Source organism: Melitaea cinxia, chromosome 10, assembly GCF_905220565.1.
Source record: "Melitaea cinxia chromosome 10, ilMelCinx1.1, whole genome shotgun sequence".
Lineage (NCBI taxonomy): Eukaryota > Metazoa > Arthropoda > Insecta > Lepidoptera > Nymphalidae > Melitaea > Melitaea cinxia.
In genome coordinates, this window is record NC_059403.1 from 13,544,772 (window position 1) to 13,688,950 (window position 144,179).

Below are 144,179 nucleotides of genomic sequence, written 5' to 3' on the forward strand. Positions count from 1 at the left end.
AGAGTAATGCGGTCACGCTGTATGGTATTAAGTGTCAGTTATCGTCTCCACGGAGCTTAGGTTCTGTATAATACATTTTTATGTTTGTGCGCTCCCCTTGTTGTAATAACAACATGAAGTGAGGTATACTCGGATTGAATACGGCATTATAATGAAATGATTCATATTTAAGTGAGTCCTCCCCTTCGTCGCTATAATTTGATGGTGTCAGAGTTTCGAGGCAATATCTCTTATAAAAGTGATGCTATTTTGTTTAAACTTTACAAATCTTTTTATTTAGTTCCTTGAGATGTTTGACTAAGATCTGTCTAAAAAGGTCTCTTTGATGTTTATGGTGATTCTGATATTACTAGAATATTAGGAATCAAAGAGACAGAGAGAAAATATTTAATTTTTTATTTATATTTTAATTTCATCAGTACTCTCGTTGAAGATATCAATATAATTTATCATAGAAGAATTTACTCGAAGGCATAAAAAATCTCGTATAAAAAATTTTACTCTTAAATTTATTAAAAAAGAAAAAACACGTAGAAAGTTATATTTTACAAGTCTTTAACCCACAGCCATGAATTCATTAAAACATTGCATCTCGTTTTGTTCCCAGAGTCACATCTAATCCGGGATGTAGAGATAGCGTTGATAACGCGATTAAAGCCAGTTATAGAGGATCTCCTTAATGTGTATGTAATAGTTAGACACGTGTCAGGCGCGTGTCAGCCGCCGCCGTCAGCTTGTTTGTCCTCGACTTACCGGGATTAGCACTTTAGCTGAGCTTTGGCGATGCGCCCTGCCTTGTTGTTATTCGGTTTTAATTACTGATTGATCCGATAGATACCGTTAGTTATAAATTAGACAAAGGGATTTGCTTAAGATACAATTGTGTCGGTGTCTTGTTTTTGTGTGACCGATAGAGTTATGGGTATTTTGCTATACCCCATTAATCACATCGTTGGTACTTTTTAATGTAGAGAGATATTACGATTTTTCTATATATTAGTTTTCTTTATTGAGTTATTCCATACATTATTTTAAATAAATTTGGATGAAAATTAGATATAGGTATATACAACATTTTATAGATAGGCAGTAGTTACTAAAGATAAATAATAAATATAAAGGTCTGTCATCCACTAGGATTTTCCTCCTATGAGAGGCGTACGAAAACATACACACGACACTAGTGTTCGAGTGCGTTTCCACTGACACGGAGCCGGGCAGGGTGGAATGGACAAGAGAAGTAGAAAGTGGCAAGTGTTTACCATAGGAACACGATACTTGAGTGCAGTATTATTTTACTGTGATCTTTTGCAAGGTTGAGATACCTCCTCAGTCAGCCTACTCCAGATTTCAAGGAAGATATATTCTGCTGTGTCCCTACCTCGATAGTCGATATAATGATACAAGATCTTTTTTTCGTTTTTTTTTTGAAGCGGCTGAAAAAACCAAGCAGACAAATATGGGGGTCTAGGCTCCGAATATGATTTTGTCCCATTCGGTGTCGAGACCCTTGGTCAGTGGGGTCCTAGCGCTATTAGAATTTAAGGAAATAGCAAAACGGTTATTCGACGTCACAGGAGACTGAAGAGCTGGCAGCTACTTCGGACAAAGAATTAGTCTAGCTATTCAAAGGGGGAACGCTGCCAGTATTTGTAGTTTTATATGTATAAATATTTGTAGCTGCTTTTACATTACAATGGCTCTCAAAGACCTTTTATCCTCCGTGTACAAGTTATGGTAGATAACAGGTACACTTCTACTATTACCATTTAGTCAACTTGTATGCAGATTATATGAATACAACAAAATTTACAACATTTTACAATTTTGCAGTAGATAGAGGGAGGAACTAGTACGTACTACTAGTACGTACGTGTATGTTATACAGAATCCAGATAGGAGTAAGTTGCAAAAAGGGTATTGATGAAAAAGGTGCACGCAATAGGATCAAAGGTAGACAGACGGATTGGACACAATTTTGATGGCTCTGACAAAACGAAATAGAGCGGACAATTCATGCGGAACAGCACCAAAAAATGTAGCTCCCATGCTAAGATGATCTGTTGCATAAGTTTTTTTAATATTTCGTTTAGCAGTGTTTTTTTTAATAAATAAATGACGTTATAAAACTAGACGAGAGCGATTTAAAATCAAGTATTTGATCTTATAGCGATTTAAAAATAATTTGAAGTAATTGATCTTATGTTATACTTTTTTGAAGTAAAACTTCTTTAGGCACGCTTGACTTGGGGGGACTAAGCTAGTAAATATGTGAAGAGACCGTTACGAAAAGTGTGATCGGGCGAGGCGAACGGAAGTTGAGAGGGGGATATAAGTTAAATGGAAAAAGTAAAGAAGTTTTACTTCAATCGTGTGGTCTAGAGCACAATCGTTTTTTTAATGTTTATGTAATAGCATTGCTTAAAACATAAATAATTATAAGACCACAACTGATAACACTTAGGTATATAACATACTATAGATTATTAGATGTACACTGACATTGTATTCCAATGACACAAGTTTCTAAACTTAAAAAAAGCGTTGTCTATAATATGGAAATAGGAGAGGACCACAGAAGACTAATCAGTAGTCGTAACTCTGTATCAGTAACCGGGCCATCTAGTATATATTTCATTAATAAAATAAGCGGTTCTGTATCACACCGTTCTCGGAAAACCAAAACTAGTATCGTAAGTGTGAAACAGTAAATATCGGTGTAAACGGGGCTCAGCGAATCCTGGCTGTTCAATCTTGTTTTATGTGTTGTATGCGAACTGAATACCTCGTACGAAGCGAACATGTTTAGGGGAGAGGGTAGGAAATACATCCGACTATTCTTTTGTTTTTACGGATTGAGAGCAACATTGTTAGGTGTAGGTGTTATTTGCTTCATTTTTAAATGAAATGAAATGAAATGAATGAAATTGATGAATACGCTAATTTTAAATTTAATTTGCTATAATAATATAATTACAACTTTGTGAAATAAAAGCTCTTTACGCACGCTTGACTTGGGGAGTAAGCTAGTGAATGCGTGACAAGCGCGTTACGAAAAGTCTGATTGGGCGAGGCGAACGGAAGTTGAGAGGGAGATATAAGTTTGTGAAGATAGAAATAGGGTTAGTTACGTTTCGTAAGTTTTACTTCAGTCGTGTGGTCAAAAGTACACTCGTTTTTTTTAACGATGATAAATTTTTTTCTAGATAAAATAATTTATTAGTACAAATATAATCAGTCATCATCAGTCATCATAATTATATTCAGCCTATCACAGTCTACGCCAAAAATGGCATGAACTCATGTGTTTTGCCCATAGTATAATATATATAAGATCAGGATAGCCTGATGTAAAATATAATTAAGTGTGGTAAGGCATACTGGATCAGGACCCGGTCCAGTCCAGATCAGGATAGCTTGAAAGAAATTACGCAAACTGAACCTGAATCGCGCTATTAATGTTTTTAAGCGCACTTAGTATATATATCTATATATATATATATATATACAGTTATCAGGACAGTTTAGCAGGGAGTCCATTTCTACACAGTGGAGTAGTCGTAAGTAATAGGAAATAGTTAATTAGTAGTTAATTATTAGAAGATAATAAATAAAAATAATTAATATTTAAAGTAAAAACATAAATAAATAATACATTGGAAAAAATAAACGGAAATAAATATCATAATAATTATGTTAAGTAACACATAATATCAATTCGCTTTTTTTTTGTTAAACATTTTTTTCAAGAATATATATTCGTGTTTTTTAAAAGGACCAGACTGAACCGGCTGATCAGGATAAGATGAGATTTCCTGATCGGGTCCAGATCAGGAAATCTCATCTCATCCTGATCAGGTCCAGACAAATCATCTGCGTTATACTTGATTATATTTTACATCAGGCTATCCTTGTCTGGACCAGACCTGGTTCTGATAGAGCTTGCCGGATCTGGCATGCCTCATTCTATACCTTTTTTTTCCAGTCGGTAATTACTTATCCATAAAACAATATATAATTTATGTGGAGTAATTGTGTGATTTTTTTCTAAAAAGGGATGCAAACATCCTAATCTTAGCGTATTAACATATATCTATAAATGATGATATTAGTATAATTTCAAAAAGTTCATCCAAAGTAAGATCAAATATTATTCTTGAAAATAATTTCTTAAAACGAATTATAAACTAAACTGGAAATATCAATAGCTTTGACAATGAAAAAAAAAAACATATTTTTCTAAGACCGTTAAAAAAAATTACCTTTACAAATAGCACACTTTTGGGACATAATTTAACAGAATAATAGGTGTACTTACACGTATATCATAATAAAAATAAAGAGAATGGGCGATACAATATCGGGGCGAGCCCGGGGCGATGAAAAATAAATAAAAATTGTACGGCGGAAGTGAGCGGGAAAAGTTATGACGCTATTTTCTGATGGTATGGGGAAATGCTATTATATTTTTATTCTATGTGTACAAATTAATTTAAGATTGAATAAATTTCACTGCAATTTGAATTTTTATAATTAATATGTCGTATAATGAAAGTAGTCGTCACATTAACTTCTCATTTACACGATTGTGTGATACCGAGTCGTTAGTGCCTTAGGTCCATGGAAGCTACAGCTGCACTTCGTGAAGCAAGACATGAGAGTCAGTGGTTTTACCCGTAATGAAACAAAACACTGTGCAGAGTGGAGAATATTTAATCGAAGGTGGGTCCTGGAAATAGCCTTAATGGCAGGCAGAAGAAGAAGTATTAAGGAATTATTCCGTTGAGCGTCTCATAAGTTTTATTGTCTATTTTTAACAAAATTAAGAATTATTGTATTTGAAATTTTACATTTAAGCGTTGTCCCGTTAAAAATTTGCAAGATAAGCACGGATGTTTCTATTAATATGTAGAACACAGGAAATGGTACCTGTATGAAAAACTGTAATGTACTTACTTGTATAATGATTTCATCAAATTTTCGTTCTTTTTTCAATATATAAACAAAAACTATATAATATCAAAAGTCCAAAGTCTTTTTAATAATGATGATGATGGTATTCCATTAAAAAAGGCTGAAAATTTTATCTTTTTGTACTGCATCATGAGATTTTAGGACGAGAAATTTACGAGGGCTAATGACACTGGCCGAACGAGGCGCGAATCGGTAGGGGCGGCGATATTTCATCATTTTCGCGCTTTTTAACTCAATAAATTATTTTTTCCTGTCTCGACCAAGCTTGTCTAAGGAAACTTTTTGAATTCAAATTACAGTTTGGAAAAGTTATCGAACTAATAAAAGTTTTCTTATTTCACTTGAAACATCATCACAAACGTCTGAACAGTAATACTTAATAAATTTTGATAACAGAATACGAGTAACCTGCTGTAAAATTTAACCCTTGACTTATAACGAGGATGTCAAAACGACCCTATTATAGCAGGGAGCGGTAAGCATTTTGGCAGATGTGACAATTACAACAAAAGTCGGTTTCGATTGCGGCTGAATAGAGGGAGATAATGTTTAAATCATTCACGATTCTTTTTACCCATCACTTTTATCAACAGAGTGCGATGGTATTTTAGTGAATTTAAGAAGGTTTTAAATGCTTGGTTTTTAATGCTAATAATTGATTATTATTTTTACTTATTTACTGTTATATTAAAAGTATCTTCTAGAGTATCTCATAACGAGTACCTACGGTGCAACTGCGTCATTGCAATGGGACAAATGTTGCCGAAATAAAGATATCTGATAAGAATAATTGAAACATGTGTCAGTTGTTGTGACAATAGAGTATTGTTTACTATTAACGATGACAAAACTGTTCTCTGCTTGATAAGGGAACTGTTAACTCGACACTTCACACCCTATAGCAATAATAGTGAGTGAACCACATAAAATAGTTGTAATCTTAAAGATACGGGGACGTAATTGGGATGTTGAAAGCGTTAACTCGATGAAGAAAAAAACGTGGGTTCAATTGGTGTTGTATATCGTGTAAGATCTTTTTTTCTAGAGTTTTTAACGATTGACGCTAAGAGTAAATGAATTACTTGCCGATTTTTATTAGCAGAATAAGCGGATCAGGGGTAGTTAGTGCTAATACAAATAATATTCTGTGTCAAATGACAGTTCAGAACTGTTTTGGAAGTTTGGATTTGTTTTTGATGATATAATAACTAATAATAGATTTTTATTGAAATTATTTAACTGTATTTTATTGTTATTTCTTTTTTGGTGGACAAAGGCGTTACACGGTTAAATGCAAGCAATGAAGCGAAACGTCAGTGTTGATGAAATTTTAAGATAGGACGCATGGTTTCAAATTATATTGAGACTCAATTTCCTGTGCTCAGTACAATAAACAACGATATATTAATATGATAGCGATCTATAATCACAAAATAACGTCCTGACTTACTGACCGACTGATATATCATCAGAAACGGCACAAGGCTTACAATATACCTACATAATATAAGGCTATTGAAATTTGGCAAGTAAGCTTCGTTTACAATAAATATAATTATTAAATAATAACACATTTTAGAATTAATAAAGAATGAAATAAAATATAAACGTTTTCGTAACTACCCATTATTTAAACCTTAGAATTAAATATTTTATTTTTGTATTTTTAAGTGAAATAATTACGATTTTTTTAGGATTTTTATTCTCGTAAGACCTTTCACTCTCTCCACTCTATTACGGGAAATCTACCATTTACAATATTAGACGTAGGTTGTTTTTTTTTATTAAGGATCGATTAAAGTAATAATAAAGTAAATAAAAAAAAGACTGGGTGAAATTTTTTTTCGCGCAGTGTCTAAATTTGTATTTAACCTTCTTTATACTTAAATTAAAAAAAAAAAACTTTTTATTTGTAAACTAGCTGCACACGCGACTTCGTCTGCGTGGAATTTAACAAAATAGTAATTGTTTAGTTCGTAGAGTTATAAAAATAATAATAACAATAAAAGTAACCTAAGTAAATAAAAATGTTAATTTGGTATATGGACCGTGTATACATCCATATGCATTTAGTAAAAAGCGGTTATTTTAATATTACAAACAGATATTCCAATTTTATTTATTTGTATAGATAACGATTGTAATCTTCAGTATTCAATTGCAGAGTCATCCGACAGCAGGTCGGTTTGTCTCACGAGACACACTCCCCGATGCCCCATAAGCGTTAACTAGCGCATCTGCGCGTATCTGGCGACTATGGTTTGGACACTAACATGAAACTTGAAGAGATTAAATATGAAGTGGCATAACTTTTAATTTTCATTTTATATCATTCAATTTTTACAAAAATATGAATAGAACGTCTTTTTAAACTGCATGGCGCCATACCGCGTACCGCCATACTTATTTGTGACTAGCTGTGCCCGCGACTTCGCCCGCGTGGAATTTAACAAAAAAGTTATTGTTCGATTCTCAGAGCTATAAAATAAATAAATAGCACCTATTTTTAACGTATAATCATATAAGGGATTTATTTAATTACAAAACAAATTTATTTATTAACTATATAAATAAATATCAATTACGGAAGTGTTTGTACAGTTGTAGATACATATATTTCAGTGTACTAACGACTGCAAAATGGATAATATTATTCTTTTCCTGTTGTATTCGTTATTACTAGGATCAGATCTATATAAAACTAATATGGCATATCAAGAGTAGAAATTTTTTCGTCTTCCTTAGAAGGACCGGACCAGACATGCCTGATCAGGACTAGATAAGGCATGTAACGCAGATGATTGGTCTGGACCTGATCAGGATGAGATGAGATTTCCTGACCGGGTCCAGATCAGGAAATCTCATCTCATCCTGATCAGCCGGTTCGGTCCAGTCCTTTTAAAAAACGCGAATGTATATTCTTGAAAAGATTGTTTAACAAAAAAAAAAGCGAATTGATATTATAAATATGTTACTTGACATAACTATTATGATATTTATTTCCGTTTATTTTTTCCAATGTATTATTTATTTATGTTTTTACTTTAAATTTTAATTGTTTTTATTTATTTTTATGTTATTAATTAATTATTATTATTAATTAAATTTTATTTATTAACTTGTAATAGTTAACTACTAATTAACTATTTCCTATTACTTACGACTGCTCCGCTGTGTAGAAATGGACTCCCTGCTAGACTGTCCTGATAACTGTATAAATACTAATTGCGCTTAAAAACATTAATAGCGCGATTCAGGCTCAGTTCACGTAATTTCTTTCAGGCTATCCTGATCTGGACCGGACCGGGTCCTGATCCAGTATGCCTTACCATACTTGATTATATTTTATATCAGGCTATCCTGATCTGGACCGGACCGGGTCCTGATCCAGTATGCCTTACCATACTTGATTATATTTTACATCAGGCTATCCTGATCTGGACCGGACCGGGTCCTGATCCAGTATGCCTTACCATACTTGATTATATTTTACATCAGGCTATCCTTGTCTGGACCAGACCTGGTCCTAATAAAGCTTGCCGGATCTGGCATGCCTCATTCTATCTGGTTGAGCCTGACCTTTTTTCTAGTCGGGATATTAAACTATAATATGGCAGTAGGTACGAATTTGACCGTATCAGCTAAATAGTAGATAGGTACATAAACCAACTCAAAAAATTTCTAACTTACAAAGATAAGTGCGAGCACGTAAGACTATAGAGACAAAATTACATAAGTTATTTAAATAATAAATAATATTATATATTTTCTTATACGTGAAATATAATTATTTACACGTAAACTTTCGTTCGAAGATATCAAATTAGTTTCCCTATAATTGTCAGTATTTAAGGCGACACAAATAATTACTAAGGAGCGAGCAACATTCCATTTATTTGCCGTAACAACTTCCAACGTACTTATTCTGTAACACTACTTCCAAGTTATTATTATATTTATATAGCACGTATTTTAATTATTGTATGTAGGGGTAAATATGTAACGATTATTTTATTCAAGGAACTAAACTTTTTTTACAAGTTTAGATAATAATGTTTCACCTTTGAGTTACGGCATGCAACAAAGTCAAAGAACCATGTCTATATTTCGCACTGCGTTAATCGCTTGTGTTTATGAATGTACATAAACAAAGCGAATGCACATAATATGGCCTACATAAATATTACAAAAAATTGCGTTAAATATAAAAAAAGTGTAAGTGTACTTATGAATACACGTAAGAAGTTATATTTCATTGGCTAGCTAAGTTCATGTTGCTAACTTCATCTTCGTTGACTATCTAACTTCAGGGTGTCGGTTTTTTGTAAAGGTGTGCGCACATCGTAAAAATTTACTCTCATCATTCTTTTCTGACGCGTCAAAAAAAAGTATAAATATTAAAATATAAAAAGTGTATAGCGAGTGTCAGCTCCTACACGCGATTGGTCACTCTCAGCGTCACACAGCATCAGTCTCACTAAGCGTCAGCAAGAATTGTTTCACCCGACATATCGCGGGCCTTACATCGTTTCTCAAGAAGTAAACTAGAGTTTAAAAAATCTTGTTATACATTAGCCCAACAAAAAATAATATACAAACATTCAAAAAAAAAAACTGCAGCAACAGAATAGTGAAATGGGGAAGTTTAAACAAAGAGAGCACGTCGAAAATAATTAGGTATTCGAGAGCATCCAGAATACTTCCCTCGAACGAAGCCACATCCCCAACCTCCCCTTTTCCCTCCCGTAGTGGGGGGAAGCTATTAAGCCAAGCCAAAACTAATTTAAATTAAATCCTAGTGAATTACCCGAGGAGGAAATTGTCGAGCGTACCCTCGATGCTCTCAGAGATGTATGCTTGTAAGAAAAAGTGGTAAAAATACAATATTTATTACCTTTTTAGTAAATTAAGTATTATACTTTATGTGTTTAGAAGTGCAATATCTATAGTGGCCTCTTGGATTATATATAAAATTATGCCAATACGTATGTATTTGGGATTTAAAAGGCAAAATGTAATATAATTTTTTTTCTTTCTTTCAAATCTTCCGGTCTTCGTAGTTAGGTTTTAGCTCAAGCACTAAGCTCATATCAACATAATAAGAGATTCAAACAAGATATTAAATTTATTTAACTCCCAAAATCAACACAAATAAATCTTGTGTATCAAATCTAAATTAAGACGAATTGGGTAGCTATTAAGACACTATTCTTTGAGGAAACTGTTGCAACATTAACTATGTATGTCAAAAAATCGAAGGTTGTAAAGGATTTATCTATCCGAGTATCCCGACTATATTGCTTGCGGGCGGCGTGGTCCGGGCTCGGGGCGCGTTATATGTACCATTTGAATATTATCTAAGTCTTCACCCCGGCCTCCCCGGGTTTAGACGAGCGAGCCTCAAGCTTAATTAATGCAAATTTCAGTGCTAACAAGATTATGAATCCGACCGCTTTTTGAGCGTACACTTAAGCAGCGTGTTACTTAAATGGCTGTATCTGCATATTAAGGGTGAAAAACTTGAATAATTTTGTACCTCCGCGTATTTTCATACGAGTTATGGTCTATTACGAAAAAAGTTGTTTGAGCCAAAGACATACGAAGGGTGTGCGTGATTTTAATACGAACATCATGAATTATACTTAAAGATGTAAATTTTACACTGAATACCTATGTATTATGTATATATAAATATGTTTCAACTTATGTTTTTAAATTTTATAGTACAGTTGTGTTACTCGTCATAAAAAAGCGTCTCCGTACAAATCTATACAAAATAAATATAATTGGAGTGTCTGTTTGTAAAATGACATTTTTTACAATTTTTGTCTGTCTGTCTGTCTGTTTGTTCCGACTAATCTCTGAAAGGGCTGGACCGATTTTAGCGGGACTTTTACTGGTAGATAGCAGATATAATAAGGAGTAGCATAGGCTCCTTTTATTTTAGAAATATTTTTATTTTGTAGCTCTGCGAGCCGAACAATATTTTTTTTATTCCACGCGGACGAAGTCGCGGGCACAGCTAGTTATAAATATTATGAAACGTCGGCGTCGTTTTATAACATACGCCGACGACTCCATAAGACCCGACTACTAGATACATAACATCAATGTAATTATCATTGTAGTACAACGTCACTAATCGAATATCTTGTTCATATATTACGTAACCATAGTCCTAAGTTATCACCATACCTATAGTATAGTAGTAGTAATAAATATATTATCGTAAACACTGTTTGTTTATTGTAATATCTACGTATCTACGTATGGTTTTTTATATACCGTCAAAATTTTCAAAGAAACCCAAATATAGTAAAGTAAACGTAAATTATATTCATGTTTTTTGTCAACCAGTCAGTGACGGTTCACAATTTTTTCGTTATGCCAAATGGATAAATTCGCGATGTCCAAGTGTTACAATAATGTGTGTATAAAGTATTTAAAATCGATTACTGGCTAGACGCGATTATCAAAAAGTTAGTTTAACCCTTCGATTCCCAGGAAGTCTGGGCGTGACGGAACACCGTCGCATCAATCATTGCAATTTTAATTTTAAATCAATTGTAGCCGCGTGCCCGCCATCCATCTTTCTTTATCAATAAAAAACATTAGCAGTGAACCGGTTAACATTGTGACGCGCGGAAATGAGAATCGTGATGTACAGTCCGAATCAATAACTTCAACTCGTTTGCGCTTTACTATTGAGTAGATTGAGAGGTCATACGCCTCGCTTTGTTAGAAAACTTACATAAATTGAAAGGAGTTTGAGACGTTTTTGCATTATTAATAAATAAGTTCATACTAGTTCTTTTCCTTAAAATGAAAAGGCTTTTGCCCAGCAGTGAAACGCTTTCAAGTTTTTATGGCACTGTCTCTATATCTTATTGTTTTTGGGATCTCCACGCTTTAATTTTTTTAGATCATTCTGTGAGAATACGAATGGGACTCTTAAATTTTATCCTGATAGTGTGCGTTTTTGCACACTTGCTTGGACAAAAAATTTAAATGTAAATTCGAACAACTATATTTGAAACATTTTTACATCTATACTAATAAATAAAATTGGAGTGTCTGTTTGTAATAATAACATAACCGCTTTTTACTAAATGCACGTATACACGGTATATACACCAAAATAACATTTTTTACAATTTTTGTTTGTCAGTCTGTCTGTGTGTTTGTTCCGGCTAATCTCCGAAACGGCTGGACCGAATTTGACTGGACTTCGACTGGCAGATAGCTGATGTAATAATAAGTAACTTAGACTACTTTTATTTTAGAAATTTATTTATTTTATAACTCTGCGAACTGAACAATGACTTTTCTGTTAAGCTCCACGTGGACGAAGTCGCGGGCACAGCTAGTAGGTAAATAACAAACAGTATCAATATTTTCGCACTGACTGTACCTATTACGATTTTTTGCTGAAACGATACTAATTGAAAACGTTTTTTTAACTCGTTCTATTTTAATAAAATGGTCACGATTGTAATTGTCGATGTAACGAATGATCTTTTTGTACGAAACGTGATGTGTTGAGATTTGATCGTAGTGTTGAGCGTTTAGGCGTATAAATGAAGATTACTTATTCATCAATTTTTGCTTTAAGTAATATTTATTAGTAATAAAATAAGCAGAATAGATATTTAAATCTCCGACGACTCAAAATCAGAAATCTCTTTGATCTGTTTAGAGAACTAGGTAAATAAGATGGTGATAATTATTAGAATAATTAGTAAGATGTACTTCCTCAGTCAGGCTACTTCGGATTTTGAGCAAAATATTGTCTACTACCTGAGCCTGCGTGCTGTGTGGTTACGGCAGTAAAGAATATAGCCATCCCCTCTCTTTTCGTGAGTGTCGTAAGAGGCAACCAAGAGATAGCACAGTTCCATTATCACCTTGGAACTTAAAAAGCCGACCGATGGCGGGATAACCATACAACTTCTGGCTTTGAAATACACAAGCCGAAGACGGGCAGCAGCGTCTTTGGTGCGATAAAGCCAGCCCTGTGGTCACCAACCCGCCTGCCCAGCATCGTGACTATGGGCAACACACACGAGTTCACGCCATTTTTGGCGAATTTATGGAGACCAATGTCGAACAGTGGACTACGATAGGCTGAAGTAAGTGAGTGACCTGAGCCTACCATGAGGTAGGCGTAGCTATGAAGCTGCTCCTCTAGGCTACTCAGGTAATAATAGTATTTAACTTTGCATTGTGATATGAGTAAACTCACCACCACTCCTCTATAATAATATAATTTTTATCACCACAAACCCAGAATTATTGCCATGTCTATCTATCGTGATACATTTATTAAGTTATTTTTGGTATTTTCTGGTTCCATCACTTGAAATTATACCTTAAAGTGAATCCAATTGCTCTTGGAACTTCATAACCATCAATCACGCGTTACAAACTGGGACATTTTCTGACGGCTAGTCACATCGTATTAAAATAAGAATAAATGTATTCTCAGTTTATTTTAGACTAAATGGCGCTCGCAGTTTTACTTGTTGAGCTGCAATGGTTTTTATTTTGTTGATATTTTATTTACATAATTTTATCTATTTTTTTTTTCAATGGTACAAGAAGTTCCCAATGAATAACATAATTTTTTTTTAAAGTTTGAGTCAGATTGAGTATTTGGATAACAAGTTAAGGAAAAAAAAATTATGTATAACTACACAAAATCACTACAAAACATAAATCATTTTTTTCATCTAAAATCTAGTTAAAAAAGATTATTACGTAAAATAAAGAGATTGTTCATCTTTAACTTTGATTAACGCTGATCTTCATAATACCTACATATAAATATTAATAACTATTTATTATTACCTAAAATAAAGAATAAAGTCAACATAATACACACATCTTTTCTTTCAGATCTCTCATTATTTAACATCAACATTCCTCAAATTAAAACGAACATCTCACTCTCGAGCGGCTGAAGTATGAGAGAATGATACATCAATAAAACAACTAAATCGCCCATTCAAGGCAGACAATAAACGCTTCGTGTCTCGACGTAAGCCGCGGCGTAATGAGGAGTAACGGCGAACGTGCATGGGCTACCTAATGTGCTAGTTGAGATGGAAATACATTAACAGGCTAGTAAGAAAGAGATAGATGTTAAACAAACTGAATTAGAGATGGATGGTATGTTTGTTAAGACATTTGTATGTTTGTTGTGATTTAAGAGAGATCGTACTCTGATTGGAGAAAACGTAGGGTACCTACTTAGATTGGTGGTACTTTCACGCAGCTTCAGTTATACGCTGCCGTAAATAAACATCGATATATAATTACTAAAGATAGTGTTTAAAAATTTATTCTGAAAAATAAAAATTCCTTACAATATTAAGTAGATATATATAATTTTTTATAACTAGCTGCCAGGACAGACTGCATTCTGTCAAAAGTTAATAGAATTTTTTTTAATAAAACCTTCCGTGAGCCTTAACGAACATAAAAAAATAAATAAAAAAATTAGCCGAATCGGTCGAGCCATTATCGAGTTATGCGCTTAGCAGCATTCATTTTTATTTATATACATAGCTTGAGTAGGTATTTGTAAAGATTAAGACAGTTTTCACAATTGGAAGTAAGTACAGTATAAGTACAGTTATAATATACAGGTATTATAATTTAACAAAGTCGCTTACCGCTGCTTGTCCCTATGTATGCTAACATCTTTAAAACTACGCAACTGATTTTAATGTGGTTTTTTAAATAGATAAAGTGATCCAAGAGGAAGGTTTATATGTACAATACATGCATAATATGGTAGAAGAACACTAATAATTTTTAAGGTTTCTAACGTATCTTTTGTTGTTGATAGTATCAGCATTGCACCCGTGCGAAGCCGAGGAGAGCTAGTTTCATATAAATGAAACCAAGAGATTTATTAACGTGGATAAAAAAATAAGTCCATTTAATTTTGTGTTATAGTCGCTGAATTTTCAAACAGAACGTGGTTTTAAAAATTCATCTCGTGTTCAACGGTAAAAGAAAACTTTGTATAAAACTGGTGTGTGAAATAAAGTTTGTGTCTGAGAATAGTGCAAATGACACGAATCTATACAGAAAATAATTAGAAATTAATATTTCTAAAATCAATTTAAGCATTTTAAAATAAAATAATTTACATGCGCAAGTTGTATACCTACAAACATAACCTACAATATGCAACCTACATTCATAAATATATATAGATATATGCAGATTAACAGTGAAACAGCGTAGCTGGTAAAGCTGCGTTCATTTTGTATTTAGGAAATAGGTGTTTGAAAAGATATCAGAATATATACGAAGAGCTACAGCATAGAAAAAGTTTGTAAAAACTTCTGGCATAAAATGACGTGACTAACAAAAGGAAACAAAATAATTCAGAAATTGTATAAAGAAAAACTCCGCGCGTGACGCCGTAATCGTTTGCCACTTCATTATAATATTTCCATCTACAATGTAAATTGTTTCGTAACTGTGTTTATTATAATTCGTCGAAAACAATAAATTTTATTTTTTGCTATTTACATTGTAACAATACGCAGGCATTAATAATAATTAACGAACTTACACAAGAAATATGTTTCCCGGTTGGTTTTTTCGTTATAAATTAAGTTTAATGAACACATTCGTTATCTAAATCTATATATTTTGCATGAAACATACAAAAAAATATACGCTTCTTAATTACGATCATAATTTATAAAGATGTATCAATATATCTTTAACAGATACATAAGACTGTAAGAACATTTAATTTTGTCTAGAAAGCTACTTAGTATTAATCAACAAGGCAGAATGCTTAATAGTACCCACCTAATAAAGTAAAAGTAAGAAAATTTGTCATTTAATTAATAAAATTGTAATTCTTCTTACGAAAGTAAACAGAAAACTTTCTTTATCACTCTTATAGTAATAGTTATTTTGTACTACCACCTTGGAACTTAAAAAGCCGACCGATGGCGGGATAACCATTCAACTGCTGACTTTGAAATACACGCCGAAGACGGACAGTAGCGTCTTCGGTGCGACAAAGCCAGCCCTGTGGTCACCAACCCGCTTGTCAAGCGTGGTGACTATGGGCAAAACACATGAGTTCACGCCATTTTTGACGCGAACTTGTGGAGGCCTATATCCAGCAGTGGACTACGATAGGCTGAAGTGATGAAACATAAATAAAACTATTTAGGTATATTAATTGATACTATTGCATCATATAGGTGGGTATATACCTAAATATAAATAAAAATTTTATGAATAATTGAACTAAGAGAATACTTGGGATAGGAAAGGGGTTGATGTTGTTACTTACAAACTGTCGAAGAATATATATAAGCGACATTTTGATTTTCTGTAAAAGAGTTACGTACCTACGAGTATACCATTACCTGTCTCCATATAATTGGTCAGTAGGCCACTTCGCCGTTTTATTTTTTTTCAATTTCCAAAAAAGTAGTTTATATAATTCTCCGATATTTAATTTACTTTTTTACCGTAATGTCTAACATTCATTGGGCGGTGTAGATATGAAATATAGGAATAAATGTAAGAAAAGAAAGATGCCTACCTGATATGTAGAGGCATGAATGCGGCTTATGTGCAGTCACACACAAAGATTAGCCGATGACGTCTAAACATGTTTATACGTATAACTAGTCACCTATATTATGTACTAAAAATAATCAAACAACATTAATTTGAACAAACTCAAAAATATTCCACTACACACCGAAATATACATACCTACATAGTTTGACATTAAATGTACAGAGTAAGTTACTCGATTTACCATAGTCTGTAAATTACTTTCGCCGATTCGGTTAATATTTAGAACAATTGTTTTTATTATTAGATGTACTTTTTTTAGATGTACGGTAAACTGTATGCAAAAGTGTGAATGAAAGCAGAATAAATGCAGTTGAGATGAGAGCGTTAAGAAGTATGATAGGAGTTAAACTGAGTGTCAGGATAAGAAATAGTGAGATAAGGAAACGTTGTGGTCTGAAAGAAGATGTAGTGACAAAAATTGAGGAAGGCTAGATGGTGAATATGCTCAGATGGTTTGGCCATGTCGAGAGAATGAGTGAAGAACGATTGACGAAAAAAATGTATAAAGCGAGTGTGGATGGAAGGGTTGGAAGGGGTAGACCTAGGCGGATGTTCCGAGACCAAATAAGGGACGTCTTGAAAAAAGGCCAGGTCAAGAGTACCCTAAACCGAAGAGCGTGTATGAAGGGAATAATGAAAGTGGACGCAGCGACAGAAGTATGTAAGGATCGTAGCAAGTGAAAAGAAGTGGTCTCTGCCTACCCCTATGGGAAAGAGGCGTGATTATATGTATGTACTACAGTTCGTCTGTGGTAACAATATATTCCTGCCACGTGTAAAACAGACGAGGTCAGTAGGTTGAAGAAGATATGTTACGTAAAATGTTGAAGATATGTAAATACAAGTTGATTAGTAGAACTAGTGATTTTATATTTCATATTATTAATTATTATTTTACTAATTAATACGAATAAAACAAAAACAAAAATATTACAATTTAAGCGTTAATAATTCTAGTGTCGCGTACGTACTGTAATTAATTGAAAATTCATAAATAATAACTTTCTATCACGCCTGACTAAGTACCTGGTCGTAAGTAACTCGAAATGTGTATAGTCATGAAAAGTTAAATAATATAAAGAAAAATACAATGGAAAAATAATAACGCTTTGTGAAACATTTTAAATTCAATTGTAAATTCGTTTTTTGTATTGAAAACACTTCATATTAGGTGTAGATAAGTATTTTTTTAAGTGTGGGATAATGTATATATATATATATATATATATATATATATATATATATATATATATATACATATATATATATATAATACAATGCATTTAAAAGCAAAAATATTTTTTTTTTTTATAAATTATTCGTCACTATAAAGATACATTGGTTCATACGAAATGTGTTAGGAGGTATTCTAACAGTAGTTGAATTTAACTACGTTAGTTGAAGTTTTGTAACTAAATAGTCGAACGTTCCAGCAAATATTATTGGTTCATAAGGTATATACGTTTATATAAATCAACGTATGCACAGTACAATCAGAAACGTACAGGGATCGAACTAAACATCGCTAACGCGTCACCTGAACGCGCATCATAGTATTGAGCTTTTTATCTTAATGGCAAACCTGTCAATTGCCAATTCATTTTATTTGGTCCCCCAAATTCCCCATGACATTACCAATCGACTATTTGACTTGACTATTGATAAAGTGATAAAAAAGGATTTGACTATTGATAAAGTGATAAAATCACTGTATTGCTTTGTCATATCAAATATTGTTCGTAATTGAGCCCTCGATAAACATTATTTTTTTGTTATATCTAGGTATGAATTAATACGTGAATTAAAAAGTTTGTACCCCTTTTTACGAAAATTGCACGTACGGAGGAGTATGAAATTTCGCACACTCATAGTTTACCTATATAAAGGAGGAGTGCAGATTGCAAATATTTTTTTTAAAACTATGCATAAAAATACATTAATACACACTAAGTATTTGACTCATACACACACATGTGTATACTCTTTTGTTTAATGTTCAAACTTATAATTTAAATTAATTATGGTCGAATTTCGATCACTAAGTGACCACTAGTTTTAATAAAATTACGCTGTCCTAGAAATATACCTATTATGTAATTACTGTGCCCGCGACTTCATCCGCGTGGAATTTACCAAAAAAAGTTACTGTTCAGTTCGTAGAGTTAGATAATAAATAAATTTATAAAACAAAAGTAGCCTAAGTTACTCCTTACTACATCAGCGATCTGCCAGTGCAAGTCCCGTCAAAATCGGTTCAGCCGTTTTAGGGATTAGCCGGAACAAATAGACAGACAGACAGATAGAGAAAAATTGTAAAAAACGTTATTTTGGTATATGTATCGTGTATACATCCTTATGCATTTAGTAAGAAACGGTTATTATAATATTACAAAGAGACTCCAATTTTATTTATTTGTATAGATAGGTAAATAAATGGCAGACCTGTCAGGTACCTGTTTTAGAGTCAGGTTTCTTGGTGTTTTAAATATATGTACCTATATATGTATATACTTATGTGGTAGTCTTTCGGTATTAAATTTATATTAATTTTATTATTAATATATATAAATAAATTTATATTAATGAATATTATTCAAAGAACGAATTTAGAATTAATGAGAGGTGTTTATGTGTGCCAAATTAGGTACATAAGAGAGTTCGGAAAAAATATAATTTTGGCAATGTACTTTATTTTTTGTAGATTAGTTCATAATTTATTTAAATTTCTTATTTCTGTAATGCCTATTTCAATCACATTTGTTATGTAGATACATGTAACGTATAAAAATATTAGACACGTAGGCAATACATATTTTAATCTAATTTTTGTCATTATAATGTTAAACAAGAAAGAAAAAAAAATAAAGAAACAATAACCGAAACAATACACAGAAAGTTCGAACAGTAATCTTAAAAGAATATCTAAGCTCGTTCTAATTAAAGAGTAATTAAATTCGCGGAGAGAAAAAGAGAGCGCGACATTTAACTGATACTAATAAGATCGTCAAACAATTACGGTTCATCCGAAGCGGAGCGAGAGGGAGATATACACCCCTCTCGCCCGACCGCACTCTCTATTTAACTTTTAATTTATACTCATTCCTTTATATCTTTTATTGCTTCGCCCATCGCAACTCCTAATGCGCCCGAGGTGCTCCTCACACTAATTAAATTCATGCAACACTAAGCTTTTTGAACACCCCTGTAAGGGGCCGCCCACTGCCCCCTCCCCGGGCGGGCGGCCAATGGGCGCGCCGGGCGGCGTGTGACAAAGGGAAGAGGGGCGTGGAAGCGGTACAGTCAGTGTGAGATTTCTGATAGAGCTGTCACGTCGTGTCCGGGCGGGTCGTTACGCTGTCTTGACATATTTTATTATTATTTATGTCAATTAGGTTATTACTTTTTTGTTTAATGGAATAAGGAATCGCTTGTGAAATTGATTGCCTTTCGGTCGCTTATGATTCATCACTGTCAGGAATATATTTTGTAAGGTGTTAATTTCGTATGATTGATTGTTGTGGGTCATTAAAGTCCGGCGCAATCTAGTTTTACGCAACACTTCTATTGTGCCGCTTAATAATCTCGACTCTATCTTCTATTTTTAAGTTATCTGTTGATTAGCCTGTCAAATTAGCGATGGATGAATTCCTTGATATTACTTTACTAATTAGATACTTATGAGGTCTGTTAAATGCACTTTCTATAGTACGAGTTCAACATTTTATAAAAACTTTTTATCTAAGTATAAAAGAGAAATATATTACACAAATGTACAAATTCTTTAAATAACTGAAAATAATACAACGTTATAAATTGCTAAAGTTTTGTTGATAAATGATAAAATATTTGTAATAAATTTGATAAAAGAATAACAAATTGTTTAACATAAATACTATAACACAGGAATAATATAATAGGTATCTATATAAATTAACTCAAAGCTCATGTAACATTAACAAGGAAGATGTTGAACCCACTACAAGTTCTCTCGCTTGTAAAACATAAATTTAGACATTGAATAATATTAGCTATTATTTGAACTGTTGTAACTGTAAGAGAATACGAGTTTACGAAACGTTTGGCGGCAACAATCTATAACATAACGTCTTGCCGATTATCTATATGTCTCACTGTAGCGGCGCGCCATGCGGCTAAAAAAGATTATGACGGCCCCGCAGCCCGTATAAACGTACGACGGCCTTATAAATCCACTGAATAATAACTAAGCGAGCGATAAACGACTCTACAACTAACGGCACTGAACTCACATCGGCTCGATCGAGATCGCTTCCTTCGATATCGTTAATTCCACGTATGGCAAGCCTTAATTTATGGCCCTCTATTCGATACCCATCTGTAACCGACGGACATAAGGTTTAATATTGTTTAGCCGCATCGTACGTTGTACTGTCGGAGGAATAAATCTATAATATGAAAGAGGCGGGGAATTAATTTGTACACAGGTGGGGGTAGGGGGGCCGACGCTCCGCCCTGCGCCGGGCGCGCCATCTCAGTGCCGGGCTGAGCGAGCCGCGCGAGCACACCGTCTGACCGCGATGAGTGCGATCGAGTAGCGACAGTGTTTGACTTGCTGGAATTGTGGTGTAATGACTAAGAATGCTCGCGGTTGGTGTCAGTAGTCGATAGTCAAGATATCGAGTGTCGAGAGTATGGTGCTGGAAGGCGGGTTGCCGGCGCCGCTGCAGTTGTATGCGGCGGCGGCGGCGGGACTGGCTCCGAGGCCGGCCTGGCCGCCGTTCCTGCCGTTCTTTGGGGTTCCGCCACCCTTCCTGGCGCGACCGCGGTTACCGCACCCAATGCCATCTCGCGCGCCCCATGGGCCGCCCAGCGAGGATTCCAATGAGGACGGCGGCAGCAGTAAAGGTAAGGTCAACTTTTTGGTGTTAACAATATAACAACTCATAACAGTAACAAAGCCTACCACAATTATAAAAAAAATACGGGTATTAAATATACAAACAAAAAAAAAGTGGAGGTCTTTAAAGAAGATTTTTAAAAAATTTCAGGTAATTTTGTTTTAGAATACCATGAACAATATAAATAACTTTACATATAGTTTAATTATTATAGAGATTGTGATGAATTTTACCAATGTTAACAATATAACGATGATTTTTTTAAAGATATATTTGTATTAGTTCTTTTACCTTCTTATAAGTTTTATATAATTTATTATAATAACAATGACAATATTCCCAATAAGACCAATGATAAATTGTCGTTGCATGTAGAGTCGCTGTCTGTTGTATATCAACATCAATCAATGCAAATTAAAAAAGTTAAATTTATGGAATGTTTTTTTTTTGTAAATATTTTGCTTTAGATACATAAGAAACTTACTAGATACTTCATATTTAGTATATAGATATCCTATACTCGGTTTCAAAGTACATAGTTACTAAGAATAGTGTAAATCACATGTTTTGCCAAAAAAAAAAAAAAAAACTGTTTAAACCCAGAAATTAAGTGAAAAAAGAAATTTGGATAGATTTAATTGACAAAAAATTAAATATAATAAGCTTAAACTTGGCAAACAACTGCTTTACTAATTTTAATTCTTAAGAAAAACAAAAACTAGATACAATTAAAAATTATTATTTAATACTTCACACATTTATGAACACAAAGTATCAAGTAAGAACTAAGAAATTACTAAATACTTTTTACTTTAAATACTAAGAAACTTACTAGATACTTTAATATAATAATTTTTATTTATTTTTTTTAATTCAAAGGTTTGTCATCTTTATGTAGACAAACGCATATAACAATAAGAAATAAGTATAAAATAATTTGTGTGTGAAAAAACGAAAAAATAGTCAAGTAAATACGCATTATTAGATATAACTTGACAATGACCTTTTTCCATTATAAAAAATAATCGAAATCGACCCAGCCAGTCAAAAGTTCTAAGGAATTCACAAAAAAGAAAAATACCTACAATCAAATTGAGAACCTCCTTCATTCTAGAAGTTCGATACTGTAGTAAATAGCTTCAAATTAACAAATATATATTATTTTTAACGATTGTTACAAAGTTACAAAATTCATAAAATTAAACACTACAGAAAAAAATAGGTTATATATTATTATAGATTAGATAAACATAAAAATAACATAATAAGCTACCTATTTATTTGTTTACCTTTTACACCTTTTTGTACGCTTTATACCTGCACAATTATTTTTAAAGATAATAAGCTCAATGTTCCCGCCGGAAAGCTTAAACTAACGAATGTAGTATTAAGTATGTAAATAACAATTGAAAGCTTAAACACGATAATTGTATACCTAAATATTAATATAGTAGTGTGAGGTAGGAATTTAAATAAACTTCTTGCTCAAGTTATAACATTGACAGGTAAGAAATACTTTTGAAGTAATGAACGGCTTTTAGATTTTATGCAAGTTATTTCTTTTTTAGTTAATTTAATATTAAAAAAATATGCCTAAGTCAAGTTTAGTTAACAAAATCAATCAATTTGTCAAATAAAATCTTGGCTTCTCTTGCGATTTTGGTTGCTTGAAATTTTCTGATTTTTAAAACATTACCTATATTAGATTTATGATAGATACATTCCAATTTTGAAAGAGTAATTGAATAAATTCTGATTTTTAAATCATAATATGATATGAATGACAGTTTAACAATAAAAATATATAGATATGTATACCTAAGTTTTTTGTGTTAATAAGTCAGAATACTTTTACCAACTTATTATGTGTGTAGTACTATGTTCTGTCTCTTTCTTCCAAAGATTTTATGCGCTTTAAACTAACATTTTATAAACGTAACCTGTAAGTGTCAAGTTGATTTAGGAACTCTTGAGGTGTGTTGTTAAAAGACGTTTATGACAGTAACTTTGGTATACTATTATTGTTGGTTTATAACTACATTTATTCAAAAATAAATAAAGTTAAAATAAGCTTTATATTTGATAAATATGCGACATTCTACAATCAAAACTAATTATTAATTGTCTACCTATATTAATCACTACATAGTATAAAACAAAGTCGCTTTCTCTGTCCCTGCACATGTATGTACGCTTAAATCTTTAAAACTACGCAACAGATTTTGATGCGGTTCTTTTTAATAGATAGATTGATTCAAGAGGAAGGTTTATATGTATAATAACATCCATTAAATAGTGGAGAAATACTGTTATTTTTGAGTTTTCTAATGTGATGTCGTAAATAATAATTTTTTTTTCGCTTAAATAGCAAACGCAGGCTGAACCCTACGAGATTTATCAAAATAATGTACTAAGTATTGTACACATTGAAAAGGTCTACAGAAAACTCCGCGATGGTATATATCTATCTCTTATGGATATCCCACAATAACATTTTTTTGTCATTTACTTTTTACAACAAATAATGGCTAATTTTCGAAGCGATTTTAACCAATACAGCATTAATCCTTATCCAATTAAATTCCTTAAATGTATTTTTTATTTAATATAGATCTATATGGCCCTTTACAGCATATGATTTAAATGATTATTTTCGAAGATATTACAGATTTAAAATCGCGGTACGTAACGTCTGCGGCGGTTCCGGCCGGCTTTTACTCTTAAGTTAACGCGTGCGGGCCACGGGCAGTAATGAATAAATCAAAACTACTGGATCGATTTTAATCATTTTTTCAGTGAATGACATAGGCTATAATTATATTTTATACCCGTGCGAAGCCGGAGCGGGTCGCTAGTGTAACCTATATATTAATGTAACCTATATATTTATGTAACCTACATATTAATGTAACCTATATTAATGTAACATACATTTTAAAAAAGTCGTAGTTTAAAGTCGCTCAACGTGCAATGGAACGGGATATGCTTGGGGTTTCCCTCACAGATAGGATTAGAAATGAGACTATCCGCGAAAGCACGAAAGTAACCGACATAGCCCACAGAATTAGCAAGTTGAAGTGGCAGTGGGCTGGTCACCTGTGTCGCAGGACCGATGGCCGTTGGAGCCGTTGTCCTGGAGTGGAGACTGCGTCTTGGAAAACGCAATGTGGGACGTCCTTCGGCCCGCTGGACCGACGATCTACGTAAGATTGCGGCTGTGGCTGGATGAGGATTGCGGTAAACCGGGATGTCTGGCTCGAACTTGGGGAGGTCTATGTCCAGCAGTGGACTGCGACTGATACTGATACATAAAAAATATGTTTTAATTTTTATAATTGAGTAAAATAGCATTTTAGTTATTTTTAACAGTCAATTTTATATTATAAACGCAATGCAATTTTTATCAATTTTTATATTTACCTTATTGTAAGATATATTCAAAGATTTCAAAAGTAGAGCCCACTCTATATTATTTGCATGTCGAGTAATAACCATAAAATACGTACCTAAAGTTCAATCTCTACATGGCCTTCGCAAAATAATGTGGTGTTGTGAAATGTATAGAATACACAGAAATGTATTTACATTTTTATTTGACCACTTTATAAAATTTACTGTCGTCACGATATCGACGTAAGGCAGCTAAACACGCTTATAAAACGATAAAAATGATTTTCAATCTGTTAAGATATATTGTTCTAACTGGCTTTCCACTGCGGATCGCACTTGTGGACTATACGATTTTGACCGTTTTGTTTGTTATAATACAGCATTCGTCACTCGGTGATCTGCCAGCTACGCTAGCTTTCTACCGTTAAATGATTTTTTGAAAATCGATCCATTAGTTTTGCGTTTGCCCATTACAAACAAACAAAAATCAATTTTTTTTCTGTATAATATTAGTGTAGATTACTTCAGTGCTTATAAAAAATTGGCGTAGTTATAACTATAGATACACTTATTATGATAATAATTAAAACAGCACTAATTTTTGCTTCGAAGCAAAAAAGTTTTTATAAGAATTTCAAACAATAAGACCTTTTCTTGTAAATGATAACAAAAAAATCAATCAATTACACGCAATTATACCTGCTTTGTATTGTCACTGTAAATCGAATTGCGATGAAGCATATTGGTATGAACTGAGGTCACGCAAGGTTTGGCAATTTTTGAACCACTGTGAGTCATTCGACTGTAAGTCTCAATGCTACGGTATATTGTATGATTGTTTATTATATGATTTGAATTATTTTAGTGTAAAATGATTTAAAAAGTGAAAAATAACATAATTTAAGAAAATTATTTTGTGAAATAATTACAATAATATATATTAGACAGAAATTAAACGTAAAAATATTTGTACGCGCATAATTCCTTACGACTGCAATAAAGTGAAAATTTATTTTCTTTATTTACAAGACAAGGTTTGAATGAATGAAATTTAAAAAATATCGGTATATTCGCGAAAAAAATAAGGTTATTACGAAATTCGCCGGGTCATCTATTTATTTTTATACAGAATAATAAAGTAAAAATTATCTTAACCACAAAATACGTCTTATTTCGTAGTAGACTACGGTATTCAGTTTTTTGAAAAATCAAATTTTTAAATTCAGAAGGTAGCGTGACTCATGTTGTATTTAGTGATAGTACTTGTTTTCATGTCAAAAATTTGAACTTCTTTGTTTACTACTCGTATTGTCAAAGTGAAATAGTTTAAATGTTGAAGGGTATAGAATATTAAATATTTTTAAAAAGCTTATACTCATAGATTAATCTTTGATAACAAGCTTATTGAATGAATATTAATAATAAAAATATAAATAAATATATATTCTTATTGTTAATATTCATTTCTGAAATTCATCGAATCCTTGAACTCATAATTTATTTTAATTCATAGTTACTACTCACAAAACATAAAATGCAGTGGTACTTCTAGCTAATAACAAAGATATATGAATAATTCCAATAACAAGTGGAAACTGGGAACAGAAATCATTATCAATTGCGGTTACATACTAGCCTATTCCTATCAATAGTTTGCGGTGTGCTTATCAATTAATTGTTTTTCTATTGTTGAGCTTTTATCAGTTTCGCTGTCATTTCCTTTGAGAAAATAGATATAAATAATCTACATAATATAATAATGATATTAAAACAACATAGTTATTTCCACCTTCTTTAAAATAACCGGCCCGTCGGTTAAATTAGGCGTGAACAATCCTTTGTGTTCATTCTATGTAGGTTTTGGGTTCGATTCCCGCTCCGACGCTTTTTTTAAATACAACTAGGTCGGCAAACAACTGTACGGCTCACCTGATGGTAAGCGATTACCGTAGCTTATAGACGCCTGCAACACCAGAACCATTGCAAGCGCGTTGCCGGAGTAACCCCCAATCCCCTACAGGAGCTCTGGTCACCTTACTCACCACAGGAATACAACACTACTTGAAAGCAGTATTATTTACCCGTGATCTTCTGTAAGGTCGAGGTACTTCCCCAGTTGGGCTGCTCCAGATTTTGAGCAGGTGATTTCCTGCTGTGCCCTACCTCAGTTAATTAGTTCTGTTAATTCTGAGTTCTACATATTTATTTGTATACTAGCTGTGCTTGCGACTTCGTCCGCGTGGAATAGTTACTACGTGTTCAACGTGATTCTTTAAATTGGCATAACTTTTTTATTTATGAACCGATTGACATGAAACTAATACTAAAGGCTGTGAGGTTTACCACAATATATTAGTGAAAACCACATCTAAATCGGATGGGGCGTTTCTTAGAATAGCGTGCACAAACGCACAGACAAATAAACAAAAATTTTCCCAATAATATTTTTTCTCATATATCTTCCATGTACAGACAGCGATCCGTTACATTTTTATTTTATGTATTGATGTGTGTATTATTGATGTGTACATTTATTACTAAAATATGTGTAGCATCCGAATTTTACCTAAAATACAGTCAGATATATTAAGCTATTAAATTGAAAATTCTGATGAAAATATTAACTTGTATAATAATACCTAGTTACCTATGTCATATTATTAAAATTTTCAATACTTCTTAAAAATTATTTTGTGATAATAGTTAGATATATAAGTAGTAAATAGTGATTTTTTTAATATAAACATTACCTTATAAAAACAGATAAAAAAATAAAAAAATTACAAAAAAGCATTAAACAAAAAACTTAATTTAATCGAATACTTAAATAAAAATTAGCAATACACGTATGTAATAGTAATTATTTATATACTATATTCTTTATTGCTACTATAAAAACAGATAAAAAATAAAAATATTAAAAAAATGACAAAAAAGCATTAAACAAAAAACTTAATTTAATTGAATACTTAAATAAAAATTAGTAATACACGTATGTAATAGTAATTATTTAAATACTATATTCTTGATTGCTACTGATTAAGACTATCAGCTAGTAAATCTACATCAAACCTATAAAAAAACATGCTAAAATTGTTTTTCTAACAAACCGATCTGGCATGTGGATGGCGAAAACAAATTGAGTGAAAACTGATTAAAATTAAATTTATTAAATTTGTCTTATACTTACCAACATTCGAAAACTTTTTCTGACAGTTTTCTTCTCAAATCGAGGTCACAATCTTCTGTCAAGTGTGTGTTAGTTTGATTTTTTGAATACATGACCTGATCTAATGACCTGTTGATTTTGTATGTTAAATTAAAGATTATTAAATTATGTTTAAAGATACGTATATATAATTAATATATGTTCGCTTTAATTTGATAGAAACAGACTCAATGTTTAAAAGCGAACTTGTAATAATAAAAGGCCAGATAAGAATAATGCCTACTACAAAACATAAAAGTTGGAACCAAATTGTTTTTAAGATAAAAACGGTGCCTGTAACAAGATACCTAATTTAGATTTTATTAATTAATGGACGTTTTATTAAAAATATCACTAAATTTTGTGATTAAAATTACAATATATTTGAAACCTGCTTGAACAAAGAAATTTCTGATTTGATCGGATTAAATCACGTTTAACTTATTCGTTAGGAGAGAGCATAAAAATAATAAGTAAATACTCTTTAGAATTTCTCTCGTGAAAAGTCACGTAAAATATTTAACATTTCGCCATTTTTGTTGTATTATATATAAAATGAAGTTAGCTTTTTATTTAAGTATTTTTAACAAAAGATTATATAATAAATGAACAACTCATTCTGTAACAAAAAAAAAAAGAAAAAAAATACGAGTAATTGTTTTAAATTTAATTCAATGTTATTTAGGAGTAATGCATGAGAGCTTTCATATTGTTATTTTCTGTGAAATTTAATAAAGCTTATTTATTTTATACTTTATTGCACACCACAAGTATATTACAAAAAAGAGCATGAAGATAGTTACAGACAGTGAAGTACAATGGGTAACTTATGGCTAATTATCCATTTCTTCCAAACAACCCAGATAACCCAGAAAAAAATTACTGTTAAACTAAGATGTTTTTGTGAGGTTTAGTTAAGAAAAAAAAATTAGATTAAAAAGTATATGTACGAGTATATTTTAAACAAATTATACATTTTGATGCTTTCTTGTCTTGTCAACTGCCGGACGCAAACTGTTGAAGTATTCTTTACAATTTTTGATATTTTTCCATTTTTTGTTCGTTTCTTATTTTTTTTTTTTTACAATAATTAATCGTTTAAGCCGTTCTCGAGTTTAATTTAGCGCTTAGCAACACAATTAGCGATTCATTTTTTTTTAATAAGTAACAATATTGTTTAACAGTTATTACAGTTTACAGTTTTGTAAACTAATATATGAAAATTTAATCATAATAAAAATTAAAACCATCAACATCGTCTGGTTTTGTATAATTTTAATTAGTAATAAACGAAAATAACATCTAATGTTAGTATAAATAAAAATTACATTCAATACAGACCCGTGTGGGTTGACTTTGATGTACACAATTTGTTTCAGCTGATGAACATATAATGTCACACAGTGATAAACAAGAAATATTTTATACAAATACTTCGCTTTATAGGCAAGTGTCCATAATAATATGCTGAAGACGTAATACTTTATAAAGATACGTTTATGCAACACACGCTCAAGTGAAAAAGAGACTCGGTGTAAACGCTGTATGTTTCATGATTTCAGTGTGTGATGTAGAGAATTAAATTCAACACCAGCGGTTTAAATATAAATATATAAATATCTTATAACATACTCACACGGTCGTCTGTTTCTATGATAAGCAACTTAATGCTTAGGTTACAGGTAACAGCTGACTGTTATAACTATAAAATAAATAATAAATATATAAATATTTAAATACAAATATTACACCTAGACTCAGGCGGGAATCGAACTCGCAACCCTGCGCCAACGGGCTAGTCAAACGGTTTGCGGAATCGATTCCCGTTCGGAATGGATGTTTGTGTTTTTACAAAATATTTCTTTCCGGTTTGGACGTCTGTCCTTGTGGGTCTCCCCATCGTGCCTCGGAGAGCACGTTAAGCTGTCAGTCCCGGTTTTTATTATATACAACTGACAGCGCTCATAGTATGGATATATTATCCTGGAATCCGCAGTGAAGCAGCTTGGTAGATTAAGCTCTAATCCTTCTCATACATGGAGAAAGAGGCCTATGCCTAGCAGTCTGATTTTACAGGCAGGCAGGCTACTCATGAATTAGTCTATGGTATTTTCCATTGCTCAAACATCATAAATGAAGAAATAGGTATTTTTTTAATCGGTCCATGACCTCTTCAGCTTAATTATTCTAAATATTAGAGTTTAAAATAGAGAAGTATTTTTTTTTGTTGTAGAAAAAACAAACAACGAAAAATAATTGTACCTTTGGATATGTCCGTCTAGAATATTCCTAAATACTTAAATATATATGGAGAAGCTGGTTCGTCTATTGTGTTTCCAATGCAATTTAATAAATTAATTTAACTTATTGTTATAACATCCTTACATATTTTATTCGAACCTATAAAACTAATATCAAGCCAAATGAAACTACCTAAATGAATGTTATTTAAAAATAATATTTGCTTCAACGTAAAAATAATATTCAAAAATGATTAATGAATTGCGTCACATCCGCAGCATTCTAATTAACAACTCAATTAACAGAACACCTTGGACACCTTGGACGGACACCAGGGGTCAAGTGCGTGCCCTGCTGTGTCACATTTTAGTAACCATTAAACTAGAATGTAGGTAACAGACCTTTATAAAATAAAAAAAAAACTTTTACGTTAAGAGTAAAAAAACAAGTTTGTTAATTACAATAAAAATATCAATAACGAAATCATTTTCGAATACCTAATTACAAAATTTTATTTTATATTTATTATTATTTGACAAAAAAACCTTATTGGTGTTTATTTAAAATCAGTCTAAAAACGTTAATTATTCGACAGTTTTTTTTTATTATTTACGACGAAGTTATGTGATCTGTATATCCATATTTTTTGTTATAATAATGAATACAATCAAACTATGTTCGTTGTCAAATTTTCATAGCCATAATTTTTCAAAATTATATATGATTAATTACAAATTGCAAATTATGCTTTTAACAAACTAACAAGGTAAACGTTGTGTGGGCGGGACTGTATTAAATAATTAATTATTATGACAGTGCATTTTACACGAATGCGTATTTTTTAAAATTGCATTAAAGTTGTTTGTTTTATCTGTATATTTTTATTTGAAATACACAATCACAATGTTAGTTACCACACTCCTCCGAAACGGCTGGACCGATTTTTATGAAATTTTGTATGCATATCGGGTAGGTCTAAGAATCGGTCAATATTTATTTTTCATACCCCTAAGTTATAAAGGGGGCGGTTAGGGGGGGTTAATAACATATATGGCTAAACAACGTTTTCGGGGTCAGCTAGTATTTATATAAGAAGAATTAGCTTACGTTTATTATAATTAATATTATCTTAAGGTTCTTTTACGAAATGGATTATTAAATACAAAATTTTATCAATGTAGACTATAAGTACATGCTTCTTTGCCACTTAGAAACATTGGAAGCCGTTATAGCGAAAAACAGGAAAACAGATTTTTGTATTAATATTTTTATATACAATAATTCTAGTTCTAGTTACAGCCAGTTTATAATGTGTGTAACGTAGGTATGTAAGGTAAACTTAATACTTGTGAACTTTCGTAGAATCTCTGTACCATTGTCTGGAATAATAATAAACAAATTCAAAATAACAATAGTGTTAAGGTCCATGTGAGTAGCAAACGTCGATTAAAATATGTGCAAATTCTTAAAGTATTATAAAAATGTTAAATTAATTAAATAGTAATAATGAAAATATATTATATGCTAAAATTTACTACGCATTGTTTTTCATTATATTTACTGTTGCAACGCATATAGCCCGTAGCTGTTAGTCAGTCAAAAAGAAAAAAAACATACAATTATACGGTTAGTATGCTCGAGTGAAATATATATTCATAATCAACAGACGAGGCCGTGTGATTCACGATTTGACGTAATTATTTCACTAAAGCTCTGAACACATATCGCACCCTTAATAAAACAAAGATGTAACTCAAAAATCGCAAATTGTGGGAATTGGCGTTTGAAGTTTAGCACTTTTTCCGCATTGTGTTTGATTAAAAATTACCAATTATTTGTAATGCTCTTAATGACTTTTACTATTGATATCAGTAGTTTAAAGTACAGAGATTAATAGAATAATAGAAAAACAACTGTGTTACAGTCTATAATAGCTGTAAAATGGAGATGAAAAAAAAGTTCCGACTTAAATCTCTTTATGCCAAAAATTACTTAATATTTTAGGTAGTATTTCAAAAAAATTCTCTTTAGTATTAAAACATAACAAAAAGTTTTAAAAATAAATCACAATGTTTCGTTTTATGATTATTTAATTGTAATTATGACGTTGTATGTATTAATGCATCATTTTTTTATAAAACGAAAACTGAAATTTATCACCTTTTTTTTAAATTAAACAAATTTTTATTAATCATCTCATATTTATATATCTCTTTATGGCTACAAATATCGTTTTTTAAACAAAACAAAAACTATACACTATTATAAGAATTAGGTACAATTAGTCTCTAGTAAATATCTCCTAAAAACACAGACACAGATAATTACTAACCACAAATAATCTAATATATAAAATTCTCGTGTCGCGGTGTTTGTAGTTAAACTCCTCCGAAACGGCTAGACCGATTCACACGAAATTTCGTGTGCATATCGGGTAGGTCTGAGAATCAAACAACATCTATTTTTCATACCCCTAAGTTAAAGGGGGGGGGATTAAGGGGTTTAATAACATATATGGCAAAACAAAGTTTGCGGGGTCAGCTAGTAAATAGTATAAAAATCAGCAGTCTCTTCTTTCTTATAATGTCTATCATCTTGTTTTTGCTCATTGTTTGAATTATCATATGATACCTACACATAGATCACACTGACCTGTTTTTGGTTGGTGAAACCCTAAGTTAAATACCGTCGGAATCAATATTTTCTGCACATTTGAATCGTCTCGCCATAAGACTCGACGAATTCCAACCACCAGAGCAGGTTGGGTTTCGAAATGGCTACAACACCGTAGACCACATCCATACTGTTCGACAGATTATTCAAAAGACAGAGACATATAATCAGCCGCTGTGTATGGAATTTGTGGACTGCGAGAAAGCCTTCAACTGTGTCGAGACCTGGGCTGTCCTGGACTCTCTGCAGAGATGTCATATCGACTGGTGATATATCGTGGTACTGATGAGATGTATGTACGACGCAACGACGATGACCGTTCATGTCCAGGACCAGAGAACAATACCTATTTCCCTGCTGCGTGGGGTAAGACAGCAGGATGTAATATCACCGAAACTGTTTACCACTGCGCTGCAGGATATCTTTAAGATCTTGAACAAGGCATCAATGTCAACGGTGAATACATCTCTCACCTTCGTTCGCCGACGATATCGTCATCTTTACGGACACGTTAGATGAGTTAGGCCAAATGCTAGCCGGTCTAAACGAGTCCTCCCGACGTGTCGTTCTCTGTATGAACTTGGACAAAACGAAAGTTATGTCTAACAACCAAGTCATACCGAAACAGGTATCGGTCGATGGTACCCTTCTCTAAGTTGTTCAGGATTATATTTACTTAGGCCACACTATCCAACTAGGCCGCAACAACTTTTAGAAGGAGGCCGATAGGAGGATTCGGTGGGGCTGGGCGGCATTTGGCAGGCTTCGTCGAGTCTTCACTTCGAAGATTCCGCAATGCTTGAAGACAAAAGTCTTCGAGCAATACGTCCTGCCTGTGTTAACATACCGAGCCGAGACATGGACACTGACGAAGGGACTGGTCCACAAATATAAAGTCCCTCAATGTGCAATGGAACTGGCCATGCTTGGGGTTTCCCTCAAAGATAGGATTAGAAACGAGACTACCGCGAGAGAACGAAAGTAACCGATATAGCCCACAGAATTAGCAAGTTGAAGTGGCAGTGGGCTGGTCATCTGTGGCGCAGGACCGGTGGCTGTTGGAGCAGACGCGTCCTGGAGTAGAGATCGCGTCTTGGCAAACACAGTGTGTGACGCCCTCTGGCCCGTTGGACCGACGATCTACCTAAGATTGCCGGTGTAAGTTGGATGAGGATTGCGGAAAACCGGGATGTCTAGCGCGAACTTGGGGAGGCCTATGTCAGTCAGAGTCAGAAGAACTTTGATTTTCAAACATAAAATTTCTTCTGTTGACAGGCTTATTAAACAACGTATTAAAATCTACAGTGCATCGTCGTCACTCAGGTCGACGTCACTTAGATCTGTGTATTATACTGGAGAAATATTGTAACTGGCCACACTATTGTAATTTCGTCGCTCTCTCAGCTGAATTTGCTCATATTTTGCTCAGTATTTTGTGGTGAATTGGTGTAAGACGTCTTTTCTTCACAATCCGTTGTAACGTTTTGTGAGGCAGGGTTTTGGGTAGGCATTGAACTATTGGAGCTTGAAAAACTGGATGTAGATGAGCTAGAAGAGCTTGACGATGATGAGCTAGATGAATCGGAACTAGATGAAGATGATCTTGAAGACGAACTAGAGGACTGTAAATGGCTAGTATTATTTAGGTGTCATTTTTCTCGTCAACTCATAAGTGACAGTAAAATATTGAGTCGGTGTCATCATTTTCGTCAGCTCTGCAGTTACATTTTTGGGCTCTGGAGATATATGTATTTTGTTGATTTTCCTCTTCAACCTGCATAACTTCTTTAGTCTAAAATAACAATAATTCATAACACTGTAGTATATTTTAAGGATGAATAATAATCATAATTATTTAACGTCAAAATAGCAGCATTGTTGCTGTACTGTGTGGCTACGGTACTAAAGAATATAGCCACCCCCTCTCTTCCCGTGGGTGTCGTAAGGACACCTTGGAACTTAAAAAGCCGACCGGTGGCGGGATAACCATCCAACTGCTGGCTTTTAAATACACAGGCAGAAGACGGGCAGCAGCGTCTTCGGTGCGACAAAGCCAGTACTGCGGTCACCAACCCGCCTGCCCAGCGTGGTGACTATGGGCAAAACACATGAGTTCACGTTATTTTTGGCGTAAACTTGTGGAGGCCTATGTCCAGCAGTGGACTGTATAGGCTGTAATGATGATGATGAGCAGCATTGTTGAATGACAATGATCTATTCAGTCGTTTTGCCATAAAAGAGTAACAATCATCCATCCATACGTCATCCTCATAAACTTTCACATTTATTACAGTAATCAGATGAAAAAAAATTTATAACTTATTACACTATTATTATATTACTTAAAAAGCCGACCGGTGGCGGGATAACCATCCAATTGCTGGCTTTGAAATACACAGGCCGAAGACGGGCAGCAGCGTCTTCGGAGCGACAAAGTCAGCCCTGCGGTCACCAACCCGCCTGCCCAGCGTGGTGACTATGGGCAAAACACATAAGTTCACGCTATTTTTGGCGAAAGCTTGTGAAGGCCTATGTCCAGCTGTGGACTGTATAGGTTGTAATGATACACTATTATGTTTATCTTATAACTTTTACGCTCGATACGCTGTAACTCTTCATTGTGGTGTTCAGTTTCTGAATGTGGTATTAAACTTAAAAAAAATTGTGAGCTCTAAGACCATTTTCAAAACCTATACAAATAAGCACAACAGTTACAAGTTATTCTTAACTTTTACACGAAAAGGGAATTAATGTTGAAAGTTTTTACTTATCTTTCGTCATTCTAAATAATAAAAAGAAGTAAACAAAAGTGACTTTTATAAATAGCCTTATTTATTACAATAAAGTGATACTTAACCAATTACTCCAACAACTAAGGCATATATTTCAATATAAAACTGAAGTGTTAGGCGTTAACTTTGTAAAATTTGTCAATTTTTAAAACAAAACCGAAGTAAATCCAAATGTTACACATCATTATCAAATGCGTTTTCTGAGAGAATGAAGTATAACAAAAATCATCTTTTTATTTTAAATCCCTTTTAATCCAATATCGAATTATTTGATGTTACTCAAAAGGCAGCACTTCAATCTCCGCTCACTGCCGGTGCATCTCTGAATCACGCCACTTTATAAGAACTGACTTGTCAGTTCCAGTTGATAGAAAAGAGAGCAACAGTCGCGTATCTCTCTGTATCTTATAGTTAAAACGCCGGAGTCGAAGTCTAACTATTCATTACGCGACGAAGACGGGTTTTATTGTAAAATCTCCAAATCCACAAATTTTGAGTTACATCTTTGTTTTATTAAAGGTGCGATTATGATTTATATCTAATTCAAAAGAGAATCTTCAAAAGAGGTCAACTCCAAATTTAAAATATTTTGAATAAATTTAAACTGAGTATTGGAACCAATTAAATTCTTATTCAATTGGTTAAGTTTGTCTCTATCTTAAAAAAAATAGTGTGTAAGTATTTTAACTGGCAACTCTTTACGGGGTTTAAATAATTTGAGTTAACGGTTTCATGAAAGTCTATCAGTTGCCGCTAGTTTTCATTTTGCCGAAACTAGAAACCCGTGTGTTCAGCATCAACCATGTTGATTTAACCGGTACGATCCGATTAAAAAACACAATCCCAGTAAATAACGTCCGTCACCCGACCTACTTATCCTATCCATAAGTTATCGCTTTAATATTATTAGGGCATTTCCGAAATATATTATTATTAGCTCGGGTCACGTTTGAATAAATTCTGTATTAATAAAACGCCGGCAAGGTGCGAAGAGGCTAACGAGCGTAATCCGAATGTAAGTTATTAGTTGTCCAGAGCGGCCGCCCGCTGCGCGCGAGTCGCTCCACGATGTTAGCCAGATTTTTATCGAACCTTTTGTCGGCACTAGCGCTGAGGTGTTACTCACGAAATTAGGATGTTAAATGTTATGCGGATGACGCATGACCACCCCGCTTTGTTACTTGACAACAATTCATTTTTTATCGTTACATAATAGAAATATAAATGTTTTTTTACGATATGATTAATGCAGCTGTATGGTTATAGAGCCTCCTTGATTGTTAACATTTGTGGGGATGTAAACACTTGCGTGGATAAAAAACTATTAATATTATTCAAATATTTTTTATGTTAAGATTTACTAATGCTGAGTGTAGTGAAGCGAATATTTACAGCAAATAAAGCTGTTATATAAGTATCAAATAAATCAAAATGATGTAATTAAATGTTTTATTGATTAATTCTCGTGTTTACAAAACGATGCGTCGCCTTCTTAATGATATTGTACATCAATTACTTATCATATTAAATTAACACATACAGGACACTAGAATAATTTTATAAAAGTGAAAGGTAAGGTAATATGGACTTTATATTAAGCATGATAAGACGTATAATTGTTCATCTATTTTCTTAACAGCTTTAAGTTATAGTGTTAATGACCTCTCACTTTATAACTATGTCCTAACGAGTAATTTGCTTATAGTATGCGTTATACGGTCTTAGAATACATTTAAAATAGTTGCATATAACTGTATAACATATGCAAGATAATTATGCATGCAAGCATTTAAGGAATAAACGGTTACTAAAAATGTGTATGAATTATGAATATTCCATTCTATTTATGTGCATCTTAAACTTTTTCTTTTGACGTATGATTAAATTAAGGAAATATTTATATTTATAATCCGCCAACCCGCATTGGAGCAGCGTGGTCCTTCTCCTACATGGGGTAAGAGGCCTATGCGCCCAGTAGTGGGATATTACAGGCCGAAGCGAAGATATTCATATTTTTATATTTATCACGTAAATTTCTGTGTTAATTTACTTCTACACAAAAAAAAATTAGAACCTTTTTGTTTTCGGTAATCTGCCACAACTTTAAATAAACCTTAAATAGGTAGTTACGTCGAAACTTGTATAAAATGGTTGACAATAAATAAAAGTTTAAAAAAATCTAAAAACACTATTTTATAAATAAACCAAACTAGTAAAAATAATCTAATTAAAGGGATCAAATTAGTGTATTGTCATCGGTCCTCGATAAGTCTACTGAATTTAAATTAAATCTGAGCGTTTTAAACGGGTCAAAATGAAGTCCAAAAGAGTCAGTTACAAACATACAAACATACAGGTAAAGCTAATAAAAAGCGTGTAAAAAGTAACAAGACAGTTAAACAGATTGAGCCTACTGATATAGGTACTTTAGCATTTCAAACTTTTTCACAAGTAAAAAAAAATTAAACTGTAACCATGAAGTACTTATTTATAAAAAAATTAAAAAAGTAATTGATAAGAAATTTTTATTGTCTATAGATTGACGTACTCTGTTAAACAATTGTATAGAACCTACTAAGAGATTTTAATAAGAGTCTTTAAATTTCAAACTCTTTCACAGTTAAACAAAAATTGAAACTGTTACGATGAAGTATTTATAAAAAATTAAAAAAGTAATTGATTAGATATTATTTTTAATAGCCGATTGACAGACTTAAAATTATATCGAGCCTACTGAGAACGAACTGTCATTTGGAGCAGGCCGAATCAATTTCGTTGTTCGTCAGGCGAGCAGTCAACAGAACAAAAAGTTTGCCCAATCAAGCTATCACTTTAAACTTTATAATTGTTGCCTTTCGAAATACGCACCTAATATTACAACTGACATTCTAATAGGAACTTCACGGTAAGAAACTTTTTTGGTTGTAGCGATGTGTAATTTTTTAAATTATCTCTAGTTTGAAAATAATTAAATTTGACATAGTTAAAATAAGGGGTGCCACTGTAAATATTTTAAAATAAAATTTTCATAGTTATAAAAAGTAATATAAAAGAAATTAAAGTGAATTTCTACTATAAACATGTACCTATAATTTTTCCCGTGTACTATTAAAATTAACAAACTAAATTTAATTTGTGAATTAATATGTTAAAATACTGAAAATTTTATATATGAAGAGCTAATAAAAAGTATTTAATTAATATACACTAATATACATACATCCCTGTTCACATCTTGAGTTTGAACTATATTTTTGTGATAAAACATATTAATTTTGTTTATTATAACTCGAATTTATTTATTAAATTGTAACGTATACTATCACAGAAAAACGAAGTTTCATAACGTGTAGTTGTTGTTTCTATCTATAGATTCTTAGCCCTAGAACGTCGTTGTAATTTCGTGCAAAGTAAACAAATCTTCCCCCTACGTAACAAGGAAACGAACTCCTCTCGAAGTAACAAAGCTAAATGGTCTAATAAACAGAAATCACAACTAGTCAAAAGCACATCAATAAAGGACCACCATGGGGGAGCGGGCTTGAACGGAACAACGCATAAATCTACACACTCTCCCTCTCGTTATAATGCAATACTATTTATTTGTAAATGTTTACAAACATTTGAAATTTAAATATCGTTTTATTTTTACCTTAGACCACAAAATTGCACTTAATGAAGGTTGTATATGTTAAAAACTTGTCAAAAAATAAGCAAGAATTAAACATATTTTTTAAAATTACTAAAAATTAAAAAATCGTTTCTTATACGGAAAATCTTTTAGAATATTGTCTTCCTTTTAATTTAATCATTTGTGTTCAGCGGTCGAAGGTACCTAATATATATTTTGAGAAAATTTTAAGTGTCTATGGTCGTGTACAGCCCTGTGATACATATACGTACGGACAGCAGATACTTAGTTATAGAGGGCAGAGAAAGTTTTTACGAAATAAAAAAAAAATGTTGTACTAAATATAAGCTTTAATCTAATTTTATATTTGTAAATATGTAATGTTACTTCTACAGTTTATGTTAGTCTAAAAATCACAAGACTCCATAAAAACCAAAATAAACATAAAACAAATAAATACTTTTACTTTTTAGACAATTCAGTTGATAACTATTTAACTATTTAGTAGTCGTTGTCTACAATTTATTACAAAAATATATTGATCAAATCTTGCAAATTATGCAAAAATGTATAATTTAATATATTTTTTTATTTATTACCTAATTATAATGAAAAATAATTAAGCTAATGTTTAATACCTCTTTTTAAAAAAGGCGATACTTCAAGAAAAATATTCAGCCCATTTGACCCCTAAAATGGTAGAATATCCAAAAATTTCTTCTTATTTGGTATATTAAATAGTGCTTCCAAACACACTGAAGAACTTCTTCTCATCTCTAGCTTGGTTTATGTTATTATGTATAAGAATAAATAATATACTTATAAATTCATTTCAGTATAAGTTGTTCTTATAATTAAATCATCATAAACCTTCTGAATTAAATATCCATATGTTTAAAGTAAAATGAAAAGTAAATTACTTTTCAAGTACGCTATCGCTTTACACCGTGTCCGAGCTATAAAAACAACGTCATTACCAAAAGCGACAAAAGGCCAAAAATGTTCGTAATATGGTCTAATAAGGCCTATTAGTCAAGTCGTCGGCGAGGCAAGGTGCGCGAAATGTAACCGAGGCCGGGCGGGGGCTAATTTCAAGGGCCATTTCCTCAAACACCCTGAATGGGGGAGTGACCTACGCTCCTAAAATAAAACCCGAAGACTTTTATTACACAGCTGTTGTGGAAAATTAATAGGGATATGCTTAGGTCTGTCTAATGTTATGTCAAAACGTTTGAAAGTAATTTTATAGACTGTGTCGGATGAGGTTATTTTTTATACACAAATAAGTTAGGTAATGTCCGCGACATTGTCTGCGTTGCTTGTTATAATTATGCATTTGTAAAACGAATACAGTACGGTTTTAACCCTAAGCTATATTTCAACATTTATCTATGATAATGACTTTTTTTACGACTATTGTGCCAAACCCACCTGATAGTAAGCGTAACCTATGGACGCCTGCAACACCAGAAGCATCGCAAATGCGTTGCCGAGCCTATCTCCAACCCTCCCCAGGAGCTCTGGCTAGCTTATTCATCACTGGAACACAGCACAACTTGAGAGCAGTGCTATTTTGCTATGATGATGTGTGTAAAAGAAGAGGTACTTTGCCAAATTTTAAGCAGAATTTCTCCTGCTGTGCCTTAACTCAGAAAACTTCATACAATTTCACGTAGTAAGCATTCGCCATATCAAAACAAATATACATAGTTAGGTACAGATGCGTAGACATGCAGATAGAAATTCTAAAAAATTTATATTAATGTTTTTTTTTTTTACACGTTAATGAAAATAAAAAGGGTTGCTTACAAATAACGGCAATAAACTTATTTCATTGATCACAACAAAGCGCTGCAAAAATAATTACTTAATTACTTCATTGTCAGATATTGCTAATAAAAAGTACAATTTTATTGCTTTTCATTTGTAGCATTCAACAATCTTTCAAATGAAGGTACAATAAAAGATGTTTCAATAACTTTTTATATCAACGCTGAGAAGAATTTTCATTCTAACTCTTTCGAGTTTACGATAAAGCGCTATTCGTATTAGCGTATAAATTGAAAATTTGTATCTACATCTTGCATGCCGCGCGTCGAATCTATGGTCGCGTGGCTCAAAACACACATTTGTCTAATTCGATACGCTTTTTTTACTATTTACACTGTGCCGTTTCTCGTTCACCCTCATGATTGGTCGCGGGAGACGCGTCGCCAATATGTCCTGTACTTTAGCGGTTTAGTATCGAAATTGGGCTCCAGGGCTTTAACAGTGAACTAACGGAAGGATAGTTTATAACCATTAAATTATATTGACGTCTTCGAACTATGCTTTAGTATGCGTATTATAAATGCTAGGTGTTCTAGAAAGTTTGATTAAAAACTTAAATAGGTTTAATATGTTTGTGTATATTAAAATAAAAAAAATATGTTTGCACACAAAGGAATTAATTTTGTATAAAGTTTTATTTATTAATTAATTTTTAATATCTAGAAAACCTTTAATATTTTAAATGTTTTTTCATCGTAAAGCTAAAAATTATATAGGTATGGTATAAGTCTATACATAAATTCACAAATTGTTTAGTCTTTTTTAAACAATTATATTTTAACTCCAAAGTATGTAGAATAATCATCCTCAGTTTTATTTTAAAATCAGTAAAGAGTCTTTATGGCAATTTAGATCTGACATAAAAAAATGATTGCTAAACGAAATGAAAACAAAAAAATCACAGTTGTTACGTAATAATCACACTATATGCTAATTAAAAAAAGTAATGCTGATCCGTGGGACACAAATATAAAAATGTCACCCACAGTTTTTGTTTAAGGAAAAAAAAACAAATACTAATTTTACGCTCCTGTATGTTCCGTTAATTTAAAATATATATTACGAGAAATAATTGTTATCGTATTGTTTTTTTGTTCGTTCTCGAGGGAGAAAAACCGTCACCCTCCTGATTTTTCTTCTTTTTTTCTACAAATGCAACACTAATGCGATTGTGAGTTCATCTAAATTATAAACGGTGTATAATAAATAATTAAAAGAGTGCTAAAATGCCAGTCATTTATTATTATTTTTTTATATTATAAAGTATAAACATCATGACTGATTTTTGAAAAATCTGTTTTTTAAGAATCTTTTATTTACTCTTTAACAGGTTTTTATTAGTATAACTTTTTATTCTTAACTTTCCATCGAAATTTAAAAGGGGCTTAGAATTCTTAACAGCCGAATATGGAACTTAAAATTATACCAGATTAGTAAAGCAAACATCGAATCAAGCAAACATGACTGCATAATCCATTTGATCTCCTAATGTTTCGCTAACTCTGAGAATGCGGCAAGGGTCTGAGAGACCACGCACCATAACTAACCCTATTAAAAACTGGCTCTAACCCTCCTATATTAATGTAGCATAAAATTAACCCGTACGTCACGCCCGATGCATGCACTGTTTAAGTATGTTGGGGTCTGAATTAGGGGCTTGGTCACTCTTTTGACTAAAACGTACCATAAACAAGGTGAAATAAACTTTAGAGCTTAATTAGGTATCCTAAAAATTAAATTACTTTTCAAAGTTACAAAAATCCAGTTTAAACTAGCTAAGTCAAAAATTGTTGAAGTTATTGTATAGTACTTATATTGAACTTATAATCCTCCTTTTTTTTTAATTACGTAAAGAATTAAATTTACTTACCTATTAACAAATCTGAGCTTCTATTGAATATAAAATACATAGAAAAATGTACGTCAATATCCAATCATAAGTATAAACTAATGCATAGGACACTTAAAAGTAAATAATGTTATTATAATAATAATGAATGTTCAAATATTTCGTTCACACCGAGCAACAAGTACAACTATCGGCGTCATATTATAAAGTCAATATTTCGTAACATAATGTCTCCAGCAACACCGATATCGAGCGATATCTTTGAATTTAATTATTTAACGTGTCCCAAAGGGCATGCGATAATAAGTGTAATAAATCTGTAACTACTGGTGTCAAGATAATGTGGCCCTTGAGCAAGCCGACAGGGTACAGTGCACCGAGCACGGATGGTTGTAGGGTTTTTATTAATATATATTATTGGCTTGTAAAGTTATAATAATTTCAATTAAAAACTTTAAAAGTTACAGTTTAAATATAGTTTTACAATATTAAATTATTTATTTCATAATTTTTTAACGATTGTCTATAAATGTATGCGTTGATATTTTAAAAGTTTTATTTCATCTTTATATAAATTGAGGAAATTGAATAACGATAAAAAAGTGTATAAAACTGAGGTAGCCCGATCGTCTGAGTAAAATCCGTTGCATTTACAATAAAATTTTCATATTTAGTGTGTTATTCAAAGACGTACTAAAGCCTAAATTAACTAAAAGCCACCATTTATTATTATGTATTATGGAGGATTTATATATAAAGAAAGCATATACCAAGCTGGTAATATTTTAAAATCGTAGCATTATATCTCTCTACCATTCGAACGTTGGCATAGCTCAAAGTGTTTGATAGACGAGTCCCCGGTGACCAATGTTGGGGTATCAACAATAAATCAAGTGAACGCCACTTCTTTCCTTACTTTGTTTATTTACAAAACGTTACTGTCGTTACAAATCAAAAAAAAATTGAGATTTCAGGAAAATAAATTTAAAGTTTTTATTAAAAATAATTTATTAGGTAAAATACAAGAGTATATACATATATGTATATTAATGATAAAGATGTGTTGTGGATTTAGTGACGCTGTATTTTATTAATATTATAATAAAACACATTTTTTTTTAAAGATTATCTGCTTAGTTTCTTGCCAATTTTTCTCTGCAGAAATAATATTTAGAATCGGTGATAGTTTCACTTTTAACTGTAATAATTAAAACGAACATAATTTTAATTTGTAAAATAACAATTTAAAGGTGCTTTTGAAGCCAAATTGAATTGAAAAGTGATTTTTGATTTTCATTTTTAATCAAGGCTAGTATAGTTAAAACTGTTTCAAATAATATGAAATCTAACAGAATTTAGGTGAAAAGTCTTTCAATTAAGGGTTTCATATCTAAATACTAGCTGTGCCCCGCGTTTTCACCCGTGTTAATTTGAGGAAAAAAATTGACTATCGAACACAAATATAATTTTCAATTTGAACCAGTAGTTTATGAGAGAAGCGCTTTTTGACAAACAAACAAACATCATTTTCAGCATTAATTATTACTATAGATAAGAACTTTAAATTACTTTTATAACGTCGAACTCTCAGTTAAATATATGTTTAATAATTTTATTATAATTAATAACATTAAGTATGGAACTATCAATAATATATTATCCCACCAAAAACATTTTCATGTAAAATGTTGCCAAGACGAGATCATATGGCTCGCACTGTCAAAAAGTTATCAGATCTCATGTAGAGCCAAGCTTCTAACTCTACACGCCCTAACTCTACAAGCCCTAACTTCACAAACTCTACACCTTAGTCAAAACATGTGGCTTGGCCGTTTCGTTACTACCGGCCGATGTTGTAGATGACAACTGCTGGTGAGGTGAACTACTGCTGCTGGTGATACTGCCCCCTGCCTCTTCATTTTGGCCCCGTCGCGGGACAGCATGGCTGGTAAGTTGGTAACGGCCAAGCCACATGTTTTGACTAAGGTGTACAGTTTGTGAAGTTAGGGCTTGTAGAGTTAGGGCGTGTAGAGTTAGAAGCTTGGCTCTACATGAGATCTGATAACTTTTTGACAGTGCGAGCCATATGATCTCGTCTTGGCAACATTTTACATGAAAATGTTTTTGGTGGGATTTCACTTATTTTTGTAAGTTGCTTATGACAATATTATAGATGCATTTTACCTCCGACACATTTTATACCATAAATATCATCCAATTTTCACCATATTCGGTTTAAGCACGCTGTTTTTGATTTTATGTCTAACTGATATGCAAACGGTGATCTCCGCCAAAACTTAAAAACCCAAATTACAAAATGTAAATTTTCGACATAAACTAATAACCGATTTCTATTTTTATGTATTTTATTATTGTTATTTATAACAAGGAGTAACAAGGAGTCCCTATATCAATTTTCAGACCTCTAGCATCAAAATTTGCGGAAGTTTCATACAAACTTCCATCCCCTAGTTTAAGGGGTTGGGGGGGTAAAAGTTCCAAGTTTTAGAATTTTTTTGTTGTTTGTGTACTAATACTAGCTTACGTAGCAAATTTCAGCTTTCTGGGACTTTAGGAAGTACTCTAAGAATTTTGATGATCATCAGTGAGTGACGAAATCGGGGTTTTTTAGATATCAATAAAATCTAAAGTATAAGAGGTATGCAATTGAAACTTTATACGTTTAATAAGTTTACTATTGACATCATATCCCCAGAATTTTGTTTATCTGGTATAATCCAAACCCAAGTTATGAAGGGTCAAAAAAACGACGAAGCACTTCGAGAAAAGATAGGTAGTGCTTTTCGTTTTTTTTTTTTTTTTGGCTCGTCTTGGCGGAAGCACTACCGTGCCCCCAGATACAAAATAATAATAAAACTGTTTTAAGTTTAACATGATATAATACAAAATATATGGTATTTACATTTAGACTTCAAAACGTAGTTTTAAATTTTCTTAGAGTAGGTATGTCGCAAATCATTCCTCAGGGAATATTAACTTGACCATTTCTAAGGTAGTTCTTAGGTAAGCGTTCTCATTGCTTGTTACAATATTATTGATACTAAATGCAGCTTAGTCGGTAGTATTATTTGAGTTAGAGAAGCAGAGGTCCAATCAGAGCGTATCTCATTTCCACCTTAGTGCATTAAACATGGCTTGGAAGCGTTATCGACGAGTCTCTAGAGGGCAGTAGTGGAGTCGACAACAGATTATACTTGTTTATAGACTCTGCACATGGACTGAAATATTAGATTGTTAGATTATCAATTCTTAGTATCATTTTTAAATTTAGTATCATTTTCTATTGATTGATGCTTCAAGCATATTTTTGATAGTAATCTACGACTAAGACAAAATCAAGTCTATTATTCAAAATAAAGAAAATAAGCGTAGAATTACGTAAAGTATTTCAAAAAATTCACAAAGTTTATCTTTGAACTTTATCAATGACGCCTTAATTGTTTTTAAGAAGATGCCCTTGAAAAGTAAAAATTAAGACAAATTTGTTTGAAATAAAATAAACAGTATCAAGTTTAAAACCAAAATAAATAGAAATAAGATTTTTAATTATTTGTCAAGCAAATATCTGAATACTCAACGAATAAGGAAAGACTATGACACTTATATTTATAATATATATTTTTAAATTTTAAGCTTTCACGAAAATTAAAAATCTTTCATTTGAGAATTGGCTTTGTTTTTAATTTTAAAGAATCATATGATCAGTATATAAAAATTAAATAAATCAGTAATTTTTAAACAATATTTTCATTTATGTTATCATCTATAATATCTATAATATATATAAAAGCGAAAGGTCACTCATCACGAAATCTCCGAAACTATAACACCTACAAACTTGAAATTTGGCAAGTAGGCTCCTTATAGGACGTAGACATCCGCTAAGAACGGATTTTACGAAACTCGACCCCTAAGGGGGTAAAACGGGGGTTGGAAGTTTGTATGAAAGTCCTATGTTTTTGAAGTCAGAGACTTGAAATTTAAAATTTGTGCTCTAAAGATAGTGAGGAGGTGTTCAAATAATGTATATTTAGAAATCAACTCCCTTTTGGGTTAAAACGGGGGATGGTAGGTTGACTCACTCATCACGAAATCTCCGAAACTATAACACCTACAAACTTGAAATTTGGCAGGAAGGCTCCTTATAGGGCGCAGACATCCACTAAGAACGGATTTTACGAAATTCGACCCCTAAGGGGGGTAAAACGGGGGTTGGAAGTTTGTGTGAAAGTCCCATGTTTTTGAAGTAAGAGACTTGAAATTAAAAATTTATGCTCTATAGATGGTGAAAAGGTGTCCAAATAATGCATCTTTAGAAAGCAACTCCCTTTTGGGGTTAAAACGAGGGATGGTAGATTGACTCACCGATCGCGAAATATCCGGAACTATAACAGCTACAAATTTGAAATTTGGCATGTAGGTTTCTTATAGAGCGTAGACATCCGCTAAGAACTAATTTTACGAAACTCGACCCTTAAGGGGATAAAACGGGGGTTGGAAGTTTGTATGAAAGTCCTATGTTTTTGAAGTAAGAGACTTGAAATTTAAAATGTACGCTCTTTAGATGGTGCGAAGGTGTCCAAATAATGTATCTTTAGAAATCAACTCCTTTTTGGGGTTAAAACGGGGGATGGTAGGTTGACACCCTCATCACAAAATCTCCGAAACTATAACAGCTACAAACTTTAAATTTGGCAGGTAGGTTCCTTATAGAGCGTAAACATCCGTTAAGAGCTGATTTTACGAAACTCGCCCCTTAAGAGGATAAAACGGGGTTCGGAAGTTTGTATGAAAGTCCTATGTTTTTGAAGTAAGAGACTTGAAATTTAAAATGTATGCTCTATAGATGGTGAGGAGGGGTCCAAATAATGCATCGTAATCTATATACATAAAAAAAGCAAGGTCACTGACTCACTCATCACAAGAACTCAAAAACCGCTGGATGGTCCATTCATCCAAGATGGACAAAGATTAAATTTGAAATTAGATTATAGTTAGTAGACGTCCGCTAAGAACGGATTTTGCGATATTCCACCGCTAAGGGGCTTTGATTGGGGTTGATAGTTTGTATGAAACATATACAGCAGCTATAAGTTCGCCTGATAGGTTATTTATACTGCATCCTGAAAATAAATCTAAAAATGTGGTATATAGAGAGGTTTTATAAAAATAACTATTAAATTATACTAAATTGAGCATTTTAAAAAGTTACTCAGTGTGATATAAGCATTTCAAGTGACTGAAATAAAAAAATTGCATTAAGCATCTTAATAGCAATACATATCTTCATAACCACGCGGACGTAGTCGCGGGCAACAGTTAGTGTATTATAAAACAAAGTCCCCAAAAATGTATGTGATCGATTCCCTCAAAATCTACTAGACGGGTTTTCATGCGGTTTCACCAATGGAGAGAGAGCTTCAAGAGGAAGGTTTACGAAACGGCTAAGCCGATTTTGATGATAGTTTCACTGGAAGTTTGCCGGGAAAACTTTGTGACACACTGATTTCAACGCGGGCGAAGCCGCGGGCACAGCTAGTTTTTATAAATTACAATAAAGTAATTTATTTAATATTGTATGCACATTTTATTGTAACTTATCATCGTATTAAAAATATTAACGACATTAAAAAAAAAAACAACAGCAAAATCAGTAAAATATAGTTCAAAGTGAGGTTATGTTAGAACGAAAACTTTTTATAAGTATTTAACATTAGATAAAGAAGTTAGAAGCAAGTTTAGAAGAGAAACGTACAGTTCCACCCTAACAGACCAGCGACCGCAAATAAACAGATTGGAAACAACATGGTGAGTTATGGCTCCCAGGAGGCGAAGAAGATAATGTACTGCGTGACTACTGCTGTGTAGCTTATCACTGCATTGTATTGAGTAATTCTTATGTGTTACATTATAAATGAATAACACTGTCTTGTTGTATGAAGAAATTAGTTTGTGACCCGAAGATGTCAATTTTAAGCTCATTAATGTAGTTAATAATAAAGTAAAGTAAAATCAAATAAATAATCAACAACTATAATCAACAAACAATGGATGACGGCTGTTACACTGGCGGTTGCGGGTTCGATCCCCGCAAATGGCAAACATTTGTATTGGCCATACAGATTTTTACCGTGGTCTGGGCGTTTGTACTTGAGTCTTGTGTATTTCAGGACCCCCGATACAGGAGATAATCCTACTGGTGGCCGTTGAGTGTGAAGCGTTTATTTAAAATATTAGAATAAAAAAAATATTTGTATATATATATATATATATATATATATATATATATTATATTAATTTAGTGAAAATTCAAAATTCGGGAACTATTGTGTTATATGTTCATACTCATACGTCTGCTCTGTCTCGGTATTATTAAATACTCTGGTTTCATTTATAGTCTAGTAAAATGACTTTTTGCGACACAAACTGTGTAGTAAACATCGCCCATTATTAAACATTCTGTAAAACTATCTTTTGAATATGTACAGTAAAGTATAATTAAATAAATAATCAAGCTGTTTTTCTATTGAGATTCGAGAGTCAAAAACAAAATATAGCATTTTATGAAAAACGTGATTATTTAATTTTTAATAAGGTAAATACACACACGGCTCTTTAGTAGCGGTCTTCGCTATTCGCTATCAATGTGTGGATGTAATATTAAAATTTTATTACACCTTATTTTAACGGTCCCGCTTAATACAGGCGTAATATATAGTAGTGCTATTTATCATTTTTCAATCTCGCCGTCCGAGCTGCGAGCGACGCGTCGAAATATTACACGTCAGGATTTACGCGAAAATCCCTTCGATCGGAGTTTTTTGTTTGATGTAATAAACAAGATCTGGTATTTTGATGTGTATAGAGAGACTTTATTTATATATTATAGTATTTTATATTGTGTATACTCTTTAAAATAAATATACTTAGCCATTTATAATTCGTCTAATGATTACAATGTATAAAAATAATACATTTTCAAACATGGAAATCGCTTCTATTCTAGCGATATTTTTTTAAGTAATCTTACGTAAGTACTATTAGTTATATTTTTTATCTATGTATTTTTCTTCAAACATTTATTTACGAGAAAGTTCAATGATGTTGAGGTCAGCTGTAACAAAGTACAAAAGGTGTGTTAAAGCTTGCAATAAATACTCTGCTGCTGCTGCGGCAGCAAATTCTTTTCTGATAAATGTTTAAGTAGACTGTTCATATTTTCACACTAACATATACCACCTTAAAAGTTGAAATCCAGAAAACAAAGTTTATTCGATACAAAACAAAACGTTTAGAAGCAAAAGTTAAACTTATACATATAAGTTATTGACAAACAACTTTTTTTTATTCATAGATTGAAATCATTTGTAAACAACATAATTGTGTTTGCTCGCAAACGAAAAAAAAACCGAATTCAATTAAATCGACAAGTAATACAACGTAGATCGACGAAAAAATAGTCAAGCAACTACGCGTTATCAAAGATTACTCAAAAAGTAGTTATCAGATCTCGATAAAATTTATATGTAACCACATGATAAACATCAGCTTTCGATTAAATTAAAAATTATCAAAATCGGTACACCCAGTAAAAAGTTATTGCGGATTTTCGAGAGTTTCCCTCGATTTCTCTGGGATCCCATCATCAGATCCTAGTTTCCTTATCACGGTACTAAACTAGGGATATCCCTTTTCTAACAAAAAAAGAATTATTAAAATCGGTACATCCAGTAGAAAGTTATGCGGTATAATACAACGTAGGTCGACGAAAAAAGCGTCAAGTAAAAACGCATTATTATTTATAACTCGAAAAGTAGTTATTAGATCTCAAATAAATTTAAATGGGACCAATTGGCACACACCATCTTTCGATTAAAACAAAATTTGTCGAAATCGGTTTACCCGGTCAAAAGTTATGATGTAACATACATAAATAAAATAAAAAAAATAAAAAAATACAGTCGAATTGAGAACCTCCTCCTTTTTTGGAAGTCGGTTAAAAACACTGATAATCTTAATAAGCAGCATCTTTACCTTTACCACCTTTTTTCAAAATGTTTTCAAGTCACCATTTATATTAAACTATACTCATGAAGACCACTAGTACAAATAAATTGGACATGTATATGCTTGCTGTGATTAATGTATTATGTTTAAATTACATCCAAAATCAACTCTAGTTGTTAGTAACTAGACTAAGTTGCCGTCACTTCTCGAGCCAGCAGTAGTGTAAAACTCAAAGTTGTAAATTGATTGGAGATCCCGACTAGAAAAAAGGTCAGGTTCAACTAGATCATGTATCTGCACCGGATAAGGATAGAATGAGGCATGCCAGATCCGTCAAGCTCTATCAGGACCAGGTCTGGTCCAGACAAGGATAGCCTGATGTAAAATGTAATCAAGTATGGTAAGGCATACTGGATCAGGACCTGGTCCGGTCCAGATAAGGACAGCCTGTTGTAAAATATAACCAAGTATGGTAAGGCATACTGGATCAGGATCCGATCCGGTTCAGATCAGGATAGCCTGATGTAAAATATTATCAAGTATGGTAAGGCATACTGGATAAGGACCCGGCCCGGTCCAGATCAAGATAGCCTGAAAGAAATTACGCGAACTGAGCCTGAATCGCGCTATCAATGTTTTTAAGCGCACTTAGCATACCTATATACAGTTATCAGGACAGTCTAGCAGGGAGTCCATTTCGACACAGTGGAGCAGTCGTAAGTAGTAAGAAGTAGTTAATTAGTAGTTAATTATTAGTAGTTAATTATTAGTAGTTAATTATTAGAAGTTAATAAATAAAATTTAATTAATAACAATAATTAATTAATAATATAAAAATAAATAAAAATAATTGATATTTAAAGTAAAAACACAAATAAATAATACATTGGCAAAAATACACGGAAATAAATAATGTTAAGTAACAGCTTTTTTTTATTAAACAATTTTTTCAAGAATATACATTCATGTTTTTTAAAAGGACCGGACCGAACTGACTGATCAGGATGATATGAGATTTCCTGATCTGGACCCGATCAGGAAATCTCATATCATCCTGATCAGGTCCAGACATATCTTCTGCGTTACATACCTTATCCAGTCCAGATCAGGCATGCCAGTCTCGGTCCTTCTAAGGATGACGGAAAAATTTCTACTCGGGATCACGCATGACTTGCCGTCGTAGACTACTTCCTAGTTAGACTCTCTTAAACATATTTTGAATCTATTTTATTTTTTACATTGCGTAATAATAATTACTAATTTAACTGACTATATCATTTTTCTATCTATTAGTTTACCAAAATAAGGTGTAGTACATTAAGATTAAGTATAATACCATGTTCTTTCTTGCAAATCTAACAATAAAAAATAAGTATGTAATATAAACAGGATATTTCGATGCGATTCTTAATTCCGCACCGGTTTATCCGACCATTTGTCACACAAACGTTGCTAATATTTTGCACATTGTAAATAACACTAAAATTGTCATAGTTCGTACTACCTACTTTAGATACAAATACTAAATATAATAACACAAGAAATGTACTTTTTCGGTGACAACTCGACCTAAAATTATTCTGTTTTTGATTCCAAACTTCATCATTGACCAGTTTAGCCAGTTATTTTGCGGTATTTAAAACGAATTAATTTAATTGATTTTTTATTATTTATTTATTTTTTATTAATTTAATTATTTAACTTGTAGAGACCTATGTCCGGCAGTGGACTGCAGTAGGCTGTAGTGATGACCTTAATTGATAACTTTAAGAAACGTACAAAAGTACTTATTAATCGCTATCCTATTTTAGAACCTAATAAATTGTACAGTTGTTTCTATGATTACAAATTTTACGATATTATATGTTCACAATAACTTTAAACATTCAGAAAATATCGTTACATGATTTCATTTATAAACTACAGTTAGCGTTGTTCGCCAAACATCGATTTTTAGTTTCCCGCCTCGTCTGATGTCTTCATTCCAAGACACAGGGACGAAATGAGTTAAATAAAAAAAAACTATTAAATTTTTTCATTAAAAATATGCATACGAGTACAATTTTATGAGTACCGTTTATTTTTCGCTCAAGTTAAATAGTCCTATTTATATTATAAGCAGTTAAAACAGCTATTTCGTCAATAAAAATAAAGTTAACAGTATGTACACTTCGTCCCTGTTGAACGTGTCAGTCAGTGAAGTACATATTTAGGTTTAAAAATTATTACTTTATTATTGGTGGTGATTTCAGAAATTAATTTCCCGGGATCGAGACAAAATTATAGGCGGACACGGCTTCACTTGCTCCGGGCGGTCGAAATTTTCACATGATATTAATATATTTTTTTTGCAGTTAAATCAATTTTGTGTTTTACAAACATTTTTGGAGGCGAAAGATAAACTTACAGTAAATATTGAATACATTGAGTCGATGAAATAAGAAAGCGCTTTTATATTTTTAATTACATTTTTCAAGTTTTTAGTAGCTGGCTACATTTAACAAAAAGTAAAAAATCAATAATTGCATATCTTTAAGATTAAAAAATACGCAATGCACCAATTTTATTCCCAATTTTACCTACATCTCAATAAATTGTACCTACTTCAAATGGTAGTAAATATAGATATCAGAACCTTAAAAAAATATATGAATAACAAAACCTAACATAAAAAAGCAACTTATTATATAGAGCAGTTTGTATTTCGAAGTTCATCTATATCTACAACCTATCGAATATAAAATCGATATCAGAAAAGCGTCCCAAGACTGAGTTTACAAATATCGATATAAAATAAATATAATGTCTTTATGATCGGAAATCTGTAACGAGACAACCCGCAATCGATACCCAATTATCCAATTACTTGAACCCACAGCGCACCTAACCACACAATTACGACACTCGAGAAAAATTGGATCGATTTAATTCGATTCTTGAAAACGAGAACTACCGCTTCAATTATTAGTGTGAATATTATCGATGTTAATAACGTGCAAGGGTTGCTTTCACTTGAAACATTGTTCCAATAAAAATAAAGTAAAAAAAAATGTTTACAAACTATAAATCATATTCTTGGGTTTGTATGCCGTTGAATAAATTGTTGCCAGTTACGATTTTAAATATACCCGTTTTTATTTTATATATTTTTTTTAAGGAAACGGTTTGTGATGACTGTTAGTATTAAATGAAAACTAGAGCGTAGAGATTACTTATTTTTTGAATATTGTAGGTACTTTTTATGTTATTTATAAACAACAATTGTTTTATACTGAGAATAATTTATCCTTAGAAACGTGTGTTTTTAAATACAATAAATGTATTACAATATATTAACTAGACGTGTTTTTTGTACATATTTTTATATGTACGTAAAATACAAGATTTTGTTACAATAATTTTTATTATTGTAATAAAATCTTTCAATGTACGGAAACAAGCTATTACAATTTTGATTATTATAATTTTGCTGTATATATTTATATATGTTCATCTAACAGTAATTGATTACTTATTAAGATTTAAATAAAAACTGATTCAAATGAAAACGATGACCACACTACGAAACTTTTAAAATGACGAGCTCTGTTATCATTCAAAATCAAGATAAGTCTTGTTTGTTATATGTGATCGATAATAATCTGTCGTTACCATCCCACAATTATATAGATATGATATTCTGAAAACAACATGCGTCGACATGTACATGTGACATGTAGGTACTATAATTTAACTAAAGCATTTACCATAATTTTAAACTGAAAATTTCAAAACATTTAAATTTTATAACATCATCTTTGCTTGTCCAACAATTTCATTGTACAGTACATCATTATAAGGAAAATGCATGTTGCGCGATCGCCGTCAGTAATTGATTCCTGGTACCTTAGCATTAAAGCCGTTAACATTATAAGCTTGATTCGATTTCGCGAGATGTCTTTATCAGTGTAGGTTATATTAGGTGGTTGTTTTAATCATTTATTAATCGTTGTTTGATATTTGTAACTATATGTTTCTTTATAATCTCACAAATCAAAGACTAGCTCGTATTATGCTCTAAAATGTGTCTTTATTATTATTTATAAGTATTTGAAGCAAATACTTCAAAAATAAATTTGTACATTGGACTTAAGTTTGTATTTAATTTCAATCGAATTTCAATTAATTTTAGAGTTTTTCATTGGTTGCAAAAGCAAAGCTTATAAAGCGTCCACTCCATATTTTCTTTACTTAAAAATCGCTTAAAACTATGGGCAGTTTGAGTAAGTTAGTCAGTCTGAACTACTGTTTTCAACTTTATTTTAATGAGCTTTGAGAAACAACTGTATCATTATTACATAGTATAAAACAAAGTCGCTTTCCGACCTTTAAAACTATGCAACCGATTTTGATGCGGTTTTCTTTTGTAAATAAAGTGATTCCAGAGTAGGGTTTATATTTATAATGCATACATAATATAGTAGAGGAACAACGATAGTTTTTGCAATAGTGCGAAGCCGGGGCGGTTCACTAGTATTAAATAATTATAATAATTGTACCGATAATGATGACTAGATTGATTAGAGAAACAGTTTCTTTTGATAAAAAGCCAAAAAATAATTATAAGTTAAATGAAAAAAAAATCGTCAATTTATACAACTAATTATAAAAAGTAATTCCAATAACATTAGCAGAAATTAAAATTAATTACGTCTTTAACAATGCTCAAAATCAATATAAATAAGATCAAAATATAAGATATTCAATAGAAATGATAATATTTTTGCGTATCGAATCGAAGTCATCTTTATTCAATAAAAGCGGAGCTCTACAGTTCATATTTCTATTAAGTGGACAGAGAGGGGAAAATTACATTCTCTGCATTGTTATAAATTTATTGCTTCTATTTGCTTGATAACATCTTTACGAGCTCTTTTTGATGTTATTATATTTCTACTACGGAATAAATAAATATATATTCTTAATACTATTCGTCACTTAAAGAAAATTCTGGAGACAGTAACTTGATATTAAAACTAAATTAGTACTCGTATCTTATATATGTATAAGTAGTATTATTAAATATATAATTTGTTTCAAATGATGAGAAACTGTTCAGTTAAACATAAAAAAATTCAAGTTAGAGAACAATAATAATAACGAATCAAATACAGGTCCAACAATTCATATCTCTCCAATTATTTACGCAGAAACAGCAAACAAAGTAGAATTATTAACTGTACGAATTTATTAACCGCGTTATACAACCCTCAAATAGATACTTAGTGAGTCCCCCCCATCCCTCCTCCCCAGTGACATTAAAACATTGAGGCAGACTAAATTAAAGCGCGCCAAAACAGTTCTCTCCGGGCCCAAGGCGGTCGTTTGTTTTAATACAATAAGCGTAGTCATCTCTTTCACTCCGCTCATTAGAAAGCTATCGCTTACCCTCTCACACTCACGTAAATTAGTTTTTCTCTTAAGGCGACTACATAACTCATCGATTTAGTTGCCAACTAACGTTTGTACGACTTATTGTTTTTGCTCTAATTTTCTTCTTAATTTTCGAGCGTGTATTTATACAGTAATTACTAAAACATTTCCATAAACCAATGATACTCGAAACTCAAAATGGCTTCATAAATTAAAAGGCACAAAATAACGACGTGTTCAGCGCAACAGAAGCGTGTTCCTCTTAATCACTTCTAATTTATTTAGATTTAAAGACAGGGCGAGTAATTTACGTTCGTCCCTTTCCAACCCCGGCTGCGAGCGCTATAGCCGTTCCTCTCCCGGGACCATTTTTAATTAAAATCACCGAGAGAAAATTAGAAATTATATTCTATTTTCAGAAACTTGTTTTGACGTTTTGTTGGAGATTATCTCTTTTTTATGAGCCCCCGGTCGCGGCTTTATTTTAACGGTCGAAGGATTGTCTAAATGGTCAATGCTGAAGCCGGTGTCTTTTATGATTGTCTTACTCGTTTCAATTCGGCGCTGCGATGATTGGAAATATTTTGGCTTTAGTTATGCGTTTGGCCTTATCGCTGTTAAATGTTTAACGGAATTGCTTTATGGGAGAAGTACATTTTACACCATGTTATCTTGTATAACAAAGAATTTGCACGTTAATTTGCACGCTATATGTAATATTGACTATCACAGAGTTATAAATAATATTTTTGATAGCAGACAGAAAGTTATATGTAACGATTGCCAAACTAACTCCGAATGTTAGACCGACAGGCAAGTTATATTTGCATTATATGTGTGTATTAAGTGTTGCTAGCTTGTTCCTTTGAATTTTTTGAGTAAGAGATCTAAATTAAAGGTCAAAATATCAGCATTTTATGTTTTTTTATTTCGTTGAAGGTAAAAATTAGTTTACCAGTAAATTAATCCCATTTTTAAAGGGTAACATTGTCGCAAAGGTTGTTTATTTGTTTCTGTTACTTTTACATTTACGTTACATTCTTAATTTTGTAACTATTAAAAAAAAAAAAACGAAATTTTGGTGTTCCCTTAAAATCGTTTAAATGCTTTGAAAATGTTGGTGTTCCGATAAAATTTCGTTTTCTGCAAAATCAATGTAACAAAGTGAAATAATGGTAAAATGAAATTCAGGGCTATTCTTTCTGCAGGTGGCGTCGGTGATGACGATGGTGACAGCGGGAAACGGAGACGATCGAGGACGAACTTTAACTCCTGGCAGCTAGAGGAGTTGGAGCGGGCGTTCCTGGCTTCCCACTACCCGGACGTGTTTATGAGAGAGGCGCTGGCGATGCGCCTGGATCTCAAGGAGAGCAGAGTAGCGGTAAGGATACTTCTTACATTTCGTTCAAATAAAAGTAAATAGTTTTTTTTTCTTATGTTTGTTGAGTAGCATTGCTTTAGAGTCAATCTATATCTACCTATTATTTAGTTTAAAAACTACCTCTTCTCGATTCGAATGATAATTTATTTATCCTTTTTAGTTTCGTTATCCGAAAGTCTCATGAAAAATCAGTCGTCTCAGACCATTTTGTTCATAATATGCATTGTTGTTACAAACATCACAAACAGAATATTAATTTTTTTGTCGGTCTGCGGTAATTGTGAGCGATTTGTAATCGTTTATTACGTTTACGTTAGTCATAAGATAATCGCTATTTCATGGAAGTTTCGCGCCAAAAGTTTTTTACCCGTTAATAACATACCTATAAAATTATATTAGACTTAGTTTAAGAATCGAATATATTTTATGGTGGAAGATAATTGTCGTGGTTACTATAACGCAAAGACAAACACTAGCGGAGCACAAATGCACATATTGCTGAAGGTTGATTGGTTGAGAGCATTTTTGATGAGGGACCGTTTCTCAAATTCTCAATGTCTTTGTCACGGATATCAACTGTTTTTGGGTTAAGTCTAGAGTACTTACCGGCTTAGTTATAGTCGGTTGTCCACGAGCCAACAGTGGTCCGCGAACCATTGATTTAGAACCACTCGTCAGTCATCGCTCGTGAGTCAATCGTTCTGTTTATTTTATTTTATGAAAACTAATTAGTGTATTACAATGTATAAAAATAGTCAAGCCTCTTTCGAATTATGAAGGATCGAGGTCAATATCTAATTGCCTTTTTGGATTTGATGTTAGATGCTTAATTGTTTTAAAACTTCAAATGCAAAAAAAAATCACGAACACAGACTAGCCAAGCACAAATACTTGTAAAACATGACTAACTAAAGTAAATGACGCTTGTAATTATTCTACGGTGCTATATCGCCGCCACAGTCTATAAACACTTTAAATAACCAGTAGTTACAGTTAACGCGTGGTTATTAAATATTTTTAGTCTGTGACTAAAGCGGCGACAGACGGCCGTTATGCTCAACGTCTTAATTTGCTTCACACCTAATGTTAGAGTTTACGATTTTTGGCTTATTTAGACTTTAAGTCCATTGAAAATGTTAGTATGTTGTTATAGCTATTATTTTGAGTACTTTTTTAAAACCTAATTTTTTATACTTTTATGTTTTAGTTCAAAAGAAAAACCATAGAGTATTAATAAAATTATATATATTTTTAATATGCCAATATAAACATATATTAAGTTTTACAGGAACAAATCTATATACGAAAATTGCGCGGACGTAAGCGTATGAAATTTCGCACACTTATAGTTTATATAGATAAGAAGTGCAGAATGCTTATATATTTTTAAAATTATGCATAAAAAGTACATTAAATCAATAAAAAAACACTACACACACTTCCATGTATTTGACACACACACGCATATTATACTGTTTTTTTGATTGTCAAAGTATGTAGTCAAATTGAATAATTAAAAAAAAGGTTATTTATTTTCATAATTTTTGGTTCTTTTTAATTTAATTTTTTATTTATCTTCGAATTTTGAACGCTGGGCGACCACTAGTAAACGATAATAGGTATTCAGAGAATCATTTGTACAAAATTAAATGTTGCTAGTGATGGTGAGATACAGCGTTTCTCAAAACATTTTTCAATGTAAATCTTATTTTTATAGCTATAAACTGGTATACATCCTTGCCAAAGATTCGCTCCCTCTTTATTATTCATACTCAAATTTTGCGGATCATTGAACGGGTCAGTTAAATCTTAGAACGGTATGCCATTTTAATTCAAATTTTTCGTAAAAGAATAACGATATACCTATAATAAGACAAATAAATAGATAATAGAAAAATATTTGCGCAGTTTTTCCTAATATTATTCGACTTTAGTACAAGTACTCTTACTGCTTGGCTTTTTTCACTCGTAGTTATATAATTTATTTTCAAACAATATCATCATCATCATCATTACAGCCTATACAGTCCACTGCTGGACATAGGCCTCCACAAGTTTAGGCCAAAAATAACGTGAACTCATGTGTTTTGCCCATAGTCACCACAAACAAAATTCTAACAATATATTTAATTTATTTTCTAAGCATATTTAAAATGACTTTTACAATTAAAAATTTCGTATGAGCGTAGTGCCGTAGGTATGTATATAAAAAAACAAAAAAAAAATGACACTTATCTTTCAAATCAGACCAAGGAAATTTTGAGATTATCACATTCAAACAAGCAACTAAACACTTCACATGAATGAAATTATCATCTACAGGGTTAAAAAAAGAGTCTGCTTTAGACCACACGACTGAAATAAAACTTCTTTAATTGCCCCTACAGTAATATACAAAACGTAACTCTCTCTTTTTCTTTACTAACTTATATCTCCCTCTTAACCTCTCAACTTCCATTCGCCTCGCCCGATCACACTTTTTGTAACGCTCTTGTCACGCATTCACCAGTTTACTCCTCAAGAGAAACGTGCGTAAAAAAGTTTTACTTCTATAAGTAAATAAATGATTATAATTATTCGCGTTAATATATTACAACAATGTAATCAGTCTATAACAAACTAAGGGCGTGCTAATATTTTACTTAAAAAACGCCGTTAGAATTACTAATTTTAATTTCTAATCTAATACTTTAATTACTCATGTCTTAAAAATATAAGAAAAGTTAGTGAAAAGTTAGACTAAAAGTATTAAACATTTTCGCCCAGTTGTCGAAATTGGACCAGCGAGACGTAAGAAAATATAGATTTTTTTTAAAAGTATTTTTGATCTCTAGAGAGCGCTATATTAGATTTAAGGGCAATAATAGGTATATCTAAAATCAGCTAGTTAAGTCCTTTAGTATGATATTAGTATCACCTTAGTATGAGCCACTCGATATGATTATAATTTTTTTTTAATTATTGCGTTATGACGTCCAAACACACCATTTTGAATTTTTTAATGTATCGAGTGCCACTCGGGCCATCAAGACAAATCTAACGACATCTCAAATGTTAAAATCCTTCAAGCTGTTTTTGTTTTTAAATAAGTTGATCCACTTTAATTGCTTTATTCCGAAAATTATGAAAAGATGAGACAATATTTTATGTGAAGTCGAGATGATACACTCCGGCCAGTTTATGAGCAGAGAGATATTCTTGAGTCAATATATAATATAGAATGAGACGAGTTTTGATTTTTGTTGCCACGGTAGAGACTTTTAATGAAGTGTTTAAGGGCTGCAGGGGGGTAGTGACTTCGCGATAGGATACGTTTGTCTTCCCCAACAGCCTAGACGACACGAATAATGAAATAGTGAAAAGCATAGAAATCTACACCCAAACATATGTACACTAAAAACATTACCCTTCTTCTGCAGTCGGGTAAAAAGACTCTCCATATAAAATCATAAGTCACTAATAGACTCAATTCCTTATTATTATTTCTTTACTTTAATATTGTGCTGTGTGGCTACGGCACCAAAGAATATAGCCTCTCTTCCCGTGAGTCCACTACCACCTTGGAACTTTTTTTTTTTTTTTTTGATATCGCAGGGTAACCCATTTACGGGTGATATCCAGGATGCCCGGGTAGGCATTCCTAGACCGTATGTCGGCTTAGCACTTGGGGGTGCACTACCGACCAAAACCCCTGCGGGAGCCTTCAGCCGCTTTAATTGGAGGGTCCCGGAACTGCAGGCAACAGGATCCCTCAAGCGACAGGCTGGCCTCGGCGAAAAGACCAGACTTCTCCTCCATGGGACTGTCCGGCTCACCTCTGAACAATCCCGACGACGCCATGTCTAGCAGGACCGGGTTCCCATCCCGGCCCGACATGGGCACAGGGGCGTTACTGGAGACGCATTAAGTAGCGCCTCCTACGCACCCCCGTTCGTCGCCTGCGGACGGAGGCCTCGTCGGCGGCCCCCTCTCTCATCCGCTCGTCGTTCTCCTTCTGGGACATTACTGTCTCGCAGAAGGAGACCATCGCCTTCCAGGACTCGTCGTCACCGAGCATCGCGGTGATAACGCTCGGTAGTGACAAGTCCCCTCCGAGGACTGTCGTCAGATCGCGACGTAGCGCCGCCCATCTCGGGCACACCTCGAGGGTGTGCTGGGCAGAGTCCACCGCCGCGCCACAATCGTGACATTCAGTCGTCGGCTCTCTTTGGGCCGTCCGACACAAGTATTCACCAAAGCAGCCGTGCCAGGTGAGAACCTGCGTCAGACGAAACGTTGGAACTTAAGAAGCTGACCGATGGCGGGATAACCATCTAACCGCTGGCTTTGAAACAACACAGGCCCGTCTTAGGTGCGACAAAGCCAGCCCTGCGGTCACCAACCCGCCTGCGCAGCGTGGTGACTATGGGCAACAGACATGAGTTCACGCATTTTTGGCGCGAACTTGTGGAGACCTATGTCCAGCAGTGGACTGCAATAGGCTGGAATGATGATGACTTTAATATTAATCGTAATATGTCAAACGAGGTCATACAATGGTCGGTTGTTATTTCTGTCACAGACATTGTAAAGAAGCGTTAGTTTTCAAATTGCCAATAACTGGCAACTACAAAACCTAAGTAAGTTTGTTTTGAACAATAACACTGCTCATTCTCTTTCACAACTACAATCACCTAACATCTACAGTTAGAAACAAATTAACAAATCTATAAATACGGACTAATGGTATGAGTATGAATGCAAAAGAAAATGTTTACCTATTTGTTATATTTTCAAGGCTAAGGACTTGTTTTACCTGTTGCTGATAAAGCTATCTGACAGATAATGGTGTCCAACAGATAAACATGTTCTTATTCAAGATCGAACTATATGATAACCTAGTGAGTAGTTCGTTAGTTGAAATTGACTTTAATAGAAAGTTGTGAAACGGGCTCTAAGCTTTTCGTATTATATTAAAAACTGTATTTTGTACAAGGAAAGCTTGAACAAAGAGATCGTATCTACAGTTTAAATTGGATAAGTAGAAAAGTTAAACCTATTGTGATTGAAATGAATTAAATATAAAATAAAATTTAATTAGATAATACCCGGACCTCCATCTGCGTTATTTATTATTAATATACTTTAGACGCAGAGGAGAAAATATTTAAAAATGTTGATAGCAAAAATACGTTTGCATTACCAAATACAAACAAACACGCCTAGTGCTTACAAAAATCCTTGTTTTTAAATACTTTCATAATTTTATATCAAATAAAGGTCTTGTAACATTTTGAAAAGAAGTGTCTCAGAAATAAAGCTTGAAAGACTGAATTAAAAGGTATTCAATGCTTTTTTGACGACCTTTAACACTTTTATCAAATAAATTATCTTTTGAGACACAATTTTATCTTTTTTTCTGAAGAAATATTAATCTTTTTAAAATCTTATACCATAGCTTTTCTTTCTTATAATATTTTTAATAATTCAATATGTATTTTGTTACAACAAATGTAACGACGTTTATCTAGATATCCCCGTCTATCTAGCTATCTCTATCTGCATAGAGATACTGCTCTTTCTATTTACGTTAACTCATTATAAAATACTCATACTACACTTGTAGGTACCTAAAGAGGAAAACTAGATTTGACTTCCCCGTTCAATATAAATGAGGAACTATTTTCTCTATTTCCCCAAAACCTACCCGTCTAAGCGGTCATTGGGGATCCCTTTTTACCTAAGGTTCACCGGACGATATTATGAACGATTTTGGATATTATCCCTTTGAAGTATTTTGAAACTTTTATTAATCTATTCTTGATAATAAAATAAAAACTGTGTGTGATACACTTCACACACGGCAGAAGTGATACGTTTGAAAAGTAGATGATAGGCTAACTACTTCACTTACGTAGGCTACATCTCTATAAATAAATAAAAAATAATAATGTGTAGTGCATCTCTTTCTTTCTCATTTTTGTGTTTGTTTCTTTATCGTGACGGATTTTCGTTTCATTGGGTTTCAAATCACAATGATCCTAAAGAAGCTACGCTTCAAAAATATTTATACTTTCGTTGAAATAAAATAAAATTGTGTATTTTTTATTTGTCTATAATTAAGCACATCTTCGAAGCGTGATAATTGTATTTTAAGTTTTACCTCATTAAAGTATACGCGATAAGATAGAAAATTTAATGTGTTACTTTTACGAACAATATAATCGGTTTAATTTCTAATTAAAACTACATATTTTTAGTATAACTTAATAACATTTTTTTTATTTGTAAAAATATAATGATGTTCTTCCAATTTATATACTTGTATTCTTTATACAATTATAGCTCCTGGGGGGATTGGGGATTGGGTCGGCAACGCGCTTGCGATGCTTCTGGTGTTGCAGGTGTCTATAGGCTACGGTAATCGCTTACCATCAGGTGAGCCGTAAGCTTGTTTGCCGACCTAGTGACATATAAAAAAAAAAAAAAAAAACTACGATAACGATACGAATGATTCAGCCTGTAACGTCCCACAGCTGGACATATACGTCACGACGGACACGTCTTTCTCCGTGTAGGAGAAGGAGCAGAGCTTAATCCACCACGCTGCTCTACTGCAAGTTGACGGATATATCTCGTCTATGAGTAACGATCGCTATCAGGTGTATATGATAACATCCGGGACCGACAGCTTAACGTGCTCTCCGAGGCACGGGGCGAACCCCAAGGACAGACAACCTGACTGGAAAGGAATATTTGTACAAATATAAATGTCCATCCCGAACGGAAATCGAACCCGCGATCTCTAGCGCCGCCGACACGGCGCAGGCACCATCACACTAGCGTCGTCAATATACAATAATCTTACTAATATTTATTTTACTAATGATTCAATCACGCCAGACCGACTGAACTGATGTAGATAAAAATTGAAATGTCGATAACAGTACAACTAGAATAACACATATGCTTGATATATAAGCTTCTAATCCAACGTTCACAAATATACAAAGAAAAATTATTAAAACCGGGAAACGCAGCTTGTCAAGCAATAAATATCGAACATAAGGATCAAAATATAGTAACAAATTTCCCAAGAGGAAGAACGAATCTATTTCTATAATCAGTACTAACGTCGATTGTATCCTGCGTTTATCACAGGGAATCTCGTTTCAAAAGACAGACTACGCCGCACCACTCCTAATAGTTGGTATAAATCAAAAGATTGCCATCTCGGCGGCACCCCTGGGACGCGAGCGAGACGGCACGATTGAATAGCATAGATTTAAATGGTCGGGTCAGATAAGGACGAGTATAGATCGTCCGCTCCACGCGAAAAACGGCACAGGGACGTCACAATTCGATTACAGCTCAATAAACTTTAAGTGACTTGTTTGCGTCTGTAAAGTGGATTTTTTCTTCTTGTCGATTTCTTTTTGTCTCTTTCTCCGTGTTAGGTGACATTTCCGAATGGAACTTTGATATTGTACTGGTATTTTAGTTTTGACTTTGTGATCTCGTCTGGTCTAATTTTAGAAGTTTGTTTAATCGTTATATCAATTACAAGCTTCAATAACTTAAATATATGTGTATATGTTTTACATCGTATACCAAATGATTGGCCAGTACTAATTCTTCGTTGCGGTTCGATGGAATAAAAATTACCTTTAAGCCTTAGCCCTCAGCTACACGCGAACCGTTAAAAGACCATTCGTTACCAAAATAGCAAATTCTAATCTAATTTTATCCCTGGCAAACGTAAAACTTGCGAAAACGGCTCACCCACTCTGCGGTAAGAGAGGAAGTATCGACTTCATTTTAAAATTCATAGCATAAAATTTACATTTATATGCCAATTTCATTCCCTAACTGAGGCTCGGCGGTCGTACGCACACATCAGTATTCCGCACACATCGGGCGGATATAACCCTGAAGTAAAAAAAAAAAATAGAAAATCGCGTTACATTCTTCGCTTGGCTGACAGGAAAAAGAAAAAGCGCGAGGTTTAAATATGGCACACTAAATGGAACGCTTAGGCGACAAAATGCGGATAGAATATAAAATTTAAGGACATCTCCCCGTCTCTGTCTTTCTTGTTTCGTTCATATATTTTTACCTCGCTCTACAGTATCTAACGCAAGCCGCCTTTACCGCCCTAGGCTTAGCGGAAAAAGATAGACACGAGGAAATATCAGGGTTGACTCTTTAAGTGTGAAATATTGCACATTAATATAATATTCACTGACAAACGAGACTCGCTTCGTTAGAAAGTGATTTACCGTGATTACGATTCGAAATGAGAGGTTAATTTATCGTCGACGGCTCGTTATAATTATCTGAGAAAATACCATTTACAGCTAATTTAACTGCAATAAAATTTGTATGATGTGAGATTAATTTTAATCTGTTTATTTAAAATTTTAATAACCAAAGCTCACAATACTATTTTATTTAGAGTTTTAGAAACTTGAAACAACCAATAGCACAGTTCAAACAATAAAATAAACTCTTTTTACGTTTTAAAAAATATCTAAATTTAAAAACCATTTCCAAATATAAACACAAATGACCTTCAAGTCTATAAATCGCAACAAAAAGTATATTTGAACAGTTGTGGGGCTGACATTTTCATTGCTCCAACCGCAGACGTTGAGGACAAAGGGAGTATTTTCCCTCAAAGGGAGCGATACCTAAATACAAGTCAATGTATCGATACGTTACTCTTATTTACAGGGAATTGGGGGAAAGGCGCCAATTGCGGACACAATGCGATTTTCACGAATGCTTTTCGTAAGAATTTCGGTTTGCGTAAGTAGGTAATTCGCTGGGGAATGGGAGAGTTCTCTCTTTCTCTCGATCGAGCGAGGACCCTTGATTGTAGACGATGACAACTTGTTTTGTTTCTTTGATTTGACGGAATTACCCTTCGAATTTTAATTTTTATTTATCGTATAATTATTCATCGCAAGGAATTTGGTTTTTAATAATAATGTGTATGAAAATAAAAATGATCATGAATTCGTTGTTGCAAACATTTAGGTAACAAGAACAATTAAGTAAGCAGTAAATGTTTAATTCAGTAAAACAAAAAATATATACTAAATATACTAAGTAGATTTAAATTACAATATTCTACTTACTTAATATTTTAAAATCACTTGAGTTGATACTCTTAGTTATTATTTAAACGCAAATAAAAAAGCTTTTGTTAGAATTGTGTTGAAAGACTTTTAAACTTAATGTTATATTGTTGTGATAGAATTTTAAATAAACCCAGAAATCTTTATAATACTCATTTATTACCATTAATTACAAAGGTAAACACGATTTCGTATTGATATAGAAACCTTAAATATAAGGTACTAATTTATTTATATTTCACCGTGCTTTAAATGGTGAGAGATATTTATAAAAAAAAAAATTAGGAACATTATAGGTACGTAGTTTAGATTAGCACGAGTATATTTCACTTCAGCCAGGACATAGGCTTTCACAAGTTCGCGCCAAAAATGGCGTGAACTCATGTGTGTTGCCCATGGTGACTACTACGCTGGGCAGGCGGATTCGGTCGTACCGAAGACGCTGCTGCCCGTATTTGGCCTGTGTTTTTCAAAATCAGCAGTTGGATGGTTATCCAGCCATCGGTCGGCCTTATAAGTTCCAAGGTGGTAGTGGAGCTGTGTTATATCTTAGTCGCCTCTTACGACACCAACAGGAAGAAAAGGGTGGCTATATTCTTTAATGCCGTAGCCACACAGCCAACTAGTATATTTAGAAGTACATATTCAGACAACAACAGAACGTAATCTATTATTACACATTCAACTTAGATATCTGGAAATATCTTGTAGATACATCCACCTTTGACATTTATGGCTGTTGTTGCTAATTGACATGACATGACAGGCATACCTATCATATACGGTGATATTATGATATACAATGCTACTTTTGGATAATTGCTTTACATATACCTACCTACTCAAAATGAAATATTAAAAATGGTTTACTAATATTAAAATCTTTCGACAATATATAAACCTTTTTTCTTCATAATTAAAATGAACGTATTACATTTATGTATGTAATTTAACAAATATTACGAGGCACACATAAAACGGTATAAATTATTCATTACCGTCGAGATAAACACATTTTAACAACGACATAATCACATCCCTGCAAAACCCCATCAACCACATCGCCAAAACAAGCAAGTTACTGCGTCCCCCCGAGGTGGTCATTACTGCGAACGAGCCAGCCCATTACCGCCGCCCGTTCGGATTCTATTCCGTAATCTATTCATTTCGATTTGTGTCAGACTCGGGGTTAATTAAAAAACTTCACATGTATTCCTATATATATTTTGTTATATATAAACTGACCCGGTGCAATTCGTACCGCCATACATATATATAGTTTAACATATAAAAACTGAAAATATCGAATATAACATAATATAATTTTCCGATTTGATGCAGTTGTTCGATCGTACTCAAAAATTTTGTCAATTCATTTTTATACTCTTGTTCTTCTTCTTCAGGTTAAAATGGCTTTCAATAGTGCCAAATGAGCTCAGATGATTTCGCCAATGTTACGTAGAATTTTTTTTATAGTAAGTAGAAGTATAAAGTGTCCGTCATCAGCTCGAAGGATTAGTCTTAAAGTTTGTTGATTTTTGACAATATTAGTAGCATTTCTTCCCTAATGCACACTGTTCTCTATTAACATATATATATATTTTTAAATCTTAACTTTCAAGAGTAATGCTCTAAAAGCCCCTTTTAATTTTTCTATAAAGGTTTTGTAAATACAAGAAATAATAAGGTTATTAAAATAATAATGGCATTTTACTAACACCCTTATTTTTATTTTTCAATTCGTCGAACGAAAATTACTAACGGTAGGAAAAGATCTGCGAAAATCAACACTTCTCAACATTGTAGCGGGCCGTAGGCCAAAATGATCACTTATTTCATTATATATTATTACAAATGAACACTTATTTTCATAATTAGAATGAAACAACAGTTGCCATCTGACGCTTACAAAATAAAGGATGAAATGCATGCTAATAAATGTTTCATCCACTACTAAATGAAAATTCACGTTTAGCATACTATGAACATTGATATAAAAAAGACCTCGTACCCTAGCTCGTAAAAATTATATCTAAGATTTTTATTTTTGTGTTACCCACATTAGGAATTCTAAACATTTTTGAATATCATATCAAAAATTGACCGCTCCAGCGGGGTTCGAACCCGCGTCTCCGACTTGCCGTGTCGGCGCTCTAGCCAATTAAGCTATGGAACGATGCACCCGCTCGAGCGAAATTTTCGATATGATAATTTTTAATTTTCGGTTTAAGCGAACCGTGGCGCCGTCTATAGTGAGCTCTTTACAGAAACCCGTAACTATTCAAAGTTTCATATTACAATGAAAATCTTTGACAGGAGACGACACCGTGCTATTTTTAATATCTAAGATTTTTATTTTTGTGTTACCCACATTAGGAATTCTAAACATTTTTGAATATCATATCAAAAATTGACCGCTCCAGCGGGGTTCGAACCCGCGTCTCCGACTTGCCGTGTCGGCGCTCTAGCCAATTAAGCTATGGAACGATGCACCCGCTCGAGCGAAATTTTCGATATGATAATTTTTAATTTTCGGTTTAAGCGAACCGTGGCGCCGTCTATAGTGAGCTCTTTACAGAAACCCGTAACTATTCAAAGTTTCATATTACAATGAAAATCTTTGACAGGAGACGACACCGTGCTATTTTTAATATCTAAGATTTTTATTTTTGTGTTACCCACATTAGGAATTCTAAACATTTTTGAATATCATATCAAAAATTGACCGCTCCAGCGGGGTTCGAACCCGCGTCTCCGACTTGCCGTGTCGGCGCTCTAGCCAATTAAGCTATGGAACGATGCACCCGCTCGAGCGAAATTTTCGATATGATAATTTTTAATTTTCGGTTTAAGCGAACCGTGGCGCCGTCTATAGTGCACTATTACGGGTTTCTGTAAAGAGCTCACTATAGACGGCGCCACGGTTCGCTTAAACCGAAAATTAAAAATTATCATATCGAAAATTTCGCTCGAGCGGGTGCATCCCCAACAAACATTTACGACGTTGAGTAGACGTTTTGGTGACAACTTAATGTTATTTAGTATAATCGTATAAACGACATTAGAACGTTTACTCGACGGCATTAGGGCCCATTTTATTCAACTTAAGGCGCTAAGAGTTTCGTGTAACAGTCATATAAATACCTATATAGTCGCATAGGAGTCATATACACGTTGGCGATTTGACTACATGTCATGTAATGATAGCTGTCGCGGCGTGTATTCGACTTCGTGTCGAGTAATGGCACACAATATGACGTTTATCTAACGTATTCGTTGTATTATTGTCATTTAAAGATGATACTTTTATATTGAACGAATGAAAAATTGTAACAGATTATAAACATAACACACACTAATTGAATATGGCAGTTTTTTTGACAGCTGAGTTAAAATATTGTATTTTTTACTTTGTTGAGGTGATAAAACCATTTCATCAGTTACAAACCATTGTGCAATCAAATTTACTGATTAATGTGAGGTAACTTTGTAACAAATTTTTCATGCGCTTTTAAAATTTTAATGTTTTCGTATATTTTTATTAATAATTTATTAAGTGACTGCGTTATACGACAACTATATAACTTCCCGACGTATATACTGCGTACATATTGTAAATGTGTACGCCATGACAGTTGATTTAGGGATCAATAATAAAATAATAAACGCCTAGCTAACTTATTTCAAATAATTTATATTTTCAGAACAGAAGAATTTACGAGACATATAACTTAGTTAAGTCTGAATAATACTTTTTTTTTAGATATACCCCACAATTATGATCCATATTTATGTGGATGTTGATAAGTTTTTATCGAAGATGGACTTCATCGAAATGATATGCGCACATTTGAAATGGCCGTGGTCATTATCATTTTTGTAATACTTTAGGATGTATACAAGTTACACTAGTACACTTATTCGACTTATATATAATGGTTACAAGTACTACGTGTAAACAATTACTATTCGTTTAGCAGATGTTTAAAAGGTAATATGACTATGATAATATGACAAAATTAATAGTATTATGACGTTTACACTACGAAAACGTTTACACGACGAAAAGTTGTATATGTAAGTTTTATAGATGTCTTCATAGACGCTATTATATGACGATTGTAAAGAAATGTCGAAATAACGTCTATACGACAATGTTATACGACAAAAAATCTATACGTCTATTTGGACACATAATGCACCATAACATGACGTAGAGTTAAAAAAATACTGTAATATAACTTTAATAAGACTCAAAGTCATATAATTGTTTGATTATATGACAAAAATGTTTGTTGGGTCGTTCCATAGCTTAATTGGCTAGAGCGCCGACACGGCAAGTCGGAGACGCGGGTTCGAACCCCGCTGGAGCGGTCAATTTTTGATATGATATTCAAAAATGTTTAGAATTCCTAATGTGGGTAACACAAAAATAAAAATCTTAGATATTAAAAATAGCACGGTGTCGTCTCCTGTCAAAGATTTTCATTGTAATATGAAACTTTGAATAGTTACGGGTTTCTGTAAAGAGCTCACTATAGACGGCGCCACGGTTCGCTTAAACCGAAAATTAAAAATTATCATATCGAAAATTTCGCTCGAGCGGGTGCATCGTTCCATAGCTTAATTGGCTAGAGCGCCGACACGGCAAGTCGGAGACGCGGGTTCGAACCCCGCTGGAGCGGTCAATTTTTGATATGATATTCAAAAATGTTTAGAATTCCTAATGTGGGTAACACAAAAATAAAAATCTTAGATATTAAAAATAGCACGGTGTCGTCTCCTGTCAAAGATTTTCATTGTAATATGAAACTTTGAATAGTTACGGGTTTCTGTAAAGAGCTCACTATAGACGGCGCCACGGTTCGCTTAAACCGAAAATTAAAAATTATCATATCGAAAATTTCGCTCGAGCGGGTGCATCGTTCCATAGCTTAATTGGCTAGAGCGCCGACACGGCAAGTCGGAGACGCGGGTTCGAACCCCGCTGGAGCGGTCAATTTTTGATATGATATTCAAAAATGTTTCGTAAAAATTACTTAAATTATATCCAGTTTCGTTCAAATTCCCTCAGTTGTTTTAGCCTTATGACCGCTCAAGACTATAGACAGACAGAAAGGTAAACAGATTTAACTTCAGTATTGATTATAGAACATCCTTCAGGATTTCATAATATCCAATGTTTTATACATTGGACGTATTATGAATTTATTTGTATAGGACGTATAATAGACTTAGTAGGTGCTAGTTTTCCGCTCGCGCCTTTGCCTGCGTTTGTTACATGATTTAAGCTGTTCCGATTTCTCATGTTAAACTATAGCCTCTGTCACTCACCGATAAGTAGCATTCAGTTACTGAAAAAATATTTAAAATTGGTCCTTGTATTCCAACATTCAAAATATACATCTTTCTTCTTTAAATATTAGAGATAAGTACAAATTAATAGCGCATTACAAATACAAATGCAATCAATATAAAATACAAAAATTAACTTATAAATGATACACACCGTATTATAAAATTGATTAGTTTTAATATTGATATCAGATAGTTTTCCCGTGAAAGCGGAATTGTTTAGACTATTGTTCATTTTTAAAGCCCATTGTTTTAAGTTTTAACTTTCCATATAATTGAAGCGTAGCGACACGTGGAGGAAATAAGCATATTAATTACAATGAAAGCCATACTGATTCTTATGAAGTTAATTTTCTGCCCTATATTTATTTTTTCCTCAAATAGAATTATAAATTATGAATTATTATAATAAATACTCTGCTGTAAATTCCCCAGTTCACTGTTTTAAATTTATCTTCTAACTTATGAGTGATGGTACAGTATCTTAAGGTAGGGCAGAGGCATGGAGCAGCTCGAATCACCTCAACCTTACAGAAAATCGCAGCCAAATAAAAAACAAGTCTCAAGTAGTGTTGTATTTCTGTAGTGAGTAAGGGTAGCTAGAGCTTCTAGGAAAAGTCATGGTAGGGTCGACAACGTGCTTACGATACTTATAGTTTTGCAGGCGTCCATATATTATGGCAACAACCTTTCTGCCAGTGGGTAGAGGTACGTGTGCCGTGCGCCCACAGAGTACATTGAATATACGGGGTACGTGCGCCCAAGCATCGGTGGATTACAGATGGATATTTGTATTTGTAAAAATATTTTGTTCCGATTTGGATGGCTGTCCTTTTAGGTCTCTCCATCCTGCCTCGGAGAGCATATTAAGCTATCGGTCCCGCTTGTTATCATAATTATACGCCTGACAGCGATCGTTATATGTAGGGAATAGGTATATACAATAACTAATGGAACCAAATAAATAATGTAAAATATATATTACATGAAATGTCATGTGCGTACATATACATAAATAATTATTTTTCTTTTTTAATGATAATCACATTTCAATTACTGTAAATCTCTCATAACACACAAGAACAAAGAAGTTCCCAAGACAGCTATGAATTAAGACATAAAGCGCACGAGCTAATACGGCTCGGACGTGCTCGGACGTGTCTGTGCATGCGCAGCTCCGCCGACAAAGATTGCTTAATAAAAACCTCGTATAAGTGTTACAAAAAGACATAAAATTGTATTTTATAGCTACTGATTATTATGTGATATAGTTGAATAGATTTTAATTGATTTAAAAATATTTTATTAAATTTATTAGACGAAAAATTAAATTAAGTGCACATTAAATTATTTATTGTTGAAATTATTGGTATTTTTTAGCGTTTCGTTGCAACAATTATATATCCAGAAATTTTTTTTGTCTCTTATTCGTTACTTGACTTACCTACATAACATGACTTGATAAATAAATTAATAAGCATCGGTCCTCGGTGGGCATAAATGTTGCTTGTGTAAGGAGTCGTGGGACATATATAATATAAACAAAAACGAGCGGACCAAACATACTATGTACGACGTTTACAAATTAATACATTTTGCATAATCAAAATGTTGGTAAAAAATTTGTTATAAATGTTGAGTTTAGTAAAATATTATTTTATTTACTTATGCTTAAATATTGGAACGCGTGGAACAAATATGTAGGTACCTAGTATTTTACCTTATGTATCTTTGTTATATAAGAATTTAATATACCTACTTATGTAATGTTATGTACGTAAGACTGGTAACGTAACCCGCAACTCCTTTAGAAGACATATCTATGGGCGACGGTAGCCATTTGACATCAGATGTTATAAATGTTGTTATAAATTGTTATAAAAAAAATAGTTTCAGTGCCTATGCAACACTCGATTTATATTTATGTCGTGAAAGCACGTATTTAGTGTATCTTTTTATTTTATTTACAAAAAAAAATGTACATAATAACCTACGTTTGTTAAATAAATGTGTGTTTACACATGTAACATCATTGTTCACATTTGTCTTCAAGAGTCGTTAGAGTGGGTAATTGACCAACAATTGCACAGAATTGCTTATGTATGTATTTTTTTTAGAACTTATAGTTTTTCTAGTTCAAAATATAATGTAAGTTTTATTTTTTATTTAATCTTTATGTATTTCAGAATGAGCTACTTTTTATTTATAAATTTTTTGTAGCTATTATATAGGTGTAGCATTTTATTTTTTACTATATAAGCCTAACGTAACAATAAGTTGGCAGGCATTTTAGCGTAAACGTATATTTATAAAAACGAAAACAAAAAAACGTGAGACACATGCTATCAAGAATAAAAATAATTTATCATGAAAAGACAATAAGAGACAGTCTACAATTATGTAAGCGTAAATTAAAACAAAAATAAGTGAACATAATTGTTTACATAGTCTTTAACAGTCGTTAGATGGTGTTAATTGACCAACAATTGAACATAAAGTTATGTCTGTATTTTATTACTTACTAGCTGTGCCGCGACTTCGTTCACGTGGAATTTAACAAAATAGTTATGATTCAGTTCACAGAGTTATAAAATAAAAAAATATCTAAAATGAAAATAGCCTAAGTCGCAGTCTCTTCATCACATCAGCTATCTGCCAGTGAATATCCCGTTAAAATCAGTCCAGCCGTTAGAGAGATTAGCCAGAACAAACAGACAGACAGACAAAAACTATAAAAAACATATGAATTTCGTAAAAAGCGGTTATTTTAATATTACAAACAGACACTTAAATTTTATTTATTTGTATTGACTAGCGACAGAGTCTTGTGAATTGTCAAAGGCGTGTGGAGTTGAAAATAATTATTACGTTTGCGGAAATTTCCCAAAGTCTCTCCAATTTTCTTATTTTTTGATTCCTGAAAAATCTTCTATAACGTTGATACTTAATAGAAAATAGGAATTAAACGAATCGGTTCAGACATATTCGAGTTTTGCGCTTAGCTGCACATCAAGGGATTTATTTTTATATTGACAACTTTTCTAATGTAAATATTATGTTACTTTCATTTACTTATATCGTAATTATTTTCAACAGGTGTGGTTCCAGAACCGTCGCGCGAAATGGCGCAAGAAGGAGCACACGAAGAAAGGTCCAGGACGACCCGCGCACAATGCGCACCCGCAGTCCTGCTCCGGAGAACCAATCCCACCACACGAGCTTCGAGCTCGCGAGAGGTGAGCAGATTACAGGCCAAACCTTTAAGGTCTCCTTAAATAACGTCAAATAATGAATAGTGCAGAAACTCGTATCTACTTGAACAGAACACCAATATTCGATCATAATTGATTTCAAGGCAGTTTAACTTCTTTTACGAATGGTTGCCTGTAGAAATGATGGATAACACTGCATTTTTAAACTGTGTGTTTACTGTTATACTGGTATTCATTACTAATTTAACAAATAGAACTAGATTACAGTTAATTACGATATTTTATGGCAATAGTCTTTCTCTTCAATTTGCTTTATTTTTGTCTTAATTTTATGAATGTGGTCCCCAGTTATGTAAACGTCAATCAGTAAAACATCCAATAAACTATGACTTATTCTTTCGATTTCAATGCGCTGTGACTATTAGCTGTTTTAAAAATTAAACTTTACAAAATCGTTCGATAAGATAAACTCTCCTTAAGTCCATAATAAAGATATTTATGAGCCGAACCCCATCTTATAACTTTGTTATCCTTATGGCTGTATTTCGATACAATGGAGCTAAAGTAATTTTAAAATCAAAGACCTAATAGCCTAGGTATCTCAGTATTGAATAGTCAGTAAATTGTCATGTCTGTCGCAAGCTCTAACAGACAGTTGTAACCACACAGCACTAGAATAAACATCTCCTTATGTAATTTGTTACGTGTATACATGTGTAACAATGAACATTAAATTATTCAAAGAAGTACTCGTTAATTTTACAATTGTTTTCAATCTCCTTAATAGTAGGTTCTATACTAATTAGGCCCTACTATTTCCAACAGGGCGAGAAGAAGAAAGAAGCTGGCAAAAGCATTAGAGCGCCAAGCCAGGAAGCTGCGTGCTAAAGGCATCGCGGTGGATCTCGAGGCTTTAAAAGCGGAATACTTAGCGCAGCACAGGAACAGCGGACTTTACTCCGATTCCGATGGAGAAATCGACGGAGAAGAATGCATGATAGACGTTGTCGGAGGCGATTCTTGTCACGATTCTGGACCAGAAGACTTTTCGCTATCGGGAAGACTTCGCGCTCCTTCTGGAACCGACGCTATCAACAATTCAGACAGTTCAACGTCTGATGCTCACTCAGCGAGAAACTTCAGCCCCTTACCCGATCCCCAGTCGTCATTCTTCAAGCAGTTCAGCGCGGCAGCTGGTAGCTTCGACAAATTCGATTTCGACTCGGGAAGAGCAGTTTCCTTAGACCTAAGTGGCAGTTCCAACACGGAACAGGACCTATCCAAAAACGGAGGAGCAAGGAAACACAATCCGTTCAGTATAGAATCACTTCTTAACACGTGAAAATGACTTTCCTAGAAATAGGCACGCCTACAGAGGCTCCTGGATATATTTTTTCTTTCACAGACTCGAACACTGGCATTTCTGAAATGTTCCTTTGCTTTAATATTAATGAATTATTATCATTAGTTGTAATCAGCTTCGGTTAAGACTTAATAGGTACCAGTTTACATATCCCTTTGTGAATATTAGGTAGGAATTGTATTATATAGTTAGTAGTGTAAATAGTAATTCTATATTTATTTTTCGTCTTGTTGATATATTTTATTGAACGTGGGGCAATAATACAAAAATTTTAAATATTTGTTGATATTTGACTATTTTATTTCTAATTTTTTAATTTTATTGATAAGTGAAAACTTGATTTGTTTCTAATTTTATGATTTTATGTTTTTATGACGCGCTCGTAACAAGAAATAATAATTGTCAATCTTTTCAAACATAAAATGGTATTTCTATAAGATAAAACATTTTAATGAAGTTATAAAACATTAACGCAACTACATAACTACTGACTAATAGTTTTATAACATATAATTAAATCTAAAGTCATTTGTTTTTTTTTTTTGCTTCGTACTTATATTACAGCTTAAATGTAACACAACATTTTCTGTGTAATATTTTAAATTATAACATAAAAATAAATGTAAGATTTGTTTTTTTCGACATAACTTTAACGTTTTGTATAAAGTATTGCGAAAATTATTGTTTTTAATAATAACATATAATATACATACACCGAAAGGACAACTACTTAAAGAAACATTATTCTCTATAATTTAATAAAAATATTCTTATACTTGAGTATGTCCTATTAAAGAGAAAATTAAGTACCTTCGTCCATCACGAGCGACGCGAACGATTAAACTAATTATTGGCATTGCGATATAATTTCTTCCACACCTCGCGCTGCCTCTTAAGAAACTATAAATTGTCCTTTTTGTATCCGCTAAATAATATTCTGCTACTGTACTCTTTAACTTGTCAAAGAACACCTGCTGGTATAACAGGGAAATAAATTCCAAGTTCGCAAAACTGGTCCTAAATGTCCTTCAAATAAATAAACCGTTTAACACTTATAAATTCATTTTCATGCAAAACTCAACATATTTTTATGTGACACTAAAAACTGCAACAATGTTCTAGATTCATATTAAATATAAATAACTATCTTAATTTAATCTCCATTACATGGAAATTTTTCTCATTTATTTATCGTGAAATAAAACAATAATAATATGGAACTTAAGATAAATTCTGTTTCAAAATTTTATAAAGATGACATCACCAAATTAATCCACATTTCCACTTAACCCGAACGACCTATTAAAATCTCATTGTTCTTAATATCATTGCGATACAATTAATAATTAAATTATAAAAATGGCTGCGTAAATATGATTGCATAGGAAAGTCTCAAGTCGTAAAATGAGTAATTAATGTATTACGCACGACCGCCGGCCGATAAGCGCCAATTAGTGCAACAATATGGCTGACCGTTTTATTGGCATTTTTACTCACAACACTGATACAGCCTCGTCGACTACCACACCTATACGAAACAAAGCTACCATTTGAGCAAAATATAATCAACGCACGCCTCCAACGATAGAAAGTAAATATTAATTCGATATGGAAATGTGATCTCGGCGATTAACAAAGTTTTAATAGCATTATCGCTATACATTTGATGGATGTATAGAATTGCTCGTTTTATTATTTCGAAGTATTGTTTAATTTATATCGAAGGCCACGTGATTAAGGTAGTACATTATATACGAGCAATTTGTTTAATTTTTTTTATTATTTTGAAATTATTACTCTCTGTCAAATAAAGAATATATTTTTTTTAATTATTTGCTTACAAATTTAATCTATGAAAATGTATCTTATACTTAAAGATGACACGGTTCACAAATTTAAGTTAATTTATTTAGTTTATGATAAATAAACAACTCAAAAAGATATATAAATATCAAAGAGCGGCTGATGCGTGAAAAAAAATTTATGTTCGAAATTATTTTTAAAAAATCTGCTTCGTTTCACATTATTTCGTTTTTGTATATAAAAGTTTGTGTTAATAGTTCCTCACGTACACACACACAAGCCAAAGACTTTCTATTTTAAATACATACAATAATGTCATTTCGATATTAATGAATAATATCAAATTAAATGAAATTAGTAACAAGAATAAAGAAGTATGCACTAAAATAACAAGTCTACATAATTATTGTAATTATTTTAAACAGAAAGTTAGGCGTTGCATTTGAACATATCTACGTAGGTACAAATTAAATCCATTAAAACACTAATTATTCACACGCAATAATTATGTTTTTAAAATAAAATACGACATGTTTAAACAAGATAGTCTCTTTTTGTAAACAACTTTATCTGTAATAGCTGTGAAAGACATGCAAAAAGAAAAGAAAAAAAAACACTTTATTTATTACAAAATTAAATAACATTAAAAATTTATTGATAAATAATTTATCATTACTTTTACTCATATATTAAGTTTTTACTTTTTAAATTTATACGGTGACTATGAACACTTGGTTCTACGGGACTTATTATTAAGGTGACCATGTCGCCTGCAACCACAATATTGGGAGTTTGAAAATCATAACCACTTTAAGTATCGTAGAATTAAAAGTGTTAAAAAGAACTGTCTAACATTGTTTATGGAAAACTATTCGTCGTCACAATTTCAAAAAGTTTGAATAAATGATTGATACTTTGACTTGTGTGTGTAATTTAAACGTTTTTTTTTTTTATATACTATATATAATAAGATGTGACGTATGCGTTTTTGGTAATGGATACTTGTAATAGATATAGGCGTAGACCACACTAATGTATATTTTGTAGCAGGAAACAATATATTAGGTACAAAGTAATTAAGTTTATTTATATCTATTGATGAAACGAGACGTGATACGGGAATATTTGTAAATTTATTATCACATTGTCTAAGATGTAAAAAGTATGTTATGATGTAAAAGTAACTTATTGAATCAAAATATAATATTATTAAAATCAATTTTCGTTTTTTTTCTTCGTCTTAGAACGTGTTGATTTACATGTATGTACATACTTAGGTCCTAAGGTAAGTATGTAAATAGTAATTTTTATTTGCCTATGTACAGTCAAGGTAACCTATTGGTAAGTAGCAATCTATGCCTCGCAAACCTATAAACAATATAATACCACTATGATGGTAAATAAGAATATGGCCTGCTTGATGGTAAGCATTAACTGTAACCAATGGTAGCCTGCAACACCAGCTACGTCACAAACGTATACTGACCCTAAGCTGTGTAAATTTAACAGCAGCCTTCTATAACTAAAAATGTCAATGATTCTGTTTTTCATCATTTGGAACCTTACCTTACAACCTGTACCTTAACTAGTGGTACTGATATATAAATATAAAAGCCTAGTAACCATTTTAAAGATGAGTTCAAATACAAGCAATGTATGAGACATAGTCACATAGTCTCCTGGTCTATAGGCATGAAAGGATCATCAAATCCTGTTGACTATTGCTTTGGTTTTTTTTTCTTTTCTTACGGTAAGAATCGTTCAAGACCGTTAGTTTAGCGTTGAAGGTAGAAAAAGAGTTTTATAAAGAATGTAGTTGCTACTTGACCTTGGTCGTCCTCTTCTTTTGTACATTGATAAGACCATAATTACTTTGGATGGATTAAGTTGACTTTAGTTCATAAGTCATCGGCTAGCAGAACTGAAAGACATATGAAAGAGACAACCTCTAAAGCCTGTGACTATAGTGAATTATATATAATTACATACATATATATACATTACATTTATGATATTATAAATATTTTTGCAAAGATAATTAAAAAATTTGATACACGTCGTTATAGATTACAAAGTTATTAAGATTTTAGAATGGCATCACACCTGTAGCTGCTCCAGTATTGCAAAAATGGTTGGCAGTAACTATTTAGATTCAGATATTGCAATTCCTTTGTCCCCTTTTTATATAGAATGCTGAGAGTAATTCCTCGTTGCATCGCAATCCCATCATCATCGTGAGCTTTTTTTACAATGGCTCAGCGCTTGAGGATCTTTTATCATCAAATAGTGATCGACACATGCGGCAAGATGTGCCTTCCAAAATACAGACCCGTTAACGTAATTGGTCTTATACCGTTATAACACCTCATTTATTAATACATACACAGTCGTATATTCTTCCAAAAATTTCCACACTCCAACGATACAACACGTCGATTCACATACAAATACAACAACAACAAAATTTAAGAACAATTTTTCGCTTGAATTATTTAAGTACAATCATGAAATGTGCTAAAATTATTCGCCAAATGCTTAACCGTTGAGAAAGGCCGCTTTGTCACTCGATATCCGTGTCGACGTACAGACGCACGTAATGCGTGACATTACGGATCGAAGCAAATTGAATGACCAAAAGGTAATATGGTTTTAGCTGGAACTCTACCGCGAAGTAATTAAACATTAAGAAAGAATAAGCTTAATTACATTAAGAGTTTGTAGTTAATTTAAAATAATACGTGGGAAACTTTACAATACAATTAGTTCACTAAAGTACATAATACTATATTATTCCTATTATTCTTAAGTTTAATTGAGAAGCAATGCTATTGTGAAATTAGAATAGTTCAAAAAAATTGTAATGAAATAATAAATCTTTATCATTTGTTTGCTAAATTTATTTTGGAATAATGAAAGAAGAAAAAAATACATTAAAAATTAAAACAAACCCGATTGTAAGTTATAGAAGATATAAAAATAATTTACTTTATAATACCTACACGTATGTACGTCATTACTTAAATGGATAATTAATTCTATGAAAAATTGGAAACAAGACCAACGCAAAGCCAGTTTCGGGAATTGCTATTGTCGAAAGAAAAGCTGTTGTTGAGATTTTATTTCAACTCAGTTAATATCCAAAACACGACTAAGCCAGGGTCAAAATATCACTATAACATTATAGTTTTTCTGTATTTTTTGAAGAAATTTTATAATTAAATTTCTACTTATGTTTTCTTTTTCGTTCTCTACTATTAATCATAATATAATCAAAACTTTCATTGCTGTGTGGCTACGGCACTAAAGTATTTAGCCACCCCCTCTCTTCCCGTGGGTGTCGTAAGAGGCGACTAAGGGATAACACAGTTCCACTACCACCTTGGAACTTAAAAAGCCGACCGATGGCGGGATAACCATCCAACTACTGGCTTTGAAATACACAGGCCGAAGACGGGCAGCAGCGTCTTCGGTGCGACAAAGCCAGTACTGCGGTCACCAACCCGCCTGCCCAGCGTGGTGACTATGGGCAAAACACATGAGTTCACGTTATTTTTGGCGTAAACTTGTGGAGGCCTATGTCCAGCAGTGGACTGTATAGGCTGTAATGATGAATCAAAACTTTCATTACTGATGCAATAAAAACATACTTTTTGGCATGAAATACAAATTTACGGATACTTTTCAATAGCATACGATCGGAACGAAAGATCGCTTATCTTTTAACACCACGATGAAAAATTAAATCTATTTTTCTGTTAGGAGCTACAATACTAAGGCTACGTGTCTTGTACGGATGAGAGAAGCAACTGCGTGAACAGCTGCAAGTATATCTTTTAAATTTTTTTAATTAGCTAAGATTACATTACAACTATCTACGACTATTTTTACAAAACGGAGAACATCTAAACTTCAATTATTACTCGTAATTAAATGTCACATTTATTTGACTAAATTAATACGTTATGAATATACAGCAAGGTGTCCAACAATAAATCATTATTAAATTAGCTTGTCCGCAAACAACATCAATATTAATTATCTATGAAGTTTCTCTTCAATTATTTACAGAACTAAATAATTTACATAGTTTCCAAATTTACAAGAGAGAATCAAAACTTTGTGTGGTTATTAACGAACAAAACTTTATTTTTTCAACACAAAATGGAGGTCACATGACATCTGTTAAATTGCTTAATTATCATAATTTTAGGCAAATTTATCTTGAACATTATTTTTTTATGGTTGCAGAAAATTATATATTATAAAACAAGATTTTAATCAATATTGACAATTAATAATACACCCACCTGTTTAAGTATCAGCCAATTATTATGTGCAAACCAATCACTTGTTATTTTTTTACAAAAAATCTTTGTTAACAGGATAAATATATCAATTTCAACCTTTTTTTATTTGTTGAAATTTCGGTATTTAAACATAGAACATATATTTGTATTAGATTTGGTTGTCGTAGAAATTCTAAAGCATTCATTTTTAGATATGTATTTCTTCTCGAATGTTACTGATGTGGGCGTAGTAGTGACTACAGAGGTATATCTATACACGTTGACTCTTGTTAAAAGCAAATATCAGTTTTAATCTTATAACATAATGATGGCAAAAAATTTAAACATCATCCAGTTTTTCTTGTTTAAGGTAACTATATTTCTTACTGAGACTCTTATCTGTAGCTTAGTATATTTTTATATTTCTTATAATAAGCAAGGCAATCTTCGAAGAAGTAATGTTGCAAGACGAACAAAAACATAATAATGAGCAAATGTTATCATATTTAACAGAGAATAATTTGTAATAAGGGATTAAGGTTACTTTTGTTTTATTTATCAATCTATATTTACATGAAGGTGTCAGATATTAATATGGTAATAAAATTTATAATCTCAATTTATATGACAATAAAAATGTATATAAAAATAACAATCTTAATTATAACACCAACATATTTTGTAAACAAAAATTTATCAATTTATCAATTTGAAGATATATTTGTTCACTGTGTATATATAATAACAAAATTGATATTACATATTCGTACACATATCTGACGTATATATATCTGAATATGGTCTTATGTATTTAAGACAAATATTCATATGAAATCACGTGCACATAACGTCCCGGCATGTATCAATAATAGTTATTGGAATTTAGCCGTATCTCGTAACACGTGATACATTATTCATAATATGATTTGCATAATTAATAATGGATCCTCGAGGCGGGACTTACACGATAATATCTGTATAGCTATACATCGATATTAAGTGCTTTTGTATACGAGTGTCTCAGTTAAGAAATAATACTTATGTTGAAGCATCGATCACGCTTCATTAAGCAAATCGGCTTATTAGTTCAAGGTGATGAAATAACATGTGACAAAAAAAATATATTAATGGAAAAAATCAAATATTGCATATATCCAAATTGCGCAATTATACTGTGACGTAAGTTGCTTTGAACGTAACGTTGATGATTGTTATGTAAATTTTATCTCAATACCAGCTGACCCAGCAAACATTGTCTTGCCATATATATTATGAAAATTTAGGGTTGAATGTATTTTTTGATGCTTAATCATAATAAAATAAAAATAAAAGAAATGATCAAAATATATTAAAAAATATAGGGTTGGACTACCCTTAACTACCTACTAACTACCATTTAGGGGGACGAATAATAGATGTTGTTCGATTCTCAGAGCTACCCAATATGCACACAAAATTTCATGAGAATCGGTCAAGCCGTTTCGGAGGAGTTTAACTACAAACACCGCGACACGAGAATTTTATATATTAGAATTATCGACACTGCTCTGGAATAGTGGCGCATGAACCAAGTATGCACCTAAGCACCGGTGGTTGCGAGTTTTATTTCAGTTCGGGGTGGGTATCTGTTTTTGTACAAATATTTCTTTCTGGTCGTGGTATTTATCCTTGCTGGGGGTCTTCCCAACGTTCCTCGGAGAGTACGTTAAGCTCTCGAACCCGGTTGTTATCATAGACACAGGATAGCGATCGTTAAAATCAAAATCAAAATCGAAAACAGTTTTATTCAAATAGGCTCCAAGAGCACTTTCGAGCATTTTACAAATTAAAACTTTAAAAATAAATTATTATATTTGTAGAAGTAAAACTACCACCGATTCGGAATGTAGATTCTGCAGAGAAGAATCGGTACTCACAGTAAGGGACGTATTCACCAACCCGCAGTGGAGAAGCCTGGTGATTGAGCTCCGACCCTTTACCTACATAAAGAAAGAGGCCTATGCCCAGCTATGGGATGTTACAGGCTGAATCGTCATCGTGGTCAAAATAAACAATAATTATAGACAGACGACAAGTACGTATTTATAATTCTTATACAGTAGTAATTATTGTTAGAGCCACTAATAATTTTTCTTGTTTTAAATCATGGCCGCTACCCCTCGAGAACCGATTCTTCAGCTTTTACATTGTTGAGATTGTTAAAATGTAACGTTATCGTTTAATACCAGTTAACATTACAAAAATTTTTTTAAAAATCAAATAAACATCTTTAAAAAAAACGAACAAACAAATTGTTTAGCAGTCCAAAATTTTCAACTACTCTAATTTCCGAACTGGTTCCAAACAAGGTGAAACTGGGTTGAACTTTATGAAAGTCTTTATGAGAAAAATAAATAAATAAACGCCTCACCCTCATCGGCTCCCATTAGAATTAATCCCTGTGTCGGGGGTCCGGAGACACAAATAATACAGAAGCACTAAAAACCAGACCATGGCAAAAATCTGTTTGGCCGATACATATGTATGCTATGTGCAGGGATCGAACCTGCAACAGCCAGCGCAACAGCCATAAACCAGTGCTGTGACCGTTGCGACAAAACGTCGTCAAATTAAAAACAAGACTCATACACTACAGCTATTAAGAGGAAAGGGTACCGAAGAGACTTTTCAAAAATAGGTATTTGAATAAAATGTTTCTGTCGCGCTGCATGCCGCTACCGCGCCCCGCGCCATCTATTTGTAAATAATCATTTTGTTACTTGTACTGTATTTCAACACGACAGTACTTACTATGAAATTCTGATGATTTTACACGTTTAAAACAGTCTATAGCCAACTGACATCTACCAACAAGTCTGACTATTACATATTATGAATAGAATAAATCACGCATAAATCTTCTGATAGGCGCTAATAAAATCTGTTGCACGGCTAGCAAGAGGAAGGGGGAGGAATGAATACAAAGAACCTGATATGTATTCTAATGGTACACTCGTTTAATATTATACTTGGTAAATGTTTCCAGTGGGCGTGGCTAGTCAAATCAGAAACTATAGCAACAAGCAAAAAAAAATTTAGAAACTTTACCGCTAATTATGAGAGAACTAACATCGCAATACTATAATTATAACTTCATAAATAAGAACTGGTAACGAGAGTGTCAATAAAAAAAGGTTGTAAAATCGGTTTACGGACGATAGTTTTACGTGATAACGTCATAAAAAAAATTGATAAAAGATTGCATTCTTTTATGAATTAAATTGAATTATTATCACTGAATTATTTCGAACTGTTAGCTCTAACGTCACGCGAGAAGAGAGATAAATATGTCACATGTTCGCGCTCTCGCTTGCAGGTTCAAGCTTAGGCGGAACGTGACACTTTTTCGTGCGTGCAGCTGTCAATTAGAGTGCAGTGAATTTATATAACGTTATCACGTCAAAAAAAACAGATTCTGGATTATAAACTATCTGATAGAGTTGCTGATAAGGAAATTCTATAAATATTAAATAGTAGCTGCCCGGACAGACTATACTAAATAATTATTAATCTAATATATAAAATTCTCGTGTCGTGGTGTTTGTAGTTAAACTCCTCCGAAACGGCTTGACCGGTTCTCATGAAATTTTGTGTGCATATTGGGTAGGTCTGAGAATCGAACAACATCTATTTTTCATCCCCCTAAATGCTAAAGGTAGTCCACCCCTATTTTTTTTTTAATTTTTAGATAAATTATTTCGTTTTTAGATAAATATATTCGTTTAATAATATATTAACTACTGTCAAAAGTTAATAGTAAAAATTATTACTTTATTTTATTTTAATTTTTTGTAGTATTTAAGCCTTACGTGGGCCTTAAAGAACATTCAAAAAAATAAATTTGCCGAATTGGTCGAACCGTTCTTGAGTTATGCGCTTAGCAACATTCATTTATATTTATATAGATTAATAAATTAGAAACAATTAAAAAAACCTTTATTTATATAAAAACATAAGTTTAATACGAGTATAAAAATATTTTTATGTTATTTAGGTAGATAGCAAGAATAGTTTTGGTAAAGATTTATCGCGAATTTACATTAATCAAATCAGCAACTACTTTGTTAAAATAATAAAAACTATACATTAATGTATTCATATTTTGTTTTTTTACAAAGCAACAAATGATTCCAAATTTATTTTGTTTCCATTTTAAAATTTAGAATATTTGCAAATTGTAAGGGACTTAGATTTATTATGGTGTTATTCTATGTCGATGGGCGTGGTATACCAATTTGTAATAATCAATAGATTCAGGCCGTTTATAACGCGATACATTTTTTTTTTGTAATACAACTTTATCACTAAAGGCTTAAATAAATTATAGTTGGAAATCATTTATTAGAGCTAGAAAACTTTAGCTCAATAGATGCATGAAAATATTATTTTTTGGTAGACAACTTGTATGATTTCGCCCACGTCGATGTTAGAAACCGACTTTCGAAGGATTTTTTCATTTTTGAATCAGACTAGTTTATTCTAAGATTATAACTCAAACAAGCAAACGAAGCAATGAGAAATATAGATTAAAAATTGGAAGAATTCACTTTGATGGTCTTCTTATCCCGATGATACTTCAGACATGATCTTCCAATGTTTTAAGGGAAGTTACTTAGACAAAATTGTATAAGAAACAATGGAGGGTGAGTTAGAGTTACAAATTATACCGATCGATGAGGGCATATACACGATCTTCTAACACCACCTTTAGATATATTGAAGGGTAACAAATTGTATATGTATGCTGTAAAATAAATCTATAACTTGTTTGTACTAATACATATGTACGTATATATATGACTCGTTAGAATAAATATATTTTCTATGTAAAGTATATACCATTTGCTCTGCCCAAAGGTTGCCTGGAAGAGATCGCTCATTAGCGGTAAGGCCGCCTTTTGTACTAATATCCTGGTTTTTTTTTTGTAATTATGCTCATTCTTGGTGTTACGACAAAGAGATTTTATTATCATTATTATTCAAGTCTCCTAATAATGTAGTATCAACCAAGGGCATCAAAGATATAGTCTTGTTTTACATAGGTACATACGAACTATGATGTATGAGTATTAAGATTCTTCTGGTTCCCTAAAACGACTTATGAATGAAAGAGGTTGTATAAACAGTATTCGGTTATTTTATTTTTTTGTAATTTTCTTATTAAGTTTTGTGTTCACTAAATTTTCTTTTGTAAATATAATTTTGTGTCGATAGCAGTGACTACAAAAGAAAGATAACTTTTAACAAATCTTATTTAACATAGATTGTCATTTTTTAAGCATTAATCAATTTTTTTCTCTTCAAACATATCTCACAGTTATACCAATCAAGTATCGCGGTCTGCGAAACCCCTTATAACCTAATTATAGTTTATGCAAATTAAAGCGTTCATTTCCAAATGATTCAATTCATTGCGGCTGACTTTTTCATTTAGTCGGGTTATCGCTCTACATTAATCTTTTTAATAACACGGGCAGAAATAAATATACAGCCATTTTCTGTTGAATTATTATTCTACTATGCAATTCTGAAACAAACAATTCCGACGACATATTTTATTTTGTTTTTTTTTTTTTATTATTAGAAATGTTATAATTATTTATTGTCTTTAAGCCTAGCTGCAGACTGTAGTGGTTAATTACACTTGTGCCTACAAGCCTGGCTGGAACGGAGTACCAGTTTGATTAATATAGTTAACGTGAAAAGATATAACACCATAAGTTACAATTCCTCCCTGTCGCTGCAATTTTCCATACTCAATTTATACTGAATTCACTTTGTTCCACAACCTCCGGCAAAGAGTTATGTCTTCATCCTTGTGTTGAAAGGCGGTGATGATTACGAGTATTTGACATCGTGTCGTCTGGTATTTTGTGGGATGTGCCTATACAAAATAAATTCTTATAGTAAAATTTTAACAAATTCAGTTCGGTACTTTTTAAAAATAAATTACATTTTTAACCAACTTCAAAAAAAGGAGGAGGTTACTCAATTCGACCGTATATATGTATATATGTATGTTCGGGGATAACTCCGTCGTTTATGAACCGATTTTGATAATTCTTTTTTCGTTGGAAAGGAGAGAAATCGAGGGAAACTCTCGAAAATCCGCATAACTTTTTACTGGGTGTACCGATTTTGATGATTTTTAATTTAATCGAAAGCCGATGTTAATTATGAGGTCACATTTAAGTTTCATCGAGATTTGAATACAACTTTTGGAGTAATCTTTGATAATGCGACTTGACTATTTTTTCATCTACCAACGCTGTATTACTTGTCGATATACATATAATTGAAGTCGCTTTGTCTTCGTTGGCCTGCAATCACAATTATTTGACTATAATCGATACTAAAGCAAATTATGTTCTTTTTTTTAATTCTTGTTTGCCATTCCGTGTTTTAGCTTCGCATCATCACAAACCTAACAAATTAAATAAATATTGTTATGTAATGCTTACGCCAATTTCACTCATTATAATAAAACAACTTTTTTCGGATTTTATCGTGGTTTATTAAGTTTTAGTCCTCCCGTGGCCATGGTTGCTGTTAAGTATCCGAAACTTCAGGCGTTTAAAAAACTTAATAACCTGCAATAAGATCCGAAAAAATAAAATACAAACGAGCATCATCCAAGTTAGTTGCTCGTAGCTTCATAGTAGAGTACTGGTTGTTTTTTCATGAGAGGAGTATTGCTTACAACTAAACAGAAAAGTCATAAATAAGTCATATATAACAATAATGAAAAGTTGTTTCAAAAGCGTAACAAACAATATTTTTGATATTCTTAGAGTAAGTCGTATAATCGGAGCAGAAAAATTCCAACAACAGGGTAATGATTGCCTGAGTGACCGAGCATTGATACAAATCGCACCAACACGCGCCCTAACATAATCACTTAATTATTGGGCGACACCTTACTACTATTCCAGGGCAGGGCTGAGGATATTTATATACGGAACATTGTAGAAACTGAATAAACAATAAATTTTATATGTGGTTACAGTTTACAACTTAAGAAATATATTATTTACAAACAATTGTGGATCATGTTATGTGAATGTAAAATTTGAAGAAAAACTAAACGTTTTTAGTCAACAATTTTACATCGTACATACATGTATGTAAACGTCATAATTAGGGTCTGTTTCACCAATAGTTTCTGATAAAACTATCTGATGTATAATCTTACTTCAGCCTGTAATATCCTACTGCTGGGCATAGCCCTCTTTTCCCATGTAGGAGAAGGATCAGAGTTTAATCCACCACGCTGCTCTAATGCGGGTTGGCGGATATATTATGGCAGATATGTACTATGAGTAACGATTGCTATCAGGTGTACATGATAACAACTAGGACCGACAGCTTAGCGTGCTCTCCGAGGCACGGTGAGGAGACCCACAAGGACTGCATAAACACACATACCACGGCAAACATCTGTATGTCCAATACAAATTTTTGTCATGTGCGGGGATCGAACCTGCAACCGCCAGCGCAACAGACACAAACCAGTGCTGTGGCCGTTGCGCCAACGCGTCGTATACCCTTATTCAACAGAAAAACGATAGACACAGTTTTTGTTTTTCACCATCAAACTGCGCTATATCTGTCCGGTATTTTTATTCACGACATATTATATAACATATTATATATTATTGCAAAAGTAGACAGAAGTTCATTAATTGAGGCCATATAACCCTTGAGGGTTTTCGTTAAGTTTCCGATAAAAACTATTTATAGATTTCGAGCAAGATAAAGTTCGTCATCAAACGATGCAACAAGCTCTTAGTGTGATAAAGTGTGTATGAAATTTGACAATTCTTGTTTATCTTTTTTATAAATACTTTTGATTATTCATTACCATTTCGTTATATTTGACTAACGTAAAACAGCAAGCGATTACATTTCGACGCGAATTTGAAAATCGAACATTAAGCAATGAATACATCCGTATATTAACAATTAAAACTACAATTATGTGATTATTATCATATATATTAGTTCGTTAAGGTTAAAATGTTTGTCTTCTTTTTTTAGAAAAAACCTCATAATTACTCCACGTAAATTATATATCATTTTGTAAATAATTGCTTGCTCTATCTTGATCTCTTGCTCTAATAATTAATTAATATACAAATACAATATCATTGCTGTTGTATTTGTATATTAATTAATTATTAAAATTATATATATGACGGCTTTAATTTTGAAATAATCTAATGAATAATCAACATGATTGACGGTCGGTAAATTTAAAAAGTTTAAAAGTTGTGAAAATTCTATTATGTTCTCTTTATTTTACGTTTAAAATAATTTATTATTATGGATGAGAAACTTTTATTTAAAAAATATAATTTAAGTTATAAAGCTTATGTAAAACCTTTATTTCTATGAATTCAAAGCTCTAAATACTTTATAGACACAGCCCTATTGTATTCTATACGCCTACCACATTTTATTATATCAATTTGTGGCTATTGGACGCAAAGTTTTTGGACTAATTCGTTTATAATTACAGGATCGGGACATTCAAACCACGTCATACGAATACGAGCATCGTATCAGATCTTGATAATATGTTAAGCATTACGGTAAGCATTACACAAATTGGAATAATAACTTTATTTGTGATGCGTATCACTGGAACATATTTTAATTTTTAGTATTTTCATTTAAGTCTATAATTATGCATATCTCTTTGTCATAAAGCATATTAATTCCATCTGTTATTTCTTAATATTATACCATATAGAAATTTACTGCTACATATTCTAGTACTATAGAAACATATATTTTTTTTGAAATATTATTCAAATAATTTTGACAATAATTTCTTTTTTCGTTGTCGTGATCGAAACAATTGAAAACTACCTTTTTACGAACCACTTTTTATAAACTATGTTCATATTCTTAAAGACTAATTATTTTTGTAATTACTGTGTATTATTTTTAAACGTCACTTCACACAAACGGAAAATAATTTCTGACTTAGATAAATATTAAATGTTTTATTATGCACTTTAAATTTTTCTTACGGTATCCAAAAACTATGACACCTAAATATAAGTTCGTGTGAAGATGCCGTAATTCACTTCATTAGGACTTTTACAGGAAATTAAAAAGTCGAGAAGTTGAATTAAATAATTAACTTACCTATTATGGGCACGATATTATTATGAAAAAATATTAGGGGGCCGTTCAGGTTCTTGCTAAATTATTGCTTAGTGAAAAAGGTGACACGGCAGTTCGTGTTACGTAACAAGGAAAAAGCTCTAACAATTTTCTCGTTTCGTTTGTAGTAAGGTAACAATGCTTATTTAATCAATGTAGATTTTTTTTTAAATATTTAGTCATAATTTTTTGAAGTAAAACTGGCACATTTGACTTGGGGAGTAAGCTGGCGAATGCGTGATGAGGGTGAAAAGTGTGATCGGGTGAAGCGAACGGAGCAAGAGAGAGAGGTACGAGCACACATCTTTTTCTCTATTTTTTTTATTGCCAGTTTCGAGTACGTATCGTATATCTAAGACACAGTGCAGGCCTATTGCTAAAGAAGTTTTACTTTAGTCGTGTGGTCTAAAGCACACTCGTTATTTATTTATTTATTTAATTTTCAAATAACCACAATATGTACAAATTCACAGTTACACGCTGCAAAAACAAAAACACTACGACTTATAAAATATTACAGAACACTCCTAGCTTACAAGATATTCGGTTGTTATAACAAAAACTTTCAGATTCTTTTAACGCATTCTCAATTTTTTGTTGGTTTCTTAAGAAATTTAAAAATCATGGAACAGTGCGTTGCATTTGAACTTTTTAAAATTACATCTTTATACAAGTGGTAAACATGCATACAGCTCATCACATATTAAGCGTTTACTAATACCTAACAGGGGAATCTCGGAAAATAAGATCAAGCGCATTACTGACACTGTTACCGAGTACAGCGCATACTCAAGTGTCTTACTCAGCCAGAGCTCTGAGGATCCGCAGGAACAACACACAACAGGAACCCAAAACTAATTTGAGATTGCTATTTTTAGCTATATTGTGAGCTTCATATACTTGTCCCAGTCGATCTGGTCCAGATTTCTAACAAGATTCTCCCCTTTTCTCCCGTTTCTCCCGTTTTATTTATCAATCAACTTCCAAAAGGAGAAGGTTATCACTTCGACTGTATTTTTTTACTGGGTAGACCGATTTCGATGATAATTTTTTTTATCTAAAGTTGGTGCTTGTGATTCCATTTAAATTTAATATAAATCTGACAAGTTTTTTTTTTAAATTATCTCTTATAATGCGTATCGTGACGACTAATTTTGCGTCCACCTACGTTGTATTATATATAAATATAATATTATTCTTGTTCGTTTCCAATCAAACACAATTATAGTCTGCATAATCAAGGGCGTTTATTAATCCGTGAATATAACACGAATAATTGTGTTTGCTCGCAAACGAAAAAAAAACCGACTTCAATTACATCGACGAGTAATACAACGTAGATCGACGAAAAAATAGTCAAGTAAATACGCGTTATCAAAGATTACTCAAAAAGTAGTTATCAGATCTCGATAAAATTTATATGTGACCACATGATAAACATCGGCTTTCGATTAAATCAAAAATTATCAAAATCGGTATACCCAGTAAAAAGTTATTGCGGATTTTCGAGAGTTTCCCTCGATTTCTCTGGGATCCCATCGTCACATCCCGGTTTCCTTATCATAGTACTAAACTAAGGATATCTTCTTTCCAACAAAAAAGAATTATCAAAATCGGTACACCCAGTAAAAAGTTATTGCGGATTTTCAAGAATTTCCATCAATTTCTCTGGGATCCCATCATCAGATCCTGGTTTCCTTATCATGGTACTAAACTTGAGATATCTCCTTTCCAACAAAAAAAAAAATTTATCAAAATCGGTACATCCAGTAGAAAGTTATGCGATATAATACAACGTAGGTCGACGAAAAAAGCGTCAAGTAAAAACGCATTATTAGATATAGCTCGAAAAGTAGTTGTTAGATCTCAAATAAATTTAAATGGGACCAATTGGCACACACCACCTTTCGATTAAAAGAAAATTTGTCGAAATCGCTCCACCCAGTCAAAAGTTCTGATGTAACATACATAAAAAAAAAAAAAAAATATATACAGTCGAATTGAGAACCTCCTCCTTTTTCGGAAGTCGGTTAAAAAGAGATGTTTAAAGTAATTTAAATTAATCGTAGATAGATTTTATTTTCACACCGTAATCACACACCACACATAAATCCTGTATTTTTTTTCGACATTTTCCATTTTAATTTGATTAATATTAATATGTAATATTTGTTACATATGTTTTGCGTAACATAAATATATAATACATATATATTATGTCTTCTATTGTTAGGGCAGACAATTTCTAATTTAAAAATTATGAAAATAAATATTAAATAATGGTCACATTATTTTGTGTGACGTTAGTGACGGAAATAATGAAGTGATTATACGCGATTAAAATTATAGATTTCTTACACGAGTATTTTGCTATTTATGAAAGAGGCTTTCGTATTTTATATAATTTTAATAAACAAGTCATCTTACGAATGATGGCAATACCCAACAATATTTATATATACATATATATTATATTTCATTACCTTAAGCTGTCATACCAAATGTCATACCAAAAGTGTGACAACATTTGTCATTATTTCCAAATAATTATTACATCATTTTTTTTTTCGTTACTCTCTTCAAATATTTTGGTTGGAAAATCTTTTTTTTTCAGCTTAATTTTAAGCGGATTAATTTAATACGAAGAAATGTGTTGATACATGTAGTTTTGAAATTATGACAACAAGCTCTTTGCTCATATTATGTAACAATAATCTTTACTTTGAAAAACATTAAATAAATATGAGTTTTAAAAATTCGATTTTTTAAGTGTGTACATATTTAACACTTACGTGGTCGTCCAGTGGTCAAAATTTGATCATAGTTAAAAATTTAAATTTAAAAAATCCAAAAAATGATTAAAATAAAGAACCTTGTTTAAAAAAATTCAATTTGACTACAGCATCAACAATGAACAAAAGAGTATACCTATATGTATATACGTGTGTGTGTTAATACATGATAGTGTGTGTAATTTTTTTGTATTGATTTAATGTATTTTTATGCATAATTTAAAAATATATTAGCATTATGCACTCCTTTTCTATATAAACTATAAGTGTGCGAAATTTCATACTCCTCCGTGCGCGCTATTTTCGAAAAAAAGGGTAGAAAGTTTTTGCTTCATATATTAATATATAGATACGAGTAGATACTGCAATTAATTATGTAAATAATTTATTATGTAAATAAAATATTTCCTGAAACACAGGCATTTGGTTGTTTACCTCATGAGGAGTAGATCGTGTTTGTATCTTTTTTCAAATTAGCACTGATGATGTCATGTAGAGTTGAGAAGATCCGAAGGAGATTAATAGGTGCGGTTGAGATTACGGCATCAATAGACTTTTGAAGGTCGTAAAAACAGTAGGTATTAAAATACCCTTAGTTTAGTTAACCCTTCACGAAAAACGACACAAACATTCAAAGTACAACAAACATTAAAACATTGTTAGTAATCTATGTACAGATAAATTATATTAGAACGATCATAATTTTTACAGGACGGGGGATTTTGCAAGGAAGGACATTACAGATGGGATAAACGAGTTTTGGGCAGTTTAAAAGGATATGGGATGCTGAACTTTCGTTTAGGTCACATTCATACAGGCAACTATCATGTATCAGTCATAATAATCTTAGCCAGATGTATTGGAGTGCAGGAGTGTTCACAAACCCAGACGCAACCCAGCACGCAACCCCAGGTCTGCATGAATCTCTAAGGTCTGTCTATGAAAAAAGGACTAAGGGCGTCTTGGGATAGTAGGTTAGGTGAAGGCATGTCTTAAACACATTAACATTTATATATTTGTTATATTTTAAGCCATTGAGGTTTTCGGATAGATGCAAAACAAATAAAGTTTGAAATACCTTTAGTTATTAGAGCTATGTTCATACAGCCGTACACAATTAAGTAGCTGTTAAACAAAAAAATTTCTCGCAAGTGAAATTGTGGCGTGCAACTAATTTACTGAAAACTTTATTTAAATTTACTAGACAGCTAAATATTTATTAAGATATATAAATTAAAACGCCTTTCTAGCTTTATAAAGTTTCGTATCTATTTACTGATTGTGTTATAACACATTTTTAATACATCAACATTATAATTCAAAAACCAAACAATAATATTTAATACCCAATATTTTTCATCATAAAAAATCTAGTTTATTAAATAGCAACAAAAAAAAAACGATCAGCAAAAACAAATGGGAGTTACAATTCATCAAAATTGTTCAAACAATTACATCGGGTACTCTTATAAATCAATCTGACTCGAAGTACGTTACAAATGAACGCTATAACCATAATAAGGCTGGGCAATCTAATCCACTGTAACCTGTAATTGTATCGAACTACCAGCCTATAATCAAAACCGTATCAGCCGAAATCAATTTTTCATCGGTCGATTTAAAAATTAACATACAGAGCTCTATCTATTCGACTGACCAGCGTAAAATGACCTCTCATACATTCTTACAATATATTTAACATATATTAACAATTAAATTAATTATACAATTTTTTTTTTTCAAGAATGTCTTATACTTTACTGACACATTACTCCTTGTTCATTACAATATAAAAAATATAGAAGATAAAATTGTTTCTGTTTCATAAAAGAGATTTTTTCTTTTTTTTTATATACGAGTACATATAACTAAGTCGGCAAACAAGCTTAGGGCACACTTCATGGTAAGCGATTGCCGTAGCTTATTGACGTCTGTAACACCAAAAGCATCGCAAGCGCGTTACCAACCCTTATTCCCCGATTCCCCCCAGGAGCTCTGGTCCCTTACTCACCAACAGAAACACAACACTGCTTGAAAGCGGTATCATTTAGCTGTAATCTTCTGTAAGGTCGAGGTACTACCCCAGTCGGGCTGCTCCATTTCTTGAGCAGGAAATTTCCTGCTGTACCCGACCTCAGCTATTCTTTATAATATAGTGCTACTTATAACCGGTTTAGTTGTTTCAAAAGATTTATGTTTTTAACCATGTACACTGGTGTTATAACTCGCCATTAAAACAATTATTAAGCCTTAGTTTTACCACATCTATAAATATAAAACTGCTTTAAGAATGAAGCATATCTTTTCTTATCAATAATATATATCTATTACGATATAACAAAAGTATAGGATACATAGTCATATCTATCATAGTAGTACTGCAAGATGTATGCAAGCGGGTAAAATCGAATGAATTGATTGTACATAATTTGAATTTTAGAATTATTTGACTACTACTTAATTTTTTTTTATAAATAATATATAGTTATAAATGTTAATATATAGGTCTAAGTTATATGTTCACACTAGGAATACAGTGCAAAAGTACAAATCTTAAATAAAATAAATTAGAAAAAAAAAATAACAATAACAAAAAAAAATAGTTTGTGGGAAAGTTAACCAGTACGTACAATGTAAATTTGAAAGTAGAAAGAGAATGTGTAATATTTAATCGGAATTAGGTTCTTACTGATTTGAAAATATGCAGTAAATATGAGTTCGTTAGTGTTCGCTATTACGAAATAATAAACTTTGATTTGTGTGTTCCACTAACTTTAAAATGTGTGTCATTACATGATAATAGCCCATAACATTAATATAGTTTGGAACCGATATAATTATGCGTTTCTATAAAGATCTAAAAGTAATAAATAACGTTGCTATTACTTCGTATCAACTCGCTCCACCTAGTGGCAAGTTTCTTGTCAATGCGATATATTTATCTTTGAAATTATGGTTTATTTATTTTAATATTTTTTTTATTACTAAGAAAGCGGCAAACAAATGTACGGTCTGCTTAATGCTTAGGAGATACCGTAGCCTATGGACGCCTGGACACCTTCATCACTAGGACCATTGTGATCGCGTTGCCAACCCCAACACCTTATTCTCCATAGGAGCTTTGACTACTTTACTCACCACAAAAACACAATTCTACTTGAAACTAGCATTATTTAGCTGTGGTCTTCTTTCTACATCGAAGAATCAAGTTGGGGTGCTCCAAATTTAGATCTTGAGCAACAACCGCTTTGGTGTAATGGTGATTATGCCATGTACGCGCCTAAACATTGGCGATTTGCAGGTTCGGTTCCCACTCGGAGTGTATATTTGTATTTCTACAAATATTACTTGCCGCTTTGGATATCTGTCCTTGTGGGTCTTCCCGCCGTATCTCGGACAGCACGTTGCGCTGTCGCTGTGGTTGTTATCATATACACTTGATAGCTGTCGTTACTCAACACGCATCGGAACAGAGTGGTGGATTAAGTTGCGATCCTTCTCCTATATGGAGAAAGACGTCAATGCCCAGCAGTGGGATGTTACAGGCTGAGTCGTGATCATGATCGAAGTTTCAAGCAAGATATTCCCTCTTGTACCCTACCTCAATATTTATTCAAAATACATTGCAATCATATTTTTTTCAGTTTTTTTTTTTTTTTTTTTTTTATATCACTAGGTCGGCAAAGAAGCGTACGGCTCACCTAATGGTAAGCGATTACCGTAGCTTATAGATACTTGCAACACCAGAAGCATTGCAAGCGCGTTGCCGACCCAATCCCCAATCCCCCCAGGAGCTCTGGTCACCTTACTCACCAACAGGAACACAATACTGCTTGAAAACAGTATTATTTTGCTGTGATCTTCTGTAAGGTCGAGGTACTACCCCAGTCGGGCTGCTCCTTATTTTGAGCAGGAAATTCCTGCTGTGCCCTACCTCAGTTAAAGTGCAGTTTGCAAAATGTAACATTTTCTTAATATATTGCTATCAATATTAAGGAAAATTAACATAATTAGAATGGTTAGTTTTTCAACTTAATAAAAACAAGTTATTATTGCATGGAAATGTGCGAAACCAAAAAAAAAAAACTTTGAAACAAATAAAGAGGAATTAAGACTTTCATTGTTAACAGGCTTCATCGTCTGGACACTAGTAAAAAACGGTATACATGGTAAAATGTAATGTGCAAACAACAACGTACACTAACAATGGATACCGAAATTAAAATTTTAATTTAACAAGTACCGTTTCTAATTAACAAGTTTAATATGCACCGGTGTCATTAATCCGAATATTTTTTACTGCGATTTGCTTAATAACTATAATTACAAATTGTAATACTAATTTTATGTACGTCTGTTCGCAAAACCTTTAATTAATTTAACGTATCATAACATAATTATACATAATATTATTCAAGTAATTAAAGGTTTTAAATATCATATTTATTAATGAAAACTTCAATATAACAAATTTAGCCATTAAGTACAAGGACGGCAATAACAGTTATGGCGTTCGATTCTTCGGTTGTGGATAACGCTATTAGACGGATGATGGGAGCCAAGAGATACAAGATTTGTAGTATTCTTTTTTACCATCGAATTCCAGTATATTTCTGAGATATTTCTATTCATGAAAATTAACCTAAATGTTAACTGAGCAAGGGAACAACAGGAAATGTCTCCTGGGGGGAATGGGGGTAAGGTCGGCAACGCGCTTGCGATGCTTGTAGTGTTGCAGGCGTCTATAGGCTATGGTAATCGCTTACCATCCGGTGATCCGCTTGTTTGCCGACCTTGTTGTATTTAAAAAAATGTCGTATTTTATTCATTGAAGAGAATCAGGTCCTAAGAGCCAAATTTACCTCTTAGTGTTAAAGCCTACACAACGTATGAACTAAAATATAACTATATAAACAGGTCCTTAATGTATAAACCTCATTGGAATGTACTCAATCATTATTATTAATATTTTTATCAAATAATTTGATTAAATTAATATAATTCATCATTTTCAATTTCGTAACCTCATGTCTCAATTATGAAACCAACTTATAATATTTATGATAGTGAAACCTTGTATTTATAATAATGATTCACGACTAGATGTTTCCTGCGATATTTCCCGTTTTTAATGACTACTCTTTCTGAGTCATAAAATGAAGTCTTATGGCTTTGCTGCTTAAAGATGAAATATCTTTATTGTGTGAAATAATTGTATTTAAAACGATGATAAAATTTTATTGTTTACCGATTACGAATGAATAAACACTTCTCCCTTGCATAATTAGTCAATAATAAATACGTTTTACTGCTCTCCACTTCCAAATAATTATCTTGTTGTCGGTACTATATACATATACATACTCGTACGTATCGTTATTTCAACTGGACTGTCATTTAACAAGACTTTCGAAACTAACTTCAAGGGCTAAACTGTATTTGTATGTTTGTTTAATTTCTAATTTAATTTGTAAAATAATTAAGAACGTGTACTTTCATTTGAAAGCCTATCCTAAACGTGTAGTTACTGAATAAAATATTTTACTTGTGACAAATATCTCTTGCTTTCATTCTCTTGAAACACGCTTTACTTTAAACGTATAAGTACGTTGGTGATAAGCACTACTAATAAAACGCTGTTAATATTTTTCAAAAATACTTGTTTCGAGATTTATCAGAGGACAAATATTTTGTGTCATTTTTTATGACGAATGTTAATGAATAAGTTATTTAACCAAGGTGTTTTGTTGAAACAACTATTGATAGAGACATATACTTTCTTTTTAAAATACTGATATGTAATGAAAATTACTACAAAGCTTTATAAAAGTATAGCCTTCTAGTAGCTAGAACCAAAGAGCCGTTGTTACTGGTCTCACTCTGGTGTAATACCCGCACTCCGCAGCGACACACGCGCGGGTCTCGCGTGCTCTCGCGGGTGTCGGCTGCGTCGACTGTGTCGGCAATTTGCACGTCGCGCCTCGCCCCATCGTACAATTTGCTTGTCACGCCAGCCCGCTCGCGAGCGTTATTAAGACTTACCTCGGCCCTAACGCCAGACGCCGCCTCACCGCCCTCGCCGATAGAAATTAATTTACACATTATAAACTCGAACGCATATCGCTCGATAGGACGTGAGGACACGCAAACGTCATTACGCCGCGACCGAACTCGGACGCGACCACAAAAACGACCGATTACAATCCAATTTACGACGAGCACTGAGTCAACACTCGGAATCAAACTCGATACGTGACGTTATTGAATCGCGCGTACACGACGCCGCAACCCGACAATTTGCCCACCATCACATTCAATCATCTCCACCTAACGACCGACGGCAAAAAACTGGAACACGCTCGACAGACGCTCTCAGGAAGTCAGACAACAATAAAAAACAAATAAGTAATCCGAGCAAATTAAGTTATAACCTAAAACACGTATGAAGCCATCATCCCAACGGTGTAATCATATTAACGACTACAAAAGGAGCGGCAAAAAACAGAAAAATTAGAGGATCGGGAAATGTGGGCCAAACAAAAACGTAACGTATCGCCTAATTATAGCTGTTGCTCGAAAAAACAATTTTATGTGGTCGGCGCGGCGTCACACGGGGCGCTTCGCTTGCCCGTTTAGCGGAACATATTTATTTTCACTTTTGTACTCTGTTTATATCAAAACAACTATGACTCTCTAATCTACGTTCTAGTCTAATTTTGTTCTGCAAAACGAACACTTACAGAATTCTTGTAAATGTACAGCTTTACCTAATCTTTTCAGTAATCCAATCAACCCATATTTTCATTATTTTGCTGTGCAATTACAGTACCTAAATTTTGCATTGGTTTTGATTCTACTTCTTAGTAACATACATACATACTGTACTTACAATTACAATCTACAACACGCTTGTCCCAAGCTTGACACGCGCAGTTTCGCGTGTATCTAAAATATGTAGTATAGAACAAGAAAATCACATTTCTATTGAGTACTATTTTATTGACTAAAATGTCAATAGTTCTTAACAGCTATAAATATCAATAATAATGCTTAACAAATTGGGCTGTAATATATAACCACCTTAGCTATAAAAAAAATAAATAACTAAAACGAACTCGAGATCGGCTCATCTAAAGACAGCCTGTGTGAACCGCGTCTCGAACGAATCCTTTATTATTTCGACGTGTATAATATTTTTATTTTGGTTCCTTCACGATTATTATTTATGAATTATTATTATTTGAGAATATATTATTAGTTTGGAGAGCAAGCGCGTCCTTTTCAATTTGCCACAAGGTGCGGGGAGTTCAGCCTGCCAGGTATAGGAGGATTCTTGTAATCATTTTAGCCTTTTTTTAGGCTTTTTTTGACATTTGTTTTCTTTTCTGTTAATTAAATTCGGTTTAGTTCCCAGACAACGCAAATTGATTCGTATTATAAATATGTTACGTTTATGAGCTTCTGAAAATCTTTTTGATAAAAAGAGACTGTATAGTACTTTAAACATTATTAAAACAGTAGATGATTGAGGAATCATTAAAAACTTTGAAATAAATTTTGATCACCTCTAAACAAACGAATTTCTAGACGATTCATATTCTTTGTCGATACCTACTATTTTTCCACAAGCACAAAATGTAAATCACAATTTTAATATTTGAATATAGACTTTTATCGTTATAAAATAGTTTGTTTTTTTTCCGCCGTATCTCTACGTCTATGTACACAGTTGGCTTTCTCTTTATAACATTAATATGGAACAGTTTAGAACAAATTTAACCATATTAATTTTATTATCAATAAATATTTTATCGGAACATACAAAAAATAACCTTCAAATTAACCATCTGTTGGAGCGGAAAGCTAAAAATTAGAATCATCATTAATGTGTCAGTTTAAATTATTGTGTATAAATTCTTTTTTTTTTGTAAAATATTGTTTTTTTTTTTTAATTATAAAAATAATATAATATCTAAAATGGAAAAAACCGAATCCATATATTAATTATTTATGAATTGTAATAAATACGAACATAAATCTAAATTCATATTACGTACTATAGTTGTGCTGTATATTTGGTATATGTTATTTTAATACGCTAAAGATTATAAAGATTATTACATGTACCGTGTATACGTCCATATGCATTTATTAAAAAGCGGTTATTTTAATATTAAAAACAGACACTCCAATTTTATTTATTTGTATATTTGTATAGATAACTCATTTTTTAACCGTACAATATGTATATATATTATATAACAAATATGTACATAATCACTCATAAGCTTCAATTACATCGAAAAGTAATATTTCAACGTATAGTAGATCAAAAAAAAAAAATAGACAAGTAAATACGAGGTGTCAAAGATTACTCAAAAAGTACTAATCAGTTCTCGATCAAATTTTAAGATACTACATGACAAGCATCAGCTTCCGATTAAAAAAGTATCTTAAAAAAAGTATATTAAAATCAGTACACCCAGTAAAAAGCTATGAGGTATAAAATACAACTGAAGTGGACGAGAAAACAGTCAAGTAAAGACTCATTATTAGATATAACTAGAAAAGTACTTATCAAATCTCGATTATCTTTAAATAGAGCCACATGATAAGCACCATCTTAAGATTTAAAGAGAATCACCGTAATAGGTCCAACCATTAAAAAGTTCTGAGGTAACACACATAAAAATACAGTCGAATTGAGAACCCCCTTCTTTTTTTGAAGTTGGTTAAAAATTCAGTCTTATCTTTCGAAGAGTGGTCTCTTCTAAACAACGTATTAGAAAAATACATGAAAAAATAATGCAGTCGAATTGAGAACTTCCTTCTTCTTTGAAGTGGGTTAAAAACAAAATAAAACCGCTTAGAATTGTACCTAAATACTTAACTTGTATTAATTTAAATATTTTTTAAACTATCCTATGTTAGTAAATTGTTAATTTGTCCAAAAAAACTGTATTTATTTCTACGTTGATATCGCATGCCGGCGCAAGTCTCCTTGTTGAAAAAAGTATCAAGAAAACGTTACGAAATTACACATTTTTTTCCGCAACTTACCTCCTTAAAGAATAAGTTGTTAACAAAATTACCTCATATGCTAAATGATTTTTACGTTATATTAAAGTTAACTTAGCGGTTAAGCTATAAAAACAACAATCTTAAAGTTTCTAAACGAGTTACGATGTTTTAATGTTTATTACGATACTGTATATTGATCATTCTTATAAAGTCTAACTCTCCATCATAATAAAAAGTTTTAAACAAAGTGATTTACAGTTTTATTATAGGTATCTTAACCTAATGAAAATATTTAACAATTATATTTATAATCAATAAATATTTTTCTTTTTTACAACAATTACTTACCGAATTGAAAAATAAGAATGAATGATGTTTCATATAAAAGAAAGGACATTGAATTCTCCTGAAATTCAATTTAACAAGAAGCTTTTAGAGTGATTTCTTTTCCCTTTTGTTTGAATTTTTAATCAAATGTAGTCTCCATATAGCATAGTATCGAAAATCTATCGACGATTAAGATCTCTACCTCCTATCCAGTTCATCTCGGCACAGTTCAGAGGTATAGGTATATCTTAGATTGTACATCTCAAGTACATTGTTATTGCTTGTTATAAATTACTCCAGTGTTTCATATAAATACCCCCGGGCACTATTGGATTTATTAGCATCATTGGGATGGCTCTGCCATAATTTATTCTCATATTAAGGCGCATTTGTCGAGAAATATTGACCATTCAACTGTCGCTTATATGACTATTTTTCACCTATTAAATTGGACAAATTAACGCTATCGAATTGTTTAGATACGTATATTCCGCCCTAAATACATAGTTAATAATATTAAGTGGCTTAGAAATATTTTTTAACTTATTTAACCATATGATTTTAAGTGCATACCTATATGTATATACTATACCTATATATACCTAAAGCTGGTAACCGCGACTTCGTCTGCGCAGGATTAGTGAGTAGGTACTTATTATCTTCTCAATATCTATCTTTATACCAAAATTCATCAAAACTGGTTTTGCGACATAAAAATCAATTTGTTACTACCAAATGAGCATTAGAAATATATATATTTTTTTATAATATTTATGGTTCACTGTTTTTGCGATAATGGCTTACTCATAAAAGATAGATATATGCTGTTGCGGACTTTTGTGTAGGACTAATTAAGATAAGCGTTTCTCTGATACATTATATACGTGTAAACTCTACAGTTTTTGCAGCGTATACGCCAGAATAGCTCGCAGATGGCAGATTTTTGTCCGACTTACTTGACAATTAGCATTATATTTTGGACAATTCACACATTATCTTTAAAAATTATAGCCTGTGTTATTCTAATGTATAGGCTATATTATTGTATACTTTCATTATTATTGTAACATTTCATTAAAATCCATTCGGTAGTTTGTGCGTGAAAGAGGAAGAAACATCCAAACATCCATACATACAAACTTTTGCGTTTATAATATTAGTATGATATATATCTTTGCTTTACTAATAAACTGTAGCGGTATATAGTCTACAACTTTCTTTTACAAAAACGAAGTTGTAGGTTATTGAAAAACAATAATTGTGTTTGCGCGCAAACGAAAAAAAAACCGACTTCAATTACATCGACAAGTAATACAACGCAGATCGAAGAAAAAATAGTCAAGCAACTACGCGTTATCAAAGATTACTCAAAAAGTAGTTATCAGATCTCGATAAAATTTATATGTGACCACATGATAAACATCAGCTTTCGATTAAATTAAAAATTATCAAAATCGGTACACCCAGTAAAAAGTTATTGCGGATTTTCGAGAGTTTCCCTCGATTTCTCTGGGATTCCATCATCAGATCCTAGTTTCCTTATCACGGTACCAAACTAGGGATATCCCCTTTCCAACAAAAAAAAATTATCAAAATCGGTACATCCAGTAGAAAGTTATGTGGTATAATACAACGTAGGTCGACGAAAAAAGCGGCAAGTAAAAACGCATTATTGGATATAACTCGAAAAGTAGTTGTTAAATCTCAAATAAATTTAAATGGGACCAATTGGCACACACCACCTTTCGATTGAAACAAAATTTGTCGAAATCGGTCTACCCGGTCAAAAGTTCTGATGTAACATACATAAAAAAAAAAAAAAAAAAAAAAAAAAAAAAAATACAGTCGAATTGAGAACCTCCTCCTTTTTTGGAAGTCGGTTAAAAAACAAAGATGAAAATTATATTATTAATTTTATTTAAGTAATTAAATTGTACTTGTAGGTTCTGAAATTAGCGCGTTCTAACAGAAATAGATACAATGTAACAAACAAAGTCTTGGATTATGTGAAATAATTAATGTGACATGGATTTTTACCATGTTTGTCGTTGATACACATTATATTCGTGACCATGCCAAAGCTCTCAATAACTCAAAAATATACAAAAAACGTGGCAAATATCCAGTTTTACGAGTACATATAAACCACAATATTAGTAGCTCTGAGTGTTTAAAAAGCTATAAAGTCTTGGACTAGTTACATTATTAGTAAAGATACGGTTATACGAGTGTGTGTCTTGGTTTGAATGTAGATGAAATTATAAATACTGAGCATTTTAATTTGGTTATTTAATGTACCTATTTTCATATTATTAAGCTGAAAAATTTGTTCGTTTTGTTTGATTAAACGCGAAAAAAGAAAAAAAAATATGTTAGATAATCAATTTACCGAGATAGGCCATAGGCTATATAATATTTTAGTAAGTCTTTCCTTCAAATTAATGCAGATAAAAACGCGGGACAAAGCTAGATATTTAATCTGCAGTCCTGTTTATATATGTGAATACAATACGTTCAAAGACTTCAATCTCTAAATTTTAGAATTTTTTAAATTCTATATTGCTAAAAAATAGCCATGTTTTATTTTAAAAGTTTATAATATTTTTATAAACAAACAGACAGCGGTAATTATCTTGTCTAGACCAGTATACAAAAAAAAAACTATGAACATTTTTTTTTATTTCAGTCAATTAAGAACAAGGTCAGTCCAAATAAAAATTAGACAATTTGCAACAAATTAGCAACCACGCTCATAGGTGATTATGTATTCAAGAAGGCGTGGGTGACAACCATTACTTTATCAAAAATAACATGTTAACGAAATAATAAGCAGCCCACACCACGTGAAAATTATTAAACAGCAATGTTTTTAATCTACTTACAATAAGGTCAAAATGTATGTAGACAAGACTAGCTGACCCCGCAAACACTGTTTTGCCATATATGTTATTGATCCCCTTAATCCCCCCCCCCCCCTTATAACTTAGAGGTAGGAAAATTAGATGTAAGCTGATTCTCAGACCTACCCGATATGCACACAAAGTTTAATATTAACTAGCATTGTGACACGAGAATTTTATTAAGATTATACATAAATAAAAATAAGGCCAGCAACGCGCCCGCTAATCCTCTGATGTAGCCGGTGTCTATGGATGTTGTTTTCACTTACTACCAGGTGAGCCAACTGTCCGCTTGCCCCTTCTTTCATAAAAAATCCTAGATTTTTCTTATATTCTTTAGATGGATGATAAAATTAATGATATGAAAAATGAGGAATTTTTAGACGTAACAAAAATCACACATACAAATTCCACAATTTAATTAATGAACCGTGATGTTATGGATTTGTATAATACATAGGTTTATTGTGGTAGGCCATAGAATATATATCTTGCTCGAAAGATCGTGCAGTTTTTCCGGTATACTACTTGGACCTTATTTACGCTTTAACCTGTAATATCCCACTGCTGGGCATAAGCTTCTTTCACCATGTAGGAGAAAGATCAGAGCTCAATCCACCACGCTGATCCATTGCGGGTTAGTGGATATATTTTCTACCGGGACCGTTGGCTTAACGTGCTCTTTGAGGCACGGTGGGGAGACCCACAAGGACTGCACAAACAACCAAGCCCCGGCAAACATCTATATGGCCAATACAAATGTTTGTCATGTGCGGGGATCGAACCCGCAACCGCCAGCGCAAAAGCAACAAACGAGTGTCTTGACCGTTGCGCCAACGCGTCGTCACCTTCATAACTTAAGATCGTAAACAATACTGCGCTGAAGTAATGTTGTGTTTCTGTGGTGACTATGGTAGCTAAAGCTCCGAAGGGTCGGGAGTAGAGTCTGCAAAGCGCTCGCAACGCTTCTGGTGTTGCAGGCGTCTGTAGGATATGGTATCCGCTTACCATCAGATGAACCCTAAGCATGGTTATCACCCTAGTACAATTAGAAAAAAAATATTTAAACATAACTTTGTACTTATTTTTTCTCTATTTGTTTAGTCAGTCAATTGAGCCTATTGCAGTCCACTGCTGGACATAGGCCTCCCCAAGTTCGTACCAGAAACCGCGGTTTTCCGCAATTCTTATCCAGCCTAAACTGGCAATCTTATGTAGATCGTCGGTCCAACGTGCCGGAGAACGTCCAACACTGCGTTTGCCAATATTATTATTATATTTGTTCAGTAGTTGATAAATCTAATATATTGTGAAATAAAATATTATTTCGTATCTTGTATATTTTCGTACTTTGCATAAAATAATTAAATAAACGTAAAATCCAAATTCAATGAATTAACCTTTCAACATTATAGGCATAGATATCCCGTTTAGGTAACTTACGTTGAGGTAAATGTACACAACAAATTTCTGAAACACAAGCAGAATATCGTTTAATAATATCGGTAACCTCCAATAAGGAATCTATAAAATTATTAATCACATTATGAGCCTGTTTCACTGGTAGTGGATAACGCTATTTGAAGCATAACGGTATCCAAGTGATAAAAATTGACGGAGTGCTTCTTTTTTCAACATCAAATTCCACTTGGTTTGTGGGATATTTCTATTCACAAACATGAATCTAAAAGTTGTAGTTTCATCAAACTGGTCCTAATGGTCTATTTGATCTCCAGCTGTTAAAATCTAAACGTAACTTATGTGCAAGATAATTCTTATCCACAACTTGTGAAAGCAGCTCTATGTATAGCCCGCACTATGTTTAAGTCTCGGCTAACACTCCCGCGCCGACGGTGCGCTATCGGCCATCGCTCGCACGCCGCGCCAACGCCCCACCATTTATATTACGCTTTGTGTGCTATACCGATCTTTAAGCTTAAATGATTTTGTTCCTGCCTTTATTTTATTAATCACATAACCATCTTAAGTAGTGGTTGATGGAAAATTGGAATGACTATAAATTAATGTTGTTGTTCCAACAAAAACCGATCGATGTAAGCGTATTTATTTCGTTGTGATAAATGCAGTAAAATTTAGATTTAAAATGTTACATAATAATGTTTAATTTTTATTTTCTTTTTACATTATTTATCTGTGAAATTATTATCACTTCACTTCAGCCTATCGCAGTCCACTGCTGGACATATGCCTCCACAAGCTTGCGCCAAAAATGGCGTAAACTGATGTGTTTTGCCCATAGTCACCACGCTGGGCAGGCGGGTTGGTAACCGCAGGACTGGCTTTGTCGCATCGAAGTCGCTGCTGCCCGTCTTCTGCCTGTGTATTTCAATGCCAGCAGTTGGATGGTTTTCCCGCCATCGGTCGGCTTTATAACTTCCAAGGTGGTAGTGGAACTGTGTTATCCCTTAGTCGCCTCTTACGACACCCATGGGAAGAGATGGGGTGACTATATTCTTTACTGCCGTAACCACACATAAATATATCACATTAATTTTCTATTATAATGACTATAAGTTTTTTTTTTACTTCATTTCAATTAAATCTGTAAACGAACATACCTATGTATTGAATAGACTATTAGATAGGAAATTTTTGTATTTTTTTGAATTATTTGATATATAATTAAAACAATTTTTCAAAAACCACATTTAATCTATATGAAGCCTCTCGTTATTATAATACAATTACAAGAAACCGTCGAGAGCGGTACTCGCGACCGTATCGCTCGCCGGATGGTTATTATTTTTCATGTTATTGTTATTACGGGCAGCGCTTATTATCCCGACGTTATGACGCTTAACAAACTATTAAAGGTCTCTTCTTAACGCCTTATTATTTTGATAAACCATCCAATTGTTCGAAAACTGTTTATACGCTTTTTTCCGAGATAAGAAGTACCGTTTTGTAACAAAGAAATTTTATAAACGTTCTTTATAAAAAACACGAAGTTCGAGCGGTGATACCGATCAGTGACTGGACAGTTTTAACCACAATTAAGTTAAGGTGTTAACGACTTTATTTCATTATGTTATTGAGAAGTTATTCAATAACAATGTAAATATGTTAAGATTGTTTTGTATGATATTATTGTTACTGTTATCTCTAGTAGATCAAAGCTTTCTATAATAAGGTTATTATTGTATATTTAAAAGTATGTTACAGAATTTTTTGATTCTTAATAAAGACAAACGTTTTAAAAGAATTTTTAACCCCACCGGAGCGCAACATTTAAGTGTTATAAGGTCATCGTGTCTAACAGGCGTTTTTGGAAATCCTTATTAATAAATTTTGGTAAGTGTGTTTATTTATAAGACATCACATTCAAGTACCTTATTTCTATTAGAGCAGGAATTCTTGTACAGAAACAAGACACCTATGGCCAGTTATTGCCAATTTTTTTTAAAAGCTTGTCTATGGTTCTTATTGGGCACTAGGTCTCTAAAAAACTTCCATAATTGAACTGCAAGATTTTAAGTGTTTTGTGTTAGAAAATCTGATCATTAAAAGGCAATATTGTGAGACTACTACTAAGTTCGTGGTTTTCAAATAATATAAGCGAAATTCATACAAATTAGACTCGTAGTCCTTATAAAGTCTTAGGGAATGTATAACAGATAACTCTAATCTCACTTTTTCTAATCTTACTTTTTTGTTATAAATGAAACAAATCGTAGTTTTATTTGTTTTTAGTAATTCTTGTAATAAAAATCACAAAATTATAGTTTATAATTAGATGTTCTTTAGTCTTAGCTCTTGGTCCTTATTAGGTAATACACTTTCTTTGATCACAGACTGGACATTAAGTAATTGCAAATAACAAATATGGCATCGCTGCAGGAATTAAATAAAAGATAAATATGCACATAGAGGTATTGATAGCGCACATTTACGTATCTTTATTTTATGTTTTTTTTTTGTTTTTTGTCTAGTAATCAACATAAATGTAATCAAAATAAACGTTACCTACGTTATACGTTATATATACATTAAACAATATTATATAAAATATATCTTTGAAAGCTGCTACACTCTTAGACATTTGATTGTTTTTTATATTACTTTGAGACCATCCTAAGCCCTGTTGTGTTTGCGGAAGCGCCCATTCGTCCTTTACTACATTTATAAAGTGATAAATAAACAAAGTGTTTATAAGCAATAATATTACAGAGACAAAACACAGATTCAAGGCCAGTTTCAGAACTAAACAGGTTTCTAAATGCACAAAATCAGGCATTTTAATTTTTTTATCTTACACATACCTACTTGATGGTTGCTGGAGACTCAGCCTGTAACATCCCACTGGTGAGCATAAACATCTTTATCCATGGAGAAGAAGTGTCTGAGCTTAATCCACCACACTGCTCCACTGCGGGCGGCACAAATACTTACGTGTCTTTGATAACAACACAGTGATAGCTTTAGTGGCGAGACACAAGAATAAACAACAAGACCAAAAACAAATAAGTGTTTGTGTATACATATACAAATAGGGCTCAGGCACCTTCACCTACATGGCACACGTGCCACTAAACTGTTGGTCTGAAGTGGTATTAACATATTTAAAAGATACGAGTGGTAGCCTTGTGGTCGAAATTCAACCAAATATAATTTAAATTATAAGTTTGAACATTACTAAGGCTCTGTTGTCAAAGTCTTTGACCCGGATTTACCCTGTATTTGACTCTAAGACTAAATATACTTCTATAATAATAAACAAAACAGTATATATTATGCATATGTATGTCAAATACGTCTTGGTAGTGTGTGTAATGCTTTTTTATTGACTTAATGTGTTTTTTGTGCATAATTTTAAAATATATAAAGCCATATAAGCCTATATTTAGTATTCCTAGCTCCTTTTCTATATAAAATATAGTGTGCGAAATTTCATATTCCTCCGCCCGCGCAATATTCGTAAAAAAAGATACAAAGTTTTTGATTTACGTATTAATATACTTATAGATAATATGCACAAAACTATAAAATAAAATCCTCTCCATATATAGAGTGACACGTTATCAATCGAGGCGTGGTCAGCGATACAATATTGCTCATTGCATTGCGTCGGTCACGAGAGCGGTGTATCGCAATTGCAATGTAATTGTTAAATCATTTAACGTGAAATATTTCTCAATTCGCATGTTTGGACGCCGCGAATCGACGGTAATTAGTATTCGGCATCGCTTTGTTGAACTTTATAAGCGTTTACATCTTTAATTTGGCCACTTTCTACGGTATTTTTTATGTCAGACTATAATTGTGAGCGAAATAATAATATTAACGTCGTATTACGTATCACTTAATGTGATATTTTGTTAATATGTGTATGAAACAGGAGGCAAATTTTAAGTTTTTTTTTCATTATTTAATGTTGTACGATTTTCGAAAATTAACCTTAACCGATTTGGAAATAGAATTAGATAACTACATATGTTTTCTAGAATGTTTAATTGTTTAACTTACTGCATTGTTAACATTACTCCTACAAAATCAAATTGGCGCGAAGTAAGAATAAATATAATTTTTAATTTTATCTTTATGTTGCCTTTGTAATAATGAACAAAGCCTATAATTTTCTCCAAAGAATGTATCTTCTTGTGTTATTCATATCGATGTATTTATTTTAACGTTTATTGTGTATAATTTACAAGTTTTGTAATTCCATTCCATCTGCTTACTCGTTTAACGCTTTAGCACATGCGCTCGCAACACGCATATCGAGCGAGGCCGACTGACAGATATTGTAATTAAATTAGCCTTTGCCTTAGCCGACGACTTCATTAACATTAACTAGTAATTGAATCTTTTATTTATTGTTAATTACTTGGCTTTTCGACATCTGTTATAATGCGGTACAAATATTAATTATGTTTCATACTGGAGGTTTTAGCAACGCAAACTTGAACTGAAAATTAATTAAATAACGTATTTAATTAATGTAACTTCTTTAGTATAAAAATTTGAAAATATATTTTTTATTTATTATTGAAAAATCTATGTAAAGACACTTGTACAAATAATGTGCGAGTATATGTTGTATTAATTTATAAAAATACGTGATTGTACAGATACACGTATAATTAATGCAGCGATAATACAATCAAATAGAAAGATTTAATTACAAACCTGTTTTTCTATAAATGTATAATTTACTGTTTTTATAATAAATTAACGAGTAGGTACTCGTATTAAGCGAAAATACAAAAAATAAATATAATTTCATACTATTTATTTTTTAATTTTAATAATTTGAAAATTAACATAAATTATTTTAAATAAAAAGTTGATTTTTTTATTAGGGAATATAAGATATGACAGAAAAATGCCCTTGTGCCCCGCGATCACAATTTTAACCTTTTATTTTTAATACTTTATCTAATAAATATGCATACTGGGATGATTTTTAATGAGCGACGATTTATTTTGTATTTATATATATTCAAAAATAAATAGATATGTTTTAACATACATACGTCTGTTCATAAGGTAGGCAACTTAATGCCTGTTTTAAGTAACAGCCGATTGATATATGTATACATACATATTATTAGTAGTAGAAGTACAAACAGATAGCTACGCTACGTACAAATGAATATATATTACACCCAGACTCGTGGAGCGCGCTAACAGCGACCTCTTGTAGATTTGTTACTGCCCTTGAAGCAGAAATCAGTGTCACTGCAAAATACGCCAATGGGCCAGTTAAAGAAAATTATTTGAATATTTTGCGAACTACTTTTCTAACTCTTACGCATGTTATATCATATATATTAATACGCTAAGGTTAAGATGTTTGCCTCCGTTTTTAGAAAAAACCTCACAATTACTCCTCATAAATTATATATCATTTTATAGATAGTTGCTTGCCCTACCGGCATCAACAACAAAAAAAATTATTATTGCTTTTATTAAAAAATTATTATTAAAATTATATATATGACGACTTTAATTTTTAACAACGTCAGCATGATTGACGGTCGGTTTAGTTTAATTTCAGGCTATTTTTTCCTCAAATCAACGCGGGTGAAACCGGGGGCCCAGCTAGTAATGAAGTAATGTAATAAAAAGTCAGATTGTAACACAACATATTAAGTATTTGCAGCATTAATGAAATTAAACAGCGGCACACAGTCAGTCTACAGAACTTGTTTATAAAACAGGTAACTGTTTACGCGAATGTGTTTCATATGTATTAATTAAGAGTGTAAACTTTTAAATCGATTATTAAAATAAATTATAGCGGATATTATCAATATTAATAAAAACTCTAAACGAAACTTTCAAAATTTTAAATAATTCTGCTTTCAAGCAGTGTTGTGTTCCTGTTAGCGAGTAAGGTGACCAGAGCTCCTGAGGTAATTGGGGATAGGGTCGGCAACGCATTTGAGATGCTACTGGTATTGCAGACGTCTGTCCGTAAGCTTACTATCAGGTGAACCGTACGCTTGTTTGCTGACCTAGTTGTATATATAAATACTATTTCCCGTTATTTTTTTTAAGATTTTGTATTTAGTTTACGAATTTCTACAATATGGTATTAAATCTTCTTTAGATTAGACATACATAATGAAAATACATTATCAACATTTCCCCGTGTAGGAGATGGATCAGAGCTTAAATCCACCACGCTGTTGTAATGCGGGTTGGCGGATAAGATTAAATAAAATGAAAATTTTCTTTTTGGAGACCACAGCCAAATAAAACTGCTCTAAAGTGGTATTGTGTTCTGGTGATAAGGCGGCCACAGCTCTTGGAGAGGGTGGGGGTAAGGTTGGCAACGCACTTACGATGCTTCACTCACCAGACCACCCACTACTACAGACCACTACACCAGAGCGGTTGTTCGCCATGCCTCGGAGAGCACGTTAAGCAGTCGGTCCCGGTTGTCATAAATACCTATTAGCGATTGTTACTCGTAGTAGGGAACAGATATCTGTACGCATACGCTGTCTAAAACGTAACGTCTGTACGTAAACGCTGTTTAAAATTTTAATTTTCTATTCCCACGTGTTTGATTCTAATATCACTAAGAGCAGACGCTACGCTTTTCAAGATTGAATATGAAAAACTTTGTATCTATATGAAAGACTTCAACGCGTTACTAGTTTCTTATTAAAATCGTAATAACAAAATCTGCCATAAAAAAATTAATAACGGAGTCACCAACAGATCATGTGATTAGGTGATCACAACAACTAATTATTTGTTGATAAATTTAATTGGACAATCGTGATACCACCTTAGCTGACTTATTGATTGCAACAATTATAATCTAATTTTCTACAATATCTATCTTTTTTATATCATAATCTATTTTTGGAATTTACTCTTTAAGAATCGATTTTATTTAAGAATCAATTTTCTTTAAGAATCGATTTTCAAGGTCACCGGTATGAAAACATATGAGGAGTAAAATCCACTCAATGAATGACCTCGTTACGTTTTCGTAACGCCATCTATCAGAATATCAAGTCTATTATATATTACGGCGTTTTATTTTATGTTTTATTTACCATTTTAGTGCCTATTTAGACAGTCGATGTGAAGGAGTAAACTCCAGTCGTGCGTCAGAGTTGAGACACACACTTTTTTACACTGTTATATATTTACAAATCATAACCTAAGATTTAATTGTTTGTAGACAGTGGCTGGCAGCATTTTCTGGTTAAAACGCACTACCAATTTTCGGAGTGAAAACGGCATCGTATTGTCTTCACTGGGGACAAGAGTACGGCATCGTACTCTTGTCCCCAGTGAAGACAATAAGACTTGGAGTCAATTCTATATTAAGTATATTTAAACAGGTTGATCATATTAACAAAAAATAATTATTTATCTTATAATTGGGTGCGCTATAATTTGGGGGATTTCAAATGGCGAGTGCACCTACACTTTTTTTTTCCTATAAGCCCTGCAACGCACCCAACCCAACTTCTCTAATGATGCATATTTCCATGGGTAGCAATAGTCATTTAACGTGACCAACCCTTTTTATATAAAAAAAAATCTAATCTATACTAATATGAAGAAAGAAAAGCTTTTTTTTTTGTTTGTAATGGATTAACCCTAAAAATATTAGACTGATTTAAAAACTCTTTCACTGGGAGAATACGACGCTATCTTTAGTGACATAAACTATAATTTAACCGAAGAAATCTAAATATTAATGTGTGCTTTTTAGCTTATTGATGAATTGTTTACTATTGGAAACTTTATTGGTTTATATATCAGTTGTATACGATTTTTTTCCTTGTATTATTGTACTGTTTGTTTCCTAAATAAAATAAAATAAAATAAATAGCCAATATCGTGTAATACACGCAAGGAAAGCCTAAAGCAGACAGCTAGTTTTAAATATATCTGTTTATAAATTAGCGGACAAAACATGTATAAATGAGTGTGATTTGAAAATATTAAGACAGTGGAATTAAATTATCTACAAGGGAGTAGAGTGCGGTACAATACCGGGCGAACGGTAAGATTTATACACAGGCGATAATATCTTAATTACATTCCCGTTCAATTTATTAAACGCGAGTTTTCGTTATCTCGCTGGACGTCTGCTTAACACTTCACGATGTTCAGCCTCGGCAGGCGGCCGGCTGCGTATCGACAAACTACCCAACAGAAGTTTACATATGTATACTATATTACAGATTATTATATTTAAGATATAATATGGCTATATTTTTCATTGTTATTTTAGTTATATAATTACGAAAGTATCAATTTATGTTAATATTGTACATGTTGAAAGTATTGTTGCTTGAATATACATTCGCAGGACGTATTACGAGTACTTCAGTTTAAATAATATTTTTTTGATTAACATTAAATAACTTATGTATATTTCAGACTTAAATTTTTTGTCATTTATCACAAAAATATAACAACTAAAACTTAAAAATATGTTACAAGTCATTTATTAATTAATAAGAATAATAATTGTGATAAAACAGACATATAATAAATTTTTCTGACATGTGCTCCGTAATTGTCATAAATTGTGATTATAAACTCTAGTTGTAAGTATAAACTCTAGTACTAAGTATATACTAGTAATATGACTGTAAAAAAACTGATTGATTAAATTTTAAAAACTGAAACCCACCCACGGGACTGGGGACCCACCCACAAGAACAGACATCCATACAGGAAAGAAATATTTGTACAAATACAAATAACTATCCCGAGCGGGAATCAAATCCGCAAACCGTCGGTGGTTTAGGCGATTCCACACACCACTACACCAGAGCGGTTGTTAAAAAATAAATATATTTCATACATTTACTAATAAAATTCAAAACCTACTTTTCGTCAAACAAAACAATAACCTGTTAAAATTTTGATAATTAAATCTAATCATTTTCAAAAAATATATATAACCAATACTTATTAATATCCTTGTATGGTGTAAAGCCAAAACAGAATATGCCTTTACGCGTCCAGCGGGCCGACAAAGGCGGTTCGTGAAGCCGAGATGAAAATAAAACAACCTGCATAATAAAGCATTCGTCTCAAGGTGTGAAACTGTCACGAGTGATGACTTCATTATTAGTCGGCTAAATAATAACCAGCTAAATAATAACCAGCTAAATAATAACCAACTTATAATAGTCGGCTAAATCATTTCAGGTCTTATCAGAATATTCGATGTAAGATTGATATTTCAGTTGGTAATTTTAATTATGATAACTTGATAGCATTAAGTGAAAAATTGATATGATATTGAGCTAGCCTCTATCACACACAGCTTCAGAGTTACAAATGACTGCAAGTATAAAGAGATAAAAAACTCAAGGAAACAAGGTTGAGAAAACAAACACTAAACAATATTCATGCTTCATCACTCACTATTTATACTCCTGATAAAGTCAGCGTTATACAAGCTGTAATCATAAAAGCTTACGTCGTTTCACAGCAATAAAATTACCGACCGTACAAATAATAGTATGAATATTATAATTTCGTAAAACCCTTGTTCATTTAAATAAGTGCTAATACGTCTATATAACTGACAATTATTTATTACTGATATAACTACTCGGTGCTATCACGAATCTTCCATTAGTCGTTTTTAATTATGTATACGCAACGAAAACTGTCTGCTCATTGTTTCGGATGCGCGTACGCACGCCCACGCGAGGGGCGGGGCTGCCAGCCAATCGCGGCTTGGCTAGAGACATTACGGTAGAAAAGATCTAGGTTAGAATTTTATTTTATTTTGAGAAAAAATATATAATTTTTTTTGGTAAAGAATATTTATATAACTTGCTATTTCTAAGCTTGCAATTCTCAAGCTTGCTATATTTGTAGATAAATTTTCTATTCGAAATACATAATTTTATTTTAAAAAAATATTTTAAACTATTTACTAGTGAAAAACAACAAGAAACAATAATAAAATATTAGTTTTGTTACTAAAAGATTTCTTACCGATCAACAAACGACTGACAAAATACCAACTGATTTAATAATTATATAATTTTTCAATACCAAATAAATGTACATACAAATCATACGGCAAATTAAAACGTCTTTATTCGGCGTCGTGAGAGTGGGTGAACAATCTTTGATCATAATTAAAATTATTTCACTTACCTAATTTGAACTGACAGACTGACAGATTGCGCGGCGCGAGGGGGGGAGGCTGTCGGTGCGCTTTGAACCTCGAGGTGCTAATAACGAGGCGTCCCGCTGCGTGCGCGCATCCCGCTGCGCGAAGAATGTCAGGGTGAAAGACATTATTATGGACCGTATCATTTTTTTCTTTCTTCATTTATTTTTATGTAATCAATATCGTAATTGTTTTCTATACATATTAATCGATGATTTTCGTGAAATAGGTAGATGTATACCTAATAACTATCTGTTAGTTTTGTAACTTGCTTATAAAAGCTTTTTAATATTCGACAAAACTAATTAGTCAAGAATAAATATCAGTTTATTTCGATTCTTCAAACCAATATTAAAAATAATATATATATTCTGTAATCCTATATGTTGTCCCTACGCCGACCATGTGTCTGAGTCGAGACTGAAAAGTGACTCCTCGCTGTTGGTTGCTATTAGATTGGTAACGCCAATCAAAAATGATAGCTTATGCACGATTTGTGACTTAGAATTACAAAACTACTACTTACACGCCCGTAGTGTAGGTATATAGTTTTTTATTAATTTTGTGGTTATATATACATATTAACACTCTCTCTAGAAAGAACTCACATTTACCGTGATTTTTATTTACGTCTGCAACAGACGTATCCTGGAGTGGAGACTGCGTCTTGCCAAACGCAGCGTGGGACGTTCTCTGGCCCGCGGGACTGACGATCTACGTAAGATCGCCTGTGCAGGCTGGATGAGGATTACGGAAAACTTACTGAAAAATGTCTGGCGGACTTGGGGTGAACTATGACCAGTAATGGACTGCAATAGGCTGAACTGACTGACTGCAACATCATTTATACACTAAATATAATACAAGTTATACTAAAATTTTGAAATGCAATTATTAGGTAATTATAGATATAATATATACCTCTATATAATAATAAAAAAAAATATTTTAGTTTTAATTTTAATTTTGTTTTAATTTTAATATTGATTTTTATTTTAATTCCAGTTTTGATTGAATTTTAGTATTGAATTTGGTGATGATTTTAATTTTGAGTTTGATTAAATTTTAGTATATTGATTTTGATTTTAGTGTTGCTTGATTGGATTTTGACATGGTAAAAATTATTTTGTGACAATTGTTAAAACTAATATAGTTTAGGGGAAAAAATGTAACTAACAAAAATATGGACTGAATTAAATTATTATTATTATTATAATGAAAGCATAAATGTTACCTTCCTACTAATGAAATTAAATCCTTGTTACTCTTACAGGGAGATGATTGGGAAAATGAGAATTTTATTACCTATATAGTTTATCGTAATTATATTTGTTAAAAATTGTCAAATAAATATTCAATTACTAGTTTATATTAGAAAGTTATTGGCAATTAACAATAGAATTCTTCTGTAGTGGTAAAAGCAATAACTGCCATTATGTCTCTCAATCAATGATTTTCATTTAAAAACCTGTAATTTAACTAAGTTAAGTTAGCGTACGATAGTTTAAACTATGGAGAGTTTGACCTTCCTACGCTGTGTGGCTACGGTAGTAAAGAATATAGCCACCCTCTCTCTTCCCGTGGGTGTCGACTAGGGGATAGGCGACTAAGGGATAACACAGTTCCGCTACCACCTTGGGACTTACAAAGCCAACCGGAAGCGGGATAACCATCCAAATGCTGGCTTTGAAATACACAGGCCTAAGACGGGTAGCAGCGTTTTCGGTGCGACAAAGCCAGCACTGCGATCACCAACCCGCCTGCCCAGCACGGTGACTATGGGCAAAACACTCGAGAAAAGAAAACAATAAAAATTCTAAATGAAAATGACTTCGTATCTTCATAATAAAATTAAGGAAAAGGCTTAGGACTTTCTTTACAGAAGTCTGCAAAAAAAAACTCTTTAAAACTTATTCAAAGACTAAGTAATAAATAAAATCCTACAATTTAAAAAAAGCTTTTGATATTTCACATACAGGGTCCGTTCTGAAAGAGAAATTATTACCTGTGACTGTTTTTTTTTGCTGTGAAAGTAATAAAGTGAGAATAGCTTGAGAATGGAATGTTCATACATTGTATGGCAAATTGTTTTCTCGACGACACGTCTAACACCATCGACGCTCCCCGTTGATTGAGCCATCACTTGCGATGTTTCTGCTGCTTTACGCACTGTGCAAATTTAAGCTTACAACATTTTCAATTTTACACAACCTTATCTCGAAAGATATAGAGTTCATTTTGCAACTTCTCTGCGTTTTTTGATTTCGCTTCGTAAGTTAGTATTCTTGAAACATGTTGTCGTAACTCAGAATACAGTCGGAAACTATTATTTGTTGCGGTTCAAACACAATGTAAGTTAAAAGCTTTCAGTTTTTATGTAAATGCAAGTTGGGAAATTATTGGAGTAACAAAATTAGTTTTATTGTGATGGAGAGACATTATACTTTCAAAACACTTTGTTGAGAAATCTAATGTGTGTGTTTTACTGAATTACGTTTGTTTAAAATTGATTAATATCTGTTAATGCTTTGATGTTATATTAAAAGTTTAGTTTTGTTAAAATTTAAAACAATATGTCTCAACTTATAACTTAATATTTTTGCTGTTTTGATCATTTTGTCTCTACATTAGTAGAGACCATAAAATTTTCATTTTCAGGACTTCTGTGAGAAACTTTTCGTCTACAGTGTAAGCAGGCATTTAAACTAAATTATTGCAGTCCAAAAAAATAAGTATAATAATAATAATAACGTCTCTTGTAGCAATTTTTAGATTTACTGACATTTTTCACGGCAACAGCTGCCTACTAACCGATGGATAATTTCTTACCACCTCTTTGAGTAGATATGATATAAAAAGATAAATCACTTTTTTAATTTAAATAAATTCATTGATTGATTGGTTTAATGAATAAATTCATTAGTACCTTATCTTGTAATGTATCTATGCTTGACAATTGTACCTAAAATTTCAGAATAAGTATAGATTATACAAAATTGTTTTATTTTTACGAGCATTTGGCACTAATTAGAGTTGTGATGACACAATGGTATTTTATAAATTAAATTTGTTTTCAAAGTTCATCACCTTCACAGTGATAGAGATATAAAAAAGAAAACGTTGTGTAGAAACACGCATTTTATAAAAAATCTGAAGGAGTGTATATTCAACAACGTGCAATAAAAAATCGTAAGCTTCAATCCCAAATAACACCTATATCTTCTAATATATAAAATTCTCGTGTCATGGTGTTAAACATTGAACTCCCTCGAACCGGCTCGACCGATTTTAATAAAATTTTGTGGGCATATCGGGTAGGTCTGAGAATCGGCCAACATCTATTTTTCATACCCCTAAGTTATAAGGGGGGGATTAAGCGGGTTAATAACATATATGGCAAAACAACGTTTGCGAGGTCAGCTAGTATCATTTATAAACTTTTACGGTACGGTATACGTAATCAAATATTAAATAACAATAACAAACCCACAAGTTTTCTAGCGTGCTTACTGTTACTGTAGTTTATATTTTGATTTGGAGTGTTTTGGTTCACACAAACTTTTTCAGAAAGTTATCTAAAAGCATTTCTTGATTGTGTTACAGAAACAAAAGCTCGTAACAATTTTTTTTTGTAGAGATCATTTAGTGAACTATTTTTTGTTCAAACTTTCGTACAAATATTTATAGTACGTTATTAGGAGCAGCTTAGCAAGCCCGTCGTTATGAATTAGGTAAAATTTTGTCGTTCTTTTAAAAAAAACCCGGTTGATGTTCAATCTTAATTCAACTCTAAATTATATTTTGAAAAATAATCTGTATGTGTTACTGATAAATTTTATATGAGTTTTCTAATAAAACACTAAAAAACAAGTAAGAAAGACAGTACATGAGTAATTATTAAATATTATTATTATTGCAAAATATAATTAAATTAAGTAAATAAAAGAGAGATCCTATCATTTCAGTGGAAAAAAGTTGTAAAACTTTTACTTTAAAAATTGTCAAATTAAGGGCAATATTTTCATTTTCCGTAATTACCCTTCGTCCCTACGAAGTAATTTTCTTCAATAAATCGATTGTAGAGTAAAACAGCGCGATGAAGACATCAAATTGAAAATCATCAGCGAGTTACCGCTCAGTAATAACTTGGCTTTTATTACTTTGATATATTGCCTGTACAAATCGTGATTACGCTAGTGAAAATGTCGTTTCAACAAAACACTGTATTAAAAAAATGAATAATGACTTCTTTGCCGACATCGTCATTATAACGCGCGGTGACCGGCTCGCTGCGAGAGATTCCTATCTGACTTCACTTCTAACCATGACAAGCTATTTACAACCCTAATACAGCCACTGTAAAGCACTTTTTATTTACTAGCTTAGCTAACGGTAATTTGCAGAAAAATAAATTCTATTACAACAGATATAGAGTTGAATTTTAAATGTATCATAATGTTCATAAAAGGTAGAGTCTATTCAGAATTTCCACGTGATTGTAGTGTGGCGAATCGGATTGACAGCTAAGAAGGTTATTATTATCACATTTTACTTAGAGTATGTGCATTTACATAAAATAACGAGTAATTTATGTAAGGAAACGTTCGAAGGAATAAGAGAAACGTATTCATTTGAATTGAAAAAAAATCCACACAGTACACATACAGTAATATCTGTCACTCGACGATCTACACAGAACTAAATTAAAGAAAAAACAACAGAAATATAAAGTATTTGAGGAATTTCGTGTCATTAATTAAAATAGTCTTATATTTTATAATGTCTTATCATGTAGACTATCAACAAATATTAAACGTCATTAAAGTTTAATGAATATTGTCCATATCTGTATCATAATGATATAGTCATTAATGTCAATTACGATGACGTTTCCTGAATGATTGGGATCAACTTTCATCGCCTTTTTAACGATCACAAAAAATACATTAATGTGGTAAAAATGTATATAAAAGAAAATACAATATAATACTGAACAAAGCGAAGCGAATCACAATCTACATGAAACACAGAAGCCATTTTACACACGTATTTTTTATAAGAAATAATGTATTATCTCATCCCGCGTATCGGTTAATAGCTCAAAGAGTTGTGGTTGAAAATAGTAATTATAAATTATAATAAAGAAAGTATGTAAACGGTCGAGATAACAAATAACTTGTCTCGGTAGTTGAATGAGATCGGTTTGAGCGTCGAAGACAAACCAGCCATGAGGCATTGTTCGTTAAACCTCATATATAATTAAGGAGGTGAACTCGGCCGCTTCACTAAAACACATAAATCATAATAATTTAATGCGCCTCGACCCTCTCGCGCCGCAGTAACGTTTTTTCCTGAGTTATGATCGCAGGCGCATCTGCGCTCCTTTCCACTTTAACCCGAAACGGCTTGGAAATTGACAGCTTTATAAATAACAAAGAAAAATAAGAATCGTTGCAATGCGACTTGTGTGGAAATGGTTATAAATAATTCCGCCGCAAAGATACCGCTCATTTTCGATTTAATGAACGCCAGTTTCTTCATTTGAAGTAGTTTTAAAATACATTCTTAGTGTTTAAACAAGATTCTTAAAACTGAACTTTGTGGTATTAATTATTTGATTTATATATAATAAACAAATATGTTCGTCAGCTTTACACGTGAATATTAAAGATTAGGTGACAACAAGAGAGATTTATGGATGTGGTGTCCGAAACGCCGAATTAATAATTATACAAATCTCTCGTCCCGCTACAATTTATCACATACTTATTCAAATAATCCAATAAACACATTAAGCGATTGATCTTTTGGCTTAATTTAAAATTATTTTTATGAAGTTTATATTTTTTAATCTTGAATGTTAGTGGAGGATATAAACCCGACTAGAAAACAAGTCAGGCTTCTGAAGGTCAGATCATGTATCTGGACCGGGTCAGGGTAGAATGAGGCATGCCAGATCCGGCAAGCCCTATCAGAACCAGGTCTAGTCCAGATAAGGATAGCCTGATGTAAAATATAATCAAGTATGGTAAGGAATACTGGATAAGGATCAGGTCTGGTCCAGATAAGGATAGCCTGGTTTAAAATATAATCAAGTATGGTAAGGCTTAACTGCATCAGGACCAGGTCTGTTCCAGTTAAGGGTAGCCTGATGTAAAATGTAATCAAGTATGGTAAGGCATACTGGATCAGGGCCAGGTCTGGTTCAGATAAGGATTCAAAAAAGTGGCAGAATTTGGCCATTTCAAATAATTCTTTAATTTTCTTTTAAGGTTCAACAAGTCGACGGCGCGAAGTCGTTGGTAGGCGAGGCCAAGGCGAAGATTAAATGAAAGCTTTCTCGCCTGACATAGGGTGCGAACGGGAAAGACTCCGAGAAGTGCAGTGAGAAAATATCTCACGCGTGCATGTAGTAGGTACTACACATACACACACATGTGACAAGTTAGCAAATGCGTGCACGATCTCATTGATGACCTCCGTAGCGCGGTTGCTAAAGCACCACCACTATGAGTCTCGTGAATTCCGAGTCATGGGATCCCCCCTAGTTCGCTACATGGTAGCACGTACCATAAAACTTTGCTTACGTTTGATGTTATTTTTTTCATTTTCTTTTTTTTTTTAACACCAATGATAATAAAATTTAAAGAATACATAACTTTAGGCGCAACGGTAGGGAGATATATTGTGTAGGTATAAAGCGCGTGTTGGTAGCGGCGTGACTCATTCTAGAATATCTACTTACCTATTTCTTTTAAAGATACTTTTGAGATATGAGCCATCACTTTCATAATATAATTGTGTTTACTCGTAAACGAAAAATACCGACTTCAACTATATCGACAAGTAATACAACGTAAGTAGACGAAAAAAATATAGTAGATTATATTAGTTGTAGTAGATTATATTAGTTGTAGTAGATTATATTAGTTGTCGATTATATTAGTTTCAGGTTAATCGACACCTGATATAATCGACAACTAATATAATTTACTTCAACTAATATGATCGACACCTAATATAATCGACAACTAATATAACCTACTACAACTAATATAATCGACCACTAATATAATCTATTACAACTAATATAATCTACTTCAACTAATATGATCGACACCTAATATAATCGACAACTAATATAACCTACTACAACTAATATAATCGACAATTAATATAATCTACTACAAAATATAATCGACAACTAATATAATCTTCTACAACTAATATAACCTACTACAACTAATATAATCTACTTAAACTAATATAATCGTCAACTAATATAATCTACTACAACTAATATAATCTACTTCAACTAATATAATCGACAACTAATATAATCTACTTCAACTAATATTATCGACAGCTAATAATTATAATCTAATTCAATTAATATAATCGTCAACTAATTTAATCTATTCATCATCATTGGCCTTACTCCGCCTATTGCGGACGATTTAGACAGTGTTAGACAGGCACTGTGTCGCCTAGGACACTCTTTAGGTTGCCTAGGTTCTGCGCCACCCTCTCGAGGTCACTGGCTAAGCCCACAGGAATGACGAGTCGATACGTGTGCAGCTAGTTCGGCTGCAGGAGTCTTTCACATTGTATAGCTATGCCACGAATGCTTGACGGATACCCCATTCCGGGTTTTAAATGACGTGTTCAGGTTTCAGTATTAGTATAGATAATATATTAGCATATAAAGGTACATTGAATATTTTAGCTTTACAAATAAACTTTATATATATGTAAAAAAATAAAAATTCAGTACTTGTAAGTACATAATTTTTATTGTTATAATTTTTTTCATCTAAATATAAAATTCTGTTCATTTTTTTGCTACGTGATCTGATAATCTTGATTTACAGTAATTTATTGATATGTATTAAAACAATTTTATAAATCGATCAAATTGATTCGGTTAAACATTTTAACCGATTGTTATTAAACGTGTAATTTTTAGCACAAAATATATAGAATTTGTTTTACTGTTTATCATGTTAACATTGTTTCAAAGTAAGAACAGGTAATTACAGTTATTCTTTACTAATTCCCGAGTAGAAATTTTTTCTTGTTCCTTAGAAGGACCGGAACGGAGATTCCCGATCTGGAATGGATAAGGTATGTAACGCAGAAGATTTGTCTGAACCTAATCAAAAAAACCTTATCGGTCCAGATGAGATTTCCTGTTCAGGTCCAGATCAATCATCTGCGTTAAATACCTTGCCTGGTCCGGGTCGAGTATGCCCGGTCCGGTCCTTTTAAAAAACACTTCTATATATTTTGTGCTACATATCAATAAATTACTGTAAATCAAAATTATATAAGTAAATTATTTAGGAAAAGATAAAAACGAGCTCAGATGTATTTTAGACATAGACAAGGAGCAACTGATGGTCGATGATTTCGATTTACTTGATGACTTGAAAATCTTAAGAAATAATAATACAAAAGCATAAACACTATACTGTGAGTAGACAAAAGGTTATTTTTTTGTAGGTATTCTAGGAGCTTATGGTTGATTGCACCTAATACATTAGAATGAATGGTATACTAATATCTGTTATGTAATATATTAATATAAATGTCTTCCTCCAAATTATGTAATCGTAATGCAGCATGAGTGATGATAGAAAAAATTGAGTTTTAACTGTATTTCTGTAGATTTTTTGTATTAGTGTTTAACGTGTATAAAATATGTAAAAATATATATCTAGTAACTATGTAAAATATTGAAATTACCGACATCTTTTTATGTTTGTCAATTCGGTTTTCATTTACGGTTTTAATTTTTTGCTTTTGTCTTTTTTTAAACTTTTCGGCTATGTTCAAAGTTTACATTCTTTATCTATGAACGTTTAACACATATACCATTATCTATTTATAGTTTTTTTTTTCTGAATCAATCTTCTAACTCCTAATAGTACCAAATTAAACTTACAAAGACGAAACTATTTAATTTGCTTCAGCCTGTAATATCCCACTTCTGGGCATGGGCCTCATTTCCCATGTAGGAGAAGGATGAGAGCTTAATTCACCACGCTGTTTCACTGCGGCTTAGCGTATATATTCCCTACGAGTAACGATCGCTATCAGATGTACCTACATGATAACAACCGGGATCGATGACTTAACAGGCTCTCCGAAGCACGGTGGGGAGACTCACTAGGACTGCACAAACACCCAGACTACGGCAAACATCTGTATGGCCAATACAAATGTTTGTCATGTACGGGAATCGAACCCGCAACCACTAGCTCAACAGTCACAAACCAGCGCGGTAACCGTTGCGCCAACTCATCGTCTATTAAATCAATCAACTATTTAATTAGTATAAGTTAATTCAGATAACTGACGTAAGTCTAAAGCAATGCTTATATTTGTAAATATATGAAAAATATTAATCAAGCACTGATTGTAGTACCTGCAAGTAAATATAACATTTTAATAAGTTTTGAAATGTTACCTTATATTCGCTAATATTCGAAACAATCAAGCGAATATTCTCATGATTTTCACAGCTAACAGGAATTTAAAATTAATTTACTATATCATAAAAAAAACAAACAAACATTTATATTAAAGTTCTACTTATTCAACACCGCATATTTCTGCCACAGCTAATCTTTAACAAGTATTAAAATCGACGTCAGAAACAATATTTTTTACGACTAAATCAAGCACAAATCAAATGTTATAATAACATATTATTTTTTTCTAAGCGAGACCGTGCGCTAACGAAGACATATTGATACACGTTGAATCTCATTAACGGGCGCGTTAAAATTCATAACGAGATTATATCGATAATAACGATTAATTAATAACTTTATCGACAGCCCGTTATATTTTTCCGGTCGTATGTAAATGACAAGCTCACACTCTCGATTCTGAATCGATGCACGAGTGTCCCAATCGTTATATGAAATATCTATGAGTTGTTCCAGTTCGATTTTGGGAAAGTTAATTGTGGTTTATGGAGTTTTTGTATTACTTTTATATGGATACAAGAACGATCGATAGAGTCTAATTTCTTTATTTATTATTCATGCAGAACATTAATAAGTATCTTTGTAACTAGATTTTTTATGCTAGACTAACTGTCTCATCATTTATCATCGTCCCTTCAGCCTATCGTAGTCCACTGCGGGACATAGGCCTCCACAAGTTCGCGCCAAAAATGGCGTGAACTCATGTGTTTGCCTATAGTCACCATGCTTGGCAGGCAGGTTGGTGACCACAGGGCTAATTTTGTCGTACCGAAGACGAGAGATAACGATAGAGTATATAAATGTAAGAAATGACACTTCTAACAAAGTTTTTCTGTCTGTCTTTTATTTGTTAGTTGTTATTAAAATGGTCATTTTATTTTTCAATAGTTTCGATTACTTTTTGGCTTAAAATTATATATCTGATCATCACGTATCTTATCATATCTTCACGTATGTAAATTTTATAAATCTAAAATTATAAAAAAAAAATTATAATTAATTGCGTGTTTTAAAAAGAACACGAAAATAAAGTATTATTTTACTAATACACACTTTTTTTTCATGTCATAAGCAACCTGCATATAAGTATATGGCTATAGAGAAAACAGATTGAAAATTGTATAACTTAACATTAACATATTCCAATTTTTTATTTATTTATTTAATGGCGAAATCCATTTAATTGATTCCTTATTAAAATATGTTTTAATTTAGCTGTTTATATTCCACGCAGATAATGATAATAAGTTTCTGATTAAAATGCATAATCAAACCGCCACGAGAACATAAATCTTTGAAACGCGTAAACTATCCGTCTGTTCACACACCTATATCTACAAATCAATTAAAATTCTATGACTTAATTGAAAAATTTAAATAATATCAAATAATAGCCTTTTAAGGGGACGCTCTGTTGCGACGGAAATATTACGAGAATGTAAAATATGCTATGACGTTAATATTTTTTATGACTCCTATCTCACTTTTATTAGTATTTAAAGAAGGTATAATTATATCTACGAAATATGTGTAGAAATGCCTTTAGTTTTATATAACTGTATAAATATATAGAAATAAAAAAAAAATATTATACGGTCAGAATAGATTTGCTAATTACTTTGCAGACAGTCAACTCTAATAATACAGAAAATATTTTAATAATACTTTCTATATTTAAAAGATATATTTATAGACTCTAAGCACTAACACATCTGATAGACATCAAAATAAAACATATAAAACAGTGAGGGTATTCTATAGTTAGTTTACCGTAAAGTACCTACATCTATTTATTTGCGATTTAAATTGATTTTTTTTTTTCAATTATAGTTTAAAAAATCACACTGATTTGATAGAATAAAATTTAAATTTAAAAACTCATTCTTACCCTTAACCTAAAACACATTATAAAAATTATTGATAATCTTAACTTTACAATCAAGGTAGAATAAAGTTATTTTCCGCAATAAAACTAAACACGCAAAAATGCCATAAACGGTGTTTCAATTTTTGTGTCCGGCTTGTTTATGTTGTCGTTTGGATTGAAATTGGTACCAACGGAAAATATATAGGATGTGGACTATGAGCCAGTGGAAAGCCTATTCTTGACTTCTTGATAATAGAGATTTGATTGGCTCAAGTTGTACTAGGCTGATTAAAAATATCCATAACGTCTAACTAACCTAAACTTATCTGCTGCCTTGTTTGTATTTCACATAGTCAAACACTTTAGATAAACTAGAAACTACACCACTTGTGCTGTGTGATTTCCACCAAGCATTGTTTATACCTACGCAATCCTGCATCACACGTGTCAGTCGAAAATTTGTTAAATAGTTTACTTTTATAAATTGCAAATCCCATGACACCTTACGAAATGCATTTTGTAAGCTGGTGAATGCGTGACGAGAGTGTTAAGAAAAGTGTGGTCGAGTGAGGCGAGCGGAGCAAGAGAGAGAGGTGCGAACACACATATTTTGTTTGTCTTTCTTTTTCTCATAGCCAATTAGTTACATTTCGTATACCTAAGACACAGTGCAGGCTAATTATGCAGAAGTTTTACTTCAGTCATGTAGTCTAAAACACAAGTGCTTTTTTATTTACTCCTTCATATCAGTTAGTGTACACTAATTAAAATGACCCCGAAGACGGGCAGCAGCGTCTTCGGTACAACAAAGCCAACCCTGCGGTCACCAAACCCAGCGTGGTGACTATGGGCAAAACACATGAGTTCGCGCCATTTTTGGCGCCTACTTGTGGAGGCCTATGTCCAGCAGTGGACTAGGATAGGCTGAAGTGAGTGTGAGAGTGAACTAAAATGGCTGACACACGTTGAAGTAAAAGAGATCAGAGGGTGTGTGCGAAAGAAATGAAAAGAATATACTTTTCAAACTAATACACGTTTCTTACCCAAATACCAATTACCCAAATGTTTATTTTGTATTTTATTATTTGAATATGTAAAAATGTATATTGTATATATCATTTGCTGTGCTTAATGTTCTGTAAAAACATTTTGAAAGCAGTCAATCGGTAAAACAGTTTTCTCTTGAGTTCTGATAATAGCATACACAAAAACTACCTACTTTATTGCAGTCACTTGGAAGCAATGTCCGTTCATACATATTATTATATTTATGAGCGACTGATTGTTATTTCCATGAAACATTTGAAACACAAACAAATTTCTGTAAGACGTACTTCCTATTATACAAATTTTGACACGTTTTATTTTTTATTAGTACTAGATACATTATATATTCACTTATTCCGTCTAACGTATAAATTAAAACGTAATTACAACAAATTTCAAACATTACCTCGGTCGGAATACCGCGAACAGTAGCTTTTATTGTTAAAAGTATAAAATTAATACGCTGTCAGTTTCACCTTGCCTTAATGCGTTCCCGAAGTTAAATAATTTTCTCACTAATCCTAAAAATATATCGGTCATAAATAATCACTTGTATTGCCGTCTGTCCAAACCCAACCGAATGATAGTGATGTGCCTCTTAAATCATTAATCATTGTCGATAGTTTTTATCTGATAAAATACACTACTTTTTGAATTTATAAACAAAATAGCTATCTTATAATACCTGGATTTCGGAATTTGGTACATTCATAATTAAAAGCCTATTTGTTCAATGTTTAATAGATTAAAAAATTTAATATTATAATTAATTTAATATAATAATTTAAAAATTTAATATATACGTATCTCTCAGTAAAAATGTGTGAATCATAATTATTTTAACATCAAATTTATTAAAGACTGTATATTTATTACTTTACTACCTGTTTCCTGCGTCTTCACCCCTGATAATTTAAGGAAAAAATGTACTATATTTTTTAACCATTACTGTGCAATTAAGAAGGACATACAAATGCGCGCGACGTGACCCGGGTTTCGGTTTAGTTTATTTTACGTTATCTCATAAATGCTATATAAAACGAGGTTTATTTAAGAAAAAAAAAATGCCTTGTTAATGAAGTATTTTTAATTCGCAAGGATTCATATGCCAATAAAATCGCCATAGACTAATAAAATTGTCTTTTTATTTTTTTGTGATCAATAATTCCTTGCAAAGTTATTTTAAAAGTATACTACCTTATGTGTATAATGTATATGTATGTATAATTGTTATATATTCTATTTTTTTTTCTTTTACTTATTTAAATCTGTATATCACCTGCCCATCTGAAAAGCAATATCCCTTTCATTATCAGGTTGTCTGGAAGAGATTGCTTTTTAGCAATAAGATCGCCTGGTTGTACAATTTGTTACTATAATTGCTTGTAATTTTAATTTTGTTCTTTATTTAAATGTGCAATAAAGTATATTATATTATTATTATTATTACCTTCTAAGGTATTCATTGAAATCGAATTATGTTAAAGACAATTTTGTTCAAAGGGAAATACTTGTAAGGAATCTTACTCTCTATATTAACACAACAATGCTTGAAATAAATATTATACAATTTGTTCAAAGGGAAATACTTGTAATGAACCTTACTCCCTATAGTAACACAACAATGCTTGAAATAAATATTAATATATAATTTAGCTGTGATCTTCTGTGCCGAGCTGCTCCAGATTTTGAACAGGATATTTCCTGCTGTGACATACCTCATTTAATACAAATTATGTCTTATAAATAATGTATTAGGTATACTTATATGATGTATTATTATTTTATTAGACTTTTATATGTTGCTTATTGTAAAATATAAAAATTTTTATTAATATCGATAAACACTGAGACGGACATCACTAATCGACAAATAGAGTCGAGAACATCAACTGTATTAAAGACATTTGTGTAGATTAAAATACGTATGCTTAATGCATTAGTCGTTATTAAAATTTTAGTTTTTTTTTCTTATTTTTATTTTATAGCCCAACACTTTCTCGCGTTAAACGGTTTTACGTCTTCATCAATGTTAAATTCCTTCCTCACGCCCTTTTCAATTAATTCGAACACTAGCTTCGTCATCCGGCTTTATCACTTTTAATATGAATTATTGTCAGTCGAAATTATATTTAAACGTTTTGATAAATCGATTTAATATGTTTGAAAGCTTAATTGTATTCGTTTGTTGGAATTGAGTTAACTACACAATAATGCGTAAGTTTTAAAATACAACTATAAGTATTTATTGAGCTCTTACAATTGTTCTCTTTTCATATGTTTTCAAAGACTATAGTGTATAACTAGACAACACACGCAGTGACGCCCGTCTTGAAGTTTATAATTATAATAGCTTTCTTCTTACTTATCACGACACATGTGTTATTAGAATGCTGCAACAAATAAACATACAAATCTTTACTTTGTTGTACTTATAAAAAACTACGAAGAAACTACTATCCGAAAATATTTCCGCACTAGAATATTAAAATATAGCCTTGGTTATTGATATTAATTAATTAAACTAAATAATTAAATACTCATATTAACGGAAATAAAAAAAAAAAACTAATCCATCAATTAATCATAGAGGACATTTAAATGTGGCTATTTAATATTTATGTTTGATAAAACATTTTCTAATATTAAAAACTCAAGGCAAACCGAAAAAAAAAAATCTATTCTCAGTTACAACGGTAATAAATTATAACACTGGCAACGACAGAGCTCATTTCGACCAGTATAAAGCGAAAACGTTCGAAAAAAACGAAGCGTTCGAAATTTAATTTATTCAAAATTGAAACGTCACGGCACACAAAGGCACGCGGCGGACAATGGCGGCCGCAAGTGTTAACACGAAAATTAAATGCTGATATCACAATTAATCAAGGGCCCATATTAATAATTGGCTATTCAGTGCTGCGAGGTGTCAAATTATATAGCTCAATTAATCCGTAAAATAGAATAGGGCGTGTTTGATTGTTAATAAACACGGAAGTTGTGATTTTTAGGCCTTTTCATGATTTTTATTACACACTTTTTTCAAAAATTACCCGATGATAAAAAACACTGTTCAATTGATATTGATCTGTTTAAACAGCTTACAACTCTGATTTGTACCCTACCGATTGAGGTTTACCCTACAAAAGAAATAAATTTATAGTCTGCATTCAAAGCGTTAACAAAAAAAAATTAAGCCGTTTGGACCACAAAAATCCTATCTCACACTATAATATAACACTGATATGTTAGTAAAGTGATTTAATAGGTCTAAATCTATACGCAATAAAAATAAACAATTTTAAACAAATAGTAAAATGGGTTTCAGTTAGCTTCCGGTCAATGAGATTATCCAATTATCGCGTTTATGGTGGCAATTTGGAAGATGGCCGCCCGTTCCAAATTTGAAAATTTAAAGCTAGCATTCGAATCAATGGCTTTATTCTAATTTTATTATCCAATTGTTAGGTATTGTATTCAACGTTTTGGACAAAACGACTGTATTTAATTAATTATTGTTTAAAATGAATTGTATTTATGACGTTGCGTTAGGCGTTTTAAATTGAATAATTCCCTTAAGGCCTGTTTCACATCAATATAAAAGTTGTAGCTTGTTTATTGATGAGAAACAGGTCTTAGTGGTCTATTCTACGACCTGCTGTTAAAAACTATTTGTAACTTATTTGCAAGATAAACTTTATCCATAATCGGTAAAACCGGTCCTTAAACCGTTAATAAATATTCCAACAAATATGTTTGTAATAGTTGTGTTTGCTAGCAAAGGAAAAAAATCGACTTCAAATATTTCGACCAATAAATAATACAACGTACGTCGACAAAAAAATTTTCAAATAAATACGCCTTATTAGGCGATAACTCAAAAAGTACTGGTTAGATCTCAATCAGATCTAAAATAGACTATGCGACAAGAACCAACCTTCGATTAAAAAGAGAATCATTGAAATCGGTCCACCCAGAAAAAGTCCTGAGATAAAAAAAAAAAAACAATAAAATTGAGAACCTCCTCCTTTTTTAAAAATCGGTTAAAAAGTCGTTTATTTCTAAATATAAACAACAAGCTGCGTCTCGCTATTTTTCTCGCGGTTATATCGGATTACAGTGTAACCTAAACGTAAATTCAGATCTCAAGCTCTACGTATCATGGTCATAACAAAAGTTAAGGATATGAGAAACATTTTAATTATTTAGTTTAAGATGTCACGGGCATAGCCAGAAGAAGAGTTTTAGGTTCAAATCCAGTCCAAAAAATTAAGATATTACATATATATTTAAAAAAAAAAAATCTACTACGGGTTAAAAATTGATGAGAATGAAGTAGCGATTATATTGGATAGAAGACGAAAACGATTAGATCTTTTGTTCTTATACAAGCTATTTAATAATAAGTGATGAGCAGAATTAACTTTTCAGGTCCAAGAATAATTTCGCGCCATAGATCCTACAAGCTGTTTTATTTCTCCTATTATCGCTCTATACATATATAAGTGCGTTAATATTCTTTTTTGCCCAGAATGACCAAATTCTACAATCCGTTCCACAGGTTTTATGATGTAGATATAATGCATAATATCTTATCCTAAAAGTCACTCGTTTCTGAATAGACGCCGCGTTGGCGCAAAGGTCACACAGCACTGGTTTGTGTCTGTCGCGCTGGCGTTTGTGGGTTTGATCCCCGCACATGACAAACACTTTTATCGGCTATACAGATGTTTGCCGTATCCTGGGTATTTATGCAGTCCTTGTGGATATCCCCATCGTTAAGCCGTCGGTCCCGGTTGTTATCATGTACACCTAATAGCGATCGTTACTCATAGTAGGAAATATATCCGCCAACCCGCATTGGAGCAGCGTGGTGAACTAAGCTCTGATCCTTCTCCTACATGGGGAAAAAGACCTATGCCCAGCAGTGGAATATTACAGGCTGAAGCGTATGGTCTCTGAATATCTTTCAGTATCTATTTTATAAGTGACATTTTTTGTATTAAATTAATATGATTTTCGTTCTTTTTTAACCGACTTCCAAAAAAGGAGGGGTTCTCAATTCGATTGCATTTTTTTTCTTTTTTTATGTATGTTACTTCAGAACTTTTGACTGGGTGGACCGATTTCAAATTTTTTTTTGTATTCGAAAGGTGGTGTGTGTCATTAATCCCACTTAAATTTACTTGAGATCTAACAACTACTTTTCGAGTTATATCTAATAATGCGTTTTTACTTGACGCTTTTTTCGTCAACCTACGTTGTATATATACCGCATAACTTTTTACTGGATGTACCGATTTTGATAATTCTTTTTTTGTTGGAAAGGAGATATTCCTAGTTTGGTATCATGATAAGGAAACCAGGATCTGATGCTGGGATCCTAGAGAAATCGAGGGAAACTCTCGAAAATCCGCATAACATTTACTGGGTGTACCGAATTTGATAATTTTTAATTTAATCGAAAGGCGATATTTATCATGTACTCGCATTTAAATTTTATCGAGATCTGATGACTACTTTTTGAGTAATCTTTGATAACGCGTATTTACTTGACTATTTTTTCATCTACCTACGTTGTATTACTTGTCGATGTAATTGAAGTCAGTTTTTTTCGTTTGCCAGCAAACACAATTATTTTTCTCTTTTGTTATTTCAAGTCTAACATTAATCAATTCCTTTTTCGTTTAGTTTTGAGCCGTGTTTTCTTAATATGTAGATAGTTGTATTCGCCTATAACAGAAAAGTACTTAAAACTTTTTTATTATAATTTTGTATGTATATGTGCAAGTGTAGTGTACTTGCTGTTGACATTCTAAAGACTAATTCGAATATTAAAGTTATTTTATACACTTTCAGTCGTTTTATTATTTAGGAAGTTCCTCTAGTGTTAGGTGTAATATATTATTGCTTCTGAGCAACCTCTACTAGGGGAGGCCTATGTCCAGCAGTGGACTGCAATAGGCTGAACTGACTGACTGACTGACTAAGCTACGGGGTATGTATAAGTTCACTGGATACATTTCTTCTCAACAGAATCTACGGTGTTAGCTTAACATCACCTATAATTAAATATTATCAATACTCTAATAAATTAAGATTCAAAAGTTCTTGAAATCTACTTGAATAAAGAAATTTTTGATATTAATTTAAAAAAAAAACTATTGAAATATATTCCGTACCAAGTAACTTAACATGAGGCCTCCTTTTCGATTTCGATTATAATGTTTCAATTATTAGGTATACAGGTGTAAACCAATTTAGTTCAAAAGTAGTCATCTTTAACACCAACAAGTGTAACGAGAAACAGTAATACATTCGTTCCATATAAATCATTTGTAGCTGTACATTACCAGTCACTAACTGTTACCATAGAATGCAAAAAACTAGTTTTCTATTTCGTGGCTGTTTATATGCGAACGTATGTGTGTTGTCAAAAGAAAATCATTACAAAAAATAAAAAGCTTAAAAGTCCAATGTATAATATTCTCAGCTCAACTAATGCATTTTTAACCACTTGACGCCGAGTAATTACGAAGGCTCACCTGCGTGAAGATTGAGCCATTTCCTTCTCACAAAAATTTGATAGCTCTAATGATGGTACCTAAACATTGTGATTAATTTACAAGTACTCAAATCACTAATTATTATTTAATATTAAAAAATAATAAAAAAATATTTAGATTTTTTCGATTTTTTCATTGAAATCTACGTTCGGTTTCGGTGGTAGCTTTACATAAACTATATTTAATTACTTTTTATGATCCCTCTTTCTTTAGTAGGTTCTTTAAAATCTATTATATTATACTCTTCACTACCATCCACACATCTACCATATTATCGATATTTATTTATTTGTTATTCATATTTTTCAATTCAGAAATCTTTCCTTGTAAAAAATAGCAGGTAATAAGCAGGTAACAGTAAAGAAGGATACTTACATATTTATGTAATAAGCAGGTAACAGTAAAGAAGGATACTTACATATTTATGTAAGTATCCTTCTTTACTGTTACCTGCTTATCTACACATATAATAAAATTGTAATAGACCGATGTCTGTGTGAGAGAGATATTTAGTAAATTAAATAGTGATTTTTACGAGGGAAATAGAAGGAAAACAGTTATTTTTAAGAATTTTTATGTGTGTCACTCAATATGTGATATAATTTTGAATGTATATATTGCAAAATAAGTATACGCTTTTTACTATTTTTAACCTTTTTGTTCAGTTTTTTTTTTTCACTTTATCATAAATGCACTTATGAGTCCCGCGGTAACATCATCTCTCACCACCTTGGGTAGACTGATAGAGATCTCTTACAGAGATAAGTTCGCCCTTGCATCATCTCAACATCCTTTGTAAAAATGACTTGTAATTATGATTTTTTTAAAGGGCAATAAATATATATATATATATATATATGTGTGTGTGTGTGTGTGTGTGTGAGTGTGTGTGTGTGCGTGTGTGTATGTCCCAGTATGACATAAAATATAGGTACGCATTTTGTTCGTTTTCATTCTGATACTGAAGGTATGTCTCTATCTAGAAGTGAAGTGTTACTCGATAAGCAATTGCAGTGAAATCGTAATGAAATCATTTTTTACACATGTAACAAGAAACGCAGACAAAGTCGCGGTATATTATATATCGATAACTATTTAAGTACTTATAAAATAAGTTGACCGTTATTAAAATATTAATTTTCATTCGTATAATGCATGTTAATAAAGATATCTCCAAATAAGATGTCATCAGCAAGTCATTTAGACACTATAAAACCGCCGACGAATGAATACAAATCAATTTCATTCACGCGAACGAATCATTAAACTCGTATCAGAGGTGAGCGGTTCGTGAGAACATTCGGTCGTTCGTTCGTTCACTCACGATCCGCTAATAGGGTATGCAAAAATATTTCTTCCGCGGGATTGTCGCCTAATTGGCGACAAAAGTAATTTATAGCTAAAGTAGCTACAAGACTAATTTAGACGCAAATACAGGTCTCTGTATAGTTTTAACCATCGGTTTTTTTTACGATTTTATTTTATTACGATTGACGATAAGTTATTAATTTAATTTAATGAGTTAAATGAGTAATTCAATTACGATTTTATACTTAATTATATTGATCATTTTGAAAAGTAGATTCATTTGTAAAATTAAATATTTTTAAGTTTACCCTTTAGATATTACTTTCATATGCTGCATAATCTGTGCTTATGTAGTTACGCCTTAACAGTTATTTAACATGTTTTTTTCAAATATAAAAATTATATGGTAATAATTTTAAATACTGCGATAATGCAAACCCTAAGTAATTTACTTTACTTAGCTATAAAAAAGATTTAATTTATAGCTTTTAAATGTACAGAACAAATTACGGACCAAGATCTTATGGTTGCCCTACACTTTATTCTTCCGAATGTCAATCGGCTAAGTTCCCATATTAATTTAGCGTTCCCGACACCTCTGACAGTCTGTAATGGCAGACAATTTGTTTGTCACTGTTAGTCCACAATGGACGACGAAATTGAGACGTTTTACATCTATTAGGAGGTCGTGATGGCTCAAGGAAATTGAGAGAAATTTTATTATTAAATACAACCACTTTTTAATAAAAAAATAAAAATAAAACTATAGTCACGTATTTAGTATTTTGTTGTTGTTGCAACTTTTGTTTATTCGGCATATTAACTTTTTTAAGACTTTTAAAAATATTATATAACTAAAATGTGTATGTATTTTTTTTAAAGTTTTTATAAAGGTAAAATATGCTTTTTAATCTGTGGCAATATGTCGTGCTCGTCCGAAGATGCACAGTGCAGACGGGGCGTGGCGCGAAGCGTTTATTAACATGTCATTGGCAAGCATAAACATGACACGGGTTACACTGCACGGACCGGTTCCGCGCTCCTGCGTTAAAGCCTCCTTTGTTCTCTCGCTTTACACTTGTTGTCTATGGTTAGTGGCTTTGTTTATTATACGATAGAAAATAAACTAACGATAACTGAGAATTATATGAAATTTGTTTTATAGTATTAAGGTATACATCTAATTTATGAAATCTGTTAATCAAGGATGGTTACTAGCTAGCGATGTACTAATTTGAAGTACTACTTATCGCATTAACAGCATTTGTAATACAAATGCGAAAGTTACTTCTAATGTTACAATATATTTTTGTTGTTATATTTGAAAAAATGGGATACCCGAGACCCGACAGACGTTGTCCTGTCCAATGCGTAAACTTAAAAAATAAACGTTAGGTTTCTAAAAATTTTCTATTTTCAGCGCATTTTCTATATATTTCACTCCGAAAGAATTCATTTTTATTTACATAGAAGATTTTTAACGAATCACCAAACAAACAAATAAAGGGTTGCCACCTACTTTTCGGACTTTACCTACGTATACCATAAAAAATTGAAACAAAGTTATCAAACAAATGTAACTATATATCAGTCGGCTGTTACCTACAACATAAAAGCATTATGTGACTTAGCTTAGGAACAGACGACCGTGTGCGTGTTTTATATCATATTTATTTATTTAATCTATGAAGTTAAAACCAGTAGTCTTAGTAAGTATTAACTAAGAATTCAAATATTTTTTATTAAATACGTTAATTTAAATTCGATACATTTCATTTGTCTGGTAGCCCTAAACACAAACGATGTTATCCATCAAGCGGGGCGTTTTTAAAACGCGATAATGCGTTGTTCTTTATTAATGTAATCAAGTGTTACATTTCTATTAAGACATTAATCTGGAGGCGTCCGTTCTTCTAACTATGTTTTAATTACGGGCCACGGGCGAAACAGCTGGATACTCGTAATAATTACAGGCTGGGAGCCGACTGTGCTGCGTTTGCATCGAAATGAAGTTAGCACGAGCAATAGATATTAGTTATTTTATTACTTTAAGAATTATTACTTTTATTTTTTCTCGGGAATTTAAAACCTACAATGACGTGTTAAACTTATTTAAATTATTGGATTAACCTTTTACTTTAATTAAAATTGTCGTACATTAAGTTAATTGTAAAGGTAATTTGGATACTAGCTTGTGCTGCTTACCTAATACACTGATTACTGACTGACATGAAAAATGTACACACATTTTTATTCAAGTAATAAGTATTTCTCTGTTAATTCTCTTTTTTATACAAGTTTTGTTAGTCATTAGTGACCATGGCGTCTGCACAGACGGCCAAATATCATTTTCAAAATGACAATCGTGGTAGGTACCTGTAGGTGAAAGTTCCTCGCCTTTTTACAAATTCTAGCCAGTAAAACAGTACAAAAAATATATTCTGGTAAGCAAGTTTACTCGAACGTGTAAATACTCTTCGTTGAATGATTGACGGCCGCTAGTTGCTAACGCTTACGACTCCTAGCCGAAGTAATCGTAATTAGTTAAGGGATTAGCCCTCAAGTAATGTTCTATTTAATAAGAGAAGCTCTCGATAAAGCGCTATTAAAACAATCTCACACAGAGGTGAACCACTTGAATCTAAACCCTTAGAATAGAACATGAAAACCTTTTAGATATCAAAGTTTAGTGTGCCTTTAATGTTTCTCTGACTAGTATAAAATCGTTTGATTCAAGATAACTTGTACGCATAAATGGTGTTTGAGAGAGTTTGAAAGAATGTTTCACTCTACAAAATTAGATACTTAAGTTTAATCTAGCACACTCAGTTCACGATTAAGAATTTTTTAAATCTTGTTTTTGCTCTCCTATAAAATGATGACACAGAGACACAGAAATATACACTATACTTTCCTGAGCGAGGAAAGCTTTGTTCAATACTTTGATTTTAAGTTTAATTACTGTTTTTTTCTTTGACTTAGGTTTCTAACATGTAAGTATAGCGACACACATACATCCTACTTATATTGCAACCTTAATTGTAAAAATTATCTATACTACTACTACCTTAATATAATGAACCTTGTATTCATTATATTAGGTTCATCATTATTATCACTTCAGCCTGTTGCAGTCCACTGCTGGACATAGGCCTCCTCAAGTTCGCGCAAGACATCACGGTTTTCCGCATTCCTATATGAGCCTTTACCGGCAGTCTTACGCAGATGGGTTTGCTAACACGCGGTCTCTACTCCAGGATACATCTGCTCCAGGGGTCATTGGTCATGCGACACAGGTGACCAGCCCACTGATACTTCAAGTTGCTAATTCTGTGGGTTATTCTATATTTATTTACTATAGTTAAATTAATCACTAACACAATTCATACGTACACACACGTAAGTAGCTGTCTATATCTTTACATTACTGGTACAGAAATTATTTATTTATACAATACTTGCAATAACTAAAATTAATTTCAAGCATTGAATCAGCCTCTAAAGTTCCACTACGTGACGAAGGACTCTTGAGCTCAAACTGTTGAGCTTAATACACAACGCTGCTCCCCTGCGGGCTCCACGGTGTCTTGCAGGCCATATTCAATGAGTACTCGATACTACAACAAGAAGTCTATCTCCTTTAAATAGCTACTCTAATTTTTATGTTCTAAAAAATTGTACCTGGGTCTAACTATAATTAAATAAGTAGGATAAGATATAAGTAGATATCATTATGGTAAACATTGTTTTATTTTCCGATCTAGTACTTTTTTTTTAATAAATTACTATATAGAAAAAAAATTAGTTTTATTATTTTTGACATCGCTGTGTGGCTACGGTAGTAAAGAATATAGCCACCCCCTCTCTTCCCGTGGGTGTCGTAAGAGGTGATTAAGGGATAGCACAGTCCCACTACCACCTTGGAACTTAAAAAGCCGACCGATGGCGAGATAACCATCCGACTGCTGGATTTGAAATACACAGGCCGAAGACGGGCAGCAACGTCTTCGGTGCGACAAAGCCAGACCTGCGGTCACCAATCCGTCTGCCCAGCGTGGTGATTATGGGCAAAACACGTGAGTTCGCGCCATTTTTGGCGCGAACTTGTGGAGGTCTATGTCCAGCAGTGGACTGTGATAGGCTGAAATGATGATGATGATGATGATTTTATGACAGTCATATAATTTATAAAATCACATTTAAAATATCTTTATGTTTATTACTTTAAAACTTCACATACCTAAACTAGGCGTTTCTTTAAAATTATAAAATAAATAATTTTATTCTTGGCTCTTCAAATATATCCTCAGACCACAGATAACACAGGATAGCAATCGCGTTAGTTCTAATATGATGCAAGTACTTAGATCACTGTTAAATAACAACATTACTTGGACTTTATCATTTGATAACCATCCCAACCCTATCCGTAACCGATATAGATAACAATTATCTGATTTAATAATAAGTCTTTTATGATTCATTAGCTCATATCATTGATTGACAGTTCAGATTTTAGTAAGTATCGCTTTAATTTTTGGATATTTTCTGGCTGAAGTGGTTTCATCATAATGATAAAATTTGTGACATTATTAGAGATATGTAATTTAATAAGTATTACCTAATACTAATATTAAAATGAGATATAGGTAGACGACACGTTTGACAATGGTCATAGTTTCTGGCTGAAGCTCTAGCGGTCACGTTTTCGATCCAAGCACATGACAAATGTTTGTATACACATGGCATACAAGTGATTGCCATAGTTGGGGCATTTGTGAATGTTTTGTATATTTCCGGAATCCTGACATAGGATTCATATATTACTTGCCGCTTCTTAGTATGATGAATTTATTGTTATCATATTTAAATTTCAATATGTTTATATTATATACTAGCTGACTCGGCAAACGTTGTCTTGCCGCTAAACGCTATTTAAAAATAGGAGTTGGTGGTAGAA

General features: G+C 32.4%; 2 protein-coding genes across 2 annotated transcripts in view; both read left to right on the forward strand.

Moving 5' to 3' along the window:
- The first annotated feature begins 21,269 nt into the window (after positions 1–21,269).
- On the forward strand, positions 21,270–76,939 carry LOC123657043 (homeobox protein unc-4-like). Its single transcript, XM_045592641.1, has 4 exons — positions 21,270–21,483; positions 57,739–57,911; positions 75,482–75,621; positions 76,423–76,939. The coding sequence occupies exons 1-4, from the start codon at positions 21,270–21,272 to the stop codon at positions 76,937–76,939; spliced, it is 1,044 nt and encodes a 347-aa protein (XP_045448597.1).
- Positions 76,940–140,223: 63,284 nt separating this feature from the next.
- LOC123657448 overlaps positions 140,224–144,179 on the forward strand; it is a 25,262-nt gene continuing 21,306 nt past the window's right edge. Inside the window, exon 1 of the mRNA XM_045592991.1 lies at positions 140,224–140,309. Within this exon, the coding sequence (XP_045448947.1) occupies positions 140,224–140,309 (86 nt within the window). The remainder of the gene's footprint in view (positions 140,310–144,179) is intronic.

What these genes read in the sequence shown, in the direction of transcription:
- LOC123657043 (XM_045592641.1), top strand. Translation starts at nt 21,270, where the DNA reads ATGGTGCTGGAAGGCGGGTTGCCGGCGCCGCTGCAGTTGTATGCGGCG. An exon ending in GGACGGCGGCAGCAGTAAAG is followed by an intron (nt 21,484 to 57,738) that starts GTAAGGTCAACT and finishes TTCTTTCTGCAG; the next exon opens with GTGGCGTCGGTGATGACGAT. An exon ending in TCAAGGAGAGCAGAGTAGCG is followed by an intron (nt 57,912 to 75,481) that starts GTAAGGATACTT and finishes TATTTTCAACAG; the next exon opens with GTGTGGTTCCAGAACCGTCG.